The sequence below is a fragment of the Oncorhynchus mykiss genome, chromosome 4, assembly GCF_057628025.1.
Source record: "Oncorhynchus mykiss isolate SJ-2025 chromosome 4, ASM5762802v1, whole genome shotgun sequence".
NCBI classification, from domain to species: domain Eukaryota; kingdom Metazoa; phylum Chordata; class Actinopteri; order Salmoniformes; family Salmonidae; genus Oncorhynchus; species Oncorhynchus mykiss.
The window spans coordinates 85,324,128-85,468,306 of NC_143025.1; the positions used below are offsets into that span (position 1 = coordinate 85,324,128).

Here is a 144,179-nt window from a genome sequence, read left to right on the forward strand (position 1 = left end):
AGCTGTTTTTCAGTCTCTCGGTCCCTGCTTTGATGCACCTGTACTGACCTCGCCTTCTGGATGATAGCGGGGTGAACAGGCAGTGGCTCGGGTGGTTGTTGTCCTTGATGATTTTATGGCCTTCCTGTGACATCGGGTGGTGTAGGTGTCCTGGAGGGCAGGTAGTTTGCCCCCGGTGATGCGTTGTGCTGACCTCACTACCCTCTGGAGAGCCTTATGGTTGTGGGCGGAGCAGTTGCCGTACCAGGTGGTGATACAGCCCGACAGGATGCTCTCGATTGTGCATCTGTAGAAGTTTGTGAGTGCTTTTGGTGACAAGCCGATTTTCTTCAGCCTCCTGAGGTTGAAGAGGCGCTGCTGCACTTTCTTCACGACGCTGTCTGTGTGGGTGGACCAATTCAGTTTGTCCGTGATGTGTACGCCGAGGAACTTAAAACTTACTACCCTCTCCACTACTGTCCCATCGATGTGGATAGGGTGGTGCTCCCTCTGCTGTTTCCTGAAGTCCACAATCATCTCCTTTGTTTTGTTGACGTTGAGTGTGAGGTTATTTTCCTGACACCACACTCCGAGGGCCCTCACCTCCTCCCTGTAGGCAACTCGTGGTTGTTGGTAATCAAGCCTACCACTGTAGTGTCGTCCGCAAACTTGATGATTGAGTTGGAGGCGTGCATGGCCACGCAGTCGTGGGTGAACAGGGAGTACAGGAGAGGGCTCAGAACGCACCCTTGTGGGGCCCCAGTGTTGAGGATCAGCAGGGTGGAGATGTTGTTACCTACCCTCACCACCTAGGAGCGGCCCATCAGGAAGTCCAGTACCCAGTTGTACACGCCCAATTTTTCAGTTTTTGATTTGTTAAAAAAGTTTGAAATATCCAATAAATGTCGTTCCACTTCATGATTGTGTCCCACTTGTTGTTGATTCTTCACAAAAAAATACAGTTTTATATCTTTATGTTTGAAGCCTGAAATGTGGCAAAAGGTCGCAAAGTTCAAGGGGGCCGAATACTTTCGCAAGGCACTGTATATCTCCCTCACCAACTTCTAACATCAGCTATCTGAGCAGCTTACCAAATGCTGCAGCTCATCTGTAAATAGCCCATCCAATTACCAACTACCTACCTACCTTATCCTCATTTTAATTTACCCTTTTTGTTATTTTGCACACCAGTATTTCTACTTGCACATCATCATGTGCACATCTATCACTCCAGTGTTAATTTGCTAAATTGTAATTACTTCGCTACTGTTAGCCTATTTATTGCCTTACCTCCTTACTCCATTTGCACACACTGTATATAGATTTTACTATTGTGTTCTTGACTGTACATTTGTTTATCCCATGTCTAACTCTGTGTTGTTGTATGTGTCGAACTGCTTTGCTTTATCTTGGCCAGGTCACAGTTGTAAATGAGAACTTGTTCTCAACTGGCCTACCTGGTTAAGTAAAGGTGAAATATATATATTTTTTACAAACCCCCCCCCCCCCCACACACACACAAAGCCCCCATCCCACACACACAACCCCTCCTCACCCCCTCCTCACACACACACACAACCCCCCTATCCCACAAACACAACACCCCACACACACACAATCTCCCCCCTCCACACACACAATTGCCCCCTCGCCTCACATACAATCCCCCCCCACACACAACCCCCCCTTCACACACACACACAACCCCTCCATCCCCTCCCCACACACACAGTCCCCCCCCCCCCCCCCCCCAACACACACACGTCAAGGTATAGCTACATCCAAATATCAACAGCCTGTGTGCGTTAACATCAACAAAATGCTGAGACCTGTGATTCTGCTAACCTCAGCCGTTGGGCGGCATTTAGCCTAGTGGTTAGAGCGTTGGGCCCCTGAGCAAGGAAGTTAACCCACTGTTCCACGGGCGCCAAAGACGTGGATGTTGATTAAGGCATTCCCCTGCACCTCTGATTCAGAGGGGTTGGGTTAAATGCGGAAGACATGTTTCAGTTGAAGGCATTCAGTTGTACAACTGACTTCCCATTTGATGGGATGGATTGAGCCGTCCAGCAGAGGTTGTTAATTTAATGATTCTCTAGCGGGCTTAACTAATTTAGGACAGTTGCTCGCCTCTTCTCTCCCATCAATACCGCTCTGCTGGACTATTCACAGAACCAATGAATAATCAGTGAACTGATCCCAGGTCTTTCTTAGGTGTATAGGCTACCTTGTGATTCTGGCTTCTTATTCATTATTTCTCTACAGTGAATTCGGGGAGTAGCCCAGACCAGTCAATCCAACACCTTAGCCATTTACGACAATGTTGCTATGTGTTTACGACAATGTTGCTCTATGGAACTTAACAATTATTAAACAACTTTGTGTTGTATGTGTGTGTGTGTGTGTGTGTGTGTGTGTGTGTGTGTGTGTGTGTGTGTGTGTGTGTGTGTGTGTATTCGGAGAAGGAGGTGTTTCTGTACCCTTGAGTTCCATGCATACAGGAACCTTTCAAATGTTTGCATCCTTTTGTGTGTGTGTGTTTTCTTGTGCACACTAGGGTCTGTTGGCGTGTATTTGTTGGTGTGTGTCCCTATGTAAATCCTTGTGTCTCCTCCTCTGTCTGTAGTTTCTCAAGGCGTGATCCAAAATGGGGCCTGCGTCAGGAGCCATTGTCTGTTTCCTGTCATCCGACCCCTACCCATTAGCCCCGTGGGCAGAAGGACCACTGCGATAAGGTCAGTGAGCCTGTCGATCAAATGTTGGATTATGACGTATGGCTGCACCTGGCGTACACACACACTCACCCCCCCCACCTTCCCAAAAGTATTTTTCCACCGTTTACCATTCACATAATCACACATTCATTTGTTTTATTACTATTATACTACAAATTAAACCACCACACAAAGGTTTTTGGTATTTTATTCTGTTTAGTACAGTACTACATGTTGAGTTCAGTCTTACACTGTATCCAAAATGGCACCCTTTTCCCTAAGGGCCCTGGTCAAAAGTAGTAAACTATATAGGGAATATAGTGCTATTTGTAAGTCTTATCACAACCAGGTGTGTTTCTACAGCCATCACACTGGTTTATTCCTGTGAAGAGCCTGGTGATTCAGAGAAGCTTTAGGAACAGGCCTGGACATGCTTATCCATCATGGGAGCATGAGATCATGAAAGGACACAAACACACACACACACACACACACACACACACACACACACACACACACACACACACGGATGCACACACACGCACACACACACACATGAATGCACACACACGCACACCATGTCATGAATTAAACATCTCCACTGACATCTCTACTGGCTCATATAAGGTATGCATGGAATATTTCATCATTTAGAGGATGGTATGTCCTTCCTATGAGACATTAATGCTGCCAGACTGTCCTGCTAAAGGAAAATGAGGTCCAGTCCAAGCGAGGGGTTTGCTGTGGTGTGGACGGACGGAGGGAGTACTTTAATTTATTTATCACGCGATGCTCTGATCAGCTTTTATGGTATATCAAATGTACTATTGTAATGACACAGTAACTATACAGAAATACACCATAGATACAAAAGTATGTGGACACCCCTTCAAATTAGTGGGTCTGGCTATTTCAGCCACACCTGTTGCTGACAGGCGTATACAATTGAGCACAGTCATGGCAGTAGAATGGCCTTACTGAAGAGCTCAATGACTTTCAACGTGGCACAGTCATAGGATGCCACCTTTCCAACAAGTCAGTCTGTCAAACTTCTGCCCTCCTAGACCTGCCCCGGTCAACTGTAAGTGCTGTTATTGTGAAATGGAAACATCTAGGAGCAACAACGGCTCAGCCGCAAAGTGGTAGGCCACAGAAGCTCACAGAACGGGACCACCGAGTGCTGAAGCGTGTAAAATGTGTCTGTCCTTGGTTGCAACATTGTGCCTCTGGAAGTAACATCAGCACAAGAACTGTGCGTCAGGAGCTTAATGAAATGGGTTTCCATGGTCAAGCAGCCACACATAAGCCTAAGATCACCATGTCCAATGCCAAGTGTCGGCTGGAGTGGCGTAAAGCTCGCCACCATTGGACTTTGGAGCAGTGGAAACGCGTTGTCTGGAGTGATGATTCATGCTTCACTATCTGGCAGTCTGACGGATAAATCTGGGTTCAGTCGATGCCAAGAAAACGCCACCTGCCCCAATGCATAGTGCCAGCTGTAAAGTTTGGTGGAGGAGGAATAATGGTCTGGGGCTGTTTTTCATATTTCGGGCTAGGCCCCTTAGTTCCAGTTTTGGGAAATCTTAACACTACAGCATACAATGACATTCTAGACGATTCTGTGCTTCCAACTTTGTGGCAACAGCTTGGGGAAGGCCCTTTTCTGTTTCAGCATGACAATGCCCCCATGCACAAAGAGAGGTCCCTAAAGAAAGGGTTTGTTGAGATCAGGGTGGAAGAACTTGACTGGTCTGCACAGAGCCCTGACCTGAACCATCTGTCACATCTACTCCTGCTCCTCCCCTTTTTCGTTAGGGAAAATGAAGTCTAACATTTTTAAGTGGAAAATACAAACTTTAGAAGGCTTTTTAACCCTGAATACCCAACAAGTTAGGATTTTCCTCTGCGAAGGAAAATTATCTGCAACAACAGAGTGATCAAATTAAGATAGTATACCTGTATACCCCCTGGACCGGACGCTAGTCTATCGCAGGGCCTTACCCCCAATCTACAGTATCTCTTTAATGTTTCTGAGTGCCAAGCAGAGACGCATCGGGTCCAATTTGTACAGTCTTAGGTATGACTCGGCCCGGGATTGAACTCCCTACCTTCCAATCTCAGTGCAGACACTCTAACCAATAATTAAGTCTGTTTACATTAAGAGTAACTATAGCCTTCCTATCTCTCCTGTGTGTCTTTCTCCAGGTCAGCTCTGGGAGACTACCTGACCCCCTGTGACACCTCCCACCCTCCCAGCGACGACCTCCAGGAGGACCACAACTACAGCAATGCCAAATCCCCCAGCATGCCCTGTTCTTCCCAGGGGCCCTCCGTGTCCGATGAAGACGATGAAATCATTGCAGTGGAGGTGGGAGTCCACCGAGGGGTCAAATCCGAACCTAAAGAAGTCCCACTGGACTCTGCCTCCGTCTCCTTCCTATCCCAGCATGCCCGGCGACGGGGACTGCCCTGGACCAAAAACCGCCTGCGGGCCCTGGGTGACACACTGCCGCTGAAGAAGCGCCGTTCGGCAGCATCGGCAGAGAAGCCGCCGTTGGAGAGCGATGATGAGGAGATGAAGGAGGCGGCTGGGTCGTTGCTCCACCTGGCGGGCGTCAGGGCGTGCCTCAACAACATCACAAACCGAGCCAAGGCTGCTCAGAAAGAGAAGGAGCAGAAAGAGGCCCTCAGAAATTAACTAATGCCAGGCCATAGAGAGGCCTACACATCAGGCCTGTACACCTGGCCTACACACCTGGCCAGCACACCTGGACTACACACATATCGCCATGACCTAGAAAGTAATAGCTGAGACACGCCACAAAGACCAACGGCTAAAAGCAGCGGGTTGGTGTGGTGTGTTGCAAGGTGTGTTAGCAATCACCTGCTGGGTGTTGACAAATGGTGGAGATTCAACATGTAGAAACGTTGTGAAATGAACAGAAATGGACAGCAGATATTCTGGTCAGAGTAGATAGGAAGGACACCAGCTGCTTCTAACCATTGGTGGTGTGTTGTGTCTCTGATGCCTGATTCCCACTATTGACCCAAACTAAAGCCTATACTGTGCTGGCTCTGAACATTTATTTTCAGAGTGTCCTTTCCAGCATGGTTCCAGCAGCAACTATGGTGGATGAGGGTAACCAGGCCAGGAAGCCCCAGTACATCTCGGCTTGGCTCAGCTCAACTTTGGCTTCCATAGTGTGAAAAGGGTATATGGCCAGGCCTGAGCACAGAGTCCTTCAGTAGGACTACACACCAGGTCTACACACTGACCTATCAACCACCAACGGGCCAAGACATAGAACTCTATTCAAGCATTAGTCTCAATAGACATTACTTCATCTATCTCTCTCACTCTATCTCTCTCTAGCTCTCTTTCTCTCCTCCAGGGGCATTAGGAGCATCCTACTTATTTGTGGCAATATCAGAAATCCATGTTTTCCTATATGTTTCCTATACGTTTCCTATATGTTTCCTATACATTTCCTATACGTTTCCTATACGTTTCCTATACGTTTCCTATACGTTTCCTATATGTTTCAATGCTAACTCTGATGGGTAATTGATTCTCATGTGTCTCGGTTGATGTTGATGTTTTTATGTTGTGTAAAGGGATGCAAGCCATAGAAAAATATGTTTTGTCACTAATTAGGGAAAAACATAGTAGAAAATGTCATGTTTGAGGAGACTAGCTGACCGGTTTGTGTAATCTGTAAGTGTCAGAGGTTACGTCTGTGAATCTGTAGCAAATGTCCAGTAATGTAAGCAAGGAAGTTGAGCCAATAATACTTACAGTTTTAAAACAGTTAAAACCTGCTGCTCACACCTCCTACGCCCATGAGCACAACATGTAAGACTGTGCCAAAGACAAGCGACCAGGTTGCCTGATGTAGCCAATCTGCTTACAAAGACAAATGTAAAGGCATAGCAACAACATATATGGTCATGTACGGCTCAGTTGGTGGAGCACGGCTGTTGCACCACCTAGGGTTGTGGATTCAATACCCGTGGCTACCCGCATAAATTGTGTTCATGCACGACTGTAAGTTGCTTTGGATAAAAGCATCTGCTCAATGGCAATGAGTATATTATTACATCAGAAGATCTTCAGAGAAGAGACAGGAGAATACCGTAAATGTCTACACAATTGTAAAAATCTGTTCTTAGAGAATCACGCATGCACTTAATTGACATTTATTACAGCAATTTCTATTACCAATAGTAAAGGCATCATGGAGAACGGGGCACGATTCCTTTAAGAGCACTTTTTAATATTTAAGGATAATTAGAACTTTACTGTTACAATGGTTTTTTGTTGTCATGGTGATGACTTAGTGCCGGGTCAGAGGCAATATATCTCCTCCATCTTGTGCTTGTTGCTCATCTGCATCTGAAATGGCACCCTATTCTCTTTATAGTGCACTACCTTGTCCAGAGCGTCATGGGCTCTGGCCAAAAGTAGTGCACTATATAGGGAATAGGGTGCCATTTCAGACACAGATTCACTTAGACTTTGTCCCTCAAACTCTTCCAGAATTTCTCTTCTATTAAAAAGTGAATGTCAGTTTAAATATACCCCATGTTACGACACCTGCCTATCATTTAACAGACTCACAAAACTATTTACATAAATTGTGGATTCGTTGTCGTTTTTATCTCTGTTTGAAATGTTTCCCATTCTTCCTCTACCTACTCTCATGAAAGTATAAGCAATTTGTCCAGTCTGGACAACTGTAAAAAGGTTAGAAAATATTTTATTTTTCCTTTCTTAATTGAAGCAATTTGACCTGCAGGACTTTCTCAGTTATATTGCATGGGTGCTTGTAAATAAGATACAAAAGTAAATCATTTTTTATTCAAAGATCATGTAATATAAACAATGTATTTAGCATGAAGCATGACTTATTTTCATATAAACTTAGATCCTACAAGAGAAAACTACGTTTTTTGCAGACAATTCTTATACCCTCGATTTTTGTTTAATTTAATTTGATTTTGTTTGTTGTAAATTGATAATTGTATTTCTTCAGATGAGCAGATTTATAAAGACAAATCTTCTTCAAGGAGAAATGTTATGGGGAAATCACTCTGCATTTATGAGGCCCTTCTACTCTGGGCTTTAGGTATAACAGACCTGGGTTTAAATACTATTTGAAAGCTTTCAAATACTTTGAATGACCTTGAGTGCCAGATGGGCGGGGTTTGTACTTTGGGACTTTTCTATTTGTTCCATTGAGGCAAGCCCTATCAAGCACAGCCCAAGTATTCTAAATTATGTCAAATACTGTAGCGTTTAAACCCATGTCTGTTAGGTATAAGGCGAGATTGAAAAGCCTCTAGTCTTCTGCCTCTTAAAATATAAATATGTCAATGGTCTAGTGTTTTTCAGAAGTTATCAATAGTGTGTGTGTGTGTGAGTGTTTGTGTGTGTCCAACAACCATACACCCTTTAACATTGTGCCTGTTCTCAAGGCGTTGTGTTCCGATGTCTTTGATTGACATGATTTTATATTGAACAGCACATATTTCTTTATTTATCACAGTATTTTCTCATTTTGTGAATATGTTACTATTGGGTCCGAGTTTTCTCCCGGCAGAAACCTCAGTGTAAACTGACGGAGTATAAGGAACTGTTTAACATGGAATTTAGAATTCGTCAGAATGTTCAGAACAGAAGTTCCACTGTTCTAATTGGCTCCCTAGTCTACACCAGATTAGCATAGGCAAACCTTTTGTTCAAAGTTATGTCAGATACAATATATTAATGTATGACTCAATAGAGCCTGTTTTTATGGATTATTTACTTTGGAAAAATGACAGTACAAAGGGAAAGTATTATATAATGAGCGATGTTTAAACCCTGCCAATTGTTTAAGTTTTGAGTGATTCTGTACATTTAGCCCTGCCGTAGATGATTAGTGTAAACTATAATGAGAATACATTAAAGCCTTAGTCAGTTCATGCTCTGGTATGTCCATATATACATGCATACATTTACATTTTTACCTTTATTTAACTAGGCAATTCAGTTAAGAACAAATTCTTATTTACAATGACGGGCCTGCCTAGAACAACATATGTTTGACCTTGTCAGCTTGGGGATTTGATCCAGCAACGTTTCAATTACTGACTCAAAGCTCTAACCACTAGGCTACCTGCTGCCCAAAACTGTACAAACATACATACATACATACATTGGAGTGAGATAATGAACATGTTTCTGGTACAACCAGCAGAGGTAATAGGGTTTGGACTGAGGTTATGTGCAGAGTAGAGTCAGAGTAGAGTCAGAGAGGTCCAGAGAGAGTCAGAGTAGAGTCAGAGTAGAGTCAGAGAGGTCCAAAGAGAGTCAGAGTAGAGCCAGATTAGAGTCAGAGTATAGTCAGACTGGTCCAGATAGAGTCAGAGTAGAGTCAGACAGGTCCAGAGAGAGTCAGAGTAGAGTCAGATAGATCCAGAGACAGTCAGAATAGAGTCAGAGTAGAGTCAGAGAGGTCCAGAGAGTGTCAGAGTAGAGTCAGAGTAGAGTCAGATAGAGCCAGAGTAGAGTCAGAGTAGAGTCAGACAGGTCCAGAGAGAGTCAGAGTAGAGTCAGAGTAGAGTCAGACAGGTCCAGAGTAGAGTCTGAGTAGAGTCAGAGTAGAGTCAGAGAGGTCCAGAGAGTGTCAGAGTAGAGTCAGAGTAGAGTCAGACAGGTCCAGAGAGAGTCAGAGTAGAGTCAGAATAGAGTCAGACAGGTCCAGAGAGAGTCAGAGTAGAGTCAGAGTAGAGTCAGAGTAGAGTCCGACAGGTCTAGAGAGAGTCAGAGTAGAGTCAGAGAGGTCCAGAGAGTGTCAGAGTAGAGCCAGATAGAGCCAGAGTAGAGTCAGAGTAGAGTCAGAGTAGAGTCAGAGAGTGTCAGAGTAGAGTCAGAGTAGAGTCAGACAGGTCCAGAGAGAGTCAGAGTAGAGTCAGACAGGTCCAGAGAGAGTCAGATAGAGCCAGAGTAGAGTCAGAGTAGAGTCAGAGTAGAGTCAGAGAGGTCCAGAGAGTGTCAGAGTAGAGTCAGAGTAGAGTCAGACAGGTCCAGAGAGAGTCAGAGTAGAGTCAGAATAGAGTCAGACAGGTCCAGAGAGAGTCAGAGTAGAGTCAGAGTAGAGTCAGAGTAGAGTCAGACAGGTCTAGAGAGAGTCAGAGTAGAGTCAGAGTAGAGTCAGACAGGTCCAGAGAGTGTCAGAGTAGAGTCAGAGAGGTCCAGAGAGTGTCAGAGTAGAGTCAGAGTTGAGTCAGACAGGTCCAGAGAGAGTCAGAGTAGAGTCAGAGTAGAGTCAGAGTAGAGTCAGAGTAGAGCCAGATAGAGCCAGAGTAGAGTCAGAGTAAAGTCAGAGTAGAGTCAGATAGAGTCAGATAGAGCCAGAGTAGAGTCAGAGTAGAGTCAGATAGAGCCAGAGTTGGCTACAGTAGTGGTTTAGGGCAGGGTTTCCCAAACTCTGTCCTGGGGTCCCCCTGGGTGCATGTTTTGTTTTTGCCGTAACACTACCCAGCTGATTCAAATAAATACAGCTTGATGATGAGTTGGTTATTTGAATCAGCTGTGTAGTGCTGGAAAAAAAAAGCTAAACGTGCACCCAGGGCCACAGGACTGAGTTTGGGAAATCCTGGTTTAAAGAAAAGGCAGAGAGTGACTACAGTAGTGTTTTAGAGGAAAGGCAGAGAGTGACTACAGTAGTGGTTTAGAGGAAAGGCAGAGAGTGACTACAGTAGTGGTTTAAAGGAAAGGCAGAGAGTGACTACAGGAGTGGTTTAAAGAAAAGGCAGAGAGTGACTACAGTAGTGGTTTAGAGGAAAGGCAGAGAGTGACTACAGTAGTGGTTTAGAGGAAAGGCAGAGAGTGACTACAGTAGTGGTTTAAAGAAAAGGCAGAGAGTGACTACAGTAGTGGTTTAGAAGAAAGGCAGAGAGTGACTACAGTAGTGGTTTAGAAGAAAGGCAGAGAGTGACTACAGTAGTGGTTTAGAGGAAAGGCAGAGAGTGACTACAGTAGTGGTTTAAAGAAAAGGCAGAGAGTGACTACAGTAGTGGTTTAGAGGAAAGGCAGAGAGTGACTGTGACTGCTAGACAGGGAGACAGACAAGCAAATGTTCTGAGTTCCATTGATTTCCGTTGTCATAGTATTCTATCAGCTGTGATGGAGAACAATGACATTCTATACAATTCAATGTGCTTTTATCAATGTTTGCATGAAGAAGAAAAAGCTACATGGTTGTGTCTGGCTCTATATTCCCCATTTATAGTGCACTTTTTTTGATGAGAGCCCTGGTCAAAAGTAGTGCGCTACATAGGGAATCGGGTGGCATTTCAGACACACACTTACTGTCCCTATATACCTCGCTGCCAACTCCACTTCCTGTCCTGACTGTGTTGGAGTGTTCTTGCGTTACAAGTCAAGCCCTCTGTGTTATCGTGACGAATGTGTTGAAGAGTCTGCCCTGGCATGTCAAGGACAATGTGTTGTAGAGTCTGCCCTGGCATGTCAAGGACAATGTGTTGAAGAGTCTGCCCTGGCATGACAAGGACAATGTGTTGTAGAGTATGCCCTGGCATGACAAGGACAATGTGTTGTAGAGTATGCCCTGGCATGTCAAGGACAATGTGTTGAAGAGTCTGCCCTGGCATGTCAAGGACAATGTGTTGTAGAGTCTGCCCTGGCATGTCAAGGACAATGTGTTGAAGAGTCTACCCTGGCATGTCAAGGACAATGTGTTATAGAGTCTGCCCTGGCATGTCAAGGACAATGTGTTGTAGAGTCTGCCCTGGCATGTCAAGGACAATGTGTTGAAGAGTCTGCCCTGGCATGTCAAGGACAATGTGTTGTAGAGTCTGCCCTGGCATGTCAAGGACAATGTGTGGAAGAGTCTGCCTTGGCATGTCAAGGACAATGTTTTGTAGAGTCTGCCCTGGCATGTCAAGGACAATGTGTTGAAGAGTCTGCCCTGGCATGTCAAGGACAATGTGTTGTAGAGTCTGCCCTGGCATGTCAAGGACAATGTGTGGAAGAGTCTGCCCTGGCATGTCAAGGACAATGTGTTGAAGAGTCTGCCCTGGCATGTCAAGGACAATGTGTTGAAGAGTCTACCCTGGCATGTCAAGGACAATGTGTTGTAGAGTCTGCCCTGGCATGTCAAGGACAATGTGTTGAAGAGTCTGCCCTGGCATGTCAATGACGTTTTGTAGAGTCTGCCCTGGCATGTCAAGGACAATGTGTTGAAGAGTCTGCCCTGGCATGTCAATGACAATGTTTTGTAGAGTCTGCCCTGGCATGTCAAGGACAATGTGTTGAAGAGTCCCCCCTGGCATGTCAAGGACAATGTGTTGAAGAGTCTGCCCTGGCATGTCAATGACAATGTGTTGTAGAGTCTGCCCTGGCATGTCAAGGACAATGTGTGGAAGAGTCTGCCTTGGCATGTCAAGGACAATGTGTTGCTTTAGTCACCACCTTCTCATCCAGTGACTCACACAGTGTTTGCGTCCCAAATTGCACCCTATTCCCTTTATACACTGAGTATACCAAACATTAGGAACACCTTCCTGATATTGACTTGCACCCTCTCCCCTCATGACAGCCTCAATTCATCAGGGCATTGGACTCTACAAGATGTAGAAACGTTCCACAGGGATGCTGGCCCACGTTGACTCCAATGCTTCCCACAGTTGTGTCGAGTTGGCTGGATGTTCTTTGGTTGGTGGACCATTATTGATACACACGAGAAACTGTTGAGCGTGAAAAACCCAGCAGCGTTGCAGTTCTTGACAAGAAACGGTGCGCCTGGCACCTACTACCATACCCCATTCCAAGGCAATTAAATATTTTGTCTTGCCCATTCACCTTCTGAATGACACACATACACAATCTATGTCTCAAGGCTCAACAATCCTTATTTAACCTGCCTCCTCCCCTTTATCTACACTGATTTGAAGTGGATTTAACAAGTGACACGAATAAGGGATCATAGCTTTCACCTGGATTCACCTGGTCAGTCTGTATCATGGAGAGAGCAGGTGTTCTTAATGTTTTGTACACACTACAGTGTAGTGGACTACTTTTGACCAGGGCCCATAGGGCTCGGGTGCAAATTGGGACGCATGCAGTGACATGCAGGGACGGTGAACTCATGACCCTAGAATGTTCTGCTTTACAGATACAACCATACCTGGAACTAGGACTGACTTATTACATGCCATGGAACATATTAGAAGAAAAAGGCTTCACTGCCTGAAAAGCCCTCGAATTAGAAACAAATGTTTTTTAACTAAAAACCCGCCAAACTTAATCATGCTCACTATAAGGCGTGCCTCCCAAATGACAACCTATTGCCGTATCTAGCACACTGCGTTTGTCAGAAGTGCCGTTGGGGTGCCATTTTGGACTCGCACAAGGCCTGCCATTTTGTTTTTCTCTGACAATACGTTACAATACTGCCATGTTGGTGACTACTTGAGAAGTGTCAGATTGCCATCAGATAGAGATGTCAAATGTAAAAGTGTGTATCTATGAGATGCCAATGTAATACAGTGTAGCTACACCTGGCTGTTTCAAATTCATGTTTGATCCTTTCCTTGTTGTGCAATAATATTGCCAAAGACTGATTTCAAACTATTTCATCCATTCATTCAATCATGTAAATATCATACTGTCCAATAACTGTGGCAAAAAAAAAAAAATGTAACGTTTTTTTTTTTTTTCTCCTTTCCATTTTTCTAAAAACCTACAATAATGTTTGTGATGTAATGTCTTCCAGTCGCAATAAATGAAACATACAAGTTGCAAAAGATGACCTGAACTCGACTCTGGTGCTCGAAAGGAACCATGTATTAATAAGCACGTTATCAAATTGTATTAACCATGTTATAACCATGTTATTGATCTCTACCCTAATCAGCCCACATGTGCATCAACAACAGTTGATTATGATTGTGCTATGTGTTTGTCCCACCTACCTACCTTAATAAGATGAATACACAAACTGCACAAGTCGCTCCGGGATAAATGACTAAAATGTCAACGTAAAAAAAGCAAACACTTGGAAGCTCAGTTGACTGAACTCATCTTTGAACTCTTCACATACTAAGTAAATTGATCAATAGGTTATTGAGGCCAGTGCCTGTCATTGGCTCACACAGAGTGTTTTCCTGGTAGTCTTAAACAAATCTACTGTGAAACAAAAGTATACACCTCACACACATGGTTATGGGCTTAAAAAAGAAGCAGACACCTGTACCATATCAGGTTTAGATTTAAAATGCATTCAATTTTGAGGTTTCATCCCAATATTACACTTTCTATATATCACAGAAGTCTCAAATATAACAAAAACGTTTGACATAAAAACACCGGATTTTCTGCAGGCATTTTAAAATAATGTTTATTAGATGAAATTAAGAAAAATATGAATAACATTCCACCCCTTGAGGCAACAAGGTAATTTGACTGCAGGAAAGGCTACTCACAAGCCACTGCCTTCCAGCATAGCATAGCTCAGATATGTCTCAGCATAGCTCAGCACAGCTTAGCTCAGATATGTCTCAGCATAGCTCAGCACAGCATAGCTCAGATATGTCTCAGCATTGCTCAGATATGTCTCAGCATAGCTCAGATATGTCTCAGCATAGCTCAGATACGTCTCAGCATAGCTCAGATACGGCTCAGCATAGCTCAGATACATCTCAGCATAGCTCAGATACGTCTCAGCATAGCTCAGATACGGCTCAGCATAGCTCAGCACAGCATAGCTCAGATACGGCTCAGCATAGCTCAGATACGTCTCAGCATAGCTCAGATACGGCTCAGCATAGCTCAGCACAGCATAGTTCAGATACGGCTCAGCATAGCTGAGCACAGCATAGCTCAGATACGGCTCAGCATAGCACAGATCATGAAAGCTGTGATCCCTTATCGATGTCACTTGTTAAATCCACTTCAATCAGTGTAGATGAAGGGAAGGAGACAGGTTAAGCAGGATTTTTAAGCCTTGAGACAATTGAGACATGGATTTTGTCTGTGTGCCATTTAGAGGGTGAATGATCCAGACAAAAGATTGAAGTGCCTATGAACAGGGTACGCTGCTGGGTTTTCCCCGCTCAACAGTTTCCCGTGTATCAAGAATGGTCCACCACCCAAAGAACATCCAGCCAACTTTACACAACTGTGGGAAGCATTAGAGTCAACATGGTCCAGCATACCTGTAGCCCAGCATCCCTGTGGAACACTTTCGACATCTTGTAGAGTCCATGCCCTGACGAACTTTAGACTGGGGGACTGCAAACTCAATATTAGAAGGTGTTCCTAATGTTTGGTATAGTCAGTTTATGTACAGGAAATGAAAAGAAAAATCCACAAATATGAAGTATCCTTTCCACTGAAACGGATTAAATAAATACATGGTAGCCTACACAGCAACAACCGAAGAGTTGATTTCTAAAATGCTATATCCACCAATATTTCACATTTGTGCTTTAATAACACCAGAAATGATTGCTAATGGCCTCCTTCATGTGTGTGTCAAATATTACTGTTCTCAGATTTTTTATTCATACATTTTAGATGTGCATAAATATGTTTTTTTGCTAAATCCTATATATATATATTTTTGCTGGAATGGAATGTTTGTATCCTATATATTTTACTGGGATATTTGGTTGTCGCTCTGGATAATGACAAAAATGGAAAATGGAAATGCTTTACATACAGATCTCATATTACTGTATTGAATTATTTATAGTATAAAATATATATATTGATGTCACAAATGTATGATTTGTACATTTCTTTATAAAATGTTTTGTTATTTGTTACATTTTACTGTGTAAAGCCAAGCTGTACCATTCATTTCTCTGAGAGTGAAGTGGATATACAGCATTTTGCAAACAAAAAACATGATTATTTGTCTCTCTGAAATGAAACCATCAAATTATAGATTTTAAACAAATACATGTCTGTCATTGAACAACCCCTTGCCATGAATAGACAGCGGAAAAACACACCAAGCTAATTTACCAACATTTCTGGAAATGGAAATAATGTTTTGAAGTGAAACTGTTCAAATGTAGGAGAGAATAATGTGTGGAGTGTGTTAACTTGACTGATGTGGGGGTGAGTTCTGTGTCCTGTGGTCCAGATCATCCCATTGAGGCACGTTTCCATGGAGACAATAGGAAGTAGCAGTAAGGTTCTTTGTCACCCTACATTCCTTCCATGGCTTTATGCTTTTGGGGAATTTTCCCCCTGGGAGAGGAGGGGTATTGATAACATAGTCTGTAGGACACCACAGACAAAACTTGCCTGAAGTGTTCATCACTGAGCTATTTTCACCAAAATTGCACATCTTAAATGATCAAATCAAATCAAATGTTATTTGTCACATGCGCCGAATACAACAGGTTTAAAGTGTTTACCTTACAGTGAAATGCTTACTTACAAGCTCTTAACCAACAATGCAGTTTTAAGAAAAATTCCACATAAAAATAAAATAAAGTAACAAATAATTAAACAGCTGTAAAATAACAATAGCGAGTCTGTAAACAGGGGGTACCGGTGCAGAGTCAATGTGCTGGGGCACCGATTAGTCTAGGTAATTGAGGTAATATTTGTGTAGGTAGAGTTATAGTGACTATGCATAGATAATAAACAGAGAATAGCAGCAGCAGCAAGGGGGGGGGGGGGGGGGGGCATCTGGGTAGCCATTTGATTAGATGTTCAGGAGTCTTATGGCTTGGGAGTAGAAGCTATTTAGAATCCTCTTGGACCTGGACTTGTCATTCTGGTACTGCTTGCCGTGCGGTAGCAGAGAGAACAGTCTATGACTAGGGTGGCTGGAGTCTTTGACAATTTTTAGGGCCTTCCTCTGATACCACCTGGTATAAAGGTCCTGGATGGCAGGTAGCTTGGCCCCAGTGATGTACTGGGCCATACACACACCCTCTGTAGTGCCTGAGGTTGGAGGCTGAGCAGTTGCCATACCAGGCAGTGATGCAACCAGTCAGGATGCTCTCAATGGTGCAGCTATGGAACCTTTTGAGGATCACCTAGGAACTTGAAGCTCTCAACCTGCTCCACTACAGCCCCATTGATGAGAATGGGGCCGTGCTTGGTCCTCCTTTTCCTGTAGTCCACAGTCATCTCCTTTGTCTTGATCAGGTTGAGCGAGAGGTTGTTGTCCTTGCACCACATGGCCAGGTCTCTGACCAGGTCTCTGAAACTTAATGATAGCGTTGGAGTCGTGCCTGGCCGTGCAGTTATGATTGAACAGGGACTACAGGAGAGGACTGAGCACGCACCCCTGAGGGGCCCCCGTGTTGAGAATTAGCGTGGCGGATGTGTTGTTACCTACCCTTACCACCTGAGGGCAGCCCATCAGGAAGTCCAGGATCTAGATGCAAAGGGAGGTGTTTAGTCCCAGGGTCCTTAGCTTATTAATGAGCTTTGAGGGCACTATGGTGTTGAATGCTGAGCTGTAGTCAATGAATAGCATTCTCACATAGGTGTTCATTTTGTCCAGGTTGGAAAGGGCAGTGTGGAGTGCAATAGAGATTGCATCATCTTTGGATCTGTTGGGGCAATATGCACATTGGAGTGGGTCTAGGGTTTCTGGGATAATGGTGTTGATGTGAGCCATGACCAGCCTTTCAAATCATTTCATGGCTACAGACGTGAGTGCTACGTGTCGGTAGTCATTTAGACAGGTTACCTTAGTGTTCTTGGGCACAGGGACTATAGTGGTCTGCTTGAAACATGTTGTTATTACAGACTCAAACAGGGAGAGGTTGAAAATGTCAGTGAAGACACTTGCCAGTTGGTCAGCGCGTGCTCAGAGTACACGTCCTGGCACAGATAAATGACTACTCTTCCTGGGATCCAAAAAGGAAACGAAACAATAAATGAAATACGAATTATAATAATTATAATATACACTATCAGTCAAAAGTTTGGACATTCCAGTGTTTTTCTTTATTTTTACTACTGTCTACATTGTAGAATAATGATTAAGACATCAAAACTATGAAATAACACATATGGAATCATGTAGTAACCAAAAAAGTGTTAAACAAAACCAAAATATAAGTTATATTTGAGATTCTTCAAAGTAGCCACCCTTTCCCATAGGCGTTCTCAGGGTTAGGGGAGGATTTGGCTGGAGTAGGCCATCATTGTAAAATACAAATTTGAAGGTTGATTTGTGGAATTTATTTCCTTCTTAATAATGCATTTGAGCCAATCAGTTGTGTCGTGACAAGGTAGAGGTGATATACAGAAGATAGCCATATTTGGTAAAAGACCAAGTCCATATTATGGCAAGAACAGCTCAAATAAGCAAAGAGAAACAACAGTTCATCATTAATTTAAGACATGAAGGACAGTCAACGCGGAAAATGTCAAGAACTTTGAACGTTTCTTCAAGTGAAGTTTCAGAAACCATCAAACACTATGATGAAACTGGCTCTCATGAGGTCCGCCACAGAAACCATCAAACACTATGATGAAACTGGCTCTCATGAGGACCTCCACAGAAACCATCAAACACTATGATGAAACTGGCTCTCATGAGGACCTCCACAGAAACCATCAAACACTATGATGAAACTGGCTCTCATGAGGACCGCCACAGAAACCATCAATCACTATGATGAAACTGGCTCTCATGAGGACCGCCACAGAAACCATCAAACACTATGATGAAACTGGCTCTCATGAGGACCGCCACAGAAACCATCAAACACTATGATGAAACTGGCTCTCATGAGGACCGCCACAGAAACCATCAAACACTATGATGAAACTGGCTCTCATGAGGACCGCCACAGAAACCATCAAACACTACGATGAAACTGACTCTCATGAGGACCTCCACAGAAACCATCAAACACTATGATGAAACTGGCTCTCATGAGGACCGCCACAGAAACCATCAAACACTATGATGAAACTGGCTCTCATGAGGACCACCACAGAAACCATCAAACACTATGATGAAACTGGCTCTCGAGGTCCGCCACAGAAACCATCAAACACTATGATGAAAGTGGCTCTCATGAGGTCCGCCACAGAAACCATCAAACACTATGATGAAACTGGCTCTCATGAGGTCTGCCACAGAAACCATCAAACACTATGATGAAAGTGGCTCTCATGACGTCCGCCACAGAAACCATCAAACACTACGATGAAACTGGCTCTCATGAGGACCGCCACAGAAACCATCAAACACTATGATGAAACTGGCTCTCATGAGGTCCGCCACAGAAACCATCAATCACTATGATGAAACTGGCTCTCATGAGGACCGCCACAGAAACCATCAAACACTATGATGAAACTGGCTCTCATGAGGACCACCACAGAAACCATCAAACACTATGATGAAACTGGCTCTCATGAGGACCGCCACAGAAACCATCAAACACTATGATGAAACTGTCTCTCATGAGGACCGCCACAGAAACCATCAAACACTATGATGAAACTGTCTCTCATGAGGACCGCCACAGAAACCATCAAACACTACGATGAAACTGGTTCTCATGAGGACCGCCACAGAAACCATCAAACACTATGATGAAACTGGCTCTCATGAGGTCCGCCACAGAAAAGGAAGACCCAGAGTTACCTCTGCTGCAGAGAATAAGTTCATTAGAGTCACCAGCCTCAGAAATTGCAGCCCAAATAAATGCTTCACAGAGTTCAAGTAACAGACGCATCTCAACATCAACTTTTCAGGTCTTCATGGTCGAATTGCTGCAAAGAAACCACTACTAATCGACACCAATAGGAAAAAGAGACTTGCTTGGGCCAAGAAACACGAGCAATGGACATTAGACAGTTGGAAATCTGTCCTTTGGTTCCAACCACCGTGTTTTTGTGAGACGCAGAGTAGGTGAACGGATGATATCTGTGTGTGTGGTTCCCACCATAAAGCATGGAGGAGGAGGTGTGATGGTGTGGGGGTGCTTTGCTGATGACACTGTCTTTGTTTTATTTAGAATTCAAGGCACACTTAACCAGCATGGCTACCACAGCATTATGCAGCGATTAGCCATCCCATCTGGTTCGCGCTTAGTGGTTATATAATTTGTTTTTCAACAGGACAATGACCCAACACACCTCCAGGCTGTGTAAGGGCTATTTGACAAAGAAGGAGAGTGACAGACTGCTGCATCAGATGATCTGGCCTCCACAGTCATCTGACCTCAACCCAATTGAGATGGTTTGGGATGAGTTGGACTGCAGAGTGAAAGAAAAGCAGCCAACAAGTGTTCATCATATGTGAGAACTCCTTAAAGACTGTTGGAAAAGAATTCCAGGTGAAGCTGGTTGAGAGAATGCCAAGAGTGTGCAAAGGGTGACTACTTTGAAGAGTCGAAAAAACGACATGATTCCGTATGTGTTATTTCATAGTGTTGATGTCTTCACTATTATTTTACAATGTAGAAAATAGTAAAAATAAAGAAAAAACGTTGAATAATTATGTGTGTACAAACTGTTGTCTGGTACTGTTTGTCCCTCTTTGCCGCACATGACCACACAACTGGGCAGTATTCCAGGTGTGACAAAACTAGGGCTGTAGGACCTGTCTCATTGACTGAGATGTCAAGAAAGCCTTATCAAGGCCAGACCTCTTCCATTTTAGCAATAATTGAGTCAAAATGTTTTGACCATGACAGCTTGCTTGCTATCTAGTGCCCAGCTGTTTAGTCACCTCAACTTGCTCAATTGGCCAAATGATTCAATAATAAATATATAATTTAGCTTTGAGCGAGTGATTTGTCCCAAAAACGATGCTTTTAGTTTTTGGGACAAAAGAAACTAGTAGGGTATGCCTTGCATTAATTGAACGTGACGTGGGTATTCATACGGTTTGGAAACTGACCCTCTGTGTGTTTGTCCTGGTGTGTGGTCACCCTCTAGTGGTGGTAATAAGTTACTACATCCAAGTGTCTCCTGAATCTGTCACTGGCAAAAAAACACTTGGGGGAGAAATGGATGACATCTGAGGAAGAGGCGAATAATATATTAGTATTATCTATTATAATGTATCACCTTTGATTGCAAACAGTATTGAATGACAAAGTGCTTTGCATAGTTTGGGCGGTACCTACCATGTGACAAATAGAACACTAAGAATAAAGGAATTCCCAGTTACGAAGGGAGAGGGTACACAAAAGTTTTTAATGAGTAAATCAAATCAAATGTTTTATTTAACCATTATTTAACTAGGCAAGTTAAGAACAATTTATAATTTACTTTAAACCTTCGTCTCTCCCGAGCCTGTACGGGAGTTGTAGCGATTGAGACAAGATAGTAGCTACTAAACAATTGGATACCACGAAATTGGGGAGAAAAAGGGGTAAATAAAAAATAAATAAAAAAATACAAATATATATATATATATATATATATAAAATACATATTTAAAAAAAATAAAGAATAATGAATTTTAAAAAATACAACAAAACACACATCATGACAAGAGAGACACTACAACACTACATAAAGAGAGACCTAAAACGACTACATAGCATGGCAGCAACACATGGAAACACAGCATGGTATCATGTGACCAATGGTATTTGTTACATGCACCGAATACGGTGAAAATAATTGACAAGCTCATTCCCAACGATTCTGCGTTAAATAAAAAAATGTTTAAACACATGAGAACTAAAACACACACGAATTAAGTTATATACCGTGTGAACTTCTACCATATCATTGTGCAGGGATACGTGGTGACTGAGGTAGATACAGAATGTACAAGTAGGCAGGGGTAATGGGTCTATACCGTGGGTGCACTGTATGTGTACATGTGTGGTAATGTCCGCTGGGCTCAGACGTCAGTTCAACGTCAAAGCAATTCAGAAATTGTAAAACAAAGCAATTTGATTTTGTGGGCATTCTCAATCATGCAATTTCCAATACACAATGTAATAATATATTTCCCAGTACTGTCAAAGCTGAAGTTGAACCACGTTCATTTGCCAAACGTTGTCGAACGTTGCAGATAGAAATTCCATGAATAGAGCCTACACATGATTCCTAGTTCTTTTTGTCAGAAAGCATTTGAATGATTCTACATAATACATTTCTATCTGAAAGTTCCAACGCGTTGTGTCCTGCTGAACTCGTCCCTGTTTTCTCCTGGACGATATTCCCGCGGAATCTCGCGGTAATGACCGGGTTGACCCTGCCCTATGTCTCGCGCACTCGCAGCTCCATGCTCGGTATATAAAGGAGGACAACGGCGGGTGAAGGACGGCTGGGAAGGCAGAGTCCGTGTTTGTAAATAAGACCGTTAAAATCTGTGTTTTATTTACAAAAGTTATGCCGGCTATTTTTAAGTGTCGTGCCCAGTTGTTTTAGATCGTTTTTTAATTTATTTTTTTGCTGTTATTCCTCGCTTGATTTGTGTGGTTTTACACTACGCGTAATGGCGAGCTCGGCTAACTCGAATCAAGTGGTAAGGATCATTGTCCGAGGGTAGTCAGTAAGAACTGATGATGGCAAACTGCTAGCTGCCAGGAAAAGGTTGGCATTTTGAGTGGAAGCATATTAAAAGGGACTTTAGGGAGTGTTGTTGGCAAACAGTGGATGTTCTCCTTAATAAAAATGATAGCCATAAGTACAACAATCGGCCATTTTAACCCCTTTTCGAAACCATTTGAATCCTCTGCATTTTTCCTGAATACAGCTGGTGAATGGCGTTGCTCATCTGGGCTAATCTAAACCAGAAGACAAGTCTTTGGTTAAATTAACGACATAGCTAGCTAAATAGTAGAATGTGATTTGAGCCTTTTTTTATTTGCAATGTAGACTGATTTGCAATCTTGGCTGCCAGTTAACTAGCATGCATCAGCCTACATTACCTGGTGCGTTTCGAGGAATGTGTTTCCTAGTTTAGAAATGGGTCTAGTGTTAATACCTAACGAGTAAGATTTGCGTTGGGGTATTGTTCCTCCAATTCAATGAGAGCTAATAGTTTGCCTCGACGTAAGGTTACAGTTGGAAGCACCTTCTCATCCAATGCGGATGTTAAATTCCAATTTTATCACAATTCAACTGTCAGCAAGAAAGTATTGCTTGATCATTTCAAATCATGTTCAATGCCTCAGCCCACGAACAAGGCTGCTAACGTCAGCAAGCCGTCCCAAGCCAAATGTCCTCTTTCCTATTAAACATTTCTTTCGCTGGCCCCCATCTCTAAAATTACATTAACTCACTAAAATAACACAATCTAGATACCAGCAATTCAATTTACATCCATTTGAATAGCCATTCCGAGCACCAGGCAATGGTCGCTGACCCCCGCTCGGTAAAAACCGCGTCCATGTCTCCTTTCTACGGTTGTGACCCTCCTCCTTTCCGCATCTCGGTTTTATACCGCCATATTGGCTCTCTAATATAGACTGGCCGGGATGGGAAGGCGCTTCTCGACGCCACGTCACCGGCTCTACATATAAACATCAGAGCTTTTTATAGTAGGGAGGGAGACTGAGGTCCACCACAACGGACACCGACGAATAAGGACACTGACCTCTGTCCATGCGACCATTTTAGTTTGGGGCAATAATGGTCGATTGAAATGTTAGTGTATTTTGTGCATGGCCGATTGAGTTTAACTAGCTACAACTGATCAGTGTCTTTCGGTTGTTTACGTTTTGAGTATACCATGAATGCCGATTGATTGCGGAACGATTGATGTATGGTGTGAAAGCTCCCGTATGCACGTTTGCGGGCTGGTCTTTCGATGATCTGTTAGCTAGGTGCTGCCAATGCCATGGCTATCATGAAACATCAGCGTTAAATAGATCTATGTGTCCCAGGGATGGGTAACTGGCGGGCGGCCCAATAAAACATTCACATGAATCAGTCAGGGTCTCAACTTACTGTTGAGTTAGAATTAACAAGATGCAATTTTGAAATGTTGGTTGTGCATCAGCAGTCACTCAATCATCCCAAATTAGATCGGACAATTAGTCTAGCGTCCAGGTATCTAAACGTGTAGTAAGCATGGTCGAATTACCAACTGGGGTGGGGCCCATTGATCATCAGTTGTCATATTAAAAACTGCAAACATTTGCCTCCATCCTATGGAAAAATGTGTATAATTGCAGGAAATTAAGCTGTACAACTGCACATTTTATCTCTGCCCCATGGCATGAAATGAGTTATAAAATAGCTAAATCTCTCTGCCCCATGGCATGAAATTAGTTATAAAATAGCTAAATCTCTCTGCCCCATGGCATGAAATGAGTTATAAAATAGCTAAATCTCTCTGCCCCATGGCATGAAATGAGTTATAAAATAGCTAAATCTCTCTGCCCCATGGCATGAAATGAGTTATAAAATAGCTAAATCTCTCTGCCCCATGGCATGAAATGAGTTATAAAATAGCTAAATCTCTCTGCCCCATGGCATGAAATGAGTTATAAAATAGCTCAATCTCTCTGCCCCATGGCATGAAATGAGTTATAAAATAGCTAAATCTCTCTGCCCCATGGCATGAAATGAGTTATAAAATAGCTAAATCTCTCTGCCCCATGGCATGAAATGAGTTATAAAATAGCTAAATCTCTCTGCCCCATGGCATGAAATGAGTTATAAAATAGCTAAATCTCTCTGCCCCATTGTAAAACGTATTGAATTGCAGCAGACTTGCTTTAGGACGGCAGCATTTTCTCTACTCCCCTTGGCTAAATGTGCAGAATTGCAGGAAAATCACTTTAAAACGTTTATTTTTGCTGTCACCGGGGGGGCTGAAATGTTTTACTTGCATCATTTAATCGTTTCTAACTGATTTAACATAGTTAAGAATGGCACATTTATTCTGTTGCAGTCTTGGGCTTTCTGAATTAAGTTTGTTTTGAATATGTTATGGTAGGCAGTTTGAATACGTGCGACTGAAGTTCAAAGGTAGTCAAGCTCAAAATGTACATTTAAAAAAATTAAAAAATATTGGATCATTTGTTAGCCATCATTCTTTACCGTGGTACATTTCAGTTGTCACCATGTGAAATAAATATACTTAAGCAATAATGCAGTTAACGTTAAATAATGCAGCACCCAGCTAACATTAGGCAATTGATACATATAATACATACATAATTGATGGTATATTATGGCCAATATACCACGGCTAAGGGCTGTTTTTACGCACGAGTGCGTGGATGCAGCCATTAGCGGTGGTATATTGGCAATATACTACAAACCCCCTGAGGTGCCTTACTGCTGCTATAAACTGGTCACCAAGGTGAGTAGAACAGTGAAAGTACATCACATGATGAACAGTTCTTGTGCTGACATTGCTTCCAGAGGCAATTTTGGAACTTGGTATTGAGTGTTGCAACCGAGGACATACCATTTTTACGCGCTTCAGCACTCAGCGGTCCCATTCTGTGAGCTTGTGTGGCCTACCAGTTTGTGGCTGAGTCGTTGTTGCTCCTAGACGTTTCCACTTCACAAAAACAGCACTTCCAGTTGACCGTAGCACCTCTAGCAGGGCAGAAATTTGACAAACTGACTTGTTAGAAAGGTTGCATCCTATGACGGTGCCACATTGAAAGTCACTGAGCTCTTCAGTAAGGCCATTCTACTGCCAATGTTTGTCTATGGAGATTGCATGGTTGTGTGCTCGATTGTATGCACCTGTCCGCAACGGGTGTGGATGAAATAGCCAAATCCACTCATTTGAAGGGATGTCCACATACTTTTGTAAACAGTGCATTCAGAAAGTATTCAGACCCCTTCCCTTTTTCCACATTTTGTTACATTACAGCCTTATTCTAAAATGAATTACATTGTTTTTCCCCCTCATCAATCTACACAATACCCCTGTAATGACAAAGCAAAAATAGGTAAAAATAAATAAATCACATTTACATAAGTATTCAGACCCTTTACTCAGTACTTTGTTGAAGAACCTTTGGCAGTGATTACAGCCTCAAGCCTTCTTGGGTATGACACTACAAGCTTGGCACACCTGTATTTGGGGAGTTTCTCCCATTCTTCTCTGCAGATCCTCTCCAGCTCTGTCAGGTTGGATGGGGAGTGTCGCTGCATAGCTATTTTCAGGTCTCTCCAGAGATGTCTGATTGGGTTCAAGTCCGGGCTCTGGCTGGGCCACTCAAGAACATTCAGAGTCTTGTCCTTAAGCCACTCCTGCGTTGTCTTGGCTGTGTGCTTAGGGTCTTGACTTGTTGGAAGATTAACCTTCACCCCAGTCTGGGGTCCTGAGCGCTCTGGAGCAGGTTTTCATCAAGGATCTCTCTGTACTTTGCTCTGTTCATCTTTCCCTTGATGCTGACTAGTTTCCCAGTCCCTGCCTCTGAAAGACATCCCCACAGCATGATGCTGCCACCACCATGCTTCACCGTAGGGATGTTGCCAGGTTTCCTCCAGATGTGACGCTTGGCATTCAGGCCAAAGAGTTCAATCTTGGTTTCAATAGACCAGAGAATCTGGTTTCTTATGGTCTGAGAGTCTTTAGGTGCCTTTTGGCAAACTCCAAGTGGGCTGTCATGTGCCTTTTACTGAGGAGTGGCTCCGTCTGGCCACTCTACCATAAGGGCCTGATTGGTGGAGTGCTGCAGAGATAGTTGACCTTCTGGAAGGTTCTCCCATCTCCACAGAGGTACTCTGGAGCTCTGTCAGTGACCATTGGGTCCTTGGTCACCTTTAACCAAGGCTTTTCTCCCCCGATTGCTCAGTTTGGCTGGGCAGCCAGCTCTAGGAAGAGTCTTGGTGATTCCAAACTTCTTCCATTTAAGAGTGATGGCGGCCGCTGTGTTGTTGGGGACTGTCAATGCTGCAGAAATGTTTTGCTACCCTTCCCCAGATCTGTGCCTCGACACAATCCTGTCTCTGAGCTCTACGGACAATTCCTTCGACCTCATGGCTTGGTTTTTGCTCTGACATGCACTGTCAACTGTGGGACCTTTTATATTGACAGGTGTGTGCCTTTTCAAATCATGTCCAATCAATTGAATTTACCACAGGTGGACTCCAATCAAGTTGTAGAAACATCTACAACTTGATTGGATGCACCTGAGCTCAATTGCAAAGGGTGTGAATACTTATATAAATAAGATATTTCTGCACAAACATCTAAACTTATTTTCACTTAGGGTATTGTGTGTGGATATATTTTTTATTTAATCGGTTTTAAAATAAGGCTGTTACGTAAACATGTGGATAAAGTCAGAGGGTCTGAATACTTTCCAAATGCACTGTATATAGTGGATATTTTTTGTCATACCCGTGCATTCAGGGCTCAAACCACCCCATTTATAATATACATTAGAGCCCTTCTAACAGTACTCTGTATGTTTTCTCAGCCTAAACTGTACAGGTCTGTGATTGAAGATGTTATCAACGAGGTCCGGGAGCTCTTCCTGGATGAGGGGGTGGACGAGCAGGTCCTCATGGAACTCAAAACGGTACAGAACACAGAACTCTTCCTTCTAGTGACATTCCATTCTAGAATGTCGTTCTCTCTTGTCTGCGCTAGTGTTAGTTTCCCTTTTGTAGCTCTCATTTGATGTAGTTTCCACTGATAACCTCTCTGTCCCTGTAGTTTTGTAAAAAGTAGAATAGACAATACAAATGTCAAAATGGTGGTCAACAGTCTACCCTCCATTTTAAAGTTCCCTCTCCTCCCCTCTCCTTTAGCTGTGGGAGAACAAGCTAATGCAGAGTAAGGCAGTGGAGGGCTTCAACACAGAGGAGCAGGCTGCCCTCCAGGCAGCAGCCCAGCAGCAGGCACAACAGGCCCAGCAGGCCACCCAGCAAGCCCAGACACAGCAGGTCCTCCTGCCCCCGCAGCAGCAAGGTGAGTCCCAGGCATCGGCCCTGACACACCACCTTTGTTGTTCCCGGGAGACTACATTTGATGTGTTCGACAGGCAGTCCAATTATTTTATTTTTCACTCATTTGTATTTTGATCAATCACATCAGATCTTTTTCAGAGCTGATCTGATTGTTCAAAAGACCAGTGGGAAAATATTAGTGGGAAAAAGATCAGAATTGGGCTGCCTGTCTAAACGCAGCCATAATGGGCTGGTTTCCCAGACATAGATTAAGCCTAGTCCTAGCCCCCAAAAAATATATAATGTCTAATGGAGATTCTCAATTGATTATGCTTGTAATACTAGGATTTGTCTTAATCTGTGTCTAGAGGGGTATTTTACCAAGCAGTTTTGAGGAGTTAGCGAGGTAACTTTGGTCAACTCTGAGTTCAACTCGGGATAACCGTTCAAACAAAAGTGGCTCACCTTTTAAGCCAGGTACATTTCTATGGCAACGAATCCTTCAGAACTAACCTGCTCCGGGGCAGGCTAACTCACGGCTAACTCCACTTACCCTGAATGAAATGACTGAGCCACCGGTTGAGGACCGATGGAATCAGATTCCCTCCCTCTTGCAAAGATTGCGTCATCATCCCCTTCATTTGAGGAAGACGACTTTTAAATATTTTATTAATCAGATGTTTTTTTTTGTGTTTTAAAATAGTCACGTTAAAATATTCACGAGAAATGCCTTTTTGAGCTTCACACACAGCTTCACACAGTATGACTTAATCCAATTATTGATAATCATTGATAATCCCACCAAAGATGGCATTAACGATAGTTAATAACATAAAGAAGTGTACTTCTAAGAGTCTATATCGCCTGCTGGAATTTACAATATCATTTCAATGGACTCACCCATAGATTGATGTTTCAGCATTGTTTCAATGACGAGTATCAAATCAAATCCAAATCAAATGTATTTATATAGCCCTTCGTACATCAGCTGATATCTCAAAGTGCTGTACAGAAACCCAGCCTAAAACCCCAAACAGCAAGCAATGCAGGTGTAGAAGCACGGTGGCTAGGAAAAACTCCCTAGAAAGGCCAAAACCTAGGAAGAAACCTAGAGAGGAACCAGGCTATGTGGGGTGGGCCAGTCCTCTTCTGGCTGTGCCGGGTGGAGATTATAACAGAACATGGTCAAGATGTTCAAATGTTCATAAATGACCAGCATGGTCGAATAATAATAAGGCAGAACAGTTGAAACTGGAGCAGCAGCACAGTCAGGTGGACTGGGGACAGCAAGGAGTCATCATGTCAGGTATTCCTGGGGCATGGTCCTAGGGCTCAGGTCAGTTGAAACTGGAGCAGCAGCACGGCCAGGTGGACTGGGGACAGCAAGGAGTCATCATGTCAGGTATTCCTGGGGCATGGTCGTTCGACTAGCCATGTGCGACTTGCATGCACAGTTACAGCACAGTTACAAGCCTGCTAGAGTTGAGCGTCAGGCGGACGAGCGAAGTCCACCGTTATAGTACGGATGAAGCCTTTAACACCTCTAATTATCCTATTTCATCCCTACTGGGTCTACCTCCTGTGTATGAGAGTCTTTGGGCCATGAAAAGCGCTATACAAAAACCCACAGTTCCCTGAAACACCTACCTACACCCCTTTAAAGCCACCTACCTACACCCCTTTAAAGCCACCTACCTTAGCCCATTTAAAGCCACCTACCTTAGCCCATTTAAAGCCACCTACCGTAGCCCATTTAAAGCCACCTACCTTAGCCCATTTAAAGCCACCTACCTTAGCCCATTTAAAGCCACCTACCTTAGCCCATTTAAAGCCACCTACCTTAGCCCATTTAAAGCCACCTACCTTAACCCATTTAAAGCCACCTACCTTAGCCCATTTAAAGCCACCTACCTACCTTAGCCCATTTAAAGCCACCTACCTACCTTAGCCCATTTAAAGCCACCTACCTTAGCCCATTTAAAGCCACCTACCTTAGCCCAGTTAAAGCCACCTACCGTAGCCCATTTAAAGCCACCTACCTTAGCCCATTTAAAGCCACCTACCGTAGCCCATTTAAAGCCACCTACCTCAGCCCATTTAAAGCCACCTACCGTAGCCCATTTAAAGCCGCCTACCTTAGCCCATTTAAAGCCACCTACCGTAGCCCATTTAAAGCCACCTACCTACCTTAGCCCATTTAAAGCCACCTACCTACCTTAGCCCATGCCTGCTGGCTAACTCTGTCCACACTCTAATTTATAGGACCTTCTATAATACTTCCCATACTCACAATGTATTATATAACATGTTATGTCCATTAACCCAGGTACAACAGGTCCTTTAAGGTTGCCCAATGCAAAATCCATTTCAATAACTACTTAAAATGGCTATCGTATCTGCAAACTATATGATTGAACAATGAAGGCATTGAAAAGAGAATCCTTTCTCATTCACAGTGACGAGCTGGCAATCGACCCGGCCTACTGTCACCAGCGGTAATATTATAACATGATTATCACACACACACACACACACACACACACACAGTGACGAGCTGGCAATCGACCCGGCCTACTGTCACCAGCGGTAATATTATAACATGATTATTACACACACACACACACACACATACACACACACACCGCACACAGCACGCGCACGCACACACACACACACACACACAGTATTTATAAGGAACTGTATCATAAATGTATAATTACTGACAAAATGTAATAAATACTGAATACATTTGTATACTTTCTCTCCACAGCACCCCAGCAGCAAGTCATTGTGCAGGATCCTAAAATTCTGCAGCATATGAGTGCAACAGGGATGGTGAGTGGAGTAGTGGGTTTGTCTGTAGCTGGACCACAGGTATAGGACCAGAGTTTCCCACCATAGGACCCTTGAAGAATGAATTCAAATCAATTATAAAGACATTACTAGTGACAGTTTTTCATTGATGTCACATTTCAATGGCATCTGTAAAGTTATCCACGATGAAACCACTGCAGACAGATTCCCACCGGCTGACCTAATGCATGTGTCAATGATGAGAGCCTTACCATTATGAATGGCTTCCATTTGAACTCACTCCCATGGATTATAGAATAGCTGAGACACACAGACCCCTCTACACACACACACACACTGACCCCTGTCCACACACACACTCACATACAGTGTAAACATGAGAGCTGGCCCTGAGCATGATTGACCAGGCCAGCTGGAGGACAGATGGAAGAGAGAGAGGAGGAGAGGCCACGCAGGAAATAGTTTACTGAGAGCTAAGGATTTCAGACTAGATTACAGAGCAGATAAACCTTGAAGAGCTTTGCACTCGTCTGTTCCCTCACCCCCTCCTCTCTGTCTCTCTCTCTTTCTCTCTCTATGTCTCTCTCTCTTTCTCTCTCTGTGTCTCTCTCTCTTTCTCTCTCTGTGTCTCTATTTCTCTCTGTGTGTCTTTCTCTCTCTGTGTCTCTCTCTCTCTCTCACACTGTGTTTTTTTCAGACTAAATAGGAAGTTGTCTCTAGTTTATTCCCAGTTTCCTCTCCAACCTCTCCCCCACCCACCATCTGGTGTTGTCTTCTCAACTGACACCTGTCTTCTGCGCACAGAATATAAGATTATTATAGCAAATTGCTAGGTTACATTTGACAAGCTTCTCCAGGCATTTAAATCTGAGGAGACTCCATCTGAAACAACCTGTCTGTCTGTCTGTCTGTCTGTCTGTCTGTCTGTCTGTCTGTCTGTCTGTCTGTCTGTCTGTCTGTCTGTCTGTCTGTCTGTCTGTCTGTCTGTCTTGTCTGTCTGTCTGTCTGTCTGTCTGTCTGTCTGTCTGAGTTCATGAGTGACTAGGGGTACTCATCTCTCCTGTTATTTGTGTGTGTGTGTGAGTTCATGAGTGACTAGGGGTACTCATCTCTCCTGTTATTTGTGTGTGTGTGTGAGTTCATGAGTGACTAGGGGTACTCATCTCTCCTGTTATTTGTGTGTGTGTGTGAGAGTTCATGAGTGACCAGGGGTACTCATCTCTCCTGTTATTTGCCTGGTTTGTGATGTGTTTTCTCTGACTGACCTCTAGAGTGCAGCAACCACAGCAGCAACCTTGGCCTTACCAACAGGAATCGGTCCCTACCAACAACTCATCACTAGCCAAGGTATAGCGTTTAACATCCCACCAGCTCCAGTCTTGATAATATATTACAACAGTACATATTGATTGATTATAAAATGCAGAAAGATTACCTCACCAAATACCAATTTGTTTTGTTTTTTGTCCTGCCCCTGAATTTCTTCTGTCCTTCCCGGGTGATGCACATCAGGCGGCAATTTGCCCCAGACTATATATCTTAAAACAGTGGACGGTGTGTACAACTTATACTCCCCGCAACATTTAGGAATGACAAACAATTTTTCAGACTTGTTAATATACTTGTTTCTCAACATTCAAAATGTTCTTGATCTGGTCATGGTTTCGCTACTCTGGGTCTTCGGTTTAGCCTCACGAGGTTGGGTCTGGGTCTTGGGGGCTCTGGTCTCCATCTCTCTCCTCTGATCTCGGGTCAGATCCTGAACATACTCTTCATAGCTCTAAAACGGCACCTCTACCCTGTCCCTGACCCCAGGTCAGATCCTCCAGGTGCTGCGTGCGGCTAACGGGACCCAGTACATTATCCAGCCTCAGCAGCAGATGGTCCTTCAGCAGCAGGTCCTTCCTCAGATGCAGCCTGGCGGTGGGCAGGCCCCCGTTATACAGCAGGTACGCCCCATCACACAGGTAGGTCCTATCACTGTCCTCCCAGTGTGTGTGTGTGTGTGTAAAAGTTTGAGCTGCCTGGTACAGGTGGAGGCCTCCTGGTGCAGGTGGAGGCTCCCTGGAGTTAGACCCCCTGGTGCAGGTATAGGTCTCCTGATGCAGGTGGAGGCCTCCTGATACAGGTATAGGCTCCCTGGAGTTAGACCCCCTGGTGCAGGTATAGGTCTCCTGATGCAGGTGGAGGCCTCCTGATACAGGTATAGGCTCCCTGGAGCTAGGCTTCCTGGTGCAGGTATAGGCCTCCTGGTGCAGGTATAGGCCTCCTGGTGCAGGTATAGGCCTCCTGGTGCAGGTATAGGGCCCCTGGTGCAGGTATACACCCCCTGGTGCAGGTATAGACCCCCTGGTGCAGGTATAGGCCTCCTGAGGTAGAGGCCTCCTGGTGCAGGTGGAGGCTCCCTGGAGTTAGACCCCCTGGTGCAGGTATAGGTCTCCTGATGCAGCTGGAGGCCTCCTGATACAGGTATAGGCTCCCTGGAGCTAGACCTCCTGGTGCAGGTATAGACCCCCTGGTGCAGGTATAGACCCCCTTGTGCAGGTATAGTCCCCCTGTTGGAGGTATAGGCCTCCTGATGCATATAAAGACAGTGCAGGTATAGGCCTCCTGAGGTAGAGGCCTCCTGGTGCAGGTGGAGGCTCCCTGGAGTTAGACCCCCTGGTGCAGGTATAGGTCTCCTGATGCAGCTGGAGGCCTCCTGATACAGGTATAGGCTCCCTGGAGCTAGACCTCCTGGTGCAGGTATAGACCCCCTAGTGCAGGTATAGACCCCCTTGTGCAGGTATAGTCCCCCTGTTGGAGGTATAGGCCTCCTGATGCATATAAAGACAGTGCAGGTATAGGCCTCCTGAGGTAGAGGCCTCCTGGTGCAGGTGGAGGCTCCCTGGAGTTAGACCCCCTGGTGCAGGTATAGGTCTCCTGATGCAGATGCAGCTAGAGGCCTCCTGATACAGGTATAGGCTCCCTGGAGCTAGACCCCCTGGTGCAGGTATAGGCCTCCTGGTGCAGGTATAGACCCCCTGGTGCAGGTATAGGCCTCCTGGTCTAGGTATAGGCCTCCTGGTCTAGGTATAGGCCTCCTGGTGCAGGTATAGGCCTCCTGGTACAGGTATAGGCCTCTTGATGCAGGTATAGACCCCCTGGAGCAGGTATAGGCTCCCTGGAGTTAGACCCCTGGTGCAGGTACTCACAGTTAAACAACAACATGCAGTTAATAGTATTTTCTGAGGCCACTTGCTCACTAACCACGTCCAGAACCCTTGGTCCTGTGTCAGAGCTGTGGTAGATCTGAGTTGGGGTTCATTCAGTTTTCAATTTAACAAGTGCCATTGAAAACTGAATGGTGGATTCAAATGGTCATTACTGTGTGGGGTGTAATGCCATGTTGCTGTACTCCTCCCCCTCAGGTACTGGCTCCTCTCCAGGGAGGACTCCCCCAGGTGCTGGCTCCTCTACAGGGAGGCCTCCCCCAGCAGACAGGAGTCATCATCCAGCCTCAACAGGTCATCCTCACTGGGAACAAGGTCCAGCAGAATGCACAGGTCAGACCTTACTCACTAGTCACTACACACAGCGTACTATACAGTGTTTATTTTGATAAAATATGCTTTAGTATAGCTATATTCAATATATTTTTACATTCAGCTCTTGACAAGCTATAGATATGCAGATTCCAAAAGGGAATTTTTGATGTTATTGTACAGACGATCATGATTACTCTGCTGAGCACCCCATCCCACATTCAACCATCTCTCACTAACCCACCCTTCTCAACCTATCCCTTTCTTCAGGTAATGCAGATGACAGGCCAGCCCGGTCAGGTGCAGCAGATCCAGCAGCAGGTTCAACAGGTCCAGGGCGGAGCTGCACCAGGAGGCCCACAGCAACAGCAGCAGATCCAGAAGCAGGTCCAACAAGTTCAACAGGTCCAGGGCGGAGCTGCACCAGGAGGCCCACAGCAACAGCAGCAGATCCAGCAGCAGGTCCAACAAGTACAACAGGTCCAGGGCGGAGCTGCACCAGGAGTCCCACAACAACAGCAGCAGCAGCCTCCTATGATGCTGCAGGTGGACGGAGCGGGGGACACGTCCTCAGAGGAAGAAGATGAGGAGGAAGAGTATGACGAGGAGGAAGATGAAGAAAAGGAAAAAGATGGCGAGGACGGCCAGGTGGAGGAGGTGAGTAGGACTCTCAATGAGACGAGAGAAAGACGCCAACGTTTCTGAAACCTTTTACCGTAGAATGTTTGTATGAATCTTTTAACCTCATCTGTAAACCGAGGACAGTTTAATTTGATCTTGATCTCATGACATCACCAGCCAAGTCTATATTATCCCGACAAATAGTTGTGCTAGCGTAACAGTATAACTTTAGACCGTTCCCTCGCCCATACCCGGGCTCGAACCAGGGACCCTCTGCACACATCAACAACAGTCACCCACGAAGCATCGTTACCCATCGCTCCACAAAAGCCGCGGCCCTTGCAGAGCAAGGGGAACCACTACTTCAAGGTCTCAGAGCAAGTGACGTCACCGATTGAAACGCTATTTAGCGCGCACCGCTAACTAAGCTAGCCGTTTCACATCCGTTACACTAGCGTAGTTTAGCTTTACATAACAATTATTACATGCATCTATTAATAAGGTTGGCTACACTTCCAAGATTACAAGCTGGTTACAAGCTACATGGCCAAAAGTATGTGGACACCCCTTCAAATTAGTGGATTCGGCTATTTCAGCCACACCCGTTGGTGACCGGTGTATAAAATTGAACACACAGCCATGCAATCTCCATAGACCAACATTGACAGTAGAATGGCCTTACTGAAGAGCTCAGTGACTTTTAACGTGGCGCCGTCATAGGATGCAACCTTTCCAACAAGTTTGTCAAATTTCTGCCCTGCTAGAGCTGCCCTGGTCTGTAAGTGCTGTTATTGTGAAGTGGAAACGTCTAGGAGTAACAACGGCTCAGCCGTGAAGTGGTAGGCCACACAAGCTCATAGAACGGGACGGCCGAGTTCTGAAGCGTGTAGCGCGTAAAAATCGTCTGTTCTCGGTTGCAACATTCACTACCGAGTTCCAAATGGCCTCTGGAAGCAACGTCAGCACAAGAACTGTTGTCGGGAGCTTCCTGAAATGGGTTTCCTTGGCCGAGCAGCCGTAGACAAGCCTAACAACAACATGCACAATGCCAAGCGTGGGCTGGAATGGTGTAAAGCTCACCGCCATTGGACTCTGGAGCTGTGGAAACACTTGCTCTGGAGTGATGAATCACGTTTCACCATCTGGCTGTCCGACAGATGAATCTGGGTTTGGTGGATGCCAGGAGAACACAACCTGCCCCAGTGCATAGTTGCCAACTGTAGTTTAGTGGAGGAGGAATAGTGGTCTGGGGCTGTTTTTAATGGTTCGGGCCGCTGAGTTCCTTAACGCTACAGCGTACAATTACATTCTAGACGATCTTGTGCTTCCAACTTTGTGCCAGCAGTTTGGAGAAGGCCCTTTCCTGTTTCAGCATGGCAATGCCCCCCGTGCACAAAGCGAGATGCATACAGAAAGAACTTGACTGGCCTGCACAGAGCCCTGACCTCAACCCCATCAAACACCTTTGGGATGAATTGGAACTCTTGACTGTGAGTCAGGACTAATCACCCAACATCAGTTCCCAACCTCACTAATGTCTTCGTGGCTGAATGGAACAAGTCCCTGCAGCAATGTTCCAACATCTAGGGGAAAGCCTTCCCAGAAGAGTGGAGGCTGTTGTAGCAAGGGGGGGACCAACTGCATATTAATGCCCATGATATTGGAAAGAGATGTTCAAGGAGCAGTCCACATACTAGTGTACATGGGATGTTTCTCGGGCGATCTGATGAGAATCTGAGGAAGCTATGTAACTTGTAACTTGTCACTCTTAACTTAAAAGTGCGTCTCGGCTGATGATGATAATAAATAAAAATATGAATAATAATTATTAATAGTAGTAGTAGAGGGGCTAAATGAATATAGGGGAAACACTGGATTGAGAGTGAAGGGATAGATACATTATTAACCGTCTCTCACTCTCTCTCAGGAGCCTCTGAATAGTGAAGATGATGTGAGTGACGAGGAGGACCAAGAACTGTTTGATACAGAGAATGTGGTGGTGTGCCAGTACGACAAGGTAAGATATCTCCGGATTACCTTATTGTGTGTGTGACCCCAGACTTCCTGTAAAGGAGAAACCACAGTGAGGAAACCCCAGACTTCCTGTAAAGGAGAAACCACAGTGAGGAAACCCCAGACTTCCTGTAAAGGAGAAACCACAGTGAGGAAACCCCAGACTTCGTGTGTGTGTGTTTAGTGAATGTGTGACTGGTATCCCCATCTGCTCCCCTCCTAACCTCCACACTGACACTGTCCCATTGGTTCCTTTCCTTAGAGCCACAGAAGTACACACACACACTGTAGTGAGAGAGATAACCCAGTCTGCTGCCCTCGCCTACATTCCTAATGCCCATTGGCTCCCCCTCAGATACACAGAAGTACACACACACACTGTAGTTAGAGAGATAACCCAGTCTGCTGCCCTCGCCCACATTCTTAATGCCCATTGGCTCCCCCTCAGATACACAGAAGTACACACATACACTGTAGTGAGAGAGATAACCCAGTCTGCTGCCCTCGCCCACATTCCTAATGCCCATTGGCTCCCCCTCAGATACACAGAAGTACACACACACACTGTAGTTAGAGAGATAACCCAGTCTGCTGCCCTCGCCCACATTCCTAATGCCCATTGGCTCCCCCTCAGATACACAGAAGTACACACACACACTGTAGTGAGAGAGATAACCCAGTCTGCTGCCCTCGCCCACATTCCTAATGCCCATTGGCTCCCCCTCAGATACACAGAAGTACACACACACACTGTAGTGAGAGAGATAACCCAGTCTGCTGCCCTCGCCCACATTCCTAATGCCCATTGGCTCCCCCTCAGATACACAGAAGTACACACACACACTGTAGTGAGAGAGATAACCCAGTCTGCTGCCCTCGCCCACATTCCTAATGCCCATTGGCTCCCCCTCAGATACACAGAAGTAAGAACAAATGGAAGTTCCACCTGAAGGATGGGATCATGAACCTGAACGGCCGAGACTACGTCTTCTCCAAAGCAATCGGGGACGCAGAGTGGTAAAACACACAGCACAAAGAATGCGTCCCAAATAGCACTCTAGTACCTATATAGTGCACTACATAGGGAATAGGGTGCCAATACATAGGGAATAGGGTGCCATTTGGAACACAGAAAAAGGAACACACAACAACAACAAAAACACCACGAAGGAACTCTGGAACTTTCTGTCAAGTTTGAGAAAGAGACTCATCAATAACTATGACCCAGGGAATCATATTTCAGCCAGAGGACCTGGGATGGGCTGGTTTGGGAAGGAAATAAACGTAACACACCACCCAAAACTGTGATACTGACTGATGCACATCTGTATGAATGGTATATCTGTATTAACACCCAATACCCGTCAAGCCTCCCAAGACAAGACACTGAGGATTCCATGCAGCACGGCCGAGGGATCGAAGGAGAAATCTTCTTAGTTTCTTTGTTTGACTGAATTCACCTCCATTTTGACCTGACTGTTTTCTCCCACTTCTAGTGGACCAGATATAACCACTGACTTGAGTTGACCCACCCTAAACACTTTATGCCAATAGGTTTGAATCCAGGTCAAAGGTCAGATAAAATATCCAGTGATTGGACAGGGAGTCTTTCGATTCCAGTTGTGTGCCTAGTGATTGGCTAGGAAACACGTCAATCAATCCCAGTTTTTTTCAGTGACTGGGCACCACACAGTGAAGTTGACACCAGTGTATTGAGTTGAGATGGCTGTTTGAAAAAGGTTGACGTTATTACCTTCATCTGCTTGTAGATCTGGGTCCATGTCACTGATATGATATTCCTGCCACATGTTCTGATGGTCCATACTAAAAGTGCCCTCCTGTTTATCTAGTTGATAGTGATAGCCACTGTGTTCAGCAGTCCAGCTCCCCTCCTGTTTATCTAGTTGATAGTGATATCCACTGTGTTCAGCAGTCCAGCTCCCCTCCTGTTTATCTAGTTGATAGTGATGGCCACTGTGTTCAGCAGTCCAGCTCCCCTCCTGTTTATCTAGTTGATAGTGATAGCCACTGTGTTCAGCAGTCCAGCTCCCCTCCTGTTTATCTAGTTGATAGTGATATCCACTGTGTTCAGCAGTCCAGCTCCCCTCCTGTTTATCTAGTTGATAGTGATGGCCACTGTGTTCAGCAGTCCAGCTCCCCTCCTGTTTATCTAGTTGATAGTGATAGCCACTGTGTTCAGCAGTCCAGCTCCCCTCCTGTTTATCTAGTTGATAGTGATAGCCACTGTGTTCAGCAGTCCAGCTCCCCTCCTGTTTATCTAGTTGATAGTGATAGCCACTGTGTTCAGCAGTCCAGCTCCCCTCCTGTTTATCTAGTTGATAGTGATAGCCACTGTGTTCAGCAGTCCAGCTCCCCTCCTGTTTATCTAGTTGATAGTGATAGCCACTGTGTTCAGCAGTCCAGCTCCCCTCCTGTTTATCTAGTTGATAGTGATATCCACTGTGCTCAGCAGTCCAGCTCCCCTCCTGTTTATCTAGTTGATAGTGATATCCACTGTGTTCAGCAGTCCAGCTCCCCTCCTGTTTATCTAGTTGATAGTGATGGCCACTGTGTTCAGCAGTCCAGCTCCCCTCCTGTTTATCTAGTTGATAGTGATATCCACTGTGTTCAGCAGTCCAGCTCCCCTCCTGTTTATCTAGTTGATAGTGATATCCACTGTGTTCAGCAGTCCAGCTCCCCTCCTGTTTATCTAGTTGATAGTGATAGCCACTGTGCTCAGCAGTCCAGCTCCCCTCCTGTCTCTGTTTTAATATTGTTTTATCATGATGAAGAACGAACACTAAAGGCAAAAGGATGTTTTTATTTTCTCTTGAGAGTGCCGAGTCTATATGTCTCTGATTTCAATCTGTCTGCTTCATGCCCTAATCCTGAATCATCCTATTGTTGACCTTCACCTTTGTAAAGAATCTACCAATGAATGGACAGTAACAATTATTGTAAAAACGTCTTCAAAACGCTTATCTGAGAGTTTTACTATTTTGTGGATCCGGTCTTCTGATTCAGTACCCGGTCAGTACAGCCAGTGGGAGATTTGCACTGTCAGTGTCAATGTATCGATCAGTACAGCCAGTGGGAGATTTGCACTGTCAGTGTATCGTTCAGTGGAATTTATCCACAGACACAACATGCCCAATCCTTCTGGCTTATTATTTGAGTGTTACTCGTTTGAGGTCTTGTCTGAGTTCACTGATTGATCTTGTCATCAGTTGAATGTTGTTGGAATGGTCACCCACATTCTCTTTCTGACGTTACAGTACAAATGGATCAGATTTTTATGATTCATTACGTTTCTTTTTTTGTAGATGTTTTTGTTGTATTTATTCCTGAAAGCTCAGGCCATGTTCTATTTCTGAGAGTAAAAAGAAGACAGGAAGCCGCACCAAACTGTGCTCTTATGACCGTAACCATGTGTTGCTTTTCTCCCTATGTTTTTCTGTTTGCTGGACTAGGCTCCATCATGCGCTGTGCTCCGCGTCATGACTGCTGTGTGTATGTGTAGCTCTGTCTGTCTGTCTGTCGTGCACTTTTAATCATGATGATGATTTTATAAAAGTCCTCTTCACGCCAGGTTCAACTGGGGGGAAACTTGGCGTGTGTTCTCTGCAGTTTTTACAAATAATTTAACAGTACCCTTTGCATATTTTTTTTCTCTGAAAAAAGTCAGTTTTCAGCTTTTCTTAGTGTCTTTCATTCTGTTTGGGTTTAGTGTATTTACACATGGCTGTGCAGTCTGACACAATGGCCCAACTCCCGACTAAAATGAAGTCATTCTGTTGATGAACCCATAACGGAACATTTCAGAGTATGTTCTGGGTCTAGAACAGAGTGGCTTCTCGTTCTAGAACAGAGTGGCGTCTAGTTCTAGAACAGAGTAGATTCTAGTTCTAGAACAGAGTAGATTCTAGTTCTAGAACAGAGTAGGTTCTAGTTCTAGAACAGAGTAGGTTCTGGGTCTAGAACTCAGTAGCTTCTAGTTCTAGAACAGAGTATGTCCTGGGTCTAGAACAGAGTGGCGCCTAGTTCTAGAACAGAGTGGCGCCTAGTTCTAGAACAGAGTGGCGCCTAGTTCTAGAACAGGTTGGTGTCTAGTTCTGGAACTCTTGGCTTAGACATACAGTAGCATATGACATAAGCCAGAGCCACTTTTCTGCTCAAGTGGTTTTGGAATAAATGGCTCCTGCTCAAGTGGTTTTGGCCATATATTCCAAAATTATTTTATTTAATTCCATGTGTTCCAATTCCCTGATGTTTTATTTTTTGTTTAACCTTTATTTAACTAGGCAAGTCAGTTAAGAACAAAGTCTTATTTTCAATGACGGCCTTGGAACAGTGGGTTAACTGCCTGTTCAGGGGCAGAACGACAGATTTGTACCTTGTCAGCTCGGGGACTTGAACTTGCAACCTTTCGGTTACTAGTCCAACGCTCGAACCACTAGGCTACCCTGCCGTCCCGTCATATCATACACGTGCCTTTTGGATTTTAATTTGGCTTGCAGCTATCCAAATATATAACGATAAAATAAGCATTTCAAAAGAGGATGTCTCTGGAAAGTCTTTTTTCATGTACCATGAGTTTCAACTGCTGTTCAAATAACTGTATGTGAGGGAAATGTATTGTTTGTTTTATAAATCATACTGTTGTTTTTTTTATATTTTAAATCAAAAGATCTTTGTAAATGACCATAACTTGGAAGGCTGTGCTTTGAATACAACTAATTAGAGAAAGTAGTATTTTATTGAACAGATCCATTGAGTTTTTTGCCTTTGCTAAAAAATGTATTAAAGTAATATGAGAACTGGTTTGTGTATGGCATTCGTTACTGGGATAGTATAATCGGGACATTTCAGGGGTAGAAGTTTTAAGAATTCCTGATTTTCTTACTTCAGAAAATAAAATAATGAAGGTGAAAGGTATTTTACACACTTCCTGTCGTTTTCAGATTTCAGATCTGAAATGTTTTACATCTGAAAATATGATCAGATACATTCCTTATACTACTGTGATGAAAATGACCCAGAATCACTTTAGTTGAATCCCCATTTTCCCCATTTGGATGGGATAATCTACATAATTGATGTCAGTCTGCCGGGTTACGTGGGTGTTGCCCTAATTCCAACCTGGCTGATATACAGGCCCTGTGTTTTAATATGGGTAACGATGAGATACAACATGTGGTAGTGTTGGGTTCTGAGAATAGGAAATATACTCATGTCACTGAGGGAGTGCTGAGGTTTAGAGGGTCTACACCAGAAGTGAATTGGTTATAGGAGGAAGATATATAGTGTGTGTAGTTAAGCTTGGAATATTTTAAGTGCAGGGAAGCGATCACTTGTGGCAGGGATTGATAAAGGGAGAGATCCATGGATTAGTGATGAAGGGGGTCGAGGTCATGTTAAGGGAGAAAAGAAAAGTTTATGGCCGTATTACTTTGTTTCCTGCCTAGCAGTGAAGATACAGTGTTTGTACAGATGTGTAGGAGGAGACTCAGCCTTGGAGAAAGGGTTAAATACGAGTGTTTGTGTGGAAATGTTTTTGTCTAATGCGTTGACCCTCTGGGAAGAATAAACTTGGTTTAAGCTTTCATATTGTCCGTTGAGTTTTACTCTGAAAATTAGAACCTAATGGTAGTAATGGGACTGGAATCCAGTTGATACAGAGAGCTAGTTCTACCTACTGTACTTGACTGTTGGTCACTCTGGATAAGGGTGTCTGCTAAATGACTAAGATGTCATGTGGATTCTGCCACTGATTGGAAATGGAAAACGGAGAGTGGCGTCTAGTCCTAGTTAATCTCTCGGAGTAGAGGAGGAATAATGGACCCTAAATAATCCCAATGGAATAGGCAGGAAGCAGCCTGTTCTTCAGTGAGCACTGGAGCACAGTTAGAGCTGACGTACTGAAGGGTCTGCCGACGTCAGGTGGTGTCCTTTGGGCTGTACAATTTTAACAGAAGGTGCAGTGAGATAGAGGTAGGTTAGAGGCATGTCAGTGACCAAAAGGTTGTTAGTTTCAAATCCCAGGTCTGACGAGCATAATCTACCGGGTGAACAGGGTTGATGTTTGAATGTATATAACGTATATGACCCAGGACGGCAGGCTTGATGGTGGACATTGCAGTCCATCCAATTATCATGAATGTCTGGCTGTTATTAAAAGGCTTGGGACGTGTGATGTAGTTCATTGACTTTCTCTCATGTTAATGTGTTTGTGTGTGTGGTTCACTGGCATGGCATGACGGCAGGCGGTCAGTTTGGAGAATCCGGAGGCACTTGATGAATCAGAAAGGGAGGAGGGAGTGTTTTTTCTTGTCCTCCACTTCATCATTCCCTTCATTTTGTCTCTGCGTAAGGCTGGCAGAGCATGGTGTAACACTCCAGTAGTTATATGAGAGGATGGCCCTTGACCTTTTAACAGCAGCATATTGACTACTACTTGACCTTTCAAGAGCAGCTCACTGACTCCACCTACTGACCCGTAGAGACGAGCGTACGAGAAGTGAAAAGTCAACACGCTCTTTCACATCATCTCTCATCTCTCTCTACCATTTTTGAGTAAAGAAACCCAATAATATGGCAGCATGGTGCATGTTGTCCATCCAAAGAGCCCTGCCCTGCTGCTTAGTTGAGGAGCAGCTGGGAGATGAGAGGTTTATACCAGGAGAGGAAGGGGCCAGGATAGGGCTGAGAGATGAGAGGTTTATACCAGGAGAGGAAGGGGCCAGGATAGGGCTGAGAGATGAGAGGTTTATACCAGGAGAGGAAGGGGCCAGGATAGGGCTGAGAGATGAGAGGTTTATACCAGGATAGGGCTGAGAGATGAGAGGTTTATACCAGGAGAGGAAGGGGCCAGGATAGGGCTGAGAGATGAGAGGTTTATACCAGGAGAGGAAGGGGCCAGGATAGGGCTGAGAGATGAGAGGTTTATACCAGGAGAGGAAGGAGCCAGGATAGGGCTGAGAGATGAGAGGTTTATACCAGGAGAGGAAGGGGCCAGGATAGGGCTGAGAGATGAGAGGTTTATACCAGGAGAGGAAGGGGCCAGGATAGGGCTGAGAGATGAGAGGTTTATACCAGGAGAGGAAGGGGCCAGGATAGGGCTGAGAGATGAGAGGTTTATACCAGGAGAGGAAGGAGCCAGGATAGGGCTGAGAGATGAGAGGTTTATACCAGGAGAGGAAGGAGCCAGGATAGGGCTGAGAGATGAGAGGTTTATACCAGGAGAGGAAGGAGCCAGGATAGGGCTGGGAGATGAGAGGTTTATACCAGGAGAGGAAGGGGCCAGGATAGGGCTGAGAGATGAGAGGTTTATACCAGGAGAGGAAGGGGCCAGGATAGGGCTGAGAGATGAGAGGTTTATACCAGGAGAGGAAGGAGCCAGGATAGGGCTGAGAGATGAGAGGTTTATACCAGGAGAGGAAGGGGCCAGGATAGGGCTGAGAGATGAGAGGTTTATACCAGGATAGGGCTGAGAGATGAGAGGTTTATACCAGGAGAGGAAGGGGCCAGGATAGGGCTGAGAGATGAGAGGTTTATACCAGGAGAGGAAGGGGCCAGGATAGGGCTGAGAGATGAGAGGTTTATACCAGGAGAGGAAGGAGCCAGGATAGGGCTGAGAGATGAGAGGTTTATACCAGGAGAGGAAGGGGCCAGGATAGGGCTGAGAGATGAGAGGTTTATACCAGGAGAGGAAGGAGCCAGGATAGGGCTGGGAGATGAGAGGTTTATACCAGGAGAGGAAGGGGCCAGGATAGGGCTGAGAGATGAGAGGTTTATACCAGGAGAGGAAGGAGCCAGGATAGGGCTGAGAGATGAGAGGTTTATACCAGGAGAGGAAGGAGCCAGGATAGGGCTGAGAGATGAGAGGTTTATACCAGGAGAGGAAGGGGCCAGGATAGGGCTGAGAGATGAGAGGTTTATACCAGGAGAGGAAGGAGCCAGGATAGGGCTGGGAGATGAGAGGTTTATACCAGGAGAGGAAGGGGCCAGGATAGGGCTGAGAGATGAGAGGTTTATACCAGGAGAGGAAGGGGCCAGGATAGGGCTGGGCGATGAGAGGTTTATACCAGGAGAGGAAGGAGCCAGGATAGGGCTGAGAGATGAGAGGTTTATACCAGGAGAGGAAGGGGCCAGGATAGGGCTGGGCGATGAGAGGTTTATACCAGGAGAGGAAGGGGCCAGGATAGGGCTGGGAGATGAGAGGTTTATACCAGGATAGGGCTGGGAACCAACTAGAGCTAGAGAGAAGGATGGAATTAAATTGATTCAATGAAACACAAGTCAGTTTGTTTGACCCTGTCAGTAGACCATGACTGTCTTTTTTTAGTTTGATGAATATTTGATTAGTTCGTGCCATGGGAGGACATACTGTAATTGTGTTATATCATTATGTACTCTGGTGAATTCAAAGATCTGTCTCACCCCTGTAATAATGGCTGTATTTTGTTTTATTTATACCACAGTCAGTCCGTATCATAGACTAGTAACCTTATTGTATCAATCAATTATTTTTCTCGTTCTATGAAGGAGAAAAACAGAATATTTGTAAATCCATTAAAAAAAAGCCAATTGAAGAGTTGCAAATGACTTCGGCCTCCTCGAAGAAAGAAAAAAATACGAAATGATCCTCTTTCGAAGCAAAGTTTATTCTCTAGCGTTTCTCTGAAAATGTTCGCAGTGCAGTTCAAATGCTGTACAGATGGCAAGCGGGCGTTCATTGGCAGAAGGTGTCCCTTAATTAATAATCGCTAAGTCTCTCTCTATAGCTACAGCTTGCTTTACACGTCAATGTTTGGTTTGGTATTTTTCCTATTGCTTTTTTTCTTATCTACTAACTTTTTTCCTAGACCTTTCCTTCAAGGCACAACTATATCTTGTCTGTTATTCTCTGAAAGTCACATTATGTCTTGAGTATGGGAAAATATCACCACCACATAAGAAAAGGTTGACATACATGTAAGTATACATTTGTTATTCACGCCCTTTGTCTTTTTCTACATTTTGTTGGGTTACAGCCTGAAAAATGGATTCAATTGAGATATTTTGTCACTGGCCTACACACAAACACCCCATAATGTAAAAGTGGAATTATTTTTTTCAGCATTTTTACAAATGAATTAAAAATTAAAAGCTGAAATGTCTTGAATCAATAAGTATTCAACCCTTTTGTTATGGCAAGCCTAAATTAGTTGAGGTGTAAAATGTTGCTTATGAGAAGTCGCATGGACTCACGATGTGTGCAATAATAGTTTTTTTACATGATTTCTGAATGACTACCTCATCTCTGTACCCCACACATGCAATTATCAGTAAGGTACCCCAGTCGAGCAGTGCATTTCAAACACAGATTCAACCACAAAGACCAGGGACTTTTTCCAATGCCTCGCAAAAAAGGGCTACTATTGGTAGATGTGTAAAAAAAATAAAAAATAAACAGACATTGAATATCCCTTTGAGCATGGTGAAGTTATTAATTACACTTTGGATGGTGTATCAATACACCCAGTCGCTACAAAGATACAGGGATTTCACCATGAGGCCAATGGTGACTTTCAAAGTTACAGAGTTTAATGGCTGGGATAGGAGAAAACTGAAGATGGATCAACAATATTGGGGGGGGGGGGGCTGGTTTGTTATCAACATTTTGAAGGCACACTACAAATATATCCCAGTTTGATGTCTTTAAACATTAATTACACTTCTAATGCCAGGCACACCGGTTTGAGTGTGTCAAGAACTGCAACGCTGCTGAGCTTTTTATACTAAGTTTCCCGTGTGTATCAAGAATGGTCCACCACCCAAAGGACATTCAGCCAACTTGACACAACTGTGTGAAGCATTGGAGTCAACGTGGGCTAGCATCGCTGTAGAACGCTTTCAAAATCTTGTAGAGTCCAATGCCCCGATGAATTCAGGCTGTTCTGAAGGCAAAAGGGGGTGGGGGATGCAACTCAATATTCGGTTCCTAATGTTTCGTATACTCAGTGTACACAGCGATTGTGGAGCATTTAGAAATGCAGTATTTCCCTGTCTGAAGTCGGGTGTAGTTTTTAAATCGCACTGGGGCTGATCTGTAATACAGTACCAGGATAATATCCAGGAGTCTCACAGGAATCTCTGGTACTTTTCACTTTCAAAGGTGTGAAGTTTGAGGATTAAAATATCACATTTCAGACCCATGTCAAAGTTCTCCTGTTTCTTTAGCTCTGTAAGTAGTGAAGCTATTTTAGAGTCCCAGTTACTGTAAAATAAATATATCATTTGGTATGGTATGTATGAATAATCAATTGAATAAATGTGATATATCAATTGTAACCATAATCCACCAGAGATTATTAGTTTTTGGACCCAATTTTGGTTCATCTCAAGTTTAACCAAACGTGTAAACTTTGCTTTCTGATGAAACTGATATTTAGCAACAGTTTCAACACCCACTTCATCTTTAGAATTAGAATCTTTAGAATTAGAATCTTTAGAATTAGAATCTTTAGAATTAGAATCTTTAGAATTAACAACAACAGAAGTGCCAAAATAGGATATCATATCCTAAAGACGTTCCGGTGCAATTGACAAGAATATCTCACCGACACATAATATTCTGCAACAGATGGTATATTAATTGCAAAAACAATATCACAGCTGAAATGATGAAAACATTCAAACACGTGTAAAAGTGCAGAGTAAAGTATCCCAGCAGTTCACTTCTAACCTTCAGCTGCAACACTTCCAGTCATTTCACTGTGGCTCCTCTCCCCTAACCAACCAAACAGCCACTGGGACCACCATGGTCCTCTCTGATCTCCCCCGGCTGAGTTAGGGCTCACGTTTCCAGGCTACGGCTTTCCTCAGGACTGGGCTGTTGTGAGGCCAGCTGAATGTAGGTGTGACCAGACCCAGAATACTCCTGCAGGTGAATGGGTACCTCCTCTGGTCCTCCTGTCCTCTTCCTGTCAGTGTCTCTCTTTTTACCCCCCTGGACCTGCTGGCACACCCTACTGCTACCCTTCGAACTGACTGCTTGCCCTCTGAAGAGCTGCGCCCGACGCTGGCACAGCCCCACCTTACTGAGCAGGATAAAGATATCCCCCCTGAAAGCCTTGGTGAAGATGGCGTACAGGAAGGGGTTGGCACAGGAGTTGAGAGGGTAGAAGAGCACCAGTAGGATCTTAGAGTTGGACACGGTGATAAGCGGCCGGTCCACAACGGCTGACATGGCGTAAAAGGAGATGGGCGCCATACACAGGAAGTCAGTGAAGATGAGGATGGCCATGCGTTTGGCAATGTTGGTGTCTTTAGACCCTGGGCAGTAGTAAGGGTTGTGCACAGCGCAGTAGATCTTCATGTAACAGGTACAGATCACCAGGAATGCCAGGATGTTTAGGATCAAGACTGAGATGATGTAGACCTGGGCCATGGTGGACTTGGTATCCATGGGCAGGCAGATACTGACCTGATCGATAAAGATTAAATAAATCACCAATCAATACATCAATCAATCAATAAATACATACAGAAAGAAAATAAAGATTTTTGGGGGGATGGATCCCTGAATCAACCAATCAATTAATCAATACTGACCTTCTGGTAGCTGCTAACCCCCACTAGGGGGAGCATCGCTAGGAGGAGGCAGAAAAACCATCCAGCCAGCATCACAGCAGTGGCGTGGGGCAGACGCAACTTCCTGTCCAGCCTCATGGCGAACGTTATTGCGTACCACCTCTCTAGCGTAATCACTGTCAGCGTATAAACCGACAGCTCGCTGGCGAACACCGTGAGGAACCCCGCCAAGCCGCAACCCGGCCCCGTCTGCCAGTCGATGGCGTGGTTGTAGTACTCCATCTTGGTGTGAAGGTCCACTGAGGCGATGAGGAGGAGATATATCCCCATGCAGAGGTCAGCGAAGGCCAGGTGACACATGAGGAAGCGTGAGACGGAGAGCTTGTAGTGGGAGGTGAGGAGGACCAGTAGCACCACCACGTTACCTACTACAGCCAGCAGAGACACAAACCACACAGACACACGCAGGAAGCTGAAGCCCATGATGTCCTCACACGGGTTGAACTCGTCGGGTGCAGGGGCGCAGGTCACCTCCTCGCCCTCCTCACAGACCACGTAGTCGTAGCGATTGTCAAAGTTCTGGCTGGTGTCCTCCTGTGGGTTCTGTAAGATGAGATAAGACAAGACATATTGTATTGTATTGTCAATTGCCTTGCTCAAGTGCACAACGGCAGGACATGGTATCAAAGAAACGTTAAAAAAAAATATATTTTACATTTCATTCCTTTCCACTCCACATACAAAGTTATACATACAAATGTGACGACCCTCCCACTGTCTGCCGTATTCTCTCTTTGTTCTTGTTTCCTTATTAGAATGCCGGTGGGCGGAGTTGGGAGGGTCGTCAGCTACATGGGAAACACCTGGGCCCGGTGTGTCCCAGGATAAATCCACCACTACCCCATTCATGGAGGAGACTCTCTCCATGCAGACACCTTTATAGATTTTGTTGTGTATCTTGATGGTTTTTGGTTGTTTGCTTTGGCACTTTTCAACACCCTGCATTATCACATTCATGCATGCAAAAAAAACACTTACACTACTGATTACACACACCATTGTATATTGTACTTAGTTTATTTAATAAATATATATTTTGTTACTCCTTATCTCCACGTTGTCTCCCTTTTGTTATGGGCTTTGAGCCGGTTCGTGACACAAACGACTTTCAGATGCACACAATGGCTACATCTCATCTGCCCAGACACGCATGCTCACACTCCCATCACCAGGGTCTACCTGGTCACACTCCCGTCCCCAGTGTCTACACTCCCGTCCCCAGTGTCTACACTCCCGTCCCCAGTGTCTACACTCCCGTCCCCAGTGTCTACCTGCTCACACTCCCGTCCCCAGTGTCTACACTCCCGTCCCCAGTGTCTACACTCCCGTCCCCAGTGTCTACCTGCTCAGACTCCCGTCCCCAGTGTCGACACTCCCCCCAGTGTCTACACTCCCGTCCCCAGTGTCTACCTGCTCACACTCCCGTTCCCAGTGTCGACACTCCCCCCAGTGTCTACACTCCCGTCCCCAGTGTCTACACTCCCGTCCCCAGTGTCTACACTCCCGTCCCCAGTGTCTACACTCCCGTCCCCAGTGTCGACACTCCCCCCAGTGTCAACACTTCCGTCCCCAGTGTCTACCTGCTCACACTCCTGTCCCCAGTGTCTACACTCCCGTCCCAAGTGTCTACACTCCCATCCCCAGTGTCTACACTTCCGTCCCCAGTGTCTACCTGCTCAAACTCCCGTCCCCAGTGTCTACCTGGTCACACTCCCGTCCCCAGTGTCTACACTCCCGTCCCCAGTGTCTACCTGCTCACACTCCCGTCCCCAGTGTCTACACTCCCGTCCCCAGTGTCTACACTCCCGTCCCCAGTGTCTACACTCCCGTCCCCAGTGTCTACACTCCCGTCCCCAGTGTCTACACTCCCGTCCCCAGTGTCTACACTCCCGTCCCCTTTGTCTACACTCCCGTCCCCAGTGTCTACACTCCCGTCCCCAGTGTCTACAGTCCCGTCCCCAGTGTCTACACTCCCGTCCCCAGTGTCTACCTGCTCAGACTCCCGTCCCCAGTGTCGACACTCCCCCCAGTGTCAACACTTCCGTCCCCAGTGTCTACCTGCTCACACTCCTGTCCCCAGTGTCTACACTCCCGTCCCCAGTGTCTACACTCCCATCCCCAGTGTCTACACTTCCGTCCCCAGTGTCTACCTGCTCACACTCCTGTCCCCAGTGTCTACACTCCCGTCCCCAGTGTCTACACTCCCATCCCCAGTGTCTACACTTCCGTCCCCAGTGTCTACCTGCTCAAACTCCCGTCCCCAGTGTCTACCTGGTCACACTCCCGTCCCCAGTGTCTACACTCCCGTCCCCAGTGTCTACACTCCCGTCCCCAGTGTCTACACTCCCGTCCCCAGTGTCTACACTCCCGTCCCCAGTGTCTACACTCCCGTCCCCAGTGTCTACACTCCCGTCCCCAGTGTCTACACTCCCGTCCCCAGTGTCTACACTCCCGTCCCCAGTGTCTACCTGCTCACACTCCCGTCCCCAGTGTCTACACTCCCATCCCCAGTGTCTATAGTACCGTCCCCAGTGTCTACACTCCCGTCCCCAGTGTCTACACTCCCGTCCCCAGTGTCTACACTCCCGTCCCCAGTGTCTACCTGGTCACACTCCCGTCCCCAGTGTCTACACTCCCGTCCCCAGTGTCTACACTCCCGTCCCCAGTGTCTACACTCCCGTCCCCAGTGTCTACACTCCCGTCCCCAGTGTCTACACTCCCGTCCCCAGTGTCTACACTCCCGTCCCCAGTGTCTACACTCCCGTCCCCAGTGTCTACACTCCCGTCCCCAGTGTCTACACTCCCGTCCCCAGTGTCTACACTCCCGTCCCCAGTGTCTACACTCCCGTCCCCAGTGTCTACACTCCTGTCCCCAGTGTCTACCTGCTCACACTCCCGTCCCCAGTGTCTACACTCCCATCCCCAGTGTCTATAGTACCGTCCCCAGTGTCTACACTCCCGTCCCCAGTGTCTACACTCCCGTCCCCAGTGTCTACACTCCCGTCCCCAGTGTCTATACTCCCGTCCCCAGTGTGTACACTCCCGTCCCCAGTGTCTTCACTCCCGTCCCCAGTGTCTATACTCCCGTCCCCAGTGTCTACCTGCTCAGACTCCTGTCCCCAGTGTCTACACTCCCGTCCCCAGTGTCTACACTCCCGTCCCCAGTGTCTATACTCCCGTCCCCAGTGTGTACACTCCCGTCCCCAGTGTCTACACTCCTGTCCCCAGTGTCTACCTGCTCACACTCCCGTCCCCAGTGTCTACACTCCCATCCCCAGTGTCTACACTCCCGTCCCCAGTGTCTACACTCCCGTCCCCAGTGTCTACACTCCCGTCCCCAGTGTCTACACTCCCGTCCCCAGTGTCTACACTCCCGTCCCCAGTGTGCACACTCCCGTCCCCAGTGTCTATACTCCCGTCCCCAGTGTCTATACTCCCGTCCCCAGTGTCTACCTGCTCAGACTCCTGTCCCCAGTGTCTACACTCCCGTCCCCAGTGTCTACACTCCGGTCCCCAGTGTCTACACTCCCGTCCCCAGTGTCTACACTTCCGTCCCCAGTGTCTACCTGCTTAAACTCCCGTCCCCAGTGTCTACCTGGTCACACTCCTGTCCCCAGTGTCTATACTCGAGTCCCCAGTGTCTACACTCCCGTCCCCAGTGTCTACACTCCCGTCCCCAGTGTCTACACTCCCGTCCCCAGTGTCTACACTCCCGTCCCCAGTGTCTACACTCCCGTCCCCAGTGTCTACACTCCCGTCCCCAGTGTCTACACTCCCGTCCCCAGTGTCTACACTCCCGTCCCAGTGTCTACACTCCCGTCCCCAGTGTCTACACTCCCGTTCCCAGTGTCTATACTCCCGTCCCCAGTGTCTATACTCCCGTCCCCAGTGTCTACACTCCCGTCCCCAGTGTCTTCACTCCCGTCCCCAGTGTCTTCACTTCTGTCCCCAGTGTCTACCTGCTCACACTCCCGTCCCCAGTGTCTATACTCCCGTCCCCAGTGTCTACAGTACCGTCCCGAGTGTCTACACGCCCGTCCCCAGTGTCTACACTCCCGTCCCCAGTGTCTACACTCCCGTCCCCAGTGTCTACACTCCCGTCCCCAGTGTCTACACTCCCGTCCCCAGTGTCTACACTCCCGTCCCCAGTGTCTACACTCCCGTCCCCAGTGTCTACACTCCCGTCCCCAGTGTCTACACTCCCGTCCCCAGTGTCTACACTCCCGTCCCCAGTGTCTACACTCCCGTCCCCAGTGTCTAGACTCCCGTCCCCAGTGTCTAGACTCCCGTCCCCAGTGTCTACACTCCCGTCCCCAGTGTCTACACTCCCGTCCCCAGTGTCTACACTCCCGTCCCCAGTGTCTACACTCCCGTCCCCAGTGTCTACACTCCCGTCCCCAGTGTCTAGACTCCCGTCCCCAGTGTCTACACTCCCGTCCCCAGTGTCTACACTCCCGTCCCCAGTGTCTACACTCCCGTCCCCAGTGTCTACACTCCCGTCCCCAGTGTCTACACTCCCGTCCCCAGTGTCTACACTCCCGTCCCCAGTGTCTATACTCCCGTCCCCAGTGTCGATACTCCCGTCCCCAGTGTCTATACTCCTGTCCCCAGTGTCTACCTGCTCAGACTCCCGTCCCCAGTGTCTACACGCCCATCCCCAGTGTCTACACTTCCGTCCCCAGTGTCTACCTGCTCACACTCCCGTCCCCAGTGTCTACCTGGTCATACTCCTGTCCCCAGTGTCTATACTCCCGTCCCCAGTGTCTACACTCCCGTCCCCAGTGTCTACACTCCCGTCCCCAGTGTCTACACTCCCGTCCCCAGTGTCTACACTCCCGTCCCCAGTGTCTACCTGCTCAGACTGCCGTCCCTAATGCCTGGTCACATTCCCATCCCTAGTGCCTGGTCACACTCCCGTCCCTAGTGCCTGGTCACACTCCCGTCCCTAGTGCCTGGTCACATTCCCGTCCCTATTGCCTGGTCACATTCCCCTCCCTAGTGCCTGGTCACATTCCCGTCCCTAGTGCCTGGTCACATTCCCGTCCCTAGTGCCTGGTCACATTCCCGTGCCTGGTCACATTCCCGTGCCTGGTCACATTCCCGTCCCTAGTGCCTGGTCACATTCCCGTCCCTAGTGCCTGGTCACATTCCCGTCCCTAGTGCCTGGTCACATTCCCGTCCCTAGTGCATGGTCACATTCCCGTCCCTAGTGCCTGGTCACATTCCCGTCCCTAGTGCCTGGTCACATTCCCGTCCCTATTGCCTGGTCACATTCCCGTCCCTAGTGCCTGGTCACATTCCCGTCCCTAGTGCCTGGTCACATTCCCGTCCCTATTGCCTGGTCACATTCCCGTCCCTATTGCCTGGTCACATTCCCGTCCCTAGTGCCTGGTCACATTCCCGTCCCTAGTGCCTGGTCACATTCCCGTCCCTAGTGCCTGGTCACATTCCCGTCCCTAGTGCCTGGTCACATTCCCGTCCCTAGTGCCTGGTCACATTCCCGTCCCTAGTGCCTGGTCACATTCCCGTCCCTAGTGCCTGGTCACACTCCCATCCTAGTGCCTGCTCACATTCCCATCCTAGTGCCTGGTCACATTCCCGTCCCTAGTGCCTGGTCACATTCCCGTCCCTAGTGCCTGGTCACATTCCCGTCCCTAGTGCCTGGTCACATTCCCGTCCCTAGTGCCTGGTCACACTCCCATCCTAGTGCCTGCTCACATTCCCATCCTAGTGCCTGGTCACATTCCCGTCCCTAGTGCCTGGTCACATTCCCGTCCCTAGTGCCTGGTCACATTCCCGTCCCTAGTGCCTGGTCACATTCCCGTCCCTAGTGCCTGGTCACATTCCCGTCCCTAGTGCCTGGTCACACTCCCGTCCCTAGTGCCTGGTCACACTCCCATCCCTAGTGCCTGGTCACACTCCCATCCCTAGTGCCTGGTCACACTCCCATCCCTAGTGCCTGGTCACACTCCCATCCCTAGTGCCTGGTCACACTCCCATCCCTAGTGCCTGGTCACACTCCCATCCCTAGTGCCCGGTCACATTCCCATCCCTAGTGCCCGGTCACATTCCCATCCCTAGTGCCCGGTCACACTCCCATCCCTAGTGCCCGGTCACACTCCCATCCCTAGTGCCCGGTCACACTCCCATCCCTTGTGCCCGGTCACACTCCCATCCCTAGTGTTTTGTCACACTCCCATCCCTAGTGTTTTGTCACACTCCCATCCCTAGTGTTTTGTCACACTCCCATCCCTAGTGCCTGGTCACACTCCCATCCCTAGTGACTGGTCACACTCCCATCCCTAGTGACTGGTCACACTCCCATCCCTAGTGCCTGGTCACACTCCCATCCCTAGTGCCTGGTCACATTCCCATCCCTAGTGCCTGGTCACACTCCCATCCCTAGTGACTGGTCACACTCCCATCCCTAGTGCCTGGTCACACTCCCATCCCTAGTGACTGGTCACACTCCCATCCCTAGTGCCTGGTCACACTCCCATCCCTAGTGCCCGGTCACACTCCCATCCCTAGTGCCCGGTCACAATCCCATCCCTAGTGCCCGGTCACATTCCCATCCCTAGTGCCCGGTCACACTCCCATCCCTAGTGCCCGGTCACACTCGCATCCCTTGTGCCCGGTCACACTCCCATCCCTAGTGCCTGGTCACACTCCCATCCCTAGTGCCTGGTCACATTCCCATCCCTAGTGCCTGGTCACACTCCCATCCCTTGTGCCTGGTCACACTCCCATCCCTTGTGCCTGGTCACACTCCCATACCTTGTGCCTGGTCACACTCCCATACCTTGTGCCTGGTCACACTCCCATACCTTGTGCCTGGTCACACTCCCATCCCTAGTGCCTGGTCACATTACCATCCCTAGTGCCTGGTCACATTACCATCCCTAGTGCCTGGTCACATTCCCATCCCTTGTGCCTGGTCACATTCCCATCCCTAGTGCCTGGTCACATTCCCATCCCTAGTGCCTGGTCACACTCCCATCCCTAGTGCCTGGTCACATTCCCATCCCTTGTGCCTGCATAATTGTTTGCCATTTGGCCTTAAATTGTGTTAATGATGGCAGATTGATTGCTTTCCAAGTTAAGTTTACGTATCTCACTACACCCCCATGTGCCATGTCTTGAAATTTGCAGACAGTCAAAATAAAAGTTCACGTTGTAATACTTCTGACAGCATAAAAGTTCACGTTGTAATACTTCTGACAGCATGAAAGTTGACGTTGTAATACTTCTGACAGCATAAAGCTTTACGTTGTAATACTTCTGACAGCCAACTTTCTAGCTCCACCCACAACGTACAGCCCCTATCGCATTCCCAGAAAGCATGGATCATACTAGTTTTACACTTACGAAATTTTTTACATTTAGTCTCTTGTATAATACATTGTAAACATTAGTTTATACTAGATTAAGCGTACATTTTCCTTAACTGTAATTTGGTTAGATATGCTCCAACTGTCTGTCCATCTTGGTTCCAATAGTTCATATTTTTTTCTAAGAGCTTGGCAGTTGGATATGCTCGCTGCAAGGTTTTGTATATCTTACCTATCATATGAACATTATTTTCGGACTCAAATATGATTCCCTCGAGGTCGCGCTGATGTCAAAGATTTAAATCTAAGTGTTGTGATATGTTACTTTTAAGTATTAAAGATACTAATGATATCAATACTAGCAATGCTCCGGTTTCCGGCCCACTCCCCACCAGATTTTCCCCAGTCAGTGCTGAGATTGAAACAGGTGATCCTCTCTTACCTTCAGCATCTCCCCGAAGCCCACGTCATCGTCCGGCTGCCCACCGAAGTAGGCATGGTAGTTGAGGCTGCTGTGGAAGTCTCTCCAGGGGTCTCCCTGGGTTTCTTTGAATACACCATCTCTGAAGCCCTCCTCACTGGGCTCCCGGTCAGCTGTGTCTGCAGTGGGGTCTCCCTGGAGGGATGGGACTGTGAGAGGACCTACGGAACTCTTCTGCTGCTGGTCGTAGAATGCTGTCAGGTTACAGATGATGTACTCCAGGTATCTGCAATATCCAGGGCGGGTTACTGGAAAAGCCTTTTGTGACACGCGTGACTTTGACGAAGGTCTTTCTGAATACAGTTTGATTGAGATGAAAATGTGATTGATAGATGAATGTGTTTTTTGTGAGCAATAATTATTGTAAGTGAAAAGTCAGCCAGTGGTCAGCCAGTGTTGTGGTAAAATATTGTGTAAAACAATGAAATTGAAGATGATCTAAAGTTCATTAGCTAGCTAGCCAGCCAGATGTACTGCAATGATTCTGTACATTTTCAGATTAACTGCCAATATGCCAACATTCCATACAATGCAGTCGAGCCACAGACGACAGGACTTAGACAAGTTGTAAATGCAACAAGTACTGATCTTGTATCATATAATAACTCTTCCCAAGAAAACTAAAATGTAGACATTTATGGTCTGTTAACATATGTAAAAACTATATAGTTTATACAGGTTAAATACAAATGTTCTGTATGAATAGCCTCTAAAATAGATTATATGGATTATAAATATTTCAGACTAAAATGTATAATCCGTATAATATATTTTAGTAGCTATTCAAATAAAATTGTATTTTTTACATGCGCCGAATACAAATGTTCTGTATAAATAGCCTCTAAAATGTACGACATAGCCTCTAGTAATTTAATATAAACTCTATTCTAACTCACCCTCGTTTCTTCTTGAGGTTCTTGAAGCCGCAGCAGTGAGAGGGGTAGGTGAGGTCAGCGCTGGTCAGGTGTTTGAAGGTTTTGATTGGCGGAAGCTTCTTGAGGTTCCAGGCGCTGCGGGCCATCAGCTCCCTGAGAGACTCCAGCCCTGCCGTGGGGAGGGACGACACCGCCGTCAGGGACACGTCACTGTTAGGGAAGACAGACATGACAGCTGGAGGTTACTGAGGGCTCATAAAGGGGGTCCTGACTAGAGGTCCACCGACTATGATTTTTCAACGCCGATACCGACTATTGGAGGACCAAAAAAAGCCGCTACCGATTAATCGGCCGATGTTTATACACTGCTCCAAAAAATAAAGGGAACACTAAAATAACACATCCTAGATCTGAATGAATGAAAGATTCTTATTAAATACTTTTTTCTTTACATAGTTGAATGTGCTGACAACAAAATCACACAAAAATGATGAATGGAAATCAAATTTATCAACCCATGGAGGTCTGGATTTGGAGTCACACTCAAAATTAAAGTGGAAAACCACATTACAGGCTGATCCAACTTTGATGTAATGTCCTTAAAACAAGTCAAAATGAGGCTCAATAGTGTGTGTGGCCTCCACGTGCCTGTATGACCTCACTAAAACGACTAGGCATGCTCCTGATGAGGTGGTGGATGGTCTCCTGAGGGATCTCCTCCCAGACCTTCTTGCCACAGCTCGCATTGATGTTCCATCCTGGATGAGCTGCACTACCTGAGCCACTTGTGTGGGTTGTAGACTCCGTCTCATGCTACCACTAGAGTGAAAGCACCACCAGCATTCAAAAGTGACAAAAACAGAACAACTCCTTTATTGGGGGTGTCTTGCTAATTGCCTATAATTTCCACCTGTCTATGACATTTGCACAACAGCATGTGAAATTTATTGTCAATCAGTGTTGCTTCCTAAGTGGTCAGTTTGATTTCACAGAAGTGTGATTGACTTGGAGTTACATTGGGTTGTTTAAGTGTTCCCTTTATTTTTTTGAGCAGTGTATATATATATATATATATATATATATATATATATATATATATATATATATATATATATATATAAATATATAATTGTAATAATGACAATTACAACAATACTGAATGAACACTTTTATTTTAACTTAATATAATACATAATAAAACCTATCTAGTCTCAAATAAATAATGAAACATGTTCAATTTGGATTAAATAATGCAGAAACACAGTGTTGTAGAAGTGCAATATGTGCCATGTAAAAAATGGAATGTTTAATAAGTTCCCTGCTCAGAACATGAGAATATATGAAGGCTGGTGGTTCCTTTTAACATGAGTCTTCAATATTCCCAGGTAAGAAGTATTAGGTTGTAGTTATTATAGGACTATTTCTCTCTATACCATTTGTATTTCATATACCTTTGACTATTGGATGTTCTTATAGGCACTATAGTATTGCCAATCTAATCTCGGGAGTTGATAGGCTTGAAGTCATAAACAGCGCAATGCTTGAAGCACAGCGAAGAGCTGCTGGCAAATGCAGGAAAGTGTTGTTTGAGTTAATGCTTACGAGCCTGCTGCTGCCTACCACCGCTCAGTCAGACTGCTCTATAAAATATCAAATCATAGACTTAATTATAATAAACACACAGAAATAGGAGCCTTAGGGCATTAATATGGTCAAATCCGGAAACTATCATTTCGAAAACAAAACGTTTATTCTTTCAGTGAAATATAGAACCGTTCCGTATTTTATCTAACAGGTGGCATCCTTAAGTCTAAATATTGCTGTTACATTGCACAACCTTAAATGGTATGTCATAATTATGTACAATTCTGGTAAATTAATTACGGTCTTTGTTAGGAAGAAATGGTCTTCACACAGTTCGCAACGAGCCAGGCGGCCCAAACTGCTGCATATACCCTGACTCTGTTGCACAGAACGCAAGAGAAGTGACACAATTTCCCTAGTTAAAATAAATTCATGTTAGCAGGCAATGTTAACTAAATATGGAAGTTTAAAAATGTATAGTTGTGTATTGATTTTAAGAAAGGCATTGGTGTTTATGGTTAGGTACACATTGGTTAAACGACAGTGCTTTTTGCGCGAATGTGCTTGTTAAATCATCACCCGTTTGGCGAAGTAGGCTGTGATTCGATGATAAATTAACAGGCACCTTATCAATTATATGCAACGCAGGACAAGCTAGATAAACGAGTAATATAATCATGTGTAGTTAACTAGTGATTATGTTAAGATTGATAGTTTTTTCTAAGATAAGTTTAATGCTAGCTAGCAACTTACCTTGGCTCCTTGCTGCACTCACGTAACAGGTAGTCAGCCTAACACGCAGTCTCCTCGTGGAGTACAATGTAATCGCCCATAATCGGTGTCCAAAAATGCAGATTACCGATTGTTATGAAAACTTGAAATCTGCCCTAATTAATCGGTCAACCTCTACTCCTAACATGCAGGGTTCATAGAGAGTTAATAAGAGGTCATAACAGTTCACAGTAGTTCATACACAGAGGACAAGTAGAGTTCATACAGAGTTCACTAACAGTAAACAACAGTTCACACCACTGCCAGGAAATGAAGACGACAGCTGGAGGTCACACAGGGTCATAGAGTTTTTATAGCTGGGGTCACACATATTTGGTTCCCTCTAACATGGGAGAGTGTGTGTGTGTCACGCACGTGTGTCTCACATGTGTGTGTCACATGTGTGTGTCAGTGTGGATGCGTGTGTTCAGTGTGTGTGTCAGTGTGTGTGCTTGAGTCAGTTTGTGTCTGTCAGTTTGTGTGTGTGTGTGTGTGTGTGTGCGCGTGCGTAGAAGTGCTGGAATGGTATTCGGAATCATTGGCCAAGATGGTTCATAAACTTCACTAAAGCAGATTACACCTAGTCATAGTTTATGTTTTCCCTGTTTATGACAGCAACACCTCACCTTCTTGTTGTTTTGATATGCATGGCTATATGTTTTGCCCATCCTCCAAATCTAGGATAAACATTTTTGCCAAATGCTTATTTATTCGCCAATTGTTAGACTCGTGACATTTCTGAAATGGAATGCAAAATACCAAACCTACATCTGGTTCCCGCAATAGAGTGTCCACCACTCTTCCATCGTCTTTAACTAATTAAACATTGTCCACCGTCGCCATGACAAAGCCAGAATCTCACCAGGATATTCACAACTACGTTACATCCATTTCTCCTAAAGCATCCCGTGTGATTACCACTACATACAGTGCATTCAGAAAGTATTCAGACCCCTTGACTTTTTCCATATTTTGTTATGTTACAGCCTTATTCTAAAATTGATTACATGGTTTTTCCCCCTCATCACTCTACACAATACCCCATAATGAAACTGAAATATCACATTTACATACTTTAAGTGCTCAGTACTTTGTTGAAGCACCTTCGGCAGCGTTTACAGCCTCAAGTATTCTTGGGTATCACGCTACAAGCTTGGCACACCTGTATTTGGGGAGTCTTTCCCATTCTTCTCTGCAGATCCTCTCAAGCTCTGTCAGTTTGGATGGGGAGCGTCGCTGCACAGCTTTTTTTCAGGTCTCTCCAGAGATGTTCGATCGGGTTCAAGTCTGGGGTCCGGCTGGGCAACTCAAGGACATTCACAGACTTGTCCCGAAGCCATTCCTGCGTTGTTTTGGCTGTGTGCTTAGGGTTGTTGTCCTTTTGGAAGGTGAACCTTCACCCCAGTTTAAGGTCCTGAGCTCTCTTGAACAGGTTTTAATCAAGGAGCTCTCTGTACTTTGCTCCATTCATCTTTCCCATCAGCTTGACTAGTCTCCCAGTCCTTACTGCTGAAAAACATCCCCACAGCATGATACTTTCACCACCATGCTTCACCGTAGGGATGGTGCAAAGTTTCCTCCAGATGTGACGCTTGGTATTCAGGCCAAAGAGTTCAATCTTGGTTTCATCAGACCAGAGAATCTTGTTTCTCATGGCCAGAATCCTGTAGGTGCCCTTTCACAAATTCTAAGCGGGCTGTCATGTGTCTTTTACTGAGGAGTGGCTTCCATCTGGCCACTCTACCACAAAGGCCTGATTGGTGGAGTGCTGTAGAGATGGTTGTCCTTCTGGAAGTTTCTCCCATCTCCATAGAGGAACTCTGGAGCTCTGTCAGAGTGACCATCAGGTTCTTGATCACCTCCCTGACCAAAGCCCTTCTCCCCCGACTGCTCAGGTTGGCCAGGCCAAACTGTTCAGTTAAGAAGAGTCTTGGTGGTTTAAAAATGATGGAGGCCACTGTGATCTTGGGGACCTTCAATGCTGCAGACATGTTTTGGTATCCTTCACCAGATCTGTGCTTCAATACAATCCTGTCTCAGAGCTCTACGGATAATTCCTTCAACCTCATAGCTTGTTTTTAGTTCTGACATGCACTGTCAACTGTGGGACCTTTATATAGACAGGTGTGTGCCTTTCCAAATCATGTCCAATCAATTGAATTAACCACAGGTGGACTTCAATCAAGTTGTAGATACATCTCAAGGATGATCAATGGAAACATGATGCACCTGAGACTCATAGCAAAGGGTCTGAAGACTTATGTAAATAAGATATTCATGTTTTTTTATTTGTAATACATTTGCAAATATTTTTAAAAACCTGCTTTCGTTTTGTAGTTGTGGGGTATTGAGTGATGGTATTTTTGCATTAATTTAATCGATTTTAGAATTAAGGCTGTAACGTGGGTGAGGGACAAAACAAGATGTTTCCTCGTCTTGCATACTAGTTAAATAACTTAAAAGATAAGCCAAACAATGCATTAAATAAACCATTAGACTCTCTCGCTCACACACAAACACACACACACACACACACTGAGCAACACTGGAGAATAACAGTGTGGGTCGAAGACTGGGCCGATTGTCAATCAGAGATGTTTAGGCCATGACCTCATGTGGTTGACCTCACCACTCAGCCAGGACATGGGCCCTGCTCCAATATTTATAGAATAGAACTATTCATCTGTCCTTCCTTTCTTTAAGTAAACATAGAGAAGTGATTTGGATGGGTATAATGATTACTTTCACCAATCCAGGTCAGTGATTATGTCATGGGAGGAAGGGAAGAAGCATTTCTGAAGTATGTGAAACAAGGCCTTAGTCCTGAGAGGGCCATGTAGTCCACCATTCTCCCCGACATGCAACCATCTCAGAGGCAGAAAAAGGGATGGCAATCCTGCTGCTGCTGTCTGCCAGCCAGCCACATCCCAACTCCCCACGCAGTTGCACTTGTTTTATCCTAGCTTGGCAAAATACAGAATAACAATCAAGCATTTTGTCAACAGTGATGACAGTATGGAAACTGGAGTTAGGCTTTCTCCCTACTACATTGACTTTGGTTTGCTGTATGATAAAGTCACTCACAAACATACAGATGTTTTTAGCAACTTCTGTGGTAGCTATTGCAGTTTTGATAGCGCAGTGAAAGTGCGGTAACTGCAGTAGACTGCGGTATTTTGGATGCAGTAACTGCAGTGTGCTGCATTTGATCTGCAGTTATCCTGCACTGTAACTGCAGTTACACTGCAACATTTCTGCAGTAAAGAAAAGTGGTATTTTGGACCCAGTATTTGCAGCATACTGCAGTTATACTGCACTCTAACTACAGTCATACTAGAGTGTACTTCAATCTGACTGCAGTTTGCTGCAAATGCTACGTCCAAAATACCAGAAACTGCAATCATGGGGCCTCCCGAGTGGAGCAGCGGTCTAAGGCACTGCATCACAGTGCTTGAGGCATCACTACAGATCCGGGTTCGATCCCGGGCTGTATCACAACCGGCCGTGATCCGGAGTCCCATAGGGCGGCACCCAATTGGCCCAATGTCGTCCGGGTTTGGGGAGGGTTTGGCCTGGGGGGCTTTACTTGGCTCATCGCACTCTAGCGACTCCTTGTGGCGGTCCAGGCGCCTGCAGGCTGACCTTGATCGTCAGTTGAACAGTGCTTCCTCTGACACATTTGTGCGGCTGGCTTCCGGATTAAGAGGGCAGGTGTTAAGAAAAAAATTATCACTGCCATGCCTACTCCTGCTCCCTCTCTCCCTCTCTCCATGTCGCCGGTCTACCAACCACCGGCCCTGGCAACCTTTATTACGTACACCTGCTCCCCATCATTACGCATACCTGGATCTCATCATCACCTTGATTACCATCCCTTTATTTATCCCTCAGTAGCCTCAGTCATCAGGCAGTATTGGTTTGTTTTCATGTTCAGTAGCATCCCCTGTTTTGTTCATCTGCCTTGCATCATTGTTATAAAACTCTACTTCTGCACCTGCTCCCTGACTCCCTGTGTATACCTGACAATCATTTGTAATATTCTTAGCTAGGCAACCACTTGTTGTTATACTATTGAAATCGAACTTCAGATCATGAACTAGCCTGCTAGCTAGATAAAGAACTAAACAAGCTAGCCAGCTACCTAACCCTGTTTGTCACGGTCTTCCTCCTCTTCATCTGAAGAGGAGAGGCGAGAAGGATCGGAGTACCAATATGCGGCGTGGTCTGTGTTCATCTTGAATTTTAATAAAGAAAACACTGAACACTGAAACACACTATACAAAAACAATAAACAAAATAACGACCGTGAAGCTAATTAGAACTGTGCTGACACAAGCAATCAACATAGACAATCACCCACAAACAAACAGTGCAACCCAGGCTACCTAAGTATGATTCTCAATCAGAGACAACTAATGACACCTGCCTCTGATTGAGAACCATACTAGGCCGAAACATACAAATCCCCAAATCATAGAAAAACAGAGTTTTCATCTGTGTTTTTCGTAGCTGCCTACATATCACCACAGACTGATGCTGGCACTAACACCGCACTCAATGAGCTGTATTCAGCCACAAGTAAACAGGAAAATGCTCATCCTGCTTACAAGCAAAAATTAAAGCAGGAAGCACCAGTGACTCGGTCAATAAAAAAGTGGTCAGATGAAGCAGATACTAAGCTACGGGACTGCTTTGCTAGCACAGACTGGAATATGCTCCGCGATTCTTCCTATGGCATTAAGGAGTACACCACATCAGTCATTGGCTTCATCAATAAGTGCATCGATGACGTTGTCCCCACAGTGACCGTACGTACATACCCCAACCAGAAACCATGGATTACAGGCAACATTCGCACTGAGCTAAAGGCTAGAGCTGCGCTTTCAAGGAGCAGGACTTGAACCTGGAAGCAAATAATAAATCCCACTATGCCTGCCGACGAACCATCAAAGAGTCAACGTTTCAATACAGGACTAAGATCAAATCGTATTACACCAGCTCTGATGCTCGTCGGATGTGGCAGGGCTTGCAAACCATTATAGACTATAAAAGGAAGCACAGCCGAGAGCTGCCCAGCGACACGAGCCTACCAGATGAGCTAAACTAATTCTATGCTCGCTTCGAGGCAAATAACACACGCATGAGAGCACCAGCTGTTCTGGGTTACTGTGTGATCACACTCTTCCCACCCGATGTGAGTAAGATATTTATACACGTCAACATTCACAAGACCGTAGGGCCAGACGGATCAACAGGACGTGCACTGCGAGAATGTGCTGACAAACTGGAAAGTGTCTTCACTGACATTTTCAACCTCTCCCTGTCCAAGTCTGTAATACCATCATGTTTTAAGCAGACCACCATAGTCCCTGTCCCAAGAACACTAAAGTAACCTGCCTAAATGACTACCGACCCGTAGCACTCATGTCTGTGGCCATTAAGTGCTTTCAAAGGCTGGTCATGGCCCACATCAACACCATTATCCCAGAAACCCTAGACCCACTCCAATTTGCATACCACCCCAACAGATCCACAGATGATGCAATCTCTATTGCACTCCACACTGCCCTTTCCCACATGGACAAAAGGAACTCCTATGTGGGAATGCTATTCATTGACTACAGCTCAGCGTTCAACACCATTGTGCCCTCAAAGCTCATCAATAAGCTAAGGGACTAAACACCTCCCTCTGCAACTGGATCCTGCAATTCCTGATGGGCTGCCCCCAGGTGGTAAGGGTGGGTAACAATACATCCTCCACGCTGATCCTCAACACAGGGGCCCCTCAGGGGTGCATGCTCAGTCCCCTCCTGTACTCCCTGTTCACTCATGACTGCACGGTCAGGCTGGCTCCAACAACATCATTAAGTTTGCGATGACATAACAGTGGTTGGCCTGATCACCGACAATGACTAGACAGCCTGTAGGGAGGAGATCATAGACCTGGCCGTTTGGTGCCAGGACAACAACCTTTCCCTCAACGTGATCAAGACAAAGGAGATTATTGTGGACTACAGGAAAAGGAGGACCGAGCACACTCCCATTCTCATCGACGGGACTGTATTAGAGCAGGTTGAGAGCTTCTAGTTCCTTGGTGTCCATATCACCAACAAACTAACATGTTCCAAACACCAAGACAGTCGTGAAGAGGGCACGACAAAACCTATTCCCCCTCAGAAGACTGAAAAGATTTGGCATGGGTCCTCAAAAGGTTCTACAGTTGCACCATCGAGAGCATCCTGACTGGTGCATCACTGCCTGGTATGGCAACTGCTCGGCCTTCGGCTGCAAGGCACTACAGATGGTAGTGTGTACGGCCCAGTGCATCACTGGGGCCAAGCTTCCTGCCATCCAGGACCTCTATACCAGGCGGTGTCAGAGGAAGGCCCTAAAAATTGTCAAAGACTCCAGCCACCCTAGTCATAGACTGTTCACTCTGCTACCGCACGGCAAGCGGTACCGGAGCACCAAGTCTAGGTCCAAGAGGCTTCTAAACAGCTTCTTTCCCCAAGCCATAGGACTCCTGGACATCTAATCAAATGGCTTCCCAGACTATTTGCATTGCCCCCCCCCTTCTACATTGCTGCTACTCTGTTATTATCTATGCATAGTCACTTTATTAGTAACTCCATATTAACTCAATTATTCTATTTTGTAATTTTAAACTGCATTGTTGGTTATTTCACAAGGTCAAATGTTGTATTCGGCGCATGTGACTAATACAATTGAATTTGATTATCATCATTTTCACAATATTATTCCAACCTCATAGTGTGGAAATATATATAAAACACAGGAGAAAAAAAAACACATTTTTGACTGCACTGGGCCTTTAAGCTGATTTTTAAAAATGATTTACTAATTTAGATATTGACTAATAATAATAATCTGATAACATTATACTCCAACAAACTTTTTCTGTAAAAGTTCAAAGCATAAACCACATATCATTGTATAACTATTTTGATTAATCCAACATTATTGGATCTTGATTCCCTTTAACAAAAAATGACAAATGGTTGACATTTAAAACTGGAACATTGGATACAGTTTAAAGTCGGAAGTTCACATATACTTAGGTTGGAGTCATTAAAACTCATTTTTCAACCACTCCACAAATGTATTGCTAATCAAACTATAGTTTTGGCAAGTCGGTTAGGACATCTACTCTGTGCATGACAAAGGTAATTTTTCCAACGATTGTTTACAAACAGATTATTTCACTTATAATTCACTGTATCACAATTCCAGTGGGTCAGAATTGTGCACACGATAAGCTGACTGTGCCTTTAAAAAGCTTGAAAAATTCCAGAAAAGAATGTCATGGCTTTAGAATCTTCTGATAGGCTAGGTGTACCTGTGGATGTATTTCAAGGCCTACCTTAAAACTCAGTGCCTCTTTGCTTTACATCATGGGAAAATCAAAAGAAATCATCCAAGACCTCAGAAAAACAATTGTAGACCTCCACAAGTCTGGTTCATCCTTGGGAGCAATTTCCAAACACCTGAAGGTACCACGTTCATCTGTACAAACAATAGTATGCAAGTTTAAACACCATGAGACCACGCAGCCGTCATACCACTCAGGAAGGAGACGTGTTCTGTCTCCTAGAGATGAACGTACTTTGGTGCGAAAAGTGCAAATCAATCCCAGAACAACAGGGACCTTGTGAAGATGCTGGAGGAAACAGGTACAAAAGTATCTATATCCACAGAAAAACGTGTCCTATATTGACATCACCAGAAAGACCGCTCAGCAAGGAAGAAGCCACTGCTCCAAAGCCGCCAGACTACGGTTTCAAACTGCACATGGGGACAAAGATCGTACTTTTTGGAGAAATGTCCTCTGGTCTGATGAAACAAAAATATAACTGTTTGGCCATAATGACCATCGTTATGTTTGGAGGAAAAAGGGGAGGCTTGCAAGCTGAAGAATACCATCCCAATCGTGAAGCACGTGGGTGGCAGCATCATGTTGTGGGGGTGCTTCGCTGCAGGAGGGACTGGTGCACTTCATAAAATAGATGGCATCATGAGGGCTTAAGGACAACAAAGTCAAGGTATTGGAGTGGCCATCACAAAGCCCTGACCTCAATCCTACAGACAACTTGTGGGCAGAACTGAAAAAGTGTGTGCGAGCAAGGAGGCCTATAAACCTGACTCAGTTACACCAGCTCTGTCAGGAAGAATGGGCCAAAATTCAGCCAACTTATTGTGGGAAGCTTGTGGAAGGCTATCTGAAACACTTGACCCAAGTTAAACCATTTAAAGGCAATGCTACCAAATACTAATTGAGTATATGTAAACTTCTGACCCACTGGGAATGTGATGAAAGAAATAAAAGCTGAAATAAATCATTCTCTCTACAATTATTTCACATTCTTAAAATAAAGTGGTGATCCTAACTGACCTAAGACAGGGAATTTTTACTAGGTTTAAATGTCAGGAATTGTGAAAAACTGAGTTTAAATGTATTTGGCTAAGGTGTATGTAAACTTCCGACTTCAACTGTACATGACATTTGTACCAGTCCACCAATCTGTCAAAGGCGTTTGAGCGATTAACATCAGATTTTAACTGAAAGTGTTGGGCAATGCAGTGAGAGATACATTTCTGTCCAGCGCTCACCTGAAAAAGAACGAATGAACTGGTTAAGTAAAGGAAAGGTACATCCCTGGTTAAATAAAGTAAGGGTACATCCCTGGTTAAATAAAGTAAGGGTACATCCCTGGTTAAATAAAGTAAGGGTACATCCCTGGTTAAATAAAGTAAGGGTACATCCCTGGTTAAATAAAGTAAGGGTACATCCCTGGTTAAATAAAGTAAGGGTACATCCCTGGTTAAATAAAGTAAGGGTACATCCCTGGTTAAATAAAGTAAGGGTACATCCCTGGTTAAATAAAGTAAGGGTACATCCCTGGTTAAATAAAAAGGAATGGGATTTCCTTGGTTAAATAAAGGACTAATTCATACTCACAGAAGAATTGGGCCACTGACAGTGCCAGAAAACATATTTTCATCCATCCTGGTCAGACGCCTGTTTCTATGGAGGTACCTGGAGAGAGAACACACACACATGGGCACGCACGCAAAAGCAGACACGCGCAAGAATATAACCGACACACTTCAATCACTGTAATCATCCTGATAGCTCAAAAACACCTAATATTTTCACCGCTTTCTAAAGCAACACTGACTTCGGATGGATCAGATCTTATCCTGAGTGTTGTTTTAAATTAGCCATCGGAGAAGATACTTCAGAAACATACTGTAGAATCCCTACATGATAATAAACGTGTGGGGGGAGTGTTTGTCTTGGTATAACAGGGATCAAACACACACTCCAGGATCATTTCTCTCTCTGAGCGCACTCCTGCCAACACAAACAGCAGTGTGGTAAGACTAAAGTGACTGCCCATTGGTTTAATTACAACTCCATAAGGACCAGCTAGGGTTGACTTGGGGTAAATGGAGGGATAGAGGGATGAGAGGGTCAGAGACATATTAATGTTTCATATCCTGACTGGAAAGGGGACAGAGAGGTGACCAAAAGGAAGAGGGGAGTTGAAATTGTGACAGAAAGCAGTGCTTGGTTTAATCCCCATTTCAGAACTTTGTGATTTCCACACTTAATGAGAAGTGCTCTCTATATAAAACAAGGTATTATTAAAACTTCATTCAATGCAAATCCAGGTCAGTCCCCAGTAAAATGAAATCTACATTTAAAAACAAGACCCTATATAGTGTTTTCTCCCTTGGTAAAATAGCAGTCTGAGTATCAGCCTCTTCAGCTAACATTACACTCCTTAGCTAGGCAAGTTGTTGTATTTTCAGGCTTAAAACTAAGACAATCTGTGGTTGGAATTGTAGTATGTATTTAGTTTGGGAATGTAACCTTAAACTAGCGACTTTTGTCATACTGGTTTCCTCTGGACTAACAAAAAATGGTTGCTTAGCAACTGGATACCAACAGTGTTCTGTGGAGAGAGAAAATTGTGAGAGTTCCAATATTTGCAGGATAGCTGTGAGGGTGATCAAAATCAGGATCCACTGTTCTACTCAAGCTCATTAATGATAGACTGTTAATATTTGAAGATGGCAGAAAGGCCAGTATCTTTGGCACAGGAGTACATGGAGTGGATTATCTAAAGCACAGGTGTCAAACTTATTCCACAGAACGCCAAGTGTCTGTGGGTGTCTCCTCCCTTGTACTTGGTTGATGAATTAAGTTCCCTAATTAATAATTGAAACTAAAAAACTAAAACCTGCAGACACTAGGCCCTCCGTGGAATGCGTTTGACGCCCCTGTTCTAAAGAGACTGGTACCCAGGCTAGGGAAATAGAGGTCATTTGATGATTTGATGCAGACTTCCTGAAATCACCTTCCTAAAATATCCTATTTATCCCATGAGAACTAGAGCTTCCTAACCAAGGCTGGGGATAATCTCACTCTAAACACGTCGGAGAGCACTAGTTCAGATGTAGCCGTGATCTGAGAGAACTAGTTCAGATGTAGCCGTGATCTGAGAGAACTAGTTCAGATGTAGCCGTGATCTGAGAGAACTAGTTCAGGTGTGGCCGTGATCTGAGAGAACTAGTTCAGATGTAGCCGTGATCTGAGAGAACTAGTTCAGATGTAGCCGTGATCTGAGAGAACTAGTTCAGATGTAGCCGTGATCTGAGAGTACTAGTTCAGATGTAGCCGTGATCTGAGAGTACTAGTTCAGATGTAGCCGTGATCTGAGAGAACTAGTTCAGATGTAGCCGTGATCTGAGAGTACTAGTTCAGATGTAGCCGTGATCTGAGAGAACTAGTTCAGATGTGGCCGTGATCTGAGAGAACTAGTTCAGATGTGGCAGTGATCTGAGAGTACTAGTTCAGATGTGGCCGTGATCTGAGAGAACTAGTTCAGATGTGGCCGTGATCTGAGAGAACTAGTTCAGATGTGGCAGTGATCCTACTACTTGTGTAGGGTAATAGTGTAATTTTGAGTAAGGAAATATACATGCCAGAAATAAAAAATAGTTTACTCATGTCAAAATATTAAATAACATAATTTTGTTATACGGAGATAACAAAACTTGCCAAAAAGCTGCTGTGTTGTTTAATAAGGTACATATAACCAGGTCAAAAATCCAGACCTACAGGAAAGGTTCCCAATGCTCCCATGTAGGGAAATAGAGCCTATGGGAAGAGCCCTGTGTCTTCAGGATATTCGATGTGGGAGAGTGTGAAATGTGGGGAGCCGGATGTCCAAATAGGCTACACATTAGCTATATATGTCTGGAAAACATTTTATTACAGGTAAGACATTTAACTTGTTTAGTAGAGTCCGTTAGTAACTCCACTCACTACTTCTATAGTCCATTTGTTTGCGTTGTTGGTCTTGGCTAGCTTAATGTTCTGGTTGGTAGCTAGCTAGCCCTCATTTATTCACCTGGCTGCTAGCACGTTATAAAAAAGGGGCATGAGGGAAGCCCTACAATATTATGTTTTTCTAAGTAGTGAGAAAACTCTGGAGCATCTTTAGACATGTTGTACTTTTATTAAATTAAGTTTTGTAATTGACTAAAACAAGCAGACATCAAGAAAACTGCATGGTCAAGTATTTGCTGTGAGCCAATGGGTAACCTAGGTAACAACGTTACCGCAACGTTCTATCTAGTACTGACTGGGACTATTCTATTCCATATTGTATATTCTATTCTATTCCATTCTATTCTATTCTACTGTTTTAATGATAAGCTAAATGACTTACACAGCATCTAGTTTGGTCCCGTTGAAAGCATGATGTTGGATGTCTGTGAAGCCATTACTGTACAGCATCCTGTAAGAGAACAACATTAGAAAACATTCATAAAGGTGAATTTTTAACTGACGTAATCACTGGGTAATTGAGTTATTAGGCACTAACCCACTGACTAACTTTCAATCTGTTTCTGGTTGTACAAGTCACATTAAAATCAGTAATATCAGTGATACAGTAGGTGGTGAACAACATGCGTACTTTTGTGCTGAGGGATTTGCCTGTGTATGCAATTTAGTGACCAAAATCACCACAACATTTTCAATATTATTTTCTCCCCTTCAAAACCGAACTACTTAGCTGTAGGAGCTTGTTGTCTCCTGTATCTCTTTTCCAATGTGACCAATGTGCTCATAGCTTTGACATCTAATGTAATGGTAGTTTCTCTCCGGAAACCCTCTCTGGGCTGGCCACAGCACACTCTGAGACTGCAAGTGAGGGTAATGTAATGGCCTATCCCTTATAGTGACAACACCAGTGAAACACTAGAACCAGGGCTGTGTACTCACACTGTCAGCACTTGGTTGGTAATACCGCGGAATGAGTTGGCTGGGACCTCAGAGATATAAGGATGATCAGTGATCTCACTGTCAGGAGAAACAAGAGGAAATATAGAAAACCTCGTCAGAGTGGGAAATAGCTACGTACATCTCCTGGCACTATAGTAACCACTGACACAAGACTAACCAAGGCATATTGGGTTGAAAAACCTCCCTACTACTGAAGAAAGGAGGTTTTGAGTGTGGGATTTTATATATAGAATACTATGGTCGGTGGATTGTAATATATTTGTAAGACCTGAGTGACAAATAACAAAAAGTTCTGCCTACTAGTTTTCTTACAGTATGAAGTTCATGTCATCTGAGTGAATGTTGGTGAGATCAGGGAAGATGGTGAGGCCAGTATTGAAAATACCCCTAGAAGGAACCAAAAAAAAAGAAGACTTAAATAAATATAATTGATCAATTATGGGTCCTTTGTCCAAGCCAAATATTTGGAGACAAGTCTCATCTCTTGCATCTTGTGTTAAAGTAGCATTATCTGTGGTTAGGAGGACTCACAATAGCGTTTTCAATGCTGTCAGAATGATGCTTTTAATACATTGTATATGATGTCTAAAGGTGCTCACAGGTATTTCAGGTTTGGAAGGTTTTTAAATGCTTCTGGATCTATGTATGACAGACTCCTCGCATTCCGGATCTCTCTGAAATGGAAAACACAAAATGCTTAACCTTTTACTGCAGTGGGCTAAATCAGGCTCACACAGAGTGTTTCTTGGTGGTCTAAAACAAATCTACTGTGAAACAAATCACACACATGGTTATGGGCTTTAAAAAAAGAAGACACCTGTACCATGTCAGACAGAGTTAAAATGTATTTAATTTGGAGTTTGCATCCCAATATTACACTTTATATACATCACAGAAGACTGAAAAATATGAGAAAAAAAAATTGTCACCATGTTTTCAGCGTAAAATAAATAAATGTTTATTAATTATGAAAACTATTAATGAATCAAATGTTATTGGGCACATACACACATTTAGCAGATGTTATTGGGCACATACACATATTTAGCAGATGTTATTGCGTGTGAAGCGAATAATAATAATATTCCACCCATGAGCCCACTAGATCATTTGACTGCAGGAAAGGGATAGCTACACACACACACTCGTAAGTGAACGACAAGGTAAACGTAATGTTTTCCAATTTGCGATGTATTTCTGTGTATTTTAGGATTACAGAGATACTTTGGGATGTTGGCAAAGAGTCAGATAAACTTGTGGATACCATTTTTATGTCTATGTGTCCAGTAAGAAATAAGTTAGAGGTAGTTGCGCTAAAGCTAGCAAGATACCCATAGACGTCTAGCCATTGCGCAAATGCTAGTTAGCATTGGCCCTCAAAACGACCTCTAATTTCCTTCATACTGGACACAGAGATATGAAATGGTTTCCACAAGTTCATCTGACTCTGGGGAAGTAGATGGAATCCTGAAGTATCCCTTTAAGTGCTAATACATTCTTTGCATTGCTCAGTAATTTAGCATACCTTTGCATCACAGAACATACTGTATATCACATACATCGAGGTGATACAAGGGTTTGATTAATTTCCAACAGTCCATCACAACTTCCCTTCATGCTGTCTAAAGGTCAGGACCGTGCTTTAGGTTCACGCGCACGCACACACCCTAACCCAGGGATACCGATATATATATATATATATAGCAGATGTCATCTCAAAAGCCACTTAGCTAATATGCTTCTCTAGAGCAATCAATCTTCAGACCTCAATCAATCTTCAGACCTTATGAAATGTTGTTGTCAACGACAAACTGGTTATGGAAACGATGTTGGGTAACAGAAAGTCTGTTGAGGATGCACTGTAATAAAATATATTTAAAAAAACGAGTTGTTTCACCTAAATATTATTTAGTATTTGGTATTTTATTAGGATCCCCATTAGCTGCAGCAAAAGCAGCAGCTACTCTTCCTGGGGTCCACACAAAACATGACATAATACAGAACATTAATAGACAAGAACAGCTCAAGGACTGAACTACATCAACTAAAATGTTGCTGTTTTTTTTTGTTTTTTTTTTTACAAAAAAGGGACACAGCCTACATCAATTCCAATACATACACAAACTATCTAGGTCAAATAGGGGAGAGGTGTTGAAACCAGGTTTGCTGTTCATTTGAGCAATATGAGATGGAACAGTTCCATGCAATAATGGTTCTATATAATACTGTACGCTTTCTTGAATTTCTTCTGGATTTGGGTGGGGTAAATGTGTCTGTCAGAGCTTTGTGTAAGTTGAGTATGCAAACTTTTTGGGATTTTCAACACATTCATGTTTCTTATAAAAATATGCAGCCGGTCTCTTCTCAACTCCAAGCCAAGAGAGTCGGTCTCTTCTCAACTCCAAGCCAAGAGAGCCGGTCTCTTCTCAACTCCAAGCCAAGAGAGCCGGTCTCTTCTCAACTCCAAGCCAAGAGAGCCGGTCTCTTCTCAACTCCAAGCCAAGAGAGCCGGTCTCTTCTCAACTCCAAGCCAAGAGAGCCGGTCTCTTCTCAACTCCAAGCCAAGAGAGTCGGTCTCTTCTCAACTCTAAGCCAAGAGAGTCGGTCAGTATTTATAGTAGCCCTCTGGTTACACTTCCGATCAAACCGGTAAGTGTATATCAGCCCTCTGATTACAAATTTAGAGCAAGACGTGCTGCTCTGTTCTGGGACAGCTTCATCTTAACTAGATCTTTCCTTGCAGCACTCGACCATACAATAATCAAGATTAGACTAAGCTAGAGCCTGCTTTTTGGAATGTGGTGTCAAAAAGGCAGAGAAGCTATTTTTTTAAAGACAGACCTCTCCCCATCTTTACATCCATTAAATCAATTTTTTTTTACCATTACAGTTTACAATCTAAGGTAACACCAAGTAATTTAGTCTCTTCAACTTGTTCAACAGCCACACCATTCATTACCAGATTCAGCTGAGGTCTAGAACTTAAGGAATGATTTGTACCAAATGCAATGCTCTTAGTTTTAGAGATTTTTAGGACCCGTTTATTAATGGCCACCCATTCCAAAATAGACTGCAACTATTTGTTAAGGGTTTCAGTGACTTCATTAGCTGCGGTTGCTGATGTATATATGGTTGAATCTTCAGAATACTAGAACACACATGCTTTGTTTAATGCCAGAGTCAGGTCATTGGTAAAAATAGAAAAGAGTAGAGGGCCTACAGAACTGCCCTGCGGTACACCACACTTTACATGTTTAACATGAGAAGCTTCCATTAAAGAAAACTATTTGAGTTCTATTAGATAGGTAGCTCTGAATCCACAATATGGCAAAGGCTTAATATCAAATTGTTAATTTGTTTACAGAGAAATAGCATTGTATTTGCTCAAACACAATTATTTCCAACTGTTTTCTATGAGCTGGCAGCAAGCTTATAGGCCTGTTGTTAGAACCAGTAAATGCTGCTTTATCTCTCTTGGGTAGCGGAATAACTTTGGCTTCCCTCCAGGCCTGAGGACAAATACTTTCCTCTAGGCTCAGATTAAAGATATGACATATAGGAGTGGCTATAGAGTCAGCTACCATCCTCAGTAGCTTTACATCTAAGTTGTCTGTCATGCTGGTGTGAAGGGATCGGGCGACAGGTGCAGGAATGTGTAATAGGGGGTTTTATTTTCCCAAATGACAACGTTCCATGTAATGGCACAGGGATAAAGACCAAACACAATACAAAACACAGGGTTGAAACCCAAACAAAAGAGCGAGGAGTACCTTGAATAAATAACTCTAGGGCACAATGATTATCACACGGGATGAGACCCGTAATCTTCTGCGCACTCCACAGTGGCACGAAAGCCAAAACATAGCACAGGTTCTCACACGACCAACGGACAATGTAACAATAACCGACAGCCCAATGGTGAAACAAAGGGCACATTTATACAAATACAATCAGTGGGAATGGGGACCAGGTGTGCGCAAGTTCCGGAGGGATCCGTGACATTGTCAATGCCAGGAAGTTTGAAGTAACTGGTTCCATATCCTTTTCTTTTTTTACTCAACTTTTCGGTCAGTGTTACCTGAATAAAAAACATGTGTTGGCTTAAACTTGTTTTTGCTCAATTTGTCTGATATGTTCATTCAACTAGAAATTATTATTTGGGCATTTTACCCCCCGCCCCCAAATGGCTGTGGAACTAGTTAAACACACACTGCTTTTAACTTACATATTAGACACACATTGACATTGTGCATGTTCATTTATACAGTAATTAGTATTCAACATGTCCTCAACTGGGATTTGAACCCACAAACACTTGGCTCACAGCATTCTAATCTGCCTGCTATGCCACCATGTCAGTCTCAATAACTGATTTCAGCCGTATTGCTACACTTTGCATTTTGAAATAAATCCGCTAAAAGTAGTCAAGAAAAACTATTTCATTTATCAGGGAGTAACATTAAAGCAGAGTAATATTTCCTGCCAACTTTTGACAATTATACAGAAAAACCTAAAATTGCTTAAATAAATAAACAAAAGCAAAGATGTGAGAATTGTCAGATGAACTGACAATTAAACACAGACATGGTGGCGTAGCAGGAAGATCAGAACGACATCAATAAAGAGATTGTGGGTACAAATAATAATAATAATAACTGAATAAATTAACATGCACAATGTAATCAAGTTGTAAGTTAAAAAAATGGTATGTTAAAAAGTGCTGTGTGTGTGTAATTAGTTCCACAGACTTTTATTTTTAGGGACAACTAAAAATGTAAAGTTCTGGTAAAACTTTGACCGAAAAAGTAAACTAAAACAAGTCTGTGGAACCAGTTACTTAATAATAATTTAGTTGACACAAACATACTCAAATGCCTTTAAACTGCTAGTTCGTCTAGGGGAAATTCGCTTCATGTTATAGCCAGTAATGGAAACCAAGGGAATTTACAAGTCAGTAATGGTGGTCCTGTATGACTCAGTTGGTACAGCATAGTTGGTAGAACATGGTGCTTGCAACGTCAGGAATGTGCGTTCGTTTCCTGAGGCAACCCATACGTAAACATGCATGCAGGCGTGACTGTAGGAACTTTCAAAGCGTCTGCTAAATGGCATATATTATATTAGTAAGTCACTCACATGTGGGTGATTTTCTTCAGGTTATAGAATGAATGCCTCTCCAGCCTCTTCAGCGTCAGATCCACTGATATATATCTGGAAAAAACAAACAATACTCCAATATGGCCAGTCTACTGTCTGTCGACTCCATTCTAATGTCCAATCTACTGTCTGTCGACTCCATTCTAATGTCCAATCTACTGTCTGTCGACTCCATTCTAATGTCCAGTCTACTGTCTGTTGACTCCGTTCTAATGTCCAATCTACTGTCTGTTGACTCCATTCTAATGTCCAATCTACTGTCTGTCGACTCCATTCTAATGTCCAATCTACTGTCTGTCGACTCCATTCTAATGTCCAGTCTACTGTCTGTTGACTCCGTTCTAATGTCCAATCTACTGTCTGTTGACTCCATTCTAATGTCCAATCTACTGTCTGTCGACTCCATTCTAATGTCCAATCTACTGTCTGTCGACTCCATTCTAATGTCCAGTCTACTGTCTGTTGACTCCGTTCTAATGTCCAATCTACTGTCTGTTGACTCCATTCTAATGTCCAATCTACTGTCTGTCGACTCCATTCTAATGTCCAATCTACTGTCTGTCGACTCCATTCTAATGTCCAGTCTACTCTCTGTTGACTCCGTTCTAATGTCCAATCTACTGTCGGTTGACTCCGTTCTAATGTCCAATCTACTGTCTGTTGACTCCATTCTAATGTCCAATCTACTGTCTGTTGACTACATTCTAATGTCCAGTCTACTGTCTGTCGACTCCATTCTAATGTCCAGTCTACTGTCTGTTGACTCCATTCTAATGTCCAATCTACTGTCTGTCGACTCCATTCTAATGTCCAATCTACTGTCTGTTGACTACATTCTAATGTCCACACATAACCAATCTACTGTCTGTTGACTCCATTCTAATGTCCAATCTACTGTCTGTCGACTCCATTCTAATGTCCAATCTACTGTCTGTTGACTCCATTCTAATGGCCACACATGACCAATCTACTGTCTGTTGGCTCGATTCTAATGGCCACACATGACCAATCTACTGTCTGTTGACTCCATTCTAATGTCCAATCTACTGTCTGTTGACTCCATTCTAATGTCCACACATAACCAATCTACTGTCTGTTGACTCCATTCTAATGTCCACACATAACCAATCTACTGTCTGTTGGCTCGATTCTAAATGGCCACACATGACCAATCTACTGTCTGTTGACTCCATTCTAATGTCCAATCTACTGTCTGTTGACTCCATTCTAATGTCCACACATAACCAATCTACTGTCTGTTGACTCCATTCTAATGTCCACACATAACCAATCTACTGTCTGTTGGCTCGATTCTAATGGCCACACATGACCAATCTACTGTCTGTTGGCTCGATTCTAATGGCCACACATGACCAATCTACTGTCTGTTGACTCCATTCTAATGGCCACACATGACCAATCTACTGTCTGTTAACTCCATTCTAATGACCACACATGACCAATCTACTGTCTGTTAACTCCATTCTAATGGCCACACATGACCAATCTACTGTCTGTTAACTCCATTCTAATGACCAATCTACTGTCTGTTGAATCCATTCTAATGTCCACACATAACCAATCTACTCAACTACCCACCTCACATAGCCTCTAAATACAATCAATTAACAAGTATGTACAGTATGCAACACTTTTACCTTAGTCATCAGTATCACTGCTTTCATTTGTTATTACTGAGTAACTAGTGTGTAGTTAGCGTGATTTAATGGCATATAAAATAGAGACTTAGACTGAATCTATATGATAAATGGAATGAGTCTGTTCTCTGTGAGAAAGCAGGCTTAGTATTTAAAGTTCAGCAGACTATACTATAGTAGATAATCAATGATATTTCACTGCTCCCTAATTAAGGGGGTTGATCTCAAAAACTGATTACAGGTTAAAAAGTGTCTCAATTACAGTATCCTATTTGCCAAAATAGAAGCACCTGGCTGCTATGTACTGGCTGAGGCAGAAGAAAATAATAATCTTCTTTGCTTTCTCTCTCTTTCCTCGTAGCTGACTTGGACATTGCCATTGGCCTCACAGGCTGAGATCAAGGTTTGGCAGAATGTTTATTTTCAGAATAAGTGTCTAAAAAATAACTTGGTTTCTCATTTTCATCTTGCGTTTAAGCGTTTTAGCTTGGTGATACCCCTTTCCACCTTTATGTACCTAGTGTATATTTTACCACATCAACTAAACCAGGGGTAGGCAACTAGATACAGACGCGGCCGGGACATACTGTAATGATAAAAATGTGTACACTGCAAATTGACCACAACTAAGCCAAAAAAAAAAGAGATTGAAATTATTGTTATTTTCAAATACATATTTGATTAAATTCAGACACTGTCTATTATAATTTTTTTCATACTTGGGAACAGATGTCCAGAATTATTTTCAGCTGAATTTCTGTTGATTTTACAGTCTTTTTTGACCAAAAACTAAAATCCTAAAAAAGCACCAATCCATAGAACAGTTCTACTGGATTACCTTGCGGATGCCTATGCCCTTGCGGTGGGAATGCCGACATTCCTATTCTAGGATGGCATTAACTGTGATTAGCAGACAGCAGTGATACCAAACAGAAAACAGATCAGACGGAGAGAGAGAGAGAGAGAGCGAGAGAGAGATGCTTGGATCTGATGTTTTTCCCCCTCTTTGGAGAATAAGAGACATGCAACAGGTGGTTTAGTAAGTCGCTGGAATTTAAATATAGCTTTATAGAGCTTTGTGGCTTTAACAAGAAACATGTGATCATACTGATGATGAAAAAGGAAAGAGACGAGAGAGAGGGGGGAAGAGAGAAGAGAGAGAGGGGGGAAGAGAGAAGAGAGAGAGAGGGGAAGAGAGAGATAGAGGAGAGAGGGGAAGAGAGAAGAGAGAGAGGGGAAGAGAGAAGAGAGAGGGGGGAAGAGAGAAGAGAGGGGGAAGAGAGAAGAGAGAGAGGGGAAGAGAGATAGAGAGAGAGGGGAAGAGAGAGAGTGGAGAGAGCGATAGACAAAGAAGAGAAAAGAGACAGAGAAGGGGAAGAGAGGAGAGAGATAGAGAGTGGTGAAAACAGAAGAAAGAGAGGGGAAGAGAGGAGCGAGAGAGAGAAGAGGAGGAGAGAAGAGAGAAGGGGGAGAGAAGAGAGAAGGGGGAGAGAAAGAGAGAGGGGGAGAGAAAGAGAAGAGAGAAGAGAGAGGGGGGAGAGAAAGAGAAGAGGAGAGAAGAGAGAGGGGGAGAGAAAGAGAAGAGGAGAGAAGAGAGAAGGGGGAGAGAAAGAAAAGAGGAGAGAAGAGAGAAGGGGGAGAGAAAGAAAAGAGGAGAGAAGAGAGAGGGGGAGAGAAAGAGAAGAGGAGAAGAGAGAAGAGAGAGGGGGGAGAGAAAGAGAAGAGTAGAAGAGAGAGGGGGGAGAGAAAGAGAAGACGAGAAGAGAGAGCGCAAAGGTAGGGAATAACAGTGAGAAACAAGTGTATCATCCTGATGATTGTGTGATTCACAGGAATTTAAATACAAAGCTTTAGGACTTTAACGAGAAGCTGGTGAATGTGATCGTGCTGATTGTGATTCACTCACATCCTTGATATGTTTACTAGGTTGGAGAAGACATCTCCTGGCACTGATTTCAGACGCGTCTCCAGAAGCCATCTGGAAGAGAAGATAGAGGATTAAGTTCACAGATCAACATAAAGTTTACAAATTTATGTACAGTGTACTGATTTATGTAAAGTGTACAGATCAACATGTAGTTGTTTGAACTCCATTCATAAGAAAAGCATTGTACCTTCCTCCTCCAGAGTCTCTATCATATCTGTAACAACGGATAAGATATATACCCATTTTGGCCAGTTATGCATACTGTACTAATCCCTGGATGTAATGTTGAGATCTTGAGGTCTCCTTGTGCTGGTTTAGTTCAGTCAGTGTGCAGGGGTTAAATGCCTGCCCTAGAGACACTCATCCACCTTACAGTGTGTAAGGTAAACTGTGCATGCTGCAAATATTAGAGTTGAAAAGCAGACCTGTAACGGCTCTGGTTTGTAGAAGGAGACCAAGGCGCAGCGTGGTAGGCGTACATCGTATTTTTACTGACGACACCAAACAAGATAACAAAAGAAAAATAATGAAAGCGCACAGTTCTGTCAGGCTCAGATACTAAACAGAAAACAAGATCCCACAAAACCCAAAAGGAAAATTACAACTTATATATGATCCCCAATCAGAGACAACGATAGATAGAACAGACTCATTAAAGGGTTTTTCTTCATTTTTACTATGTTCTACATAGAATAATAATGAAGACATCAAAACTATGAAATAACACATATGGAATCATGTAGTAACCAAAAAAGTGTTTTATATATTTTATATTTGAGATTCTTCAAAGTCCATCATGACAGTCCATCATTCATTTAAGACATGAAGGTCAGTCAACACAGAAAATGTCAATAACTTTGAAAGTTTCTTCAAGTGCAGTCGCAAAAAACATCAAACGCTATGATGAAACTGGCTCTCATGAGGACCGCCACAAAAACCATCAAACACTATGATGAAACAGGCTCTCATGAGGACCGCCACAGAAACCATCAATCGCCATGATGAAACTGGCTCTCATGAGGACCGGCACGGGAAAGGAAGACCCAGAGTTACCTCTGCTGTGCTAAGATGAAACTGGCTCTCATGAGGACCACCACAGGAAAGGAAGACCCAGAGTTACCTCTGCTGTGGTATGATGAAACTGGCTCTCATGAGGACCGCCACGGGAAAGGAAGACCCAGAGTTACCTCTGCTGTGGTATGATGAAACTGGCTCTCATGAGGACCGCCACGGGAAAGGAAGACCCAGAGTTACCTCTGCTGTGGTATGATGAAACTGGCTCTCATGAGGACCGCCACAGGAAAGGAAGACCCAGAGTTACCTCTGCTGTGGTATGATGAAACTGGCTCTCATGAGGACCGCCACGGGAAAGGAAGACCCAGAGTTACCTCTGCTGTGGTATGATGAAACAGGCTCTCATGAGGACCGCCACAGGAAAGGAAGACCCAGAGTTACCTCTGCTGTGGTATGATGAAACTGGCTCTCATGAGGACCGCCACAGGAAAGGAAGACCCAGAGTTACCTCTGCTGCAGAGGATAAATTCATTAGAGATAACTGGCTCTCATGAGGACCACCACAGGAAAGGAAGACCCAGAGTTACCTCTGCTGCAGAGGATAAATTCATTAGAGATAACTGGCTCTCATGAGGACCGGCACGGGAAAGGAAGACCCAGAGTTACCTCTGCTGTGGTATGATGAAACTGGCTCTCATGAGGACCGCCACGGGAAAGGAAGACCCAGAGTTACCTCTGCTGCAGAGGTATAGTTACCAGCCTCAGAAATTGCAGCCCAAATAAATGCTTCACAGAGTTCAAGTAACAGACACATCTCAACATCAACTGTTCAGAGGAGACTGCGTGAATCAGGCCTTCATGGTCGAATTGCTGCAAAAACCCTTGAATGAGTAGGTGTTCTAAAACTTTTGACTGGTAGTGTGGATACATACAAAAAACTAGGAATAAAGTGATAGATAAACAGTAGCAGCAGCGTATGTGATGAGACAAAAAAATGTTAGTTAAAAAAGAGTCAATGTAGATAGTTAAATAATTAACCAAATAGCTACCCAGACCAACTATTTAGAAGTCTTATGTCTTGGGGGTGGAAGCAGTCCAGGGTCCTGTAGATCCAGACTTGCCTTGCGCAAGCAGAGAGAAGAGTCTAGGACTAGGGTAGCTGGAGTCTTTGACCATTTTTAGGGCCTTTCTCTGAGGTCCTGGATGGCAGGGAGCTCGGCTCCAGAGATGTACTTCCTCTTCTCCAGGTAGGAAAGGGCAGTGTGCAGTGTAATAGAGATTGCATCGTCTGTGGATCTGCAGGGGCGGTAAGCAAATTGGAGTGGGTCTAGGGTTTCTGGAAATAATGGTGTTGATGTGAGGCATGACCGGCCCTTCAAAGATGAGTGAGTGTCATTTAGGTTACCTTGGACTTCTTGGGCACAGGGACTATGGTAGTCTGCTTATGAAACATACACACACACAGAGAAATAGACAAAGAGACAGAGAGAGAGATATCTAGCCACTGTGTTAATACAAAGAGACAGGGACCTTGCCCCTAGGCTCAGGTCAGCTGGGTTCAGCTCCACTGTTGGTCCCCAGTCAGTAGAGTACAACACCGTCACACCTCAACTATCAGAACATCCCTAAAATACAGGATGCCAGATGGCTATTTCGAGCTGGGTTGTTTTGGACTTGAGATATTTTGGGGAGATATTTTTCCTTTTCTTTTGTTTCCTGGTGGGCGCCGGGCAAACTATGTGAGGCTGAAGAATGCGGTGGCATCGTGGATGCGTCTGGGCAGATGAATTGGGGCACTGATTGGGGGCTAATTCCATGTGATGGGTGTCCTGGGAGAAGAGACGGTGGATGAGGGAGGGGGGATGTCCAATGGTAGGGAGGGTAATGGAATGTTCCCAGTAGGTTGAACAAACAGAAGGAGAATGTGCATTATCACACGTGTTAAACCTCTACAGCTGGCGGAGACCCACCATGCCCTCTCTGAAGCCTACCCGTGCCCATACACAGATGGCCCAGTCCCTAATGGCCAACAGAGAGTACAGAATGCAGCAGTAATTTATTATGAATTTAACCTGATCACGTGACATAATTTTCTCTTTTTTATTTTATAACCAGAAAACCCACTGGGTCCTTTAGTGGAAGTCCATCATTTTGGGGCTGCAGGTAGCCTAGTGGTTAGAGCATTGGGCCATTACCTGAAATGTCGCTAGATCGAATCCCCAAGCCGACAAGGTGAAAATCTGTCGTTCTGCCCTTGAACAAGTACTCATTCAATTTTGAATGCTTAGCAGGACAGGAAAATGATCAAATTCACTCACTTATTAAGAGAACATCCTTGGTCATCCCTACTGCCTCTGATCTAATAACACATGCTCCATTTGTAAATTATGTCTGAGTGTTGGAGTGTGCCCCTGACTATGCGTAATTTAAAAATAACAAGAAAATCGTGTTTTCTGGTTTGCGGAATTAGAATTAGAAAATATTTTTAATTTTTACTAAAATAGTGTTTTACTGGTAACTTGAACTTTTAGTTAGAGTCATTTTCTATTAAGGTATCTTTACTTTTACTCAAATATGACAATTGGACATTCTTACTGTTCGCCATTTGGTTCTCACCTGGGTCAGGACCAGGGCTGTGTCTGAAATGAAACCCTGTTCCTTATATAAGTCTAGTCCACTACTTTGGCAGAAATCCATATGGTCAATAACACACTATAGGAAATAGGGTGCCATTTAAAAACGGGTCCCAGAGCCAGGGATCTCTCTCTCTCTCTGTGTGTCTGTCTCTCTCTCTGTGTCTCTCTCTCTGTGTGTGTCTCTCTGTGTGTGTCTTTCTCTCTCTGTGTGTGTGTCTCTCTCTCTGTGTGTGTCTCTCTCTGTGTGTGTGTCTCTCTCTCTGTGTGTGTGTGTGTCTCTCTGTGTGTGTGTGTGTCTCTCTGTGTCTCTCTCTCTCTCTCTCTCTCTCTCTCATAGACGTTCACTGTCACAGCATTTAGGAGATGTTTGCTCTGATGACAAACAATACCATTTTTATAATGCTAATTCAGAGAACCTGAATTGTGCACTTGCAATATTTAGCCTAAAATTGTTAATTAACAATGTCTTAATTTTGTCTATATGCATTTGTAGAATTGTTTGAGTATAGAACATAAAAAATAGATAACTTCATAATTTTTCAATGGATGCCTCTGTTTCAAAACGTTTTACACTGTCATTTTCATAGCCTTTCCTGTTCTCATCATCATGTATGTAGACATATTTCCATTTGTCCATTTTAGTCATTTAGCAGAGCATCTGCATACATTCTCATAATGTTCCATCAAAACAAACACACTCAAAGCTCCAAGACTGTCTGATAAACAGGCAGAAAAAAGGGGCCCTTGGCTCACTCAGACAAGATTCGTTACAGGATCAACTCATTACAGAGAAATGTTCCAAGGAGTTTTCTTTGCATCACCCATAGCCTACAAGAGCCATCACAATCGACTGAATGAATGCCTATAGAAAGAAAAAATAATCACACGCACGCGCACACACATTAATCAGATGTCAATCCATACAACAAAAGGACATTAAAAGTAAACATATACTTACAGTGTATCTGTGCTTGCAGGAAATGTGGGAATGACATCAATGTCAAAGCAGGAGATCGTGTAGGTCTTCCGTTCTGAGCAATCACAAACAGTGGGGCAGGAGTCGAAGTCAACCAAGGTTTCGATCGGTAACGTGACGAGGGTAAACAGCGCACATGTTATCACCTGCAAACTGTGTCTGTCGTTTTCAGTCATCTCTTTTTTTTAAGTATCCTCAATGATGCCTATTGTTAACGCTGAGATTCTGACGGCTTCCTTCTCACCGGACGCCCGTGGCAAATTGAAGTTGAAGCCCGCTACTTTGTTTATGTCATAAACTTCAGCGCATGAACTCGTCCTAGCGCAATTATACTGACCGTTTGAGAGAGTGGTGAGAGGAGATGCTTGGGGTGTGGAGGTGGTCTTTCTTCAGGAGTAGAGATTCACGGTGGACTTCTGAGGTACTCTTGTGGAGAATTAAAGATTTTGTATTTTCTTTAACTCGTTTACGAAATGTAGGCTATTTTATGAAATGTATCCTATAAATCCAATTTCCTAACATCATAAAGCTAAATAAAATATGTTGCTAATCAGTATTATTATTCAATTAAACTAGTATATTGTCAAGTTATAATCATGTTTTAGGCTATAGATATCAGCCCTAATACCCCACATAAAATAAACAAAGTCAAAATTGTATTTGTTATATTCTTTATTATCAGTAACCCCCTAGACAGCCTGGCTTTAATCCAGGGGTGTCAAACGCATTCCATGGAGGGCCTCCTTTCAATTAAGCCCTAGAAAACCAGGTGTGGGGAGGTCCTTACTAATTAGTTAATTCATCAATAAAGTGCAAGGGAAGAGCGAAAAACCCGCAGACACTCTGGCCTCTGTGGAATGAGTTTTACACCTGCGCTCTAATCCAAAGAGTAGTCCCAGTGTCGCGAAATGCATGTCCCCGAAGCAAGTTTTGGAAAATGTAGTGCTCAAGCATTTTATTCACAAATAATTCCATCACTGCTGTCAGTTTAAAAACTACAACTCCCAACGTCATTAATACGGCGGCAATGTATTTTCCTGTTCTTGGCGGCCAGTTCAAGTTGACTTATCAGAGAGGAATTGTTTGAGTGTAGAAAATAAATAAAAAATAGATGACTGCACAATTCTTCTTCAGAGCATGCCTCTGTTTCGAGCTGAAATCAAGATCAAGGTCATGGGGAAGGGATGCAACCCTCAAACTGTGAGCTCCTGATGCTGCAGGCATCTCAGAGAAAATGAACCCACTGGGAAGCACTACTGGTAGGCTAGCCAGCTAACTTTGAGAAAACAAGAAGAAGAAATGACTAGAAATGTTCTGGTTCATTAAGAAAGCTACACTTAGATATGTGTTTTTGGTTGTTGAGTCAATTAGACCCATTTCAAGCTCGTCTTCCCTCTCCGTCTCTCTCCCTCGCAGCTAAGAGGCCAGAGGCTGGTCCTCTGGAGCCCATAGGGTGTCAGCCTCCTCCCTGCACACCAGCGACCTGGAGGCTGGCTATGGATCAGGTGAGAGTAATCATGTCTGTCCTATACAATGTGTAATGTCTTGGAAGCTTTATACAACGGGTGGGTCTAATCCTGAATGCTGATTGGTTAAAAGCACATTCCTGCTGGTGTCTATTCCACAAGTTACCACCGGCTAAATCTATGAAGTTTAAATGCCTATTTATTCTGTTCCATCTGACTGCTGAATCCTCCGTCTCATCAGCCCAGGCAGGCAGTTATACACTTGATCTCCACTATAAAAAGCATCTAGTCAGTTGTTCAACACTATAAGCAACTGTACCCATACACCTTGCTCCTCTGTCAGATGGTCAAGAGATGGTGGTGGGCTACACTAATAAAACAGCTACATTAGTTTATTACATATCTGTGTAGGTTTGTGTATAGAGACCCCACGTCTCTCCTGAAGGTCTGTGGGAGCTCTGAGTCAGCTGGAGGAGGAGATAGGAGGAGGGCCAGATCGGCTACAGTCCGCTTCAGAGACCCCAGCCTGCCAGACCAGGATGGAAGACTTGTCAAAGCGATGCTATCTTTAAAATGTTCAACTCACCATTGTAGTGCAGTTAGAGACTTTAACCAGTAGAGGGCCCTTTGGGTCCTTTTTCACAGTGACAGTTTAAAACAGTTATGCCTGTTTTATAACAGCGTTATTCAGTCCTTGTTGATGTTTCAAGTAGTGATTGTACTACCTGTGCCCCTCACCTCCTTCTCAGGTCCACGTCCTGCACCAGTCATTCAGAGACATGCGCAGTGACCAGCTGAGACTGGGAGATGACATGGACAGAGATCCTCAGGAGGATCAGGTAGACTATGTGCAAATATGTTGTGTGTGTATTCACTCATTCACTCATTTCTATTTTTCTCTTTCTAAGGTCTGAGTCATGGAGGATCACTCAAAGCACCTGTCGACTTCAGAGACAGGACTCAGTGAGTTATTTACATCACTTGAAATACTTTACTTCCACATTACAGTTCATAAGTTTCCATAGAAACATGACTCTAACCTTAGCTGCTGCACTCTGAAGATGGCAGCTTAGTGCTGTAACCTACAGTGACTCCCCCCAGGTGTCGCCTCATGTGGAGAAGTGTCTGCAGGAGACTAAGAGGGAGATGAGTTCGGAGCGACAGAGCGTGTCAGCGAGACGACCAGAACAGTGTGGGATCATGTCTGACAAACTGCAGGAGGTGACACTACTTCCAGTCCCATCCCTCTCTCTCTGGTTAATACATGCCCACACACACACCCCAGCTCTTCTACCCTTCTCTAACGTAACCTTCATCGTAGTTATCACCCTCACACCACCTCCACCTACTCGCTAGCTGGTACATACCCACACACACAGTAAACCTCTGCTAACTTTCCCTGACATAACCCTCATTCCTCCCACATCGCACCGTCCCACCAACTCCACCTCCACCATTCTGAAATAATCACCCATCTCACCCTCTTAAGGTACTTAAGTAAAACATCATTGAAAGCATCACTTGAAGCGTTTTTTGGGGAATCTGTACTTAACTTTACTATTAATATATTTGACGACTTTTACTTCACTACCATCCTAAAGACAATAATGTACTTATTACTCCATACATTTTCCATGACACCCAAAAGTACTCGTTACATTTTGACAGGGAAATGGTCCAATTCACACACTTATCAGGAGAACATCCCTGGTCATCCCTACTGCCTCTGATCTGGCTGACTCATTAAAACACAAATGCTAGGTTTGTAAATTATGTCTGAGTGTTGGAGTGTACCCCTGGCGATCTGTCAACAAAAAATACAATAAATGGTGCCGTCTGGTTTGCTTAAAATAAGGAATTTGAAATTATTTATACTTTTACTTTTGATACTTAAGTACATTTTAGCAATTCCATTTACTTTTGATACTTAAATGTATTTAAAACCAAATACTTTTAGACTTTTACTCAAGTACTCACTGGGTGACTTTCACTGTTACTTGAGTCATTTTCTATTAAGGCATCTTTACTTTTACTCAAGTATTTCAATGAAGTACTTTTCCCACCACTGCTCTTATCATTAACACAAACCCGTTAGCTGTTCTGACATCAACTCATCCCACGTGCATTTATCCATGTCATGATTTAATTATTTTGTTCTTTAGGACCAGTTCAGAATGCTACCACCGGGGTGCAGCGTTTAGCTGAGGTTCAACCCTAGCCATCCCCTCCTCTCTCCTCTCCACAGAGAGAAGGAGTGACACGAGAGGTGTTTAAGTCATTTGTATCTTTATCCACTGTGCAGGGAGCTTCTTCTTCTATTAAGAATCCAGGCTGCCCTCGGGGTTCTGGGAAATAATGTAATTTGTTCCCAAATTAAGGCTAAATAAAAAAAGGGAGAGGAAATGAAGAAGGAAATCACCTCTTTTACTACTGAAGGGAGAGGTCCTGGTTAGTTTGATTCTGATGCTACAATCCAGTGGGTCTACTCTACTCAGAGTGATGATATGAATGGGTGGAAATAATGGACTGTGTCTTGCAGGCTGGCAATACATCACCAAGCCTTCACAGGACAGACCAGTAACAGGAGTGTGTGGGATTGGATGCTAAACCCCTAATAGGGGCAGTAACAGGAGTGTGTGGGATTGGATGCTAAGCCCCTAATAGGGCCAGTAACAGGAGTGTGTGGGATTGGATGCTAAGCCCCTAATAGGGCTAGTAACAGGAGTGTGTGGGATTGGATGCTAAACCCTATTAGGGCCAGTAACAGGAGTGTGTGGGATTGGATGCTAAACCCCTAATAGGGCCAGTAACAGGAGTATGTGGGATTGGATGCTAAGCCCTAATAGGGCCAGTAACAGGAGTGTGTGGGATTGGATGCTAAACCCCTATTAGGGCCAGTAACAGGAGTGTGTGGGATTGGATGCTAAGCCCTAATAGGGCCAGTAACAGGAGTGTGTGGGATTGGATGCTAAACCCCTAATAGGGCCAGTAACATGAGTGTGTGGGATTGGATGCTAAGCCCTAATAGGGCCAGTAACAGGAGTGTGTGGGACTGGATGCTAAACCCCTAATAGGGCCCGTAACAAGAGTGTGTGGGATTGGATGCTAAGCCCTATTAGGGCCAGTAACAGGAGTGTGTGGGATTGGATGCTAAGCCCTTTTAGGGCCAGTAACAGGAGTGTGTGGGATTGGATGCTAAGCCCTAATAGGGCCAGTAGCAGGAGTGTGTGGGATTGGATGCTAAACCCTAATAGGGCCAGTAACAGGAGTGTGTGGGATTGGATGCTAAGCCCTAATAGGGCCAGTAACAGGAGTGTGTGGGATTGGATGCTAAACCCCTAATAGGGCCAGTAACATGAGTGTGTGGGATTGGATGCTAAGCCCTAATAGGGCCAGTAACAGGAGTGTGTGGGACTGGATGCTAAACCCCTAATAGGGCCCGTAACAAGAGTGTGTGGGATTGGATGCTAAGCCCTATTAGGGCCAGTAACAGGAGTGTGTGGGATTGGATGCTAAGCCCTTTTAGGGCCAGTAACAGGAGTGTGTGGGATTGGATGCTAAGCCCTAATAGGGCCAGTAGCAGGAGTGTGTGGGATTGGATGCTAAGCCCTAATAGGGCTAGTAACAGGAGTGTGTGGGATTGGATGCTAAGCCCCTAATAGGGCCAGTAACAGGAGTGTGTGGGATTGGATGCTAAACCCCTAATAGGGCCAGTAACAGGAGTGTGTGGGATTGGATGCTAAGCCCCTAATAGGGCCGGTAACAGGAGTGTGTGGGATTGGATGCTAAACCCTAATAGGGCCAGTAACAGGAGTGTGTGGGATTGGATGCTAAACCCTATTAGCGGTTTAGCATCCAGGGGAGATGGAATGTAACCTTTAATTAACCAGGCAAGTCAGTTAAGAACACATTCTTATATACAATTACGGCCTACCAGAGAACAGTATGTTTACTGCTGTGTTCACGGGCAGAACGACAGATTTTTACCTTGTCAGCTCGGTGAACCGATCCAGCAACCTTTTGATGACTGGCCCACTGCTCTAACCACTAGGCTATCTGCCCCCTCTAACCACTAGGCTCTCTTGCCGCCCCCCTCTAACCACTAGGCTCTCTGCCGCCCCCCTCTAACCACTAGGCTATCTGCCGCCCCCCTCTAACCACTAGGCTCTCTTGCCGCCCCCCTCTAACCACTAGGCTCTCTGCCGCCCCCCTCTAACCACTAGGCTATCTGCCGCCCCCCTCTAACCACTAGGCTATCTGCCGCCCCCCTCTAACCACTAGGCTATCTGCCGCTAGCTACTGTCACACCATTAGTCATATTCTCCTCCTGTGTTCGCTTATCAACTAACCTAAAGACTCATGTAGTTTGAATGTGGTACATACTACATGTAGAGGGCTGCAGGCTGGGGTGTGTGTATGTATCAGTCATTACTCTGTATGTGTGTGTCTTTGTGTGTTCCCTGATGAGACAGGATGCTCAGGCCCTGGAAACTGAGGAGGCCCCGAAGAACAAACTGCTGAGATCAGAGACTGAGAAGATGAAGGTGTGTGTGTGTGTGTGTGTGTGTGTGTGTGTGTGTGTGTGTGTGTGTGTGTGTGTGTGTGTGTGTGTGTGTGTGTGTGTGTGTGTGTGTGTGTGTGTGTGTGTGTGTGTGTGTGTGTGGGTGTGTGTATTTGCAAATGCAGAGCTCTACAGTGGCATTTTTTACAATGAGCATACGTGCTCCTAAATTGAAAAATCTAAGAGCACACAGATACATTTAGAGCCAGATTGAAAAACCTGAGGTTGTAAAGCAGCCGTCTGCTGTTGAAATTGCTAACAAAGCACCATCGTCGCCACGGTTTCAGTAAGAAGCTGAGGGATGGGGCTTGAGAAATGTAACCAAACTCAAATTCATAGACAGAGCTATGGATGCAGGGACTGACCATCATGATATGAAAGTTATAGTTTTAACCATGTTTTGAGGCTATACAGTGTTTGTTTACATTTATTTTGCTTACAAACATTGGAAAAACAATATTTTATTCTGTGTAGATTGATGAGGGAAAAAAACGATTTAATCAAATTTTAGAATTAGGCTGGAACCTAACAAAATGTGGAAAAAGTCTAGGGGTCTGAATACTTTACGAATACACTGTATACTGTTTAAATAAGTTGTAGTGAAATATCTGTGCTCTGATAGTACTTTCACTGAAGATCAGTTTATAAGTTCTCTTACTCCCCTCCTCTCGCTCCTTCCCCCTCCCCTTCACTCCCTCCTCTCCCCCTCATTCTCTCCTCTCCCCCTCACTCCCTCCTCTCCCCCTCATTCTCTCCTCTCCCCCTCACTCCCTCCTCTCCCCCTCACTCCCTCCTCTCCCCCAGGCATTATCATCAGACCTGGCGAGTCGCGAGCAGCAGCATTTGAGGATGTTGGAGCAGTTGAAGGAGACCCAGGGTCGCTCGGAGGCAGAGAGGGCCCATGATCTGATCAGGGTGCTGCAGAGAGGGCCCATGTCCTGATCAGGGTGCTGCGGAGAGGGCCCATGCCCTACTCAGGGCTGAGGACACAGAGGCCCAGCTCCAAGACAGCACCAGGAGGAGAGAGGAACTGAAGGAAGACCAGGAAGCAGTCAGACATTGGAGGGAAGAGTGTAAGAGGATGGAGAGATGTACTGTGGAGGTGACTTGTTGCCGAGTTGAAAAGTGATAAAATGTACTCCTCTCGGTGACTGATAAAAAGGTTAACAAGTGATTAGCTGTAGTCAGTCATCCAGTCATTATTAGTGTGAACATCACCTCCCTGTTGTTTCTGCTAAATGAGTCTGTCACCTCCAAACTCTCTTCCCATCAGCAGCAGCTGACTGACTGACTCACACCTGGCTCTCTGACTATGTGATGTGAATTAATACCCCCCAAAATGTATCCTCTAAAATAATAAATTAGGATGCAAAGAATTAAGTGCTCAATTAACTGATTAGGTGTAGAGCTCTGAGCTGGGACAAAGCCTTGCGAAGTCAGTCCCTCGTAGGCTAGACAGCACGAGCTTAGAGTGGTATCAGCAAAGGCAATGAGAACCAATCTGCCTTAAACAAACCTGGACTATATCCTTAATACTGAGCTGAACTGAGCCCTGGCTTTTTACTATCTATGTTCAATCTGGTGTTTATCCTCTTCACATTCCTCTCTTCATCTCTTCCTCCTCCTCTTCCTTCTCCTCCTGCTCTCACTGCCCTCCTCTTCCTCCTCTTTCTCCTCGCCTCCTGCTTTCCCTGCCCCCCTCCTCCTTTCTCCTCGCCTCCTGCTTTCCCTGCCCTCCTCCTCCTTTCTCCTCGCCCCCTGCTTTCCCTGCCCTCCTCCTCCTTTCTCCTCGCCTCCTGCTTTCCCTGCCCTCCTCTTCCTCTTTCTCCTCGTCTCCTGCTTTCCCTGCCCTCCTCTTCCACTTTCTCCTCGCTTCCTGCTTTCCCTGCCCTCCTCCTCCTTTCTCCTCACCTCCTGCTTTCCCTGCCCTCCTCCTCCTTTCTCCTCGCCTCCTGCTCTCACTGCCCTCCTCTTGCTCCTCTGCATTTCTCTTCGCTTCCTGCAAGGAAGGAGGTGCACCGTAAAGACGTCGAGCTGTCGGAGACGTGGGCATGCAACCTGGGCCTGAAGCAGGAGATGAGGGAGGAGGCCCTGGAAGAGGAGGCCCAGCGGCAGTCTGTCCTGCAGGCCTGGCTCAGAGAGTAGAACCAGGGGCGGGAGGAGACAGCTGAGGCCATGGCACAAGGAGGTACTTGCTTTTTCTCAATTAATCTTTCCTCGATTCATTGCGCCCATCTCTTATACAATTTCTAAAATCGCATTGGAAGAGAAGATCCCAAGTCCTTTCTCCCTGCCTCTGCATTTTCCCCCCATTTTCAACTACGGCCTGCGCCCAGCTGACCTATTGGGAGCTGCATAGGAGTGGGAGGTGCACCAGAGAGAACTGGCCAGTCTCAGAGCCAGGATGCAGGATGGCATCGGACCCTTTTTTTCAATTTTCGCCTGAAATGACCCAAATGTAACTGCCTGTAGCTCTGGACCTGAAGCAAGGATATGCATATTCTTTTTACCATTTGAAGATTGTGGAAATGTGAAATGAATGTAGGAGAATATAACACATTAGATCTGGTAAAAGATAATACAAACAAAACATGTTTTGTTCCATCATCTTTGAAATGCAAGAGAAAGGCCATAATATATTTCAGTTTAGGCGCAATATAGATGTTGGCCACTAGATGGAAGCAGTGTGTGTGCAAAGTTTCAGCTTGATCCAGTGAAGCATGGCAATACTGGACAATATTTTGTATCAAGTCTGCCTAAATGTGCCTAATTGGTTAATTGATACATTTTCAAGTACATTGGGATTTGGGTTGTATGCAACACTATTTGTCTTTAACATCTAAGAGTCCATGTAATTAACCTTGGTGGAACTTGATGTTTCAAATTTTTTAATGAAAAAGGTCAGTAACCCAACTATAATGTTTTTAATAATTATCTGGCATTGGTTCCATGAGGTGGAAGTGGGAATTTCTCAAGTAAAATGTTCAGCTCCCTTTTCCTTTATTGTCATTTCAATTTACTCCTCTACCCATGCAGTCCCAGACCTCAAAGTGCTTTGAGCTAGGGTGAATCTAGGACAGCCTCCCCTCTCTCCTAATGTGGTTAGCTAACCCAGTAGGCTCCTACAGGCTAGAGATGGACAGGGGGCTCCCTCCAGGCCTGAATATTTAAACACTACTTCTATCTCCCTTCCCTTCAGTGTGACTGGCTTATCAGGGCAAGGCTGCTCAGATAGGGGCTTGGGTACCTGAACACACACACACACACACACACACACACACACACACACACACACACACACACACACACACACACACACACACACACACACACACACACACACACAGAGCAAGGCTGAAATCTCCCTTAGACCAAAGCTTAAATCTCCCTTAGAGCAAAGCTTAAATCTCCTGTAGAGTAAAGCTGGAATGTCCCTTAGAATAAGGCTGTAATGTCCCTTAGAACAAGGCTGGAATGTCCCTTAGAATAAGGCTGGAATGTCCCTTACAAAAAGGCTAAAATCTCCCCCAGGGCAAGGTTGAAATCTCCCCTAGAATGAGTCTGAAATCTTCCTTAGAACACGCCTTAGAAGACAGATTTCCAGACCATAGAGATAAAACAATTCCATCTTCATGGTCCACTCCAGACGCAGTGGCCCACCTCATCCAATTTAAACACATCTCTCTATTGTCCAATGAGCCTCATTCAATCTCTTCAATCTCTTAGCTGTAAGATAACTCCTTCCTTTTATTCTGTTTAAATTGGTTCATGTTCACATCCTAAGTGGTTAAATGTGAACACATCTCTGTGAATTAATGGACCCCCCTTCAGCCAACATTAGCCAGGGTTATCAAACACTATCTGGACATAGTGTTCTCCCATCCTCCATCTATGGTATGGCCCTGCGCTGTCCTCTCCCAGGGGGACAATGAGCTGGTGAGGGCTCTGCGTGGGAAGCTGGACAGCTGGACAGTGGAACTGAGCGGAGGACAGGAATAACACTCACACCTCAACAGGAAGTACACACTGCTCTAACAGGAAATGGAAGACAAGGTATGTATACATGTATGGACAGCCCCTTTCCACACGTACCGTACGCCCTTATTTGCTGAATACTTTGGAAATATTGGAATTAGGCCAAGACAAATTGTTGTGGACCAGTAAACAGATTGTTTAATGCAATGTTTTGCATTCAGCCATTTGATTAGCTGTTCAGGAGTCTTATAGTTTGGGGGTAGAAGCTGTTTAGAAGCCTCTTGGACCTAGACTTGGCGCTCCGGTACCGCTTGCCGTGCGGTAGCAGAGATAACAGTCTATGACTAGGGTGGCTGGAGTCTTTGACAAATCCTTTCAGTCTCCTGATGGGGAATAGGTTTTGTCGTGCCCTCTTCAAGACTGTCTTGGTGTGCTTGGGCTATGTTAGTTTGTTGGTGATGTGGATGCCAAGGAACTTGAAGCTCTCAACCTGCTCCACTACAACCCCGTCGATGAGAATGGCGGCGTGCTCCATCCTCCTTTTCCTGTATGCTGAACTGCGCATGAATTCCGAAACATTGTCTACTCTGAAAATGTTGTACGACAGTAGGTCTGCTTGTAGTGGTAGCCTACACAACTCAATGCAAAAGATCAACTCTGTTCACCTGTTAAATTCTACTGTGTGTTATAAACTGCTCACCCTGTCATCTGCAAAGAGAAAAAGCTTGATATTATAATGGGCCCAATTATCTTTATTGAACTAGGCTAAGTGAGTTAAGAACAAATTCTTATTTTCAATGACAGCCTAGGAAGCTGAGCTGCCTTTGTACCTTGTCAGCTCAGGGATTTGAACTCTAGTCCAACGCTCTAACCACTAGGCTACCCTGCCGCCCCAATTAAAGGAGAGATGCTGATGGTGATTTCTCGTGTGACTACTTCTGTATTCAGATGTAGCCTACAAACGTCTATGGAAAAGCTGAACCGTCTGTTCTACCGTCAAACGGTACTTCGGATCGAATCGCACCGAGCAAAATAGGCTGCTTGAAATAGTTGATCTATTTACTACTGAGAAGTGGGTCCAACTAAACGACAGGTGGGATGAATGGTAGCTATAGGCTATTTCACCCAGGATGGAACCATCACAGTCAGAAACGGTGAGGAATTTATTCTGCAATGATCATGTGAATTAAATAAACGATAGGAAATAGATGCCTGTTTTTAGTCATTTTAGAACGCTTGCTCTTCTCGATAACGGAAAATGACTGAATCTTGTTATTACATTTAGTTAGGATTCCTGTCCTTTTGTTCTGTATATATGTAGAGTGTCACCATATAGTTCTGCTCAAGGCTTTTGGGCTGATTTTGCCCATCTTGCAATGCAATAGTTCAACCACTGGAAGCGGTGTGCATGCATGGTCTAAGGTTAGCGGGAGGATAAGTACATCCTCACGTCAAGTTCAGTTTTAATAGATGACAACTTTTGCGTGAACTGACGCACGCATGTTTTTGGGGGCACATTTTGTACATAGCAAAATGTTTCTAAATGAGGACCCTAGAGAACCACATGGTGTGCAGTCATTTCTTCAGCTGAGTGGCTGAATCAGGTGTGTCCGTGCTGGGTTGCACACCCTTGATGACCTCTGTTTTATACAGTGTACAAAATAACCCCTCTGTCAGGGCCTCAGTTTATTTATCTGACTGAACTAACTCAAGGTCAATGTATTGACTGAATGCTCCAGACCTTATTAGCCCTTACCACACTCCATGTATTGTCCCAGATAGATTCACACACATGGCTGTATTGATTCATGTGTCCCCATAGAGACCCTGAGAGTATCGACTCCATTCACTATGGAGGGGAGGAAGAGTTGACAGTAGAACGGTTCAGAAGGGGGTTAAATGGAAAAAGAGAGAGAGGTCAGACGTTTAAGGTTGTGTGTCTAGCTCTCGGTAAGATGGTCAGTCCCTGGAGTCTATTATGACTGGAACATTAGTGTGAGTGTGAGCATAGCCTAACCTCTTCTTGAATTGTCTTTCACAGTTTTGAACCGATAGAGATATTGAACACAATGAAATAGTCACAAAGCCTTGGATTAGTAGCTTTAGATAATGAACAGCAGCTGATAATGCTGTTGCCATAGAGTTGTTCTGGCTGATAATGCTGTTGCCATAGAGTTGTTCTGGCTGATGATGCTGTTGCCATAGAGTTGTTCTGACTGATAATGCTGTTGCCATAGAGTTGTTCTGACTGATAATGCTGTTGCCATAGAGTTGTTCTGGCTGATAATGCTGTTGCCATAGAGTTGTTCTGACTGATAATGCTGTTGCCATAGAGTTGTTCTGGCTGATAATGCTGTTGCCATAGAGTTGTTCTGACTGATAATGCTGTTGTCTCCTCCTTCCATGTGAAGTGCATGGCTCTAGAAGAGAACGAAGGAGAGGACCGAAGGAGGGGGTCACAGGAGAGGACCAAAATAGGGGGTCAGAGAGAGGACCAAAGGAGGGGGTCAGAGGAGAGGACCAAAATAGGGGGTCAGAGGAGAGGACCGAAGGAGGGGGTCAGATCAGAGGACCGAAGGAGGGAGTCAGAGGAGAGGACCAAAATAGGGGGTCAGAGGAGAGGACCAAAGGAGGGGGTCAGAATAGAGGACCAAAGGAGGGGGTCAGAGGAGAGGACCAAAGGAGGGGGTCAGAGGAGAGGACCAAAGGAGGGGGTCAGAGGAGAGGACCAAAGGAGGGGGTCAGAGTAAGTTGTGGCTGGTCTAGAACAGTGTTTCTCAATCCTGGTCCTGGGGTCCCAAAGGGGTGCACATTTTCACTCTTTCTCTCTTCTCTCCAGGTGAAGTGTGTGGCTGCGAGAGAGTAGTGTAGTAGAGGGTCTGAGGAGGCTGTAGCTGGCCTAGAGGACAGACAGTCACATCTAAAAACGGAACAGGAGTCCATCCTCACCTCTGTAGGATAGGACATAGAGCACTCCCCATTTACCTATTCCGTACACACACTTTACCTATACCAATATTCTATTCCAATAACACCATTTGCCCATTTTGAGACGCCGTAGCCACTTCCTCAAAATAAATCTGTCATTAATTTGTACGTTTTTGCTGAGGTGATCATAGTCGTGCAATTTTACTAAGATCTAACTAAGATGTTTTGTGAACAACGCCAGATTGATGAGGTGTGATGCTATGATGGTGTGGGGGTGCTTTGCTGGTGACATTGTCTATTATTTGTTTTTAGTTCAAGGCTACCATAGCATTCTGCCGCCATACGCCATCCCATCTGGTGTGCGCTTAGTGGGACAATCATTTGTTTTTCAACAGGACAATGACCTAACCCACCTCCAGGCTGAGTAAGGGCTATTTGACCAAGAAGGCGAGTGATGGAGTACTGCATCAGATGACCTGGCCTCCACAATCACAATCACCCGACCTCAACCCAATTGAGATGTTTTGGGATTCGTTTTTTTGATTATTTATCTTAACCAGGTAGGCCAGTTGAGAACAAGTTCTCATTTACAACTGTGACCTGGCCAAAATAAAGCAAAGCAGTTCGACACAAACAGCAACACAGAGTTACACATGAAATAAACAAACGTACAGTCAATAACACAATAGGAAGAAAAGTCTTTATACTATTGAGGTAGTATGTACATGTAGGTGTGGTTAAAGTGACTATGCATATACATTTACATATTCTTTATTCCTTTACACTTGTGTGTATAAGGTAGTAGTTGTGGAATTGTTAGGTTAGATTACTCGTTGGTTATTACTGCATTGTCGAAACTAGAAGCACAAGCATTTCGCTACACTCGCATTAACATCTGCTAACCATGTGTATGTGACAAATAGAATTTGATTTGATTTGACTCACACAATATTCTCCAAACACCACACAGGGCAGACATCCCAATTATTCTCAAAAGGAAGCGACACAGAGGAAGAAGAGCCGGATGCAGAAGACAACTAGGAAATCTGCCGTTACCATCAATACTACTTGCAATCGTTGGACAATAAACTAGACGAGGTACGATCACGAATATCCTACCAACGGGACATCAAAAACGGTAATATCCTATGCTTCACGGAATCGTGGCTGAATGACGACATGGATATTCAGCTAGCGGGATACACGCTGCACCAGCAGGACAGAACAGCACACTTCGGTAAGATGAGGGGGGGTGGTCTGTGCATATTTGTAAACAACAGCCGGTGCACGAAATCTAAGGAAGTCTCTAGATTTTGCTCGCCTGAAGTAGAGTATATTATGATATATTGCAGGCCACACTACTTGCCTAGAGAGTTCTCAGCTATACTTTTCGTGGCTGTTTATTTACCACCGCAGACAGATGCCGGCACTAAGACCGCACTCAGCCAGCTGTATAAGGAAATAAGCAAACAGGAAACCACTCACCCAGAGGCGGCGCTCCTAGTGACAGGGGACTTTAATGCAGGGAAACTAAAATCAGTTCTACCAAATCTCTATCAACATGTTAAATGTGCAACCAGAGGGAAAAAAAAATTCTAGATCACCTGTACTCCACACACAGAGATGGGTAAAGAGCTCTCCCTCGCCCTCCATTTGGTAAATCCGACCACAACTCTATCCTCCTGATTACTGCTTACAAGCAAAAATTAAAGCAGGAAGCACCAGTGACTCGGTCTATAAACAAATTGTCAGATGAAGCTAAACTACAGGACTATTTTGTTATCACAGACTGGAACATGTTCCGGGATTCTTCCGATGACATTGAGGAATACACCACATCTGTCACTGGCTTTATCAATAAGTGCATTGAGGACGTCGTCCCCACAGTACCTGTACGTACCTAACCCAACCAGAAGCCATGGATTACAAGCAACATTCGCACTGAGCTAAAGGGTAGAGCTACCGCTTCCAAGGTGCGGGACTCTAACCCGGAAGCTTACGAGAAATCCCGCTATGCCCTGCGACGAACCATCAAACAGGCAAAGCGTCAATACAGGGCTAAGATTGAATCATACTACACCAACTCCGACACTCTTCTGGTGTGGCAGGGCTTGCAAACTATTACAGACTACAAAGGGAAGCACAGCCGCGAGCTGCTCAGTGACACGAGCCTACCAGACAAGCTAAATCACTTCTATGCTTGCTTCATGGCAACCAACACTGAGGCATGCTTGAGAGCATCAGCTGTTCCAGATGACTGTGTGATCATGCTCTCCGTAGCTGACGTGAGTAAGACCTTTAAACAGGTCAGCATACACAATGCTGCGGGGCCAGACGGATTACAAGGACGTGTGCTCCGGGCATGTGCTGACCAACTGGCAGGTGACTTCACTGACATTTTCAACATGTCCCTGATTGAGTCTGTAATACCAACATGCTTCAAGCAGACCACCATAGTCCCTGTGCCCAAGAACACAAAGGCAACCTGCCTAAATTACTACAGACCCATGGCACTCACGTCCGTAGCCATGAAGTGCTTTGAAAGGCTGGTAATGGCTCACATCAACACCATTATCCCAGAAACCCTAGACTCACTCCAATTTGCATACCGCCAAAACAGATCCACAGATGATGCAATCTCTATTGCACTCCACACTGCCCTTTCCCACCTGGACAAAAGTAACACCTATGTGAGAATGCTATTAATTGACTACAGCTCAGTGTTCAACACCATAGTACCCTCAAAGCTCATCACTAAGCTAAGGAACCGGGGAGTAAACACCTCCCTCTGCAACTGGATCCTGGACTTCCTGACGGGCCGCCCCCCAGATGGTGAGGGTAGGTAGCAACACATCTGCCATGCTGATCCTCAACACTGGAGCTCCCCAGGGATGTGTGCTCAGTCCCCTCCTGTACTCCCTGTTCACCCACGACTGCATGGCCAGGCATAACTCCAACACCATCATTAAGTTTTCAGACGACACAACAGTGTCGTTGTTGCCTGATCACCAACAACGACGGGACAGCCTATAGGGAGGAGGTCAGAGACCTGGCCGGGTGGTGCCAGAATAACAACCTATCTCTCAACATAACCAAGACTAAGGATATGATTGTGGACTACAGGAAAAGGAAGACCGAGCACGTCCCCATTCTCATTGACGGGGCTGTAGTGGAGCAGGTTGAGAGCTTCAAATTCCTTGTTGTCCACACTACCAACAAACTAGAATGGTCCAAACACACCAAGACAGTCGTGAAGAGGGCACGACAAAGCCTATTCCCCCTCAGGAAACTAAAAAGATTTGGCATGGGTCCTGAGATCCCGAAAAGGTTCCACAGCTGCAATATCGAGAACATCCTGACCAGTTGCATCACTGCCTGGTACGGCAATTGCTCGGCCTCCGACCGCAAGGCACTTCAGAGGGTAGTGCATACGGCCCAGTACATCACTGGGGCAAAGCTGCCTGCCATCCAGGACTTCTACACCAGGTGGTGTCAGAGGAAGGCATTGAAAATTGTCAAAGACCCCAGTCACCCCAGTCATAGACTGTTCTCTCTACTACCGCATCTCAGCTGTACCGGAGTGCCAAGTCTAGGACAAAAAGGCCATAAGACTCCTGAACAGGTAATCAAATGACTACTCGGACTATTTGCATTGTGTCCCCCCCCAACCCCTCCTTTACGCTGCTGCTACTCTCTGTTTATCTTATATGCATAGTCACTTTAACTATACATTCATGTACATACTATCTAAATTGGCCCGACCAACCAGTGCTCCCGCACATTGGCTAACCGGGCTATCTGCATTGTGTCCCACCACCCACCAACCACTCTTTTTACGCTACTGCTACTCTCTGTTCATCATACAGTACATAAAGATATATGAATGAGTTATGGTACAGAACGGCACAGGCAAGATCTCATATGAGATGAGTAATGTAGGGTATGTAAACATAAAAGTGGCATAGTTTAAAGTGGCTAGTGATACATGTATTACATAAAGATGGCAAGATGCAGTAGATGATATAGAGTACAGTTATATACATATGAGATGAGTAATGTAGGGAATGTAAACATTATATTAAGTGGCATTGTTTAAAGTGGCTAGTCCTGCTTGCTGCTGTTTGTTGTTGTTGTTGAAAAAATCTTGAAAAAATCTAATCTGAGGTGAGTGATCGCTGTTCTGATATCTAGAAGCTCTTTGTCTAATCCGAGGTGAGTGATCGCTGTTCTGATATCTAGAAGCTCTTTGTCTAATCCGAGGTGAGTGATCGCTGTTCTGATATCTAGAAGCTCTTTGTCTAATCCGAGGTGAGTGATCGCTGTTCTGATATCTAGAAGCTCTTTGTCTAATCCGAGGTGAGTGATCGCTGTTCTGATATCTAGAAGCTCTTTGTCTAATCCGAGGTGAGTGATCGCTGTTCTGATATCTAGAAGCTCTTTGTCTAATCCGAGGTGAGTGATCGCTGTTCTGATATCTAGAAGCTCTTTGTCTAATCCGAGGTGAGTGATCGCTGTTCTGATATCTAGAAGCTCTTTGTCTAATCCGAGGTGAGTGATCGCTGTTCTGATATCTAGAAGCTCTTTGTCTAATCCGAGGTGAGTGATCCCTGTTCTGATTTCTAGAAGCTCTTTGTCTAATCCGAGGTGAGTGATCGCTGTTCTGATATCTAGAAGCTCTTTGTCTAATCCGAGGTGAGTGATCGCTGTTCTGATATCTAGAAGCTCTTTGTCTAATCCGAGGTGAGTGATCGCTGTTCTGATATCTAGAAGCTCTTTGTCTAATCCGAGGTGAGTGATCGCTGTTCTGATATCTAGAAGCTCTTTGTCTAATCCGAGGTGAGTGATCGCTGTTCTGATATCTAGAAGCTCTTTGTCTAATCCGAGGTGAGTGATCCCTGTTCTGATTTCTAGAAGCTCTTTTCTGCCGTATGTATTATGTGCAAAATAATTTACAAATATCGCGAAAAAAAACACGTAATAGCACAATTGGTTAGGAGACCGTAAAACGGCGGCCATCTCCTCCGGCGCCATTTTCCTCTTGACCACAAGTTCTCAATGGGATTAAGGTCTGGGGAGTTTCCTGGCCACGGACCCAAAATATCGATGTTTTATTCCCCTAGACACTTAGTCACGTTTGCCTTACGGCAAGGTGCTTCATCATGCTGGAAAAGGCATTGTTCATCACCAAACTGTTCCTAGATGTTTGGGAGAAGTTGCTCTCGGAGGATGTGTTGGTACCATTCTTTATTCATGGCTATGTTCTTAGGCAAAATTGTGAGTGAGCCCACTCCCTTGGCTGAGAAGCAACACCACACATGAATGGTCTCAGGATGCTTTACTGTTGGCATGACACAAGACTGATGGTAGCGCTCACCTTGTCTTCTCCGGTCAAGCTTTTTTTCCGGATGCCCCAAACAATCGGAAAAGAGATTCATCAGAGAAAATGATTTTACCCCAGTCCTCAGCAGTCCAATCCCTGGACCTTTTGCAGAATATGAGTCTGTCCCTGATGTTTTTCCTGGATAGAAGTGGCTTCTTTGCTGCCCTTCTTGACACCAGGCCATCCTCCAAAAGTCTTCGCGAGATGCACTCACACCTGCCTGCTGCCATTCCTGAGCAAGCTCTGTACTAGTGGTGCCCCCATCCCGCAGCTGAATCAACTTTAGGAGACGGTCCTGGAGCTTGCTGGACTTTCTTGGGCGCCCTGAAGTCTTCTTCACAACAATTGAACCACTCTCCTTGAAGTTCTTGATGATCCGATAAATGGTTGATTTAGGTGCAATCTTACTGGCAGCAATATCCTTGCCCGTGAAGCCCTTTTTGTGCAAAGCAATGATGACGGCAAGTGTTTCCTTCTAGGTAACCAAGGTTTACAGAGGAAGAGCAAGCACCACCCTCCTTTTGAAGCTTCCAGTCTGTTATTGGAACTCAATCAGCATGACAGAGTGATCTCCAGCCTTGTCCTCATCAACACTCACACCTGTGTTAATGAGAGAATCACGGACATGATGTCAGCTGGTCCTGAGCTGAAATGGAGTGGAAATGTTTTATTGAGATTCAGTTCATTTGCATGGCAAAGAGGGACTTCGCAATTAATTGCAAATCATCTGATCACTCTTCATAACATTCTGGAGTATAAGCAAATTGCCATCATACAAACTGAGGCAGCAGACTTTGTGAAAATTAATATTTGTGTCATTCTAAAAACTTTTGGCCACTACTGTAGATAATTTGTGCAAGGCAATTGATCAACATTAAAAACTTTGTGGCTGGGGCCTCTTGAGTGGTGCAGTGGTCTAAGACACTGCATCACAGTGCAAACTGTGTTGCTACAGATGCTGGTTCGATACCCGTGCCTGCCGCGAACGGAAGACCCATGAGGCGACGGTGGGCTTTTGGTTCCTCTCCCTCTAAAAACAGAAATAAATCAATCAATCAAATTTATTTAAAAAGCACTTTTTTATATCAAATGTCACAAAGTGCTATACAGAAACCCAGCCTAAAACCCCAAACAGCAAGCAATGCAGATGTAGAAGGACGGTGGCTAGGGAAAACTCCCCAGAAAGGCAGGAAGAAACCAAGAGAGGAACCAGGCTCTGAGGGGTGGCCAGTCCTCTTCTGGTTGTGCTGGGTGGAGATTATAACAGTACATGGCCAAGATGTTAAAATGTTCATAGATGACCAAATAATAAAAAATCAGAGTGGTTGTAGAGGGTGCAACAGGTCAGCACCTCTGGAGTAAATGTCAGTTGGCTTTTCATAGCTCATCATTCAGAGTTAGAGACAGCAGGTACGGTAGAGAGAGAGAGTTGAAAACAGAAGGTCCTGGACAAGGTAGCATGTCCAGTGAACAGGTCAGCATTCCATAGCCGCAGGCAGAACAGTTGAAACTGAAGCAGTAGCACGGCTAGGTGGACTGGGGACAGCAAGGAGTCATCAGGCGAGGTAGTCCTGAGGCATGGTCCTAGGGCTCAGGTCCTCCGAGAGAAGAGAAAGAGAGAGCGAGAAAGTATGAGAGAAAGAATTAGATGGAGCATATTTAAATTCACACAGGACACCGGATAAGACAGGAGAAATACTCCACATATAACAGACTAACCCTAGCCCCCCGACACATAAACTATTGCAGCATAGTTACTGGAGGCTGAGACAGGAAGGGTCGGGAGACACTGTGGCCCCGGACATGGCCAACCTGCAGGATATAACCCCACCCACTTTGCCAAAGCACAGCCCCAACACCACAAGAGGGATATCTTCAACCACCAACTTACTACCCTGAGACAACGTTGGAGTATAGCCCACGAAGACCTCCGCCACGGCACAAATCTGAGGGAGGCGCCAACCCGGACAGGAAGATCACATCAGTGACTCAACCCACTCAAGTGATGCACCCCTCCTAGGGACGGCATGAAAGCCAGTGACTCAGCCTACGTAATAGGGTTAGAGGCAGAGAATCCTAGTAGAGAGAGGGGAACGGGCCAGGCAGAGACTGCAAGGGTGGTTCGTCGCTCCAGTAATAACAAACTCTTTATTTACAAATGAGTAAGAATGTCTCACCCCATGTTCAAGAATGGCCTTTTTCTTACTCAATTTCGGTTATTTGAAAACAAAATCATTTCCAAAATATGGTTATTTTTTAACAAGCCATAGAACGCTGGTTGCAATTCCAGTTTAATCCACCAGAAAAGACAGAACAAATAATACAACACATTTTGTGGTTAAACTCAGATATACTAATTGATTTAAAAAAAACTTTATCAATTGATACCTTTAACAAGCGGAAGGGGGAAAAATTATTATTATTATTAACCCTGCATTATAATTATATAAAAGTCCCTTATAAAAGTCCCTTAGAATTATATAAAAGTCCCTGTTTTTATTCACAGTAGTGATGGACAGCTGGAGGCATTTTGTTAAAATTGTTGAAATTGAAAAAACCTAATCCAGGGAAGGTATTGTTTTCTTAGCAGGGGAAGAGAATTCTCCACCTGTGCAGACTGTGAGAGGATCATGTACAAACGCAATGATATCCTTGGGCATGCTGTTGTCTTCAAATCTGGTGGAGAAGATGTCCCTCAGCTGCTTGATGAAATCTTCCATAACCTCTGTGACAATGCTGCGGCCTGGTCCCTCTGCCCGTCGTTTCTTCAGTGTGATGAAGTGCAGTAGCCATCCAGATGACAAGTCAAAATCAAATTTCTACACCATGTCCACGTCTGTTTCCCTCTTCCTTGTAACTGCAGATTTAACCCGTTTAAGTTACAGAATATGTCTGCGAAAAAAGCTGTGTGTGCAGCTTGCAGTTAACGATTCAATGTTCCTGCATCGGGCCTCTAAATAGGGCGGGAAGGCCACTGAAAGTTCTATGCTTAGATTCATAATTAGTCTGAGATTGAATTATTTGTAAACAGCAATTTTCATTGTAAATAATACATACTTGTTTGTCATTGGGAAAAGATGGAGAGATGAATGCATATCTCTGTAAATTCTCTGAATCTTTGATTTAGATTTTCCACCTTTCTTCTTGATACATTTTGAGAGCAACATTTTATCTTGTTTTCAAGCAAATTGTTCTGAACAAATGTTGACATTAACAAAAGTAGTGCAGCCTATAGTAGGTTATGGAGACCACCAATCAACGGCCAGAGAAATAGACAAAAATAATCATTTATTAGAGACATAGTGATTTTATGAGCGTAATCAGATCAAAGTTATTATCTTATTGTCACTGAATTTATTATGTCCTAATCATATGTGTTAAACATGTTAAATTTGTAGTGTTGGCCAAATCATTTTGCTAATATTATATACTTATTATGTTCTGGCCCACCATCATCCAATTGTTACATTAGGATTTGAAGCAATAGCCTACCCGGGTGTAGTCAACTATTTCAGCACCGTTTTGCACTGCTCTGAGACAAACATGGGGACTGATTAATCTGGGCCGGCAGACTTGCGAGGGTTAACATGCTTAAATGTCTTACTCACGTCGGCCACGGAGAAGGAGAGCCCACAGACCTTGGTAGTGGGCTGCATCAGTGGCGCTGTGTTATCCTCAAAGCGGGTGAAGAAGGAGTTTAGCTTGTCCGGAAGCAAGACGTTGATGTCCACGACGTTGCTGGTGTTCCCTTTGTAGACCATGATTGTCTGTAGACCACATACATCTTGTGTCTGAGCTATTGAATTGCACCTGCACTTTGTTTCTGTGTTGATGTTTTTCCTGTGTGATTGCCTTATAAAGGGAATAACTACACTGTTTGTATTCGGCCATATTCCCGGTCACCTTGCCATGGTTAAATACGGTAGTTCGCGCTTTCAGTTTTGCGCGGATGCTGCCATATACTGTATCCATGTTTTCTGGTTTGGGTATGTTTTAATAGTCACAGTGGGTACCACAGATCCTATACACTTCCCGATGAACTCACTCACCGTATCCGTGTATTCGTCCATGTTATTCTTAGATTGAAAATATCCCAGTCCGCATGATCAAAACAATCTTGAGGCATGGATTCCGATTGGTCAGACCAGCATTAAATTGACCTTAGTACAGGTACTTCCTGTTTGAGTTTCTGCCTATAGGAAGGGAAGAGCTAAATGTAGTCGTGATCAGATTTGGTGGGAGAGGGCCTTGTAGGCATTTTGAAATGTTGAGTAGCAATGGTGTTTTCTCAGCATGAGTGCTACAAGTCAACGTGTTAATAGAACTTCGGTAGAGTTTTCCTCATGTTTGCTTTGTTAAAATCCCCAGCTACAATAAATGCGGCCTCAAGATGTGTAGTTTCCAGTTTGCATAAAGTCCAGTGCTGTACTTTGAGGGCCGTCGTGGTATTGGATTGAGAGGGAATATACACGGCTGTGACTAGCGGTCGGCATTTGATTTTGAGGTAGTCTAAGTCGAATGAACAAAAGGACTTGAGTTTCTGTATGATACCAAAATCACACCATGAGTAGTTAATCATAAAACATACACCCCCGCCTTTCTTCTTCCTGGAAGGTTCTTTATTTCTGTCTCCGCAATGTACTGAGAACCCAGCTGGTTGTATGGATGAGGACAGTATATCGCGAAAGAGCCATTTTTCTGTGAAACAGAGTATATTACAATCCCTGATGTCTCTCTGGAAGGAGATCCTCACCCTGAGCTTGTCTACTTTATTGTCCAGAGACTAAACATTATCTAGTCATATACCAGGAAGTGATGGATGGTGTGCATGCCTCCTGAGTCAGACTAGAATTTTTAGGACCTAGAAGCAGAGCTGCCATATCTGTCGGTGCCATATTTTCCAGAATACGTTTCTGAGTGACGGTGAGGGCTTTGCATAGTCACTTTGTTGCATTTTTTGTGGGACTGTAAAAAATGCCTGGAACTTAAAAGAATGTTATTAACCGTTTCCCATGCTTTTATAATAATGGTTCTGTTCCGGAACAGTATAAATCACTTTTGTTTTCGGTTCTGATTCTGTTCCTCAACATTTTTTTCTAGTTGCCTGACGTGCAAGTTCGATAAGAACAAATTCCTATTTACAATGACGGCCTAGGAACACAGACAGATGTGATAAAGCCTGGATCATTATGGGAGTGATATTTCTCTCTCTCTCTCTCTCTCTCTCTCTCTCTCTCTCTCTCTCTCTCTCTCTCTCTCTCTTTTGTCTCTCTGTCTCTGTGTGTGTGTCTATGATTGTATGTTAATTTGTGTCTCGTGATGCAAGTGTAATTTCACTTTTCTGTAAGTTCTACTCATAATCACATCCACACAGGAAAGCTGTCTTCTCTCTCTTAGTTTCTAAACTAAACTTGTGATAATGAGTTAGTTCAGGGTTCACCATGGTTCATCACAACAAGCAGCCATGAATCTCAGTCTAATTCTGTCTCCCTCCGGAATGTCTTCACACAGAGACAGGCAGGCAGGCAGACAGACAGAAAGACAGGGGCCTAATCAGCCTGCAGTCTCATTCAGATGTGTTGTGTGTGCCTGGAACTTTCACATTCACACACACACACACACAGACACACACACACACACACACACACACACACACGCACACACACACAGAGGCTGTAACAGCGGGGCATTGTGGAGCCCAGACACCCTAATAATGATGCTGTCTAACCCCACTCTTGGGAAAGAAGCTGGTAACTGTCTGTGGTCTATCTTTGGAGGGATTTGGCAGAAAACAACAGAAAACAAATTTGGCCCATCTGGAAAATATGCTCTCTCATTAGGAACGAACTGCAATACATTAGATATGAGTATTTCTTCTACCTAGTGTCACTGGGTCCACTCCCATCCAGTCTTTGATCATCCTAACTTATTTTGGAAGTTTTCATTTGCTGAAGGTTCCTGAAGGTTGTTGCCGGTGTACTTTTTTCCTCTTACTAAAACTTTGCTGTGGTACTTTTCTGTTGAAGTTTTCGGTTGCTGAAGTTATCTGGCCTGGTGAACATTTCTCTCTAACTAAAACACTACCGCAGTACTGATCTGAGGAAGTTTTCGGCATACTTTCTTTTTCGGCATAGCTTTTTCCCATCTTCACTAAAACATAGGCTAGTGTCTGTGGTAGATAGCCATTGGATTATAGTTATTGCCTCAGTAACTGACTTCTACAGATTTAGATTAAACAGAGGGTGACTTTCAGTCATAGCCCGTTGTCTTTTAGGCCCATTTAGACTGCCAGAGTATGTCTGGCGCCAGCTCTCTCCCTCCCTCCCTCCCAGCCAGCCTCCCAGACCAGCCAGCCTCCCAGACCAACCAACCTTTCAGCCTCCCAGCCCAGCCAGCCTCCCAAGCTCTCAGCTCGGCTAGACAACAGGCAGCACTGATGAAGCAGGGAGACAAACGGAGCAGCAATCACAACAATCTATTTGATTTCACCAAGTGTACAGTGTTGGTGAGACTAAGAGCTGTATTTGGGACCAGGTAGTTCAGAATGGGAAAAGTTTCTCAGACACTCACTGATCTCCTGGAGAAGTCTCAGAGGAAGGAAGATGAGAAGTATTCAGGTGAGACAGCAGAGATTTAACACAAATAGACTCTCTCTCGTCTATTGAACATCAACACACAACATCCCCAATCAACTTCCCCAACCCCATGATAGTCCTGTCAGACATTCCATGGAGTGGATGTTTTCCATTTTCTCCTCAAAGTGGTGTGTGTATACATTTGTGTATGTATGTACAGTACCTTCAGAAGGTATTCAGACCCCTTGACATTTTCCTTTTTCTGTTAGGTTACAGCCTTATTCTAAAATGGTTTAAAACAACTAAAAATCCTCATCAATCTTCACACAATACCCCATAATGCCAAAGCAAAAAAGGTTTTTAGAAATGTTTGCTAATTTATAAAAGATTCAAAACTGAAATATTACATTTACATAACTATTCAGACCCTTTACTCAGTACTTTGTTGAAGTACCTTTGGCAGCGATTACATCCTCAAGTCTTCTTGGGTATGACGCTACAAGCTTGGCATATCTGTATTCGGGGAGTTTTTCCCATTCTTCTCTGCAGATCGTATCAAGCTCTGTCAGGTTGGATGGGGAGCGTCGCTGCACTGCTATTTTCAGGTCTCTCCAGTGATGTTCGATCAGGTTTAAGTCTGGGTTCTAGCTGGGCCACTGAAAGACATTCAGAGATATGTCCTGAAGCCACTCCTGCGTTGTCTTGGCTGTGTGCTTAGGGTTGTTGTCCTGTTGGAAGGTAACGCTTGGCCCCAGTCTGAGGTCCTGAGAGCTCTGGAGCAGGTTTTCATCAAATATCTCTCTGTACTGTACTCTGTTCATCTTTGCCTCGATCCTGACTAGTCTCCCGGTCCCTGACGATGAAAAACATCCTCACAGCATGATTCTAACACCACTATGCTTCACCGTAGGGATGTGGCAGGTATCCTCCAGACGTGATGCTTGGCATTCAGGCCAAAGAGTTCAATCTTGGTTTCATCAGACCAGAGAATCCTGTTTCTCGTGGTTTGATAGTCTTAGCTGGCTGTCATGTTCCTTTTATTGAGGAGTGGCTTCCATCTGGCCACTCTCCCCATTAAGGCCTGATTGGTGGTGCGCTACAGAGATGGTTGTCCTTCTGGAAGGTTCTCCTATCTCCACAGAAGGACTTTAGAGCTCTGTCAGAGTGACCATTGGGTTCTTGGTCACCTCCCTGACCAAAGCCCTTCTCCCCTGATTACTCAGTTTGGCCGGGTGGCCGGCTCTAGGAAGGGTCTTGGTACCCTTCCCCAGATCTGTGCCTCGACACAATCCTGTCTCGTAGCTCTGTGGACAATTCCTTTGACCTCATGGCTTGGTTTTTGCTCTGACATGCACTGTCAACTGTGGGACCTTATGTATGTAGACAGGTGTCTGCCTTTCAAAATAATTTCCAATAAATATAATTTACCACAGGTGGACTCCAATCAAGTTGTAGAAACATCTCAAGGATGATCAATGGAAACAGGATGCACCTGAGCTCAATTTCAAGTCTCATAGCAAAGCGTCTGAAAACTAATGAAAATAAGGTATTTCTGTTTGTAATTTTGTATACATTTGCAAAAATGTATAAAACTCTGTTTTTGCTTTGAAATTATGGGGTATTGTGTGTAGATTGCTGAGGAATAAAAATACATTTTGGCTGTAAGGTAACAAAATGTGGAAAAAGTCAAGGGGTCTGAATATTTTCCGACCACACTGTATGTATGGTATGTGTGTGTGTGCACTGGGGCCCATCTGTGTCCATGCGTCTGCACCTGCTATAATTAATGAGTTCCCTCAGACCCAGCCGGCCCTTTAATTAAGAGGAATGAGCAGGCGAGTTGAGACACACACACACACACACACACACACACACACACACACACACACAATTCCACCACCACCATGCAACACAACGTAACAACAGCCAGTTGGGGGGAGAGAGGGAGGAGTGGAGATGGGAGGGTAATCTAGCAGGTGTGTGGATGGATGAGTGACAGGCCATACGACGCATCGTGTCACTGATGCATCATCAGAAAATCAACATCACTCAGCAGTCAGTTGAGTGAGGGATGAGAGAGGGAATAGATGAGAGGAGAGGGATGAGAGAGGGAGGAGAGGAGAGAGATGAGAGAGGGAGGAGAAGAGAGGGATGAGAGAGAGGAGCATGTTCTCTTCAGTGCCCTGTTGCTCGTTTATTGAATCACTCATAATTTCTGACTTTGAAATTCTGCTGTTCTGACTCACTCACTGCTTAGTGGTTTAGTCCTTGGACATTATTTCACTCACTAATACAGTCACGCATATATTATTCTGGTCATTCTACAATAAACTGTTAACTATTTTATCTGTCTACAGCAGTGAATGATCCTCAGAGGAGGAAGAGGATGAAGAGGAGGACCATCCTCAGTGAATTTCCTAAAAATAAAAATAGTGAAACATTTTTAAAGTTACTCCTTACCCTTTTCCACATTTTGTTATATTATATTATTCGAAAATGGATTAAATTAAAAATCCTCATCAATCTACACACAATACCCCATAATGACAAAGCGAAAACAGATTTTTGGAAATGTTTGTCAATTTATAAAAAATAATAAACAGAAATACCTTATTTATAAAAATATTCAGACCCTTTGCTATGAAACTTGAAATTTGATCTCAGGTGCATCCTGTTTCCATTGATCATATTTGAGATGTTTATACAACTTGATTGGAGTTCACCTGTGGTAAATTCAATTGATTGGATATGCTTTGTGTCAGAGCAAAATAAAAAGCTATGACGTCAAAGGAATTGTCTGTAGTTCTCTGAGACAGGATTAAAGGTCCCCAAGAACACAGTACCCCAAAGTACAAAATGAGCACTTTCCTTGTTGTGGAGACTAATCATGTGTTGCAGGAAACCTGTGGTATGTGTAACTTGGCAAGTCAGTTAAGAACAAATTCTTATTTACAATGACAGTGTAACTGCCTTGTTCAGGGGCAGAAGAACAGATTTTTACTTTGTCAGCTAGGGGATTTGATCCGGCAACCTTTTGGGTACTGGCCCAACGCTCTAACCACTAGGCTACCTGCCGCCCTGTATAGCAGTATGCCTGTGGTGGAGACCTGTGATACATAGCAGTTTGCCTATGGTGGAGCCCTGTGGCATATATAACACCATTAAAAAGTTTGGGGGCAATTAGAAATGTCTTGTTTTTTTAAAGAAAAGCACTTTTTTTGTCCATTAAAATAACATCAAATTGATTAGAAATACAGTGTAGACATTGTTAATGTTGTAAATGACTATTGTAGCTGAAAACGGTAGATTTTTTTAATGGCATATCTACATAGGCATACAGAGGCCCATTATCAGCAACCATCACTCCTGCGTTCCAATGGCATGTTGTGTTAGCTAATCCAAGTTTATCATTTTAAAAGGCTAATTGATCATTAGAAAACCCTTTTGCAATTATGTTAGCACAGCTGAAAACTGCTGTTCTGATTAAAGAAGCAATAAAACTGGCCTTCTTTAGACTAGTTGAATATCTGGAGCATCAGCATTTGTGGGTTCGATTGCAGGCTCAAAATGGCCAGAAACAAAGACCGTTCTTCGGAAACTCGTCAGTTCATTCTTGTTCTGAGAAATGAAGGCTATCCCATGCGAGAAACTGCCAAGAAACTGAAGATCTCATCCAACGCTGTGTACTACTCCCTTCACAGAACAGCACAAACTGGCCCTAACCAGAATAGAAAGAGGAGTGGGAGGCTCCGATGCACAACTGAGCAAGAGAACAAGTACATTAGAGTGTCTAGTTTGAGAATCAGACGCCTCATAAGTCCTCAACTGGCAGCTTCATGAAATAAGTACCCCCAAAACACCAATCTCAACGTCAACAGTGAAGATGAAACTCCAGGATGCTGGCCTTCTAGGCAGAGTTGCAAAGAAAAAGACATTAATCAGATGGTCAATAAAAATAAAAGATTAAGATGGGCAAAAGAAAACAGACACTGGACAGAGGAATATTGGAAAAAAGTGTTAAGGACAGACGAATCTAAGTTTGAGGTGTTCGGATTACAAAGAAGAACATTCGTGAGACGCAGAAAAAATAAAAAAGATGCTGGAGGTGTAATGGATGTGAAACGGCTAGCTAGTTAGCGGTGGTGCACGCTAAATAGCGTTTAAATCAGTGACGTCACTTGCTCTGAAACCTTGAAGTAGTAGTTCCCCTTGCTCTGCAAGGGCCGCGACTTTTGTGGAGCGATGGGTAACGATGCTTCGTGGGTGATTGTTGTTGATGTGTGCAGAGGGTCCCTGGTTCGCACCCGGGTATGGGCGAGTGGACGGTCTAAACTTATACTGTTACAGAGGCAATGTGATGGTCTGGGGGTGCTTTGGTGGTGGTAAAATGGGAGATTTGTACAGGGTAAAGGGGATCTTGAAGAAGGAAGGCTATCACTCCATCTTGCACTGCCGTGCCATACCCTGTGGAAGCCGCTTAATTGGAGCCAATTTCCTCCTACAACAGGACAATGACTCAAAGCACAGCTCCAAAATATGCAAGAACTATTTAGGGATGAAGCAGTCAGCTGATATTCTGTCTATGTCACACCCTGATCTATTACACCTGTCTTTGTGATTGTCTCCATCCCCCTCCAGGTGTCACCATTCTTCCCCATTATCCCCTGTGATCTCTGTTTGTCTGTTGCCAGTTCATTCTGTTTCGTCAAGCCTATCAGCGTTTCTCCCTCTATTCCTGTCTCTTGAGTGTTCCTGTTTTCTAGTTTTCCTGGTTTTGACCTTTTCTGTCTACCCTGAGCCTGCCTGTCGTCATGTACCTTTGCCCCACCTATCTGGATTACTGAACCCTGCCTGCCCTTGACCTGTCTTTTGCCTGCCCCTATTGGACAACGATGAGACAGCCTATAGGGAGGAGGTCAGAGACCTGGCCGGGTGGTGCCAGAATAACAACCTATCCCTCAACGTAACCAAGACTAAGGAGATGATTGTGGACTACATGAAAAGGAGCACCGAGCACGTCCCCATTCTCATCGACGGGCTGTAGTGGAGCAGGTTGAGAGCTTCAAATTCCTTGGTGTCCACATCAACAACAAACTAGAATGGTCCAAACACACCAAGACAGCCGTGAAGAGGGCACAACAAAGCCTATTCCCCCTCAGGAAACTAAAAAGATTTGGCATGGATCCTGAGATCCTCAAAAGGTTCTACAGTTGCAACATCGAGAGTATCCTGACCGGTTGCATCTCTGCCTGGTACGGCAATTGCTTGGCCTCCGACCGCAAGGCACTTCAGAGGGTAGTGCGTACGGCCCAGTACATCACTGGTGCTAAGCTGCCTGCCATCCAGGACCTCTACACCAGGCGGTGTCAGAGGAAGGCCCTGAAAATTGTCAAAGACCCCAGCCACCCCAGTCATAGACTGTTCTCTCTACTATCGCATGTCAGCGGTAGCGAGTATCAAGTCTAGGACAAAAAGGCTTCTCAACAGTTTTACCCCCAGCCATAAGACTCCTGAACAGGTAATCAAATGGCTACCCAGACTATTTGCATTGTCTGCCGCCCCAACCCCTCTTTTACGCTGCCGCTACTCTCTGTTTATCTTATATGCATAGTCACTTTAACTATACATTCATGTATATACTACCTAAATTTGCCCAACCAACCAGTGCTCCCGCACATTGGCTAACCGGGCTATCTGCATTGTGTCCCACCACCCACCAACCCCTCTTTTTACGTGTCTGCTACTCTCTGTTCATCATATATGCATAGTCACTTTAACGATACCTACATGTACATACTACCTCAATAAGCCTGACTAACCGGTGTCTGTATATTGCCTTGCTACTCTTATTTTCAAATGTCTTTTTACTGTTGTTTTATTTCTTTACTTACCTACACACACACACACATACTTTTTTCCCTTTTAGGCACACGCCTGTCTATATACATAAGGTCCCACAGTTGTAAAGGATGTCATCGGATGAAGGATGAGACCAAGGCGCAGCGTACTTTGAGTTCCACATAATTTATTAATGAAGTGAAACTTTAGAAATGACAAAACAATAAAGAACACAACGACCGAACAGCTTCGTTGTGCAAACTACCTGCACACAAACAATGACAAGATCCCACACAGAAGGAGGGAAAAGGGCTGCCTAAGTATGATCCCCAATCAGAGACAACCATAGACAGCTGCCTCTGATTGGGAACCACACTCGGCCAGAAACAAAGAAATTAAGAACATAGAATGCCCACCCTAATCACACCCTGATCAAACCAAAATAGAGAAATACAATGGCTCTCTAAGGTCAGGGCGTGACAGTATCCCCCCCCCCAAAGGTGCGGACTCTGGCCACCAAACCTGAACCTATAGGGGAGGGTCTGGGTGGGCATCTATCCGCGGTGGCGGCTCTGGTGTGGGACGTAGACCCTGCTTCACCTCTGGTTCACCCCTCGGGCCATGGATAATTACTGGAGGCTTCGTGCCATGGATCATCACTGGAAGTGTCGTGTCATGGATCATCACTGGAGGCGTCGTGCAATGGATCATCACTGGAGGCTTCGTGCCATGGATCATCACTGGAGGCTTCATGCCATGGATCATCACTGGGCTGGAGAGACACACAGGAGGCCTAGTTCGTGGAGCAGGCAAAACCCATCCTGGCTGGATACCCACTTCAGCCCGGCACGTTTGAGGCGCTGACACAGGACGCACTGGGCTGTGCAGGCACATTGGAGACACCTTGCGCAGAGCCGGCGCAGGATACATTGGATCGTGGAGGCACACCGGAGGTCTGGCGCGCAGAGCTAGCACAACTCATCCTGGCTGGGCCGAAGAGACGCACTGGATGCCAGGAGCGCTGAGCCGGCACCATCCGTCCTGGCTGGACGCCCACTCTGGCCCTGCCGATGCGGGGAGCTGGAATATAGCGCACCCGGGCTATGAGAGCGCACTGGAGACACCGTGCGCTTTACCGCATAACACTGTGCCTGCCCGGTCACTTTCTCCCCATGGCAAGCACAGGGAGTTGGCTCAGGTCTATAACCTGACTCTGCCAATCTCCCCGTGTGCCCCCACAAAAATAAATTCTGGGGCTGCCTTTCGTTCACGCCTTGTTGTGCCAACTCCTCGTAGTGTCGCCGTTCCGCCTTTGCTGCCTCCAGCTCCTCCTTAAGACAATAGTCTATAATGTAGTTGGCAGCACAATCACTGGATCTCAACACTATTGAGCTGTTGTGGGAGCAGCTTGACAGAATGGTATGTAAGAAGTGCCCATCAAGCCAATCCAATTTGTGGGAGGTACTTCAGGAAGCATGGGGTGAAATCTCTTCAGATTACCTCAACAAACTGACAACTAGAATGCCAAAGGTCTGCAAGGCTGTAATTGCTGCAAATTGAGGGTTCTTTGACGAAAGCAAAGTTTGAAGGACACAATTATTATTTTGATTAAAAATAATTATTTATAACCTTGCCAATGTCTTGACTATATTTCCTATTAATTTTGCAACCAATATCATATATGTTTTCATGGAAAACAAGGACATTTCTAAGTGGCCCCAAACTTTTGAACGGTAGTGTAGCTGTTTGCCTGTGGTGGAGACGTGATGTATAGCAGTATAACTGGGATGGAGACCCGTGGTGTATGCCTGTGGTGGAAACCTGTGAAGTTTAGCAGTTTGCTTGTGTTGGAGACATGTGATGTATAGCAGTTTGCCTGTGGTGGAGACCTGTTGTATAGCAGTTTGCCTGTGGTGTATATCAGTTTGCCTGTGGTGGAGACATGTTGTGTACATCAGTTTGCCTGTGGTGTATAGCAGTTTGCCTGTGGTGGAGACCTGTTGTATATATCAGTTTGCCTGTGGTGGAGACCTGTTGTATATATCAGTTTGCCTGTGGTGGAGACCTGTTGTATAGCAGTTTGCCTGTGGTGTATATCAGTTTGCCTGTGGTGGAGACATGTTGTTTACATCAGTTTGCCTGTGGTGTATAGCAGTTTGCCTGTGGTGGAGACCTGTTGTATATATCAGTTTGCCTGTGGTGGAGACCTGTTGTATATATCAGTTTGCCTGTGGTGGAGAGCTGTTGAATATGTGCTGGAGACCTGTGGTCTAGGTCTGTGTGTTTGAACAATTGTTCTTAATTTCAATTACTACACCAACCTATGTGTCTAGGTAAGTACATTTTCTAATGAATTTAACAGATTAAAGCCCTCTCAGTGTTATAATTATGATTATAAACAAATTTACATTGTGAAAAGTAACGTCAACTTGCTTATTAAAATGCTATTACAGCCAACAGTTTTTGGAAGAAAAAACAAATTGAAAATCATTACGTTAGGGACAATTTGAACTTCAGACCATTTTATGATGGGTTCCATTTTGTGCATAGTTTCTGTGGTGATGGTTTTCATTTTGTGCCTGGTTTATATATGCTCTCGTTGGCTGGCCATCGCTTCATACTCGTCGCCAAACCCCCTGACTCCAGGTCATCTACAAGTCTCTGCTAGGTAAAGCCCCGACTTATCTCAGCTCACTGGTCACCATAGCAGCACCCAACCGTAGCGCGTGCTCCAGCAGGTATATCTCACTGGTCACTCCCAAAGCTGTCAGAGCAGATCACAGATAACTGCACCTGTACATAGCCCATCTGTAAACAGCACATCCAACATTCCCTCATTCCCATACTGTATTTTTAAAAAAACTCTTACTCCAGTATCTCTACTTGCACATTCATCTTCTGCACATCTACCATTCCAGTGTCTAATTGCTATATTGTAATTACCTCGCCACTATGGCCTATTTATTGCCTTACCTCCCTTATCTTACCTCATTTGCACTCATTGTATATAGATGTTTTTTTTTATTGACTGTATGTTTGTTTATTCCATGTGTAACTCCGTGTCGTTGTTTGTGTCGAACTGCTGTGCTTTATCTTGGCCAGGTTGCAGTTGTAAATGAGAACTTGTTCTCAACTGGCCTACCTGGTTAAATTAAGGTGAAATAAAATAAAAATGTTGTGTGACAGTTTCCATTTTGTGCCTGGTTTGTGTAGTGACAGTTTCCATTTTGTGCCTGGTTCGGGTAGTGACAGTTTCCATTTTGTGCCTGGTTTGTGTAGTGACAGTTTCCATTTTGTGCCTGGTTCGGGTAGTGACAGTTTCCATTTTGTGCCTGGTTCGGGTAGTGACAGTTTCCATTTTGTGCCTGGTTTGTGTAGTGCCAGATTTTTATTTTGTGCCTGGTTTGTGAAGTGACAGTTTCCATTTATCTTGGCCAGGTCGCAATTGTAAATGAGAACTTGTTCTCAACTTGCCTACCTGGTTAAATAAAGGTGAAATAAATAAATATAGATTTTGTGCCTGGTTTGTGTAGTAACAGTTTCCATTTTGTGCCTGGTTCGGGTAGTGACAGTTTCCATTTTGTGCCTGGTTTAGGTAGTGACAGTTTCCATTTTGTGCCTGGTTTGTGTAGTGACAGTTTTCATTTTGTGCCTGGTTTGTGTAGTGCCAGATTTTTATTTTGTGCCTGGTTTGTGAAGTGACAGTTTCCATTTATCTTGGCCAGGTCGCAATTGTAAATGAGAACTTGTTCTCAACTTGCCTACCTGGTTAAATAAAGGTGAAATAAATAAAAATAAATGTTGTGCCTGGTTTGTGTATTAACAGTTTCCATTTTGTGCCTGGTTCGGGTAGTGACAGTTTCCATTTTGTGCCTGTTTTGTGTAGGGACAGATTTTATTTTGTGCCTGGTTCGTGTAGTGACAATTTCCATTTTGTGCCTGTTTTGTGTCGTGACAGATTTCATTTTGTGCCTGGTTTGTGTAGTGACAGTTTCCATTTTGTGCCTGGTTCGAGTAGTGACAGATTTCATTTTTTGCCTGGTTTGTGTAGTGACAGCTTCCATTTGTGCCAGTTTGCTGTCAGATGGCTTCAATGTTGTGTCTGTAGGAGTCTCAGCAGCAGAAGGAGATGTTGGAACAGTGTTAAGTAAAGAAAAATAATAATAATTGGAGCACCAACTGGACAAGTCCAAACAACAGATACAGGAATGCAGGGTACTGGACTACATTACCCACAATACTCATTGATATGCATATAACAAATATTAGCATTATAGCACTACAAACCCAACTAGAGGCTTTAAAAAAACAGTTGGACACAACCTTGTTATTCCAATGCAATTTTAAGAATTGGCCTTTTCGAAGATCACTTTGTTAATTTTCTTATAGCTCAGAAATACTGAAAAATAATTCTCTCTACTATTATTCTGACATTTCACATTCTTAAAATAAAGTGGCGATCCCAACTGACCTGAGACAGGGAATGTTTACTTGGATTTAATGTCAGGAATTGTTAAAAACTGAGTTTAAATGTATTTGGCTAAGGTGTATGTAAACTTCCGACTTCAACTGTAGCTGTACGGAGAAAAGGCCCTCTGTCTTTCCTTTTTGTTGTCACTCCTGTTGGCTCCCCCCACTTAAGAGTTTGTGCTCTCTGATTGGCTCAAAGTCAAGTCGTTGGCCGCTGATGAGCATTGTGATTCTACAGAAAGAAAAGGCAGGTTCGTCGCTACCGGGTCGTCGTGCAGCAAGTACCGCTTTTGTTCAAGCAATTGAAGGAACGGCCTTCCACTGTGATGTGTAACTATCGATCGGCAGTCTATCGGCAGTCTATCGGCAGTCTATCGGCAGTCTATCGGCAGTGAGATTCTCTGTGTATTTATATGGTCACCCTGAAAGCTTTCCAGCTCACTACAGATACTATGCTGAGTGCCGGGTGTATCGTTTATCCACAACTGGCCTTGAAATATTACATTTGCATCATGTATGTATATATCCAAGCCAATGTTGGTAAACACAAGGATAGAGAGAGGATAGTAGCTTTCAGTCAGTCCTAATCATCAGATGTATCTTCTCACATGGCCAACAGAGAAGCATCATCCCATTGTTTGCATCAGATTGACATCAGTGTGTCTATTCCCCCAGCACAGCAAGCACATCGTATACTCACACACACACACACGCACACGCACACGCACACACACGCACACGCACACACACACACACACACACACACACACACACACACACACACACACACACACACACACACACACACACACACACACACACACACACACACACACACACACACACACACGGAGCAGCCACATTGTAGCCACTTCTTAAAGTGCATTAATCTGCCGAGTCTGCTACGTTGCCAAACGACTCATGTGTTGATCCATAAGTGCTGATGGTATTAGTGCCTAATAGCATGCTGCCCACAAGGAGTTGATTTAAGGAAAGTAGAGGAACAAAAGTATTTAGGTTCTTGGCTTTTGCTATGATTGCAGTTAGCAGCAATCTGTTTCAGGACAGATTACTGATTGTATCTGTTCTCGCTTACCGCTGGTCCTGAGGACCCACAGTATGAGCACTGAGCAGGTTTTTTCCAGTCTAGCTTTAAGACCTGATTCAACTAATCAAGCTTGATGATAAGTTACTTAGTTGAATCAGTTGTATTAGTGTTGGACTGGAGCAAAACCCTGCTACCCCTGTTGGCTCACCCCCAGTTTCTTCTCCTCAATGAGTCTGGATCTGAGTACCTCCCAGACGAATGCAAATGCATTCTAACCATTCTGATTGGTCCCAGAAACCGATGGGTTGGGTTTGATACTCTGATCGGTTACAGATGATCCAATCACTCGTGACTTTGTTTTGTACAACACTCCTCATTTTGACGTAACCACAAACAACTTCTAGGATGGCATTCTCAGGCTGAAGTATGTAGACAACATAGAGCAGCTATAGAGCAGTGTGAGTTGTAAGGCAAAATGTATATAGCCCTATGCATTAACAATATATATGCTATTTTATGCCTGTGCTGTGCAGTCATTCACCTTGACAAGTCACAATGATTTAGTTTTTATATTCAACCGTTTTTACCACTAACATAATCTGTTTTAAATGTTTATATTTGTAGTATGTGTGCTTGTATGCAGTGTTTTGTGGACTTATTTTATTTTGTGAAGAAGAAAAAATGGCAATAAGCTAATTTCCCTCATCCGTTTCAAAGTAAAGTTTTGCTGCCTAAGGCTCGGAAGTCTCTGATGTGTCGATTGCTGTTGCCTTAGTCCATCTGTTGAGAAAATGACTCGTAGCTTATAGGTTTATATGTCCACAGCTTCAATGTATTTCTACCAACTGCCTCCGCACTTCAAAAGAACCAACGTGTCTGCTGTAAAGTAAAAGCAAGTTATTGGATTTATGTTCTGTGTGGTGCACGTAGCACTTCACACCTGGGACCACAGGTGCTCTCTCTCTCCCTTTTTTACATTTGTATTTATTTCACCTTTATTTAACCAGGTAGGCCAGTTGAGAACACCTTTATTTCACCAGGTAGGCCAGTTGAGAACACCTTTATTTAACCAGGTAGGCCAGTTGAGAACACCTTTATTTAACCAGGTGGCCAGTTGAGAACACCTTTATTTAACCAGGTAGGCCAGTTGAGAACACCTTTATTTAACCAGGTAGGCCAGTTGAGAACACCTTTATTTAACCAGGTGGCCAGTTGAGAACACCTTTATTTAACCAGGTAGGCCAGTTGAGAACAAGTTCTCATTTACAACTGCGTCCTGGCCAAGATAAAACAACGCAGTGCGACACAAACAGCAACACAGAGTTACACATGGAATAAACAAATGTACAGTCAATAACACAATAGAAAAGTCTATATATAGTGTGTGCAAATGAAGTAAGGAGGTAAGTCAATAAATAGACCATATTGGCTAAATAATTACAATATAGCAATTAAACACTGGAGTGATAGATGTGCAGAAGATGAATGTGCAAGTGGAGATACTGGGGTGCAAAAGAGCAAAAATAAAATCTAACAATATGGGGATGAGGTAGTTGGGTGGGCTAATTACAGATGGGCTGTGTACAGGTGCAATGACCTGTCAGCTGCTCTGACAGCTGATGCTTAAAGTTAGTAAGGGAGATATGAGTCTCCAACTTCAGTGATTTTTGCAATTCGTTCCAGTCATTGGCAGCAGAGAACTTAAAGGAAAGGCGGCCAAAGGAAGAGTTGGCTTTGGGGGTGACCTGTGAGATATACCTGCTGGAGCGTGTGCTAGGGGTGGGTGCTGCTATGGTGACCAGTGAGCTGCAATAAGGCAGGGCTTTACCTAGCAAAGCCTTATAGATGACCTGGAGCCAGTGGGTTTGGCGAAGAATATGAAGCGAGGGCCAGCCAACAAGAGCACACAGGTCGCAGTGGTGGGTATATTATATTCTAAGTCAGAACCGTCCAGAGTAGTGATGCTAGATGGGTGGGCAGGTGCGGGCAGCGATCGGTTGAAGAGCATGCATTTAGTTTTACTTGCATTTAAGGGCAGTTGGAGGCCATGGAAGGAGTGTTGTATGGCATTGAAGCTCGTCTGGAGGGTTGTTAACACAGTGTCCAAAGAAGGGCCATAAGTATACCGAATGGTGTCGTCTGCGTAGAGCTGGATCAGAGAGTCACCAGCAGCGAGAGCGACATCATTGATGTGATACAGAGAAAAGACTCTACCTGAGAATTGAACCCTGTGGCACCCACATAGAGACTGCCAGAGGTCCGGACAACAGGCCCCCCCGATTTGACACACTGAACTCTGTCAGAGAAGTAGTTGGTGAAACAGGCGAGGCAGTCATTTGAGAAACCAAGGCTGTTGAGTCTGCCGATAAGAATGCGGTGATTGACAGAGTCGAAAGCCTTGACCAGGTCCATGAATACGACTGCACAGTACTGTCTTTTATCGATGGCGGTTATGATATCATTTAGGACCTTGAGCATGGCTGAGATGCACCCATGACCAGCTCAAAACCAGAATGCATAGCGGAGAAGGTACGGTGGGATTCGAAGTGGTTGGTGATCTGTTTGTTAACTTGGCTTTCGAAGACCTTGGAAAGGCAGGGTAGGATGGATATAGGTCTGTAACAGTTTGGGTCTGGAGTGTCTACCACTTTGAAGAGGGGGTTGACCTCGGCAGCTTTCCAATCTTTGGGGATCACAGACGGGGGTTGCAACAATTGCGGCTGATAATTTTAGAAAGAGAGGGTCCAGATTGTCTAGCCCAGCTGATTTGCAGGGGTCCAGATTTTGCAGCTCTTTCAGAACATCAGCTATCTGGATTTGGGTGAAGGAGAAATGGGGGATGCCTGGGCAAGTTGCTGTGGGTGGTGCAGAGCTGTTGACCGGGGTAGGGGTAGCCAGGTGGAAACCATAGCCAGCTGTAGAGAAATGCTGATTGAAATTCTCAGTTATTGTAGATTTATCGGTGGTGACAGTGTTTCCTAGCCTCAGCGTTTCCCTCAGGGGCTTACAAAGTTAAAGCCTCATCCTCACCATTTTAAAGCTGAGTACCGTGCTTTCATATACTGGTATTAGTGTTTCTGTAAACTTCACTGTATACTGAGTATACCAAACATTAGGAACACATTGCTAATATTGAGTTGCACTCCCCCCTTCTGCCCTCAGTACAGCCTCAAATTGTCAGGGCATGGACTCTACAAGGTGTCGAAAGCGTTCCACAGGGATGCTGGCCCATGTTGCCTACAATGGTTCCCACAGTTGTTTCAAATTGGCTGGATGACCTTTGGGCGGTGGACCATTCTTGGTACACACAGGAAACTGTTGAGCGTGAAAACTCCAGCAGCGTTGCAGTTCTTGACACAAACCTACTACCATACCCCATTCAAAGTCACTTAAATATTTTGAATTGCCCATTTACCCGATGAATGGCACACATACACAATCCCTGTCTCAATTGTCTCAAGTCTTCAAAATCATTCTTTAACCTGTCTCCTCCCCTTCATCTACACTGATGGATTTAACAGGTGACATCAATAAGGGAACATAGCTTTTACCTGGATTCACCTGGTCAGTCACCTGGATTCACCTGGTCAGTCTATGGAAAGGGCAGGTGTTCCTAATGTTTTGTACACTCCGTTTATGTCTGAAGACTTTTCTTGATCTAAGCTTCACCATGTTTTTATATCTAAACTTTAATAATAATCTATTATTTATTAGCTGGACTGAACTGTTTTGTCATTCAAATCCATGATTTAAAGTGAACCTACAGGCCTTGGCCTATGGATATTCTTAGGACGTAGGTCCACAGCTTGTGGCTAAAAAGAGTTTGGAAATCTTCTTTTACCCTGAAGATGTCTCATGCAACAGACGTTTCTGAAGCTCCGACAAACCCTGTCAAAAGTATTGGGCTTTCCTCTCAATAAACCCCAGTTTACATGGACGGATAGATTTGAGGTTTATGAGATTATGGAATATAGGCCAAGTACATTGAATTCTCCAGTGAAGAAATACTGTACAAGAGAGAGCTCTTTTGAGAGGTCTTAGGAAGATTCTAACACGTTTATCTATCTGCAGACATACTCTCTGTGATCATATTTGTATTGATTTTATTTTCGGTACATAGATCACAGAATATTACTCAGCGTAACACCAAACTGAATAGAAATGAATGAAACATTTAGCCCTTTGTGCTTTTCGGAACACTACAGTCTTTGCTAGTGCACCAGACAGTCCCATATTGCTTCTGAATTAAGAGGAGAAATGCTGCGTTCACTTGTTCGAGGGTGATCAGTTCAGATGCTCTCTTCTATAGTTCCCCATCTTCATAAACTTTAGAAGTCTGTTTGGGGTGTGTGGGGTAGATTACTTTGGTTTCAGCGTTTACATTTTAGTCATTCCCTGTACAGTTCAGCCCTTACCGGTGGCAGATCCAGAAGGGTGTATCCTATCTATGCTGAACACAAATATAAACGCAACATGTAAAGTGTTGTTCCCATGTTTCACGAGCTGAAATAAAAGATTCCAGAAATGTTCCATTTGCACTAAAATCTTATTTCTCTCAAATGTTGTACACAAGTTTGTTCTCCACCCTGTTAGTGAGCATTTCTCTTTTGCCAAGATAATCCATCCACCTGACATGTGATTAAACAGCATGATCATTGCACAGTTGCACCTTGTGCCGGGGACAACAAAAGGCCACGGAAATGTGCAGTTTTGTCACACAACACAATGCCACAGATGTCTCATGTTTTGAGTGAGCATTCAATTGGCATGCTGACTGCAGGAATGTCCACCAGAGCTGTTGCCAGAGAATTGAATGTTAATTTCTCAACCATAAGCCACATCCAACATCGTTTCAGATAATCTTGCAGTACGTCCAACCGGCCTCACAACTGCAGACCACATGTAACCACGGCAGCCCAGGACCTCCACATCCGGCTTCACCTGCGGGATCGTCTGAGACATCCAGCTAATGAAACTGCTAGTTTGCACAACCAAATAATCTCTGCACAAACTGTCAGGACAACATTCCACAGGCCACAATCAAAAGCCTGATCAGCTCTATTTGAAGGAGATGTGTCACGCTGCATGAGGATAATGGTTACACCAGATACTGACTGGTTTTCTGATCCATGCCCCTATCTTTTTTTTCAGGTATCGGTGACCGATACCTGAAGCATATCTGTATTCCCAGTCATGTGAAATCCATAGATTAGGGCCTAATGAATTTATTTCAATTGACTGATTTCCTGAACTTTAGCGAAGTAAAATCTTAGAAATTGTTGCATGTTGCGTTGAAATGTTTGTTCAGTGTAAATTCATGTTTGTTATTTTAAGCAGCTACAGTAAAGATAATTCAAGCAAGTCGGGAGGTCATTTTGTTTTGTTCTGACTTTTCCTGTAATTTGTTTTCCCCAGACACCTTACATTAAATAGTTTACTGCAGAGTAAGTCGTCGTCATTTGCATATGTGTGAAAAACAAACACCTATCTGGTCAGAGCTAACTGACAGTAAATTATATTAATTAAATTAAAGGATATTCAAAACAGGGAATGAATCCAAATCAATTCCGAATTAATTATGGAAGGTTCTTCTTTCTCTCCATTAAATCAGAGTGAACAGAGATCAGATCATTACAGCTGTGTTGTCCTGAATGATGAGGTCATTACAGCTGTGTCGTCCTGAATGATGAGGTCATTGCAGCTGTGTCGTCCTGAATGGTGAGGTCATTACAGCTGTGTCGTCCTGAATGATGAGGTCATTACAGCTGTGTCGTCCTGAATGATGAGGTCATTACAGCTGTGTTGTCCTGAATGATGAGGTCATTACAGCTGTGTCGTCCTGAATGGCGAGGTCATTACAGCTGTGTCGTCCTGAATGATGAGGTCATTACAGCTGTGTCGTCCTGAATGATGCGGTCATTACAGCTGTGTCGTCCTGAATGGTGAGGTCATTACAGCTGTGTCGTCCTGAATGATGAGGTCATTACAGCTGTGTCGTCCTGAATGATGAGGTCATTACAGCTGTGTCGTCCTGAATGGTGAGGTCATTACAGCTGTGTTGTCCTGAATGATGAGGTCATTACAGCTGTGTCGTCCTGAATGATGAGGTCATTACAGCTGTGTCGTCCTGAATGATGAGGTCATTACAGCTGTGTCGTCCTGAATGGTGAGGTCATTACAGCTGTGTCGTCCTGAATGATGAGGTCATTACAGCTGTGTCGTCCTGAATGATGAGGTCATTACAGCTGTGTCGTCCTGAATGGTGAGGTCATTACCGCTGTGTTGTCCTGAATGATGATACACCAGAGTCTTTAACACTGCCAGCTAGTGACTGATAGTGAACACACATACACACTGTAATGTATGCACACACAAAAACACGCACCCGTGTGAACACAGACATACACTGAAATGCACACACTGTAATATGCACACATACACATGCCCACACACACACACATACACACACACATGCCTCCACACACACACACACACACAGACACACACACACACACACACACACACACACACGCACACACACACATATACACAAAATTGGACCATACCATTGCAGGACTCCACTAAGACAAGCTCCATAGCATACTGCAGCGCCAAACTGGTCATTTAAGCAATAAGGCCCGAGGGGGTGTGGTATATGGCCAATATACCACGGCTAAGGGCTGTTCTTAAGCGTGACGCAATGTGGATTGCCTGGATACAGCCCTTAGCCATGTTATACTGGCCATATATCACAAACCCCCGAGGTGCCTTATTGCTATTACTGTGTAAATTGGTTACCAATGTAATTAGAGCAGTAAAAATACATGTTTTGTAACACCTGTGTATACGGTCTGATTTACAGCCTGATATAACAAGGCTGTATCACATTCGGCCGTGATTGGGAGTCCCATAGGGCGGCGCACAATTGGCCCAGCGTTGTCCGGGTTTGGGTCGGGGTAGGCCGTCATTGTAAATAAGAATTTGTTCTTAACTGACTTGCCTAGTTAAATAAAGGTTAAATGTAAAAAATATCGAAATATACCACGGCTGTCAGCCAATCAGCATTCAGGACTCGACCCACCCAGTATGTAATTGTAAATACACCAGCCCTCTGTTGTTGTAACTCGCTGCCTCTCATTGGAATCACATATTGAAAGGGCGTATAGTACTGAATTACAGCCGGGGCTGTTACACTGTCATGGTGCTGCTGGCGTAAGCCTTTGCAGCATAGTACAGCCCGGAGTGCTCCCATCACAACAGACCTATTTGGCTTACGTTACAAACCCTCTAAATCAGACAGGCTTGTTGTGCTGCACTACCTTAAGCCCCCCTGGCTGTAGGGCTGAGCTGGGAGTGTATTGTATTCAATGCTGACGCATGTGAGTGAGTGGGTTACTGTATCGTCTCGTATACCCGACTCTAGGCAACAGCAGTGTATGCCTTAGCGTTGGATACATTGTGGAAGGCAAACGCCTGCCCAAGGAGACTAGTTAATGTCGGCTGCAGCTCACTGCTACGGTATGTACGTGGGCCCTGCTACCGTGCCTGTCTGTCTGTCTGTCAGTCTGTCTGTCTGTCGGTCTGTCTGTCTGTCGGTCTGTCTGTCTGTCTCACTGTCTGTCTGTCTGTCTGTCTGTCTGTCTGTCTGTCTGTCTGTCTGTCTGTCTGCCTGTCTGTCTGTCTGTCTGTCTGTCTGTCTGCCTGCCTGTCTGTCTGTCTGTCTTTCTCACTGTCTGTCTGTCTGCCTGCCTGTCTGTCTGTCTGTCTGTCTCACTGTCTGTCTGTCTGTCTGTCTGTCTGTCTGTCTGTCTGTCTGCCTGCCTGCCTGTCTGTCTGTCTGTCTGTCTCACTGTCTGTCTGTCTGTCTGTCTGTCTGCCTGTCTGTCTGTCTGTCTCACTGTCTGTCTGTCTGTCTGTCTGTCTGTCTGTCTGTCTGTCTGTCTGTCTGTCTGTCTGTCTGTCTGTCTCACTGTCTGTCTGTCTGTCTGTCTCACTGTCTGTCTGTCTGTCTGTCTGTTTGTCTGTCTGAGCAGAGGCTGCCTGTGGGCCGGGTTGGGCCTTGAGAGACTGAAGCTGGGTCTAGAATGCTTATTGCTTCATTTGGTAGAACTCAGCCTGTCAGCCACACACGAACACAGCACAGTAGTTTGGCTGCAGATCACATACACACACACACGCACACACACATACATACACACAAGCGAGAACATACCCATGTCAATTCCTGGGCTACACATTTTTTACCTGTCTCTCTCTCTTTCTCTCTCTCTGCACAGTGGAGCAGCAATACCAATCTCATTCTGGCTGACATGGTCGTTTAAACTCACTCTAGGTCTCACCTTCATTCAAACGCTGTTCGTCAGATTGTTTGTGTGTTATTGCAGGTCTGTTAATGTTATAAAGCTGCAGCTAAAGTTGTGTGTTGTATATGCTTGGGAAGTCTTGTAAACAGTCTACTTATCATTCACTTAGTCCTCCTGCTTTATATATTAATACAGATGACTTTTTCCATTATTCAGACTAGTGCAGATGTTTGACTAGAATTCTCTTACTAAAAAAATAGATGCCCCTTTTAAGAAGTCTGCATCAAGTCTGCAGAGCTGGAGAACGGGGCTCCAAAACCTGCACGTCATTCCCTACTGCACACCTAGATGGCACTGTGTCCCCTACTCACTACACAGTAACCCACCAGTCAGCCAATACACCACCAGCCACTACACAGTACACCACCAGCCAGCCAGTACACCAGCAGCCACTACACAGTACACCACCAGCCACTACAAAGTACACCACCAGCCACTACACCACCAGCCAGCCAGTACACCACCAGCCACTACACAGTACACCACCAGCCACTACACAGAACACCACCAGCCACTACACAGAACACCACCAGTCACTACACAGTACACCACCAGCCACAACGCAGTACACCACCAGCCACTACACAGAACACCACCAGCCACTACACAGTACACCACCACCAGCCACTACACCACCAGCCAGCCAGTACACCACCAGCCACTACACAGTACACCACCAGCCACTACACAGTACACAACCAGCCACTACACAGTACACCACCAGCCAGAACACCACCAGCCACTACACAGTACACCACGAGCCAGAACACCACCAGTCACTACACAGTACACCACCAGTCACTACACAGTACACCACCAGCCACTACACAGTACACCACCAGCCAGAACACCACCAGCCACTACACAGTACACCACCAGCCACTACACAGTAAACCACCAGTCACTACACAGTACACCACCAGCCACTACACAGTACACCACCAGCCACTACACAGTACACCACCACCAGCCACTACACCACCAGCCAGCCAGTACACCACCAGCCACTACACAGTACACCACCAGCCAGCCAGTACACCACCATCCACTACACAGTACACCACCACCAACCACTACACAGTACACCACCAGCCATTACACAGTACACCACCACCAGCCACTACACCACCAGCCAGCCAGTAAACCACCAGCCACTACACAGTACACCACCAGCCACTACACAGTACACCACCAGCCAGCCAGTACACCACCAGCCACTACGCAGTACACCACCAGCCACTACACAGAACACCACCAACCACTACACAGTACACCACCACCAGCCACTACACAGTACACCACCACCAGCCACTACACCACCAGCCACTACACAGAACACCACCAGCCACTACACAGAACACCACCAGCCACTACACCACCAGCCACTACACAGAACACCACCAGCCACTACACAGTACACCACCAGCCACAACGCAGTACACCACCAGCCACTACACAGAACACCACCAGCCACTACACAGTACACCACCAGCCACTACACCGCCAGCCAGTACACCACCAGCCACTACACAGTACACCACCAGCCACTACACAGTACAGCCACTACACAGTACACCACCAGCCAGAACACCACCAGCCACTACACAGTACACCACCAGCCACTACACAGTACACCACCAGTCACTACACAGTACACCACCAGCCACTACACAGTACACCACCAGCCAGAACACCACCAGCCACTACACAGTACACCACCACCAGCCACTACACCACCAGCCAGCCAGTACACCACCAGCCACTACACAGTACACCACCAGCCAGCCAGTACACCACCAGCCACTACACAGTACACCACCACCAGCCACTACACAGTACACCACCAGCCATTACACAGTACACCACCACCAGCCACTACACCGCCAGCCAGTACACCACCAGCCACTACACAGTACACCACCAGCCAGCCAGTACACCACCAGCCACTACGCAGTACACCACCAGCCAGCCAGTACACCACCAGCCACTACACAGTACACCACCACCAGCCACTACACAGTACACCACCAGCCATTACACAGTACACCACCACCAGCCACTACACCACCAGCCAGCCAGTACACCACCAGCCACTACACAGTACACCACCAGCCAGCCAGTACACCACCAGCCACTACGCAGTACACCACCAGCCACTACACAGAACACCACCAACCACTACACAGTACACCACCACCAGCCACTACACAGTACACCACCACCAGCCACTACACCACCAGCCACTACACAGTACACCACCAGCCAGCCAGTACACCACCAGCCACTACACAGTACACCACCAGCCACTACACAGTACACCACCAGCCACTACACAGTACACCACCACCAGCCACTACACAGTACACTACACAGAACACCACCACCAGCCACTACACAGTACACTACACAGTACACCACCACCAGCCACTACACAGTACACCACCAGCCACTACACAGTACACTACACAGTACACCACCACCAGCCACTACACAGTACACTACACAGTACACCACCACCAGCCACTACACCACCACCACTACACAGTACACCACCACCAGTCACTACACAGTACACCACCACCAGTCACTACACAGTACACCACCACCAGCCACTACACCGTACACCAGTCACTACACAGTACACCACCAGCAGTCACTACACAGTACACCACCACCAGCCACTACACAGTACACCAGTCACTACACAGTACACCACCACCAGTCACTACACAGTACACCACCACCAGCCACTACACAGTACACCAGTCACTACACAGTACACCACCACCAGCCACTACACAGGAAGAACTACGCAGGAAATGCAATCTTGTAGTGTATTTGAGGTTTGAAAGGGCTTCAAAAAAAAATCCCACTTTAAAATGTCAGACTTGTGGCTCTCTTCAACCAGATCCGCTTCAGCTGACATCTGCGTACCGGATGTGTTGGAACTGGAACTGTTTTACAACTGTCAAATCTACAAGCGGCTCCTGACATTATACCTAAAGCGCACATTGCCATTGGCTGCATGGAGTCGCATTAGGAGAAATCCCATGCAGCCTTGTTTACAATTTGTAACACTGGAATTTGATAGGTAATCTACACCTCGACTAGGCTGATAGAAATCCTCATTATTTCATTGAATGATTTTTCATTTTGAGTGTCATTATTTCTACATAGCCCTTTGTTGTTCTGAACTTCTAATGTGACTGAGAGGGGCGTGGCTTTGTCACGATGATCACAAGAGCAGCTGCACACTGATTTGACCGTCCAAACATCAGTCATGTGGGTGTTGCTTGATCTGATTTAATCTAGGCCTTGACGTTTAATTATTATTCACGTAATAATTCGCATTTCCCGTTGCTGCAGGATCATTTTCCTGCTGAGACAGCACCTGTCGTAGCTGTGGTTACAGCCCATACTGCTTTAGTGGGACAGGAGGGAAATAGATCCATGGAGGGGTATCTCCTTTTTGTGATCAAAAGCGCACGCACGCACGCGCACACACACACACACACACACACACACACACACACACACACACACACACACACACACACACACACACACACACACACACACACACACACACACACACACACACACACTGTACCCTACCTGGCAGTGTACCATACCGTACAGTAGTTTGGCTGCAGAACATTGCGTGCTCTTGTCCTTTCTAAACCAGGTGTTGAGGTCATATCGACTCATTCTACTTGTCAGGTTTAATCATCATCTTCGACAGAGCAGCTTTTTGGGGATTATTGGGTGATTATGACGGAATGGTGCCAGACACTGCTGTACAGGGGGGTGAAAAAAACGTTCTTCCTTATTCAAGGTATCACTTCTGGAAAAAAAACTTTCTTCCTGGATATATAAAAACACAAATGGGTTGAACGATTGCCTTTACTGTATGGCTGTAGTGGTAAGACATTGAACAAACTCTATTGTAGATTCACAATGATCACTTGTAATGTTTTTATTAATCTGTGAAGCTGTCATACTAATTTTGTTTCAGTTGGTGTTTTATTTGACATTTGGAATAGAGAGGAGAAGAGAGACAATAGGAGAGAAGAAGAGAAGAAAATAAAAGAGGAGAGAAGACGAGAGGAGAGAAGAAGAGAAGAGAAGTAAAGAGAAGAGGAGAAAAAGATAGGACAGGAGAGATGAAAATAAAAGAGGAGAGAAGAGAAGAGAACAAGAGAGGAGAGAAGAGAGGAGAGGAGAAAAGAAAAGAGGAGAGAAGGAGAGGTGTGAAGAGAAGAAGAGAGAAGAGGAGAGGAGAGAAGAAGAAAGGAGAGTAGAAAAGAGGAGAGAAGAGAGGAAAAGAGGAGAGAGGAGAGGAGAGAAGAGAAGAGGAGAGAAGAGGAGAGGAGAGGAGAGAATAAAAGAGAAGAGAGGAGAGAAGAGGGAGAGGAGAGAAGAAGAGAGGAGAGAAGAAAAGAGGAGAGAAGAGAAGAAGAGAGGATACATCTTAAAGTAGAATAAAGTTTAGGTTGTGTGGAGAGATCTCTACATATTCAGTGAGCCAAGTATGTTTACACAGTCGTAAATTATTATTATAATATATTTTTTTAAACCATTAGCGAATGTAAATAGTTATTTTCTGTCAATTAAGATAATAATTATCCAATCTGTTTGGGCAAATTTATGTAATCTATTTCTGCATATTTGACTAAAAGAGGAAACAGTCTGTCAATCACAACAGTTAACCACCCGCTGGGTTGGATTACATGGCCCTGAGCTCACATTTGAAGGGCACAGCACTGGGTATGCCTGCCAGACAAGTTAACAGACCGTTTTATCCAAAGGAACTTAAAGTACAGTGGGTGTATTCATTATTAGTATGGGTATGTGATCAATGTGGGATATTGAACCCACACCCTTGGAGTTGCTAGCACAACACTTTTACCAATTTACTCACCAAAAATCCACAAAATGGCTGCCTTGACTAAACTGAGAGGCTGAGATGCCTTCTTCCTTTTCAACAATACGATCCAGCCTGACAGTTAAAGACAAGACTGTCAAACCCATTCATAGGCCTATAGGGGGGAGGTCAGAGAACTGGCAGTGTGGTGCCAGGACAAAAACCTCTCCATCAATGTGAGCAAGACAATGGAGCTGATCGTGGACTACAGGAAAAGGCGGGCCGAACAGGCCCCCATTAACATCGACGGGACTGAGGTGGAGGGGTTGAGAGTTTCAAGTTCCTTGGTGTCCACACTACCAACGAACAATCATGGTCCAAACATAGCAAGACAGTCGTGAAGAGGGCACAACAAAACCTTTTCCCCCTCAGGAGACTGAAAATATTTGGCATGGGTCCCCAGATCCTCAAAAGATTATACAGCTGCACCCCCAAGAGCATCCTGACCGGTTGCATCACCGCTTGGTATGGCAACTGCTCGTCATCTGATTGCAAGGCGCTACAGTGCAAACGGCCCAGTACATCACTGGGGCCAAGCGTCCTGCCATCCAGGACCAGGCGGTTTCAGAGGAAAGGAGTGTTTTCTCTGCTTCCGCACGGCAAGCGGTACCGGAGCGCCAAGTCTAGGACCAAAAGGCTCCTCAACAGCTTCTACCCCAAGCCTTTAGACTGCTGAACAATTCATACAAATCGCCACCGGATAATTTACCTTGACATTTACCTTGACACCTTCCCCCCCTTATACACTGCTGCTACTCGCTGTTTGTTTGTTACCTATGCATAGTCACTTCGCCCGCACCTACGTGTACAGATTACCTCAACTAACCTGTATACCTGCACACTGACTCGGTATCGGTGACCCCTGTATATAGCCTCGTTATTGTTATTCTTATTGTGTTACTTTTTATTGTAGTCTACTTGGTAAATATTTTCTTCTTCTTGAACTTCACTGTTGGTTAAGGGCTTGTAAGGAAGCATTTCATGGTCTACACAAGTCTACACTTGTTGTATTCGGGGGATGTGGCAAATAAAGTTTGATTTGATATGCTGTTAATGGATTTCTATACATCATAGGTAGATTCTCACAGAGTCAATGCTAGCTACCTCACTAAGCCCAACCAACCTGAAGTAGTATAGGCCTATTAAAAAGTTCCCCTAGAGAGGAAAAAGACCACGTTAGGAGCTCACTCATTGAGAATGTAAAATAACTTTTAGGTCGTAATGAAGAAGGAAAAAACTTGGCTAGACCAGGATGAATGAGTTAATGATGTAGTCGTTGTGCCAGCTGAACATACTCCTTACAGCCCTCTGATAAATTCCATCAATGGGCCATTCCAAGGTAATGACCAGGACTGTGTGGCCCATTTGCACAAACTATTGGATGGTGAAACAACAGGTCTGGGAAGCAGGCGCAGCAGCCACCCATTCACTGAGACATAACCTGTCCATATGGTGCCGAGTATCTATCAATCTCATTCCTTCCATGCATTTGTTGCCACCGAGATCTGGCGATGGAGGGGCCTAACAGCACTCCTTGTATTCTGGTCTCTTCTCAGAACCTGCTGTGCGTGGAGAATATAGGAGAGTTTAACACTCTGACCCTGTCTATGAATAGGAATTAGAGATGAATGTGTTTACATGACATGTTAAAAAGATTACCTGAAGATCAAAATAAAGATTAACTATTATTTTTTGGACTTTTAATAATAATTTCATTTGACATTCTAATGGGAAGTTATTGTAAGGTAATTGGCAAAAAAATACTTAAACCCCTGGAGTCGATGTACGTGCCGGACATTCTAATGGGAAGTTATTGTAAGGTAATTGGCAAAAAAATACTTAAACCCCTGGAGTCGATGTGCACAGAAATCTGATTAGCATAATACAAAAATCCCCAGCTAAATCCGTCTATTTAAGCTAGAGATATCAGTTGTTTTGCATGGATTGCGTCTCAATCTACTGCATCCACCAACACCGGACTACACACCAATATGGAAAGGTGAGACTTTCACAAACACATACTGTAAGTTGGTTGTTTTGCTCTAGGACACCCACAGGCCTCACAAGACTTGTCTGAAGGTAGCCCAGTGCCAGTTTAAAAAATGAATGGAAGTATATATGGAAGTAGTTTAATGCCCAAAAAGGGAGTAAAATATGAGTAACAATATAAAAAAATAATTCCCTGATCTTTCTTAAATCTCTCAAATATAGGTCACTTTAAAACAAACGTCCTTTTTGTGTAGTTTTTGATGTTTTTCCATGTATGAATCTCTGGCTTAGACTCAAATAAGAAGAGTCTATGGTTTATGGTAATGGTCTTCTGATAGAAGGCAGGTTTTGGACAGAAGTTAAGGACCTGAATCCGTTACAGATGAACGTACTCCTAAAAGCTCATCTACCCTACGTTCCACCACTATTCATTTCTATACTCTTTCATACATCCACATGACAAACAGCCAAATGTACTCTACCATTGAAAACTTTGGGAATAATATTTTATTGCTGGGATTTGCCTGGAGTCAAAGGAGCAAAACACAGTTAAGTAATGGGTTGAAAAGCAGTATTAACAACACCAAATCAAACTGAATGTACTTGAGATTTGCTTAGAATACAAAATGAACAAGACACAACTAAATAAATTAAGTAATAAAAAAAATGTACTTGCCAGCACAAATTGTCATAAAAATGTTAAGACTTCAAATAAAACTGCACAATAAGGGGAGGAACATAAATGTAAAAGAATAAAAGTGAAAGTAAGGAACATAGATAGACGCCACAGTAAAAACAAATCCTCATCCTGTATCTTATTCTTATTGTGCCAGCACTGGGTCTCAAAAATCTGTTAGATCTCAAATTTTAATTCAAATTAAAATAACAATCATAGTAATCCAGAATCAGGAGGCCCTAGTACAATATCAGGGTGGGCATTTTTCTATTTGACTGATATCTGATGTCTTCCAGTTGTAAAATATTCATGCGTTTTAGAAACACCATCCAGAAAGACTAGATTTTCTAACCTAATAATATTTTACTCCTTTCGATTACAAAAAAATACAAGTACGCTATCTCCAGTCTTACCAAACATCGGGGGAAAAAACGTCAGATCTTCGTCATTTAGTACACCGAGAAAGGAAATCAGTTCAAATTATGTCTGTACAATGCTAAAAAAAAAACTCAAACGGAAACTAAAATGTTATGTACAATATTGACCTGCAAAATACGACGGCTATGATGTAATAAAATATGTAAACATAGTTGTTTTGACACAGTTGACTGTGACAACAGATACAAATTCAAAACTTTTCACATTGGATAACTCTTCTTTAGTCACATTGTTTTCAATAGTTGACCAAAAACCCCACAGACATAATGACTTTACTTACACAAACATCATGTAACAAATAACTGAACCAGTGGTCTATGGAAAACTGAATGAACTGAAAAAAACTGCTATCAGGGATGTAGAGTTCTGTAAAAGTTCTAATTAAAATAACATTTTTAGTGGTGCATCCCCTCCAACATGGTCGAATACCATCTAGATCGAGGACGTCATGCATAGCAGTCAAATCCATTTTTGAGAGAGGGGGAAAAAAGCGAAATAATAAATCAAAATGCATTGCCATACTACTATTCATTGAGCATAGCCTGGTCAGCCCTGACAATGTTTCATCCCTCAGAACGCAGAGGTGGGTTTAAAAAAAAAGACACCTTAGCTACCACACACATACCTTACCTCATCCAAGACTAGGTATAGAAATGTACCATTTGTATGTTAATTATGTTTTGTCTTTCAAACTTCAACGACTCGTTTTTAAAAAATCTTCAGGTCCCTCACTTATACAGTCACATACATCTCACATGCTCCGAATGGCCGAAATGATGGCTGTTTGTTTTGTCATTTTACAGGGTTACAATGGACAATGTTGTTTACGCCAAGGATCACAAATCTCTCACAGTCACTTGGGAGCGATGTAACACTGAAATATCTTACACTGCCAAACCTCTGGCAACGTCTCCAGGCAGAGCTCAGTCATCTCGTCACAAGGTATCTTATAGTAGTGTCCCTATCAGCCTGTTTCTCTGTATGCTTACCATAGTAAGTGTGCTTTTAGGTCACAGTACATTGGAAAAATGTTCAACTTGGACTCATTCACTTAGAGTTCTTATGAGAGGATTTGTTTTCCGTTTTAAATTGCAGCTCCCAATATGGTACTGTCAAGTGTTTATTCAGATTTTCTCCAAACAGTTATTTGTTGTTGTTGTTGGGAATGGTTGATTTATAGTATTTTTTGTCCTTATGCATATTCTTTGTCCTTATACATAGTATTCTTTGTCCTTGTCTTTCGGTCTCTTGCCGCTGGATCCCTTGGCGCCACTGCCCCCGCTGGGTGCTTTGTCTTTCACCACGGTGCCGTTGGTCTGCGCTGAGTTGCTGATGTAATTCCGTGTCTCGTCTACCTGGTAGGAGCCTTCGTCCCTGTTCCTGTACTTGTACATGGCGTAGAGGAGGATGAGGATGCAGAGTGCTGCGGCCGAGACGATGCCAACCACCATGCCCGTTGTGCTGCTTGATTCTCGTATCACCTCAGACGCCCCGGGGGGCACCCGCCTCACGACTGGTGCGGTGGGTAATGCGGCAGGCACCGTACGCAGCATGGGTGAGGTGATGAGGGGCCCACGAGGCTTGGTGCCATCCAGGTCGAAGGACACAGTGGGCAGAGGAAGCAGGACTATGTCCGGCTGCAGGGCTTTGATCACTTCGCGGTTGTCCATTTTCCCGGCGGGAAGTTTGGCTAGCGTGCCGTCTGATGGGAGGGACGCCTCTGCTACAGTGCCCCCGAGGTTGGGTAAAGGCGGGGTGGGTGTAGTCCTACCCGCCTCTGAGGCTTTACTAGGCCTCAAGTCCTTGGCCTCCCACTTGGGCGCGAGAGCTTTGTAGCCACCTTCGTAGGCCGACGTGGTCAAGATCTTATCTGTTACCAGGGAGAAGGTGGTGTAAAAATCTTCATCGTCAGTGGGGGGCAGGCTAGAGTCGAAAGCTTCGCCAGAGCCAAACCCCGAAATCACCATGCCATCATAATCACCACCATCACCATCAAGACCATCATCACATTCATCGCTGTCTCGGTCCGACAAGCAAGGTACCCCCGCCTCAGTGGCCATGGGCAGGGACGCTTTTGTGGTCTCGATAATGGTGAGGACGGGGCGAAGGGTAGGGAGGACAGGGCGGAGGGTTGGGGGGAGGGGGATGAAGGGGGAACGGGGGGAAACAGGAGGGATGTCTATGGGATCCTCTACAAGTACGGGGATGACTAACTCCCCTCCTGCAAAACAGAAAAAGAAAAGAGAAGAGTTAGAAGAAATGCAAGACGTTAGCTATTCAATCAAACACTGGAAAGTAATTATATAAAACATAAAAAGCAAAGCGGAAACAATAAAAAATAAAAAAATACAGAAAAAACTAAAATAAGTCAAAATGGAAAATACTATACCAGTGCAAATTCAATGAAACTAGAACCAACCAAACAATACCATGAACTGAAAATAAACAATAGCCAATAAAAATGTATACATTGCATCAAAAGGCTGTAAGGGATGTTCAGGGGTGAGCCAAAATAACAAACAGGCATTTCACCACACCTAACTCCTGTGCTTCGTGTTCAATAACAAGTGTACTATTTTGTGAACTTTTTCACGGACAGAGATATAGTTATTGGTGCTGGCTTTGTAGCTCTGGGACCTACACACTGAAGGGTTGTAACTATATTAATTATGTCTGGTCTAGTGTTGCTAATGTCTGGCTGTCTGGCTGTCTGGATACATGTACAGTAGCTACACAATATTGGACTGAGAAATAACATCTACCTTAACTTTAATCATACCTTTCAAGCTTATACACCGATAGGTGTATAATAAATTGAGAGATTGACTTTTCTGCTTTCCTAATATAAAGAAATACATTATAAAAAATATAGTGACGATTTGCATACAATCCACAGCATATTCTATTATTGTCCAATGGAAATAACAATAATGGAGATAGAGGTCAACCTTGTCGTGTGCTTCTAGGGTGCAAAGACTGGGCTCAACTTGTCATTATTTTCTGTAGCTATTGATAGGGTCTAATGAAATTAAACTGAGGTAAATATTCCTACATTCCTAATGTTATTACGGTGAGTTCACTAGGCTCCCCCACTGGCCTTAACCCCTTGCCTTTTGACTGCTCTTATACAGTTGCCACAATGGCACAAAGTCACCTGACAGTTCCACAACAACAGCTGAATGTACTTCTCACTTTTATCAGTATCAGTTACTATGTTTGTGGTTGACTAGTCTATCTTTCTCTCTATTCATTTTTCTTGTCCTTTATTATATTATTTTACGATTAGGGCGGTTTCTAAAAACATACGAAAGTAACATTCAGATGTCGGGTTGAATCTGCATAAACCTCTTGCCAATGTGGCTAGCTTGTACACTGCAAAGGCTCACCACAAACAGGGCACTAAAAGAAGATGCAGATATCTAATAAAAATAAAAAAGGAAATAAAGAAAAAAATAAGTAAGGCATTGCAAACACAGTTAAGACTGAGAGTTAGAGCAAACATGATCAACATTCACAAACTAAATGGATTTATCCAAAGAGGGATTACTACATAGAAAGAGGTCAAATACATTCTGCTTAAAAATCATAAAAAGCCTACGAAAAGTAGTTTTCAAAAATAAGAAAAGTATACCATCAGTTTTGCCAACTTACATCAACAAATTGCCCGCATGATTTTGGCAGGAAGAAAAAAGTGTACAAAAGAAAGTTGTGTAAGAATGTTTTCGGACAAGTTAGGTTAGTTTATTTTTTAACAATTTTGATGCATTTGAGTTATTTATCTTTTAGACAGGATGGTACAGGGAAGGAAGAACACACATCCACACATGACATGAAAAATTATCTTCACCATTCTGTTCAGGATTATTATATATTTTTTAAATAGTCATTTCTTTTCATAAAAAAAGAAAACTGTACATCTATAGATACGTCTTGGCTGTGAGAGAAAAGCTCCTTTTATGTAACTTCTCCATAAATATTTACAGTCTGATTATTAAACTTTTTTTAAAAATATTTTTGTAAATTTTTTTTGCTTAACTTTAACTTGAACTTCGTTGTTCATAAGTTTTGAACGAATGGATGCCTGTACATATCTTAACATCTACGTAAAAGGGGGTTCGGAGTGGTGGTGGGGGGGGGGGGAGTGTAAGAAGGGGGGAGGACCTAGGAACATACTAGGTAGGAAATGACATAGATGGGGGTGAATGTGTACGTCAGTTGCCATGTCCATGTAAAGGTGGTACGAAGCGGCCGGGCGGCATTAGAGCTTTTGGCTGTAAGGAAGGGATGGGGACATACAACCCATGAGCATATACATACCCCATCTACAGAAGACAACAGCACTTTCAACACTGACAGTTTTTTTACAAACCCTAAGCTGCAACTTCTTTCTTTGCCATGTGGAATTAAATAATGAAATAATTAATTATAGTCCAAATGCAATCCAAATTTGCTAATTGAATAACAGGAAAAAAATGTAGCAGTGTAAGAACAGGTTTGAAACATGTTGAAATGAATAGTGGTGAGGACAGTTGTATTTTTTTGTTTTCTTCTAGTTTTTTTCTCAATGAAATTGTAAATTGTCAAATTGTATACTGGGTCATGTGTTTGGGGTGGCCAATCATAGCTGTGTATTTCAACCATAGTTAACCAATAAAAATCATTAGTAAAAAAGGAAGAAATGTCCTAATTAGGAATTCTTTACCATACCACTATCAATAGTACTGCTAAGGAAATTATCAGATTATTAAAAGAGGTCATTTTGAACAATTTCAGTAATTAACATAGATATCCACATATGTATATTTACATATATGTACAAATAGACAAAAAAAATTACAAATTGGCAAGCAAGAAATTAAAAGCATTAAAATTCTCACACTTTCAAAGATGAACAACCAGAAAGCACACACTGAAGCAGACATAGAGAAGAGGGACAGTTCGTAGGGGAAGTTGTCACCAACTTCATGTAGTAACTAATAATAATAACATTATTATTAGTTAATTCTTTATGAAATACATATCTGTTGTTAGTCATTTTAAAAACACAGAACAGGCGTGCAATCTGGATGTAATTCAGAGAGAGGTAAGGTAAATATTAGACAGGATCATTTAGTTGTTTTTACTATTAGGATCATGGTTAATGCGTGCTTTAAGTAAGTTGCATTTAGGGAGAGTAATATACAATAACAGTACAGCAAGCTGGGGTCAGAGGGTCAGGATGGGGTTAAAGGTGACTAGAGGTCATTGCATCAAGGCCTGTAGGTCATATTGCTTCAGGCAAAAAACTATTTATTATCAAACATCAACCATCAGAGAGGAAGAAGAAACACCATGGGTGATACACAACCCACATGATGTGGTGTAGACTTCAGATTATAACATTCATCAAATTAATGTCTACTTTTAGTAAATGTATAGTTCAGTTTTATGTTAATGCATAACCAACAGCCTACGCTTGACAGGTACACACAGTGTTCAGAGGAAGTTCCACAAGAGGGCTCAAGGAGTTGAGGCTATCCATGTCCCATTGTGATGTGATAAGGAGTTGAGGCTATCCATGTCCCATTGTGATGTGATAAGGAGTTGAGAGGCTATCCATGTCCCATTGTGATGTGATAAGGAGTTGAGGCTATCCATGTCCCATTGTGATGTGATAAGGAGTTGAGGCTATCCATTTCCCATTGTGATGTGATAAGGAGTTGAGGCTATCCATGTCCCATTGGGACGTGATAAGGAGTTGAGGCTTTTCATGCCCCTTTGGGACGTGATAAGGAGTTGAGGCCTTCCGTGCCCCTTTGGGACGTGATAAGGAGTTGAGGCCTTCCGTGCCCCTTTGGAACGTGATAAGGAGTTGGGGCTATCCATGTCCCATTGGAACGTGATAAGGAGTTGAGGCTTTCCATGTCCCATTGGGACGTGATAAGAAGTTGAGGCTATCCATACCCCTTTGGGACGTGACAAGAAGTTGAGGCTTTCCATGCCCCGATGTGATAAGGACATTTATTTTAGATCTAAAGTTCTGGTTCCGCTGCTTTGGCCTCTGGAATAGTGCTGTGAAACACGTGATTGGATTATATTGTGAGGTTAGGCTAATAACTATGAAAGAGCTGTAGCTATATATGGGGTGGTACAGTGAGGGAAACAAGTATTTGATCCCCTGCTGATTTTGTACATTTGCACACTGCCAAAGAAATGATCAGTCTATAATTTTAATGGTAGGTTTATTTGAACAGTGAGAGACAGAATAACAACAACAAAATCCAGAAAAACGCATGTCAAAAATGTTATGAATTGATTTGCATTTTAATGAGGGAAAAAAGTATGAGACCCCCTCTCAATCAGAAAGATTTCTGGCTCCCAGGTGTCTTTTATACAGGTAACGAGCTGAGATTAGTAGCACACACTTAAAGGGAGTGCTCCTAATCTCAGTTTGTTATCTGTATAAAAGACACCTGTCCACAGAAGCAATCAATCAATCAGATTCCAAACTCTCCACCATGGCCAAGACCAAAGAGCTCTCCAAGGATGTCAGGGACAAGATTGTAGACCTACACAAGGCTGGAATGGGCTACAGGACCATTGCCAAGCAGCTTGGTGAGAAGGTGACAACAGTTGGTGTGATTATTCGCAAATGGAAGAAACACAAAATAACTGTCAATCTCCCTCG

The 144,179-nt window shown here is 44.4% G+C and overlaps 4 protein-coding genes across 26 annotated transcripts in view; 2 read left to right on the top strand and 2 right to left on the bottom strand.

Annotated features, from left to right (window-relative positions):
* LOC110522562 (forkhead box protein N3) overlaps positions 1-13,505 on the top strand; it is an 81,941-nt gene extending 68,436 nt beyond the window's left edge. Inside the window, exons 5-6 of the mRNA XM_021601019.3 lie at positions 2,606-2,714; positions 4,899-13,505. Coding sequence (XP_021456694.3) covers positions 2,606-2,714; positions 4,899-5,391 — 602 coding nt within the window. The 3' untranslated portion in view covers positions 5,392-13,505. The remainder of the gene's footprint in view (positions 1-2,605; positions 2,715-4,898) is intronic.
* An 8,368-nt stretch (positions 13,506-21,873) lies between these two features.
* On the top strand, positions 21,874-41,320 carry LOC110522563 (transcription initiation factor IIA subunit 1). 8 transcript variants are annotated; one of them, XM_036976196.2, is made up of 12 exons: positions 21,874-22,183; positions 27,057-27,158; positions 27,391-27,550; positions 29,985-30,023; positions 30,299-30,363; positions 31,614-31,689; positions 31,855-31,896; positions 32,158-32,309; positions 33,753-33,887; positions 34,137-34,523; positions 36,415-36,504; positions 37,414-41,320. In XM_036976196.2, the coding sequence occupies exons 1-12, from the start codon at positions 22,154-22,156 to the stop codon at positions 37,519-37,521; spliced, it is 1,386 nt and encodes a 461-aa protein (XP_036832091.2). In that variant the 5' UTR covers positions 21,874-22,153; the 3' UTR covers positions 37,522-41,320. The 8 variants fall into 8 exon arrangements, with proteins under 8 accessions (XP_036832091.2, XP_036832092.2, XP_036832094.2 ...); XM_036976197.2 differs by having other exon boundaries at positions 32,158-32,291; XM_036976199.2 differs by lacking the exon at positions 31,855-31,896.
* Positions 41,321-47,106: 5,786 nt separating this feature from the next.
* Positions 47,107-85,231, bottom strand: LOC110522565 (thyrotropin receptor). Its single transcript, XM_021601022.3, has 12 exons — positions 84,864-85,231; positions 80,235-80,306; positions 76,650-76,724; positions 72,113-72,187; positions 71,826-71,900; positions 71,493-71,570; positions 70,936-71,004; positions 68,154-68,231; positions 56,843-57,031; positions 55,908-56,172; positions 48,096-48,677; positions 47,107-47,967 (listed from the first exon to the last, which is right to left on the bottom strand). Exons 1-12 carry the CDS (start codon positions 85,055-85,057, stop codon positions 47,338-47,340), a joined length of 2,382 nt encoding a protein of 793 aa, XP_021456697.3. The 5' UTR covers positions 85,058-85,231; the 3' UTR covers positions 47,107-47,337.
* Positions 85,232-136,890: 51,659 nt separating this feature from the next.
* Positions 136,891-144,179, bottom strand: part of LOC110522572 (neurexin-3b) — a 628,889-nt gene continuing 621,600 nt past the window's right edge. For 9 of the 16 annotated variants that reach the window (XM_090233216.1, XM_090233214.1, XM_090233213.1 and 6 more), the window contains one exon: positions 136,891-139,733. In XM_090233216.1, the coding sequence (XP_090089342.1) occupies positions 138,724-139,733 (1,010 nt within the window). In that variant the 3' untranslated portion in view covers positions 136,891-138,723. Of the gene's footprint in view, positions 139,734-141,163; positions 141,784-144,179 lie in introns of all 16 variants that reach the window. The other 7 variants (XR_016495480.1, XR_016495481.1, XR_016495482.1 and 4 more) reach the window with 2 other exon arrangements.

Excerpts from the sequence above, each read along its gene's own strand:
- LOC110522565 (XM_021601022.3), bottom strand. The coding sequence starts at position 85,057 with ATGACTGAAAACGACAGACACAGTTTGCAGGTGATAACATGTGCGCTG. Across the intron at positions 71,571-71,825 it reads GATGACATGAACTTCATACT|TGAGATCACTGATCATCCTT; the intron begins GTAAGAAAACTA and ends TTCTCCTGACAG. Across the intron at positions 68,232-70,935 it reads GGGACCAAACTAGATGCTGT|GTACCTCCATAGAAACAGGC; the intron begins GTAAGTCATTTA and ends TTCTCTCTCCAG.
- LOC110522563 (XM_036976196.2), top strand. The coding sequence starts at position 22,154 with ATGGCGAGCTCGGCTAACTCGAATCAAGTG. Across the intron at positions 27,159-27,390 it reads TCCTCATGGAACTCAAAACG|CTGTGGGAGAACAAGCTAAT; the intron begins GTACAGAACACA and ends CCTCTCCTTTAG. Across the intron at positions 32,310-33,752 it reads AGGTACGCCCCATCACACAG|GTACTGGCTCCTCTCCAGGG; the intron begins GTAGGTCCTATC and ends CCTCCCCCTCAG.